Source organism: Prionailurus bengalensis, chromosome C2, assembly GCF_016509475.1.
Source record: "Prionailurus bengalensis isolate Pbe53 chromosome C2, Fcat_Pben_1.1_paternal_pri, whole genome shotgun sequence".
Lineage (NCBI taxonomy): Eukaryota > Metazoa > Chordata > Mammalia > Carnivora > Felidae > Prionailurus > Prionailurus bengalensis.
This window is the reverse complement of record NC_057350.1, coordinates 143785311-143916053: the sequence shown is the minus strand read 5'-3', so window position 1 is coordinate 143916053 and position 130743 is coordinate 143785311. Positions and strand designations below refer to the sequence as shown.

Here is a 130743-nt window from a genome sequence, read left to right as displayed (position 1 = left end):
TTTCTAACTAACTAACATGGGGACCTAGGTGCATAAGGCAGAATCATCAGTGCGTCTCAGGCATCCTGTTTCCCCCCACGATCTCCATTACCATCCTGTCTCCCTGTTACTTTTCAGATGTGAGATTTGCTTTGACAAGGTTTGGTCAGAGGTTAACATTTATAATAGTACAACTTAATAGGTATAACGAGCCGACTCAGTCTGTAATGCCAGAGATTTGGTGGTGGGGTTTGGCGCGGGGGGGGGGGGTGTGAAGCTGGGTGACATTAACAATTGATGCCAAAGTGGCCCTCCTTAGCAATTAGTTGTTCTTGTTTCTTTTTGCCTCCCATCATAGCTATTTTTGTTATTGTTTGTGCTTTGTGAAATGGGATCGTTCCATCAGACCCACATGTAAGCCTCAAGTTGCTGATGCAGACTTTCCTTTCCTCCTTCTGTAGCACTTATGGAAGCCGGCACAATATTTCTGCTAGCTGGTCTGGAGTCAGTTCTGTATCTAATTATGGGGTTGATTTTCTTCTTTTGTATTAAGGTTTTCTCCACCCACTGGGGGTGTTAGGGATTTGACAAGGAAGCTTTCCCTATGGTCCCTGTTTCATTGTAAGAAGCCAAGGGCGTGGGGGAAATGCCCTTGTTGGAGTAGAGGCTGGGGTTTCAATCCTTTCTTTAAATTCAAGGGACAAAGGAAGCTTCAGGCAAGCCATTTATTTCCCCAGGCTTGAGAATTGGCCTAAATCATCTCTTCTGCAACTCTTAGTTCCTCTTACAACTGACATTCTCCAAAACACAAGCATCTTCTTGAAGCTTACTGACAAGTAGTTGCCAAACACCAGAGGAGTGCTGATATGTTGTTAGCTAATATTATCTCTCATCTGTTTGTAGCATCTTGATGGGAAATCATCCCTGGGGAGCAGCCCTCTTCTGGAGTCTGCTCTGAGAACAGATTTAGAGATCGCAGGAAGAGGGGATTATGGAGAAAATGGATCCCTCCAGCATGGACAGGGATGGTGTCATTCTGTTACCGTTCTGAAACAGATACAGACAAACCAACGGAAGGCTGGTCTCAGTGCCTGGAAAAGGAGTATTACATAAGTGCAATTTTACTTTCTGCGTTAATCTTTGCTGAGGTGATTGCTTTCATTCTATTTTCAGTGTGTTGTTGGCAATGCTGCGTGGCCTACTGACAGTTGTTCAATAAAAATAGAGATCAGACCCGAGAGGAAAGGTGCAATATTCACACATGGCCAAAGTTCTTTGAGCCACAGTACTCAATTCCTCAAGAGTTACACGGCGAGAGGCACTGCTAGCGAGTTGTACCAGGAATTAAGACTGAGTTACATTTATAGGTTGTTGGGTGTATCTGGCACGCACCTTTGGACATAAGGAGTCGTGCAACAATTTCAGCGAGGGGCGCGAAGGGGCGTAAAAGAAGCTCAAAGTCCTATTCTTCTCTCTACTCACCACATAGTCACCCTTAGCCTCCCTATGCGTCACCAAATAGAACTAAGTTTACCCCCTCAATATCTTGCTAATGGCCCACACCACTCTGTCAACGCCCCTCCACTGCTGGCTTGATTCAGAACATTATCATATCTCACCTGGGTACTCTATTACCCTCCGAAAAGGTCTAACTGTCCTCAACTCTGCTCTCAGCCCAGGAGCAGGAGCAATTCCCTAGTCTGCAATGTGTTGGTCACATGCCTTGTTTAGAATTCTTCAGTGGTTCGTAATAAAACCAGAACTTTATCACACAGCCCTATAAGTCTCATTATAATCTGTCTGCCTACTTCACTAGCCTCCCCCTCTGTGATTTCCTCTTCTTCTAGGGTCTAGCCAAGTTTAGCTGTTCATGGTTCCCCCAAATTCACTGCACTCTTGTGCTGCTTACTGGGATACTTCCCAGAAAGGATACTCCCAGGTTCTCCTTACCTTTTAGGTGCCTCTCACCAACATCTTCCCCAAATCACCTTTCCTAACTCAATAAGGACGATTTCCTTCCCATTTCCAATGCTCCCTACATACGGCCATATGGCTATAATCAAACTAGCATTTGCATGGTGAACTCAAGTGTGACCATCTAAAGGCTGAGACCATGTGTTGGATCTTCAACTCCCTAGCACCATACCAGACAAAAGGTGCTCAATAAATGTCTTAGGATGAGAAAGGAAACAGAATTTTCTAAGCACCTAAGATACGACAGGCTCCGTGTTTGATTTGGGGGAGGTGCAGGACAGGAAGGGAAAGTAAGCAGCCTATGACTTACATCTGGGAGAGTGATAAAAATAATGAGAGGATGGGCAGAGATATTAATAATAATAAATCATGCATACCGAGAAGTCAAATAAGCCAGAAAGTCCCCAAGTCTTGGGTAAAATTTAATAACTCACGGAAAGGAAAGCAAAACTAAGGGTAATATTAAGGAAATCAGAACTTTGACTCCAAATGACTCCCCCTCCCTCAGTGAATGAAAGGCCCCTGGAGTTCTCACCATTAAAGCCTCCTGGCATATTTGAGGATGGCCATGATAATCAAGCATCTAGCATAGGGGGTGGGTTAGAAAATGTACATGTTCCATAACAGGGGAATCCTAGTAATCATTTCTCATGATCTGTGGAGATATTGAAAGGAATTCTTAAGCAGATGGTTTTATACCTATAGAATTTAATCACAGGTCCCAGCAAAATCATTCTCTTATTCTCTGTAGCACTGAAGTCTGACTTTTAGTGGGTAGCGTTGGGAGGTGAAGCAGGACAAACAAGTAGCAGGCAGGAAATTATAACGAAACTTGAAGACTATATTACGGAATTAATATTTTATCAGGAACCACTAAAGAGTTTTGAACAAAGTATATCACAGTCACATTTGCAGGCTAGGAGTCTGACGCTGCATGCAGGATGGATGGGCGGTGTAGAAGGGTGGGGATAGGGAGAGCATTTAGGACTCCAGGACAATATTCAAGGTGAGAAATGTCAGTGTTTAGAATCAAGACAATAGAAGGGTGGATGGGGAGACATGTGCCTCTAGAAGGAGACAATTCTAAGGTCTAAGTTAAGTCATCTAATGCTATCTAAGTGACACATTATATGATGGACTCCAATTTCCCCTTCCACGTGCTAACTCAGTGGGGCGTCCCTAGCCCATCAAGATTTCTATGGCCAACAGAACCCCAGCCCCACTGTGACAAGTGCGGTTGGCTGCCCAACCAACTTTTCCTCCCCACCATTCTTACAACAGAGCCCATAACTCACTGTAGGAGCTGAAAACCTGCTTTCCCAGCAGACTTTGCAGTGAAGGATTAACATCACACATGACTGCAGTCACTGGAAACTAAGGGGAAGCTTGGTGCCAGGAATTTTTTAGTGAAGGCCTTTTTCCCTATAAAAAAAGAATAACAAGAGGAGAAATATCCCTCTTCTTCTACTGATCATGCCCTTTGTCATGTGTGATGCCTAGAACTGTGGCAACCATCCTGAGACCATGAGAGAAAAGTGTGAAGACAGAAGCCATTATGTCAAGGATCGGAGAAGAAGAATGGAAAGAACCTGGTTCTTTACTGATGTCATTTGAGCTTTTAAAACCCACCCTGAAACCACATGTCTCCAAACTTCTGTTATATGAAATAATACAAAGCCTAGTTTTCAAAGTTCTTGGAGCGCCTGGGTGGCGCAGTCGGTTAAGTGTCCGACTTCAGCCAGGTCACGATCTCGCGGTCTGTGAGTTCGAGCCCCGCGTCTGGCTCTGGGCTGATGGCTCGGAGCCTGGAGCCTGTTTCGGATTCTGTGTCTCCCTCTTTCTCTGCCCCTCCCCCGTTCATGCTCTGTCTCTCTCTGTCCCAAAAATAAAAAAATAAAAAACGTTGAAAAAATAAATAAATAAAAAAAATAAAAAAAAATAAAAGTTCTTGCTACTCAAAGGGTGGTCAGTGGACCAAGTCTCTCAATATAAACTGGAACCTGTTATAACCAGAGAATTCTGTTGTAACCACAGAATCTTGGGCACTAGCCCAGAAAACCTGAATCAGAATCTGTATTTTAACCAGATCCCCAGTGTCAGTTTAAGCTCCTTTTCATTGAGTATTGTGTTACTTTCCTTGAAGCATCCTAATTAATATATCATTACATACAGCTCCCCCTATAACTAGAAGTAATTGTGTTTTCTCCTGTTATTCCACACGACTTGACCACCTCTCTGCCACAGCATGCCTTTTATTTTGTCATATATACGTAGTAGAGTTAGAACTGTCTGTGGCAGTCTGATCGATACAACGTCATAAATTCCTTAAGAGAAGGCCCTAAATCCTACTGGCCTTTCTACTCCCCCTTCTGCCCAGCATTAAACTCCGTGAAAGCAAATATTCAAATATTTATTGAATGAAAGAATAAAAGGATTAATCATTTCTTTGTAATTCTTCTTGCCAATGAGAATTTTAGAACCTCTAGTAGATAGACAAAATGGACTCAGAGGTATGCTCATGATCTGCCTCGGGCTATAAGTGTATTTTGTTTTCTTATTCAACCATTTTTCCAGGTAGAGCCGTGCTCAACAGAGCTCTTCAGAGGCAAAATGCTCCATAAATCTGGTTTTTTCCTCATGGTGGGCCACATCCTTGCCATCTTTCTAAAGCTTAATTGCCTTATTGTCATTGGAATAATGGAAGTCATCCCAGGGTTGGCCCTGTCCAAGTCACCAGATGCAGCCCTCTGGGGACCACTTTTTCCATATGCTGATTAATTTATAGTAATCAATGCCATAAATTAATCCACCATTTAGCATCGAACGTTGACCACCGAATATGGCCAGGAAAGAAATTCCTGGCCATCTAGAAATCGGGAAAAGCCAGAAAGAGGCAGGCACATTTAGCTGACTCTGCTTTCCTTAAAAGGCTCTGGCGGTGGCCAAGCTTAGAGAAGCTAGAAGGCAGGGATAAATATAGAAAATTGATTTATCTTTTTCATTTAATAAAAAGCATCCATAGATTCTATAAAGTAGAAACTCTGCATATAGGTCACCCAAACAGAGGATGCACACGGGGAATAGATTTTAGCCTTCTCACAACACATACAACAAATAGAGAGCCATGTGGTTTGACTTTCTGGTTTTTCCGTGATTTTGTAAACACACCTTCACAGCCCACTGCATATCGGCATGCTGGCCTTCCCCCCTCAATATCTGGCAAAATGGCAGTCACTGTAGGTGTAGTGAGCAAAACCCAAGACCTAAGGCAAAGAGGCTTAGGATTTGGTCCCAACTCCATACCAGTTAAAGGTAAGAGGTGAGCCTATCCCAGCCTGTTGGTGCAAATGAGTGCCATCCGTTTGATTATGGACACTCCTCAATCCCAAATTTTAGGGTGGATAAGAAAAACCATATACTTATTTAAGGGAAATAGTTTCACAAAATTCACAGAGGTTGTATGAGATCATTTAGAAGAGGTCGTACTAAAATTTTCCATCTGTTCCAACAATTTCATTTATTTACTGACAGCCCTAATTGGGCAAAGGAGGGGAAGACGTGATGCAGCAAAATAATCCCTAGCAGTGCCTGCCATAATTCAACATTGTCCACTGAAAGCTAAACTTTATTGGACCAAATTGCCCAATAAGGCCCACAGAAAACCACACATGGACAGCTGTGGTTTTAAGTCCCCAATTGACTTTGCAAATAGGAAAATTGCAGAAGCTATTTCAGAATCTGGGAATGCTTATTAGCAAATTTTGCCTGTTCAAATTATGGCCTAGATTGAGAAAATCAGTCTTATAATTGTTGGGGGCATTTTTTCACTCCCAGAAGAAAAACTAATTTTATGTTTATATTAATAAGATTTTTTGAGACACTGTTCATTTGAAATTGAGTGGAAGTTAATTCCCCAGAAAGGAGTTGGTTAACCAATTTATAGACTTACCAATTTGGGTTAACAGACCTCTTACTCATACTTCTGATAAATGCACAGCGACAAACAGAGCCCTGAGCAGTTAGTGGCTTGCCCAAGGTCACTCAATTAGCGGCAGAGCTAGGACCACAGCCTCATTACCTCTTTTAGACCAGTGGTACTCAACTGGTGGTAATTTTGCCCCCCTAAGAGACACTGAATAAGGTTTGGATACATTTTTGGTTTCACACTAGAAAGAAAGTACTACTCACATCTAGTGAATCGGGCACAGGAATCCGAGTACACATCCTATAACACACAAAATGGCTCCCCAGCATCATAGTGATGAGGCTAAGAAACCCAGGGGTGCAAGTATCATTTAAATAATAAGGCTTGCATACACACACATACACACACACACACACACACACACACACACACACACATGCAAACACAGAAATGACCAGAAGATAAGATAGCTAGCTACATTACTTCTAATACTTCTTTATAAGCAAAACGGGAACAGAAATGACAACAGAAAACCTTCGACTTTTCCATAACTTCTCCTCTTTCACCCATCTTACTTCCAACACCAGCCCATCCTGTCAGCTCCTCTTTCAAACAATATTCCCAAAAGCAACTGCTTTGGGCCACCTCCACTGATACCTCCCAGACCTGCCACCATTCTCTTTCCCCGGGTCCACTTCAACAGCGTTCTCAATGATTTATCTTCAACCTTCCACCTGTTCAATCTGCTTTCTGCTCGGCAGTCACAGTAACCTTAACAAAGCAAACCTGATGGTGTCACTTCTTGTCCTAAAGCTTAGTCTCCACTGGGACTAATTCCATACATAGCCCAGTGTGCTACTGGAAATAAGTAGGGACGTATGTTGGCTTGTCCTAGTAAGTGGGGAGCTACTAGCCTTTAGCACCTGGGGGTGGAGGAAACATATTGCCCCGTAACAGGAGGGCTGTGAAGAACTGACTCACCCAAACTGTTGAGCGCCTCTGGTAAGATCCTGTGGCCTCACTGCCTCACCCACTCGACGGGTCACTCTTGGTGCTCTAGCCAGCGCACTTGCCATTGCTCGAAACTTCCAGGTGTGTTCCATTCTCAGGGATCTGTCACTAGCTGCTCCCTGCCTGAAAAACACCGCCCAACATATCCATAGGTCTCGTTCCCTTGCTTCATTGAGGTCTCCACTAAATTGTCATCTGATCAGAGAAACATCACATCATAATCTTATCTAACTTAGCATCCTCCTCACTAAGGTGAGGAGTTACTCTAATCGATATTTCTTCCTTTCACTTACCAACGTCCGACACCACTGTACGATGTATATTTTTCAGTCTCTTCTGTTTCCTCTCTGTCTCCCCTTTAGCAAGTGAGGTCCAAGAGGGCAGGAGTTTTTGTCTTTTTTGCTCCTCTTTGTATCTTCAAGTGCCTAGAACAGCCCCTGGCACACAGAAGGCATTAGACAACATCTGAGAAATGAATAAATGAATGTATGTCTTTACTTAGCCAAAAACTATCCCTCTAGAAATGTGTGATCAGAATAGAGAGAAAAATCATACATTTCCCCTTAATTTGATGGCTGTATATATTTTTTAAAACCTAACATTACTGGGGAAAAAAAACAAGCCTGCATTCACCAAGGACTGCTTGGAAAATTATACTTAGGAAGCCGTCTTAACTTATTTTAACTATTTGGTCACCATAATCTGTCTTTGTGGACTGACTGGTATAAATAGGTCGAGTTATTTCTCAAGAACTGCAGGAATCACGGAAGAAAAAAGACCTATTCACATAACATATCGTTGATAGCCTTATTAAGGGATGCAAAGATTCATGGGCTATTTTGTGCTGATGATCTTAAATGTATGAATTCAACAGGAATGGTGAAGTAGGAATCCCTCCCCACTAATTTTGATGGGAGCTGGGTGTCAGACAAAACCGCGATTGCCCTGAAGCCTAGTTTCCGGCCAAGAAACAAATGCTCCCCTCAGGGAGAAGGAGGAGTTTGGAGAGACAGTCCTTTGATCGGTAGGCAGAACTCGGCTTCCTCTCTCTGATCAGTTTCTGAGCTCTGACTAGCCCCCCCGCGTCTCTGTCAGCACCGGGGCTAAAGAACAACAGGAATGTAGCAAAGCAAGGAGGATGTTATAGGAGAAGTACCTACCATACTCATCACCATTTGAATTTGCTGACCCCGTGTGTTTTGGGTCATGTTCCACAGGCCCAGAGCCCCCAGTGGGTATTTCTGTGTAAGTGATTTATTGGGTGCTCCTCTCAGGAGAAGGGCAATATAGGAAGCCAGACAAATTAGGGGAAGAAATCTAAGCAAGGATGTCATTTTTGGCTGGAATTTAGCTTCAGTCTGATCCCCTGGGCAGATGTGGAATACGAAGTGTACCAAGGAGTTGATCCTCCTGAGGCAAGGGGACCCGATTTTCATAACCCTTTGTCGGTCAGTCTTGGGTCTTGGAGTGCTCAACAGGGTGGGGCATGAGCCCCCTGGGGGCAGCTGTGCACCCTGGCCAGCCAACAATCACAGAGGCTGAGAGTGGGGTGCCCCTATCCCACGAGGGAGATTTAGATGAGACACCAAGAGCATTTGCTTTATGTCTGCCAGAGTCCAAAAGAGACATGAATCACAGTTTAAAAAAAACAACAACCCAAAAGCACTTCTCCAAGTATCACTGCCTGGCACAGCATAATTCATAGTGGCCTTGAGAATCATGTCTGGCATCTTGAGTTCCCTTCGGAGGGAACTCTGCTAACGTAGGGCAATGTGGACACGGTATTTGCAATGCCGAATAACAAACATCTCCTTTTCTCCTTGAAATGTTCCAAGCATTTTACAAACAGCCATATTAATGAGTCTCAGACAACAGTGGAAGAGGTTAAGAAGAGATGTTAAAACGTTGAACTTCAGGATTTAAAACAGGAATTCATTTTATCAGCAACGTTGAGTAATAATCAACTGAAACCACTGCAGCGAGTCCTTTAGAAACGTTATTTGCATATATTTTCTTTTCACTTATTTTCCCTAAACCGACAAAAATACCTCCGAAGCAGCATGGTCTAGTCCAGGGTTCTCAATCTTAGCACTATTTACATGTGGGGACAGATCATTTGGGGTTGTTCGGTGCCTTTTAGGATGTCTACCAGCATCCCGGCCTCTACCTACTAGAGAAGTCAGTTGCACCACTGATCCCCCTCCAGACCCCACAAGGCCAAATGTGTCCTAGGGGCAAAATTGCCCTCCCCACCCCTCCCCCTGGGAGAACCATTGGTAAAGCCAAAGAGACACGGAATAATAATCTTTGGAATCACAGGAGGGCCATAGACTATGTGTCTTGAGCTAGCTTTTTAAAAAAGTTATCGTAAATCTTGGTTTAATCATACGTGAAGGGAGAAAAATACCTGGCTTATGGGACCTGCTATAATGATTTCAATGAAGCACAGCAGTGTGGCCTGCTAGTCAGTATGTGTGTTTAGTTATCGTCCCCCCACTTCCGGAGTAAAATACTTCCAAAAGTGCTCTGTATTCTCACGTAAAAAGTGAAGGAAGGAACACTTTGTACAAATTAGGACACAGAGTATGGTTGTGCTCCAAAGATCTGAGGTTGGTAGAGGAAAAACTAATTGGAAAAGATGTCATTCCCACTTGTCCCGTTCAGTTTTTACTGAATATTCTTTGGCGAAAGCATATTGGAGATTTAAATAGGCACTTACCATAACTAACCTTTTCTGGGGGGCGCCTGGATGGCTCATTGGGTTAAGCATCTGACTTCCGCTCAAGTCGTGATCTTGTGGTTTGCGACTCTGAGCTGTGTTGACAGCTCAGAGCCTGGAGCCTGCTGTGGATTCTGTGGGTGTCTCTCTCTCTGCGCCTCCCCAATCACACTCTGTCTCTCTCTCCTTCAAAATAAATAAACATTAAAGAAAATAATAACCTTTTCTCGATGCTTGAATGTATACCAGATAGTATTCTAAGAACATTTTGTGGATTATCTACTAAATAGATACTAGCATATCTGCTCAATTCGTAGCTGAGAAGCAGAAGAGAAAGATGAAGTGATTTCCCCAAAATAACAGCAAATGGTGGCTCTGGAATTTACACTGAAGAGGTCTGTTGGAAAGTGGAAGAGCCAGGTCAGCATCAACAAGGCCAGGTGGTGGTTTGAGAAGGGGAATACGGCAAGAAGGGTGTCCACAATAAGTTGCCAACCCTTTGTTGACCTGTCTCTCAAGTCAGTCCCGCAGGCACCCTTCTTCCTTAAGTTAAGAACTTCGAGGCCCTAAGCATGGAAGGGTTGCTGCCACAAACCATATGCAATTCAAATTAAAATAATAAACACTATGAAATTAGGAAGCCCCAAGAAAGTACTAATTTTTCCCATGATGAATATCTTGATTTTTTTTGAAGCAATTAATATCACATTTTTTGAAAAATATTTTCCCCATGTTTAGCTTGTCTATTGTGGGTATAGCACTGATCACTCTGAGTTTCTTCATCCTCCTGCAAATGTTTCAATATTGAATCAGTGATCTTGACCTTGACCTTAGACTGGAACACTTCGCTTTACTCTCCTAACCTTGGTTAGACCCCTTCATTGCTACCCTCCACGTTCCTTTTGAGCTAGGGCAGACACCAGTAGAATTTGTTTTTAAAGGGTCAGATAGTAAATGTATTAGGCTGTGTGAGCCATGGGGTGGGTCTCAGTCACAGATAGTCAGTTCTGCCACTGTAGTTCAAAAGCAGCCATGGGGCGCCTGGGTGGCTCAGTCGATTAAGCATCCAACTTCAGCTCAGGTCATGATCTTGAGGTTTGTGGGTTTGAACCCTGCATCGGGCTCTGTGCTGACAGCTCAGAGCCTGGAGCCTGCTTCGGATTGTGTCTCCCTCTCTCTCTGCCCCTCCTCTGCTCATGCTCTGTCTCTCAAAAATAAATAAACGTTAAAAAAATTTTAGAAAAAGCAGCCACAGATAGTAAATAAACAAACTGACAGGGCTCTGCTCCAGTAATGTTATACATACACACACACACACACACACACACACAAAAGCAATGGTCCAGATTTGGCCCAGGGGCCATAGTTTGCCAATCTCTGATTAAGGATCCTGTTTTGCAACATTGTGCAAAATTGTATAATAAAAATAACAAGGCTTATGGGCAAAAATGGAATTAGGAGAACAATAGTCAAAAACTTCATCACATATGTGTCAAAAACACATAGAAAATGATGCCGACCTAATTCATGCAGTGTCACAATTTATACATGTTAAATGGTTAAGCAATACACACACAATAGCACAAATGCTACAACAAATATTGAAAAATACCTGACGTTTGCCTGGAGAAAGATGCTTTGGAACCATCACACTTTGTGAGTGATTGTGAAGTGGTAGAGATGATTCAGAAAGTTGTAACACTAGACGTGGATAGGTGTAACTCCGGACACATGCGATTCAGCCCAAGGTAGCTGGTAGATGTGTGAGGCACGTGTGTGTGTGTGGAGGGGGGCGGGGATCCCTTTGTGGCTTGGTTCAGCTGGGTACGGTTTTCTGCATTCGCCGAGTGCTTCTCGTGGATGAAATCACACATGAGCAAACACAAAATTCTTGTTATGCTCAAATTGCTCCTTAATCTATTACTATCACTGGAACAAAGTCAGATGTCTCGCAGGCACCTCAGCGCCGACACGTCCTACCCTAAGGCGTCCAACTGTTTTTCTTCACCAAGTCCTGCTTTCTCCATAAACCTGCTGACGCCATCAACATCTATCCAACTGCCTTGAACAAAAACTTTGACGTGATCTTCAGCGACTTCTGTCTCACTCACTACATTCAACTAGGCATCAACTGCTGTCGGTGTTACCCGATAAATATGTCTCAAATTCATCTTCTGTTTCCATTGTGTACTTGTTCACACTTACATCTTTTCATCTCTTGCCAGAACTCTCACAAGAGTCTTTTTTTTTTCTTCCATTCCCATCTCCCTACGCCTGATCTTCTGTGTATTCTGTGTAACCATCATAGTGATCTTCCTTGGAGCAAGGCTTTCTAAGAGTAAGGGCCTCGAATTTCAGTCCTTACTTTGCCCTGCTATCTGTATGATCTTGAGTAACTTACTTAACCTTTCTACCCCCTCAGCTTCCTCATCTAGAGAATGGGAATGATAATAAGTCTTGTGTCACAGGATTGATGTGAGGATGAAGCGTTTAGCAGACTGTCCGGTATACCATCATTATGATATGTGCTCAGCAAATGGCAGTTCTGATCGATACCATTATTCTAGTCATTAACGTCACTGGTATCGTCATTACTGTCACCATCAGGATAGCGTCGTGCTGGGAGCGTCTCCCCAAGCTGTAAAACTGGGATTTTACCCTTTTTGTCATTCATTTGAACTCAATGCAAAGGAAGTGACATTTATTTAGTGACTACTGCATCCAAAGCAGCATCCGGATGGATACTCAGTTGAATGTTACCACCTAGGCTGAAAGAACATCGTATTAATATCTTTAATTTAGAGCAGATTGTCATGATGGCTATGTATAAAATGCAAAGGGAATATAGGCAAAGAGAGATTCTGGTGGAGGATTTGGGAAGCCTTTGGGGGAGATGATAGGATTTGATTGGTCCTGAAGGATGGGAAGGGTCTTGAGAGGCAGTTATGAGGGATACATTCTCCTTCAGAACCATCCAGTGTTGGGTGTGGCCATAAGAGGGAGGGTTTTGAAAGGGCAGGTCATCCACTGCGTCTGCCCTATGGATGAGGAGGGAGGAAATGGGATACAACATGGATTGCTGATGGACTGGGTGGCGGGGAGGGGTCGGCAGGTACTGCTCAGTGGACTTCCAAGTGAAGTCCACGTCCACTCATTCATTTTCATTTCCACCATTAGGAAGTAGACTAAGGTGTAACATTCTCGGGGGATAAGGCATTCCTGGTGGAGGAAGGCACAGGCCAAACCACAGTGGTGGGGATGTGCTGTGACTCTTTGTAAGTTGCCTCCAAACTGGAGTGACTTGAGAGCAAGGTCCAGGGGTGGAAAAAGAGTATCTAGGAATAGGAAATATTATTATCTTTGTGATTTATTCGGCCTTTTAGAAGGAAGAGTAAATGCTGAGAAGACGACGTCACGCCTAGCTCTCTCCAAGCCAGGTGAGCCAGGACCATCCTATGACAATGAGTTTCCAGAGGATAACGGTGTTGAGCTGACCTTGTGAGCTGCCCACGCCCACCCCAGTGAGTGTGCCCCAGCCTGAGAGCAGCCCCTATATCTTGCTTCCACCAGTTTTATGCTGAGCTCACCAGAAATGTCAGCCCCAGTTTTCACTCACTGGAGTCCTTCTCAGTTGAGGCTCAACTCCAAGCATTCCTGAAAATGTGTTTGACATCAGCAACTGGACTTCTAGTCTCTGACATGTGCTTGCCCCATGGATGGTGTTTACAACAGCACATGTGGGAGAGACCTACAGAGGACAGGTTGTTCACCCCGAGAGCCTGGGGAACACTCTGTGTGGGTCACACAGGTGTCAGTGTAGGGGCAGACAGGCTCTGGAAAACAAGTCTCTGGTAGTACGGCCCAAGAGCACTGCCCTTTTCCAGAACTTGCTCAAATTACTTTCTGAAACAACTGGAGATGTGTGGCTAAATACTGACCAAATGCATCATCCTCAGGGTGCCTGGGGGGCTCAGCAGGTTATGATTTCGGCTCAGGTCATGATCTCACAGTCCTGGGATCCAGCTCCTAGTTGGGCTTCAAGCTGAGGATAAAGCCTTCTTGGGATTCTCTCTCTCCCCCTCTCTCTGTCCCTGCCCCGCTTGTGCACCTGCTCACGCTCTCTCTTTAAAAATAAATAAATAAAACTTAAAAGAAAATCATTATCCTCTAATTCCTAACTTCGGTAAGCCAGAGCTATAATAATTAGTAACCGGGCACTGAAATATGACAGCGAAGAGACATATTGGCAACGTTGCTTCCTCACACTGGAGAGAGAAGCAGACAGGGGCTGACAGGGGCTTGGTAGATAAACACCACCTAGCATCTGAACCCCTGTGCAGAGATAATTCTGAGGTGCCCTGCACTGTCTCCAGAGTTCCCAGAAGGGCAAGTTTTTCACAGCCGGGCCCTGATTGAGAAAGCGCCCTCTACTGGCTGCCTCACTTCCCCACTTGGCCCGTCCTTGCTTTCTGGTACCTTCTGCCAGATAAACTGCTTGCCCTCAAGCTCTTCTCACGTCTTCCAAGGGAATCCACCTCGGCCAGGAAACTCGTTAAGGGTAGAGGGAAGCTTTTATTGAAAACTTAACGGGAGCCCGGTTCTCTGCCTGACACTTGCTTTTGTATCCACATTCTTTACCCCCTTGGCACTCATGGAGAGTGCTCACCACAAATTCCTTCCGCGCTCTGCCCAACGCTGGACTTTTCCAGCCATAGGAGTGCTCTGCTACAGACTGGACTCAACTCAGGGCTGACACAGAATTAATGCTCCTGAAGCAGCCCTCAAGCACTAAAAGATGGTGGCCAGTCCCACATGCTGAGGGCGACACAGCTTTCAGGTATGTCTCACCCTATCTCCCAAAGGTCCCCACAGGCTTCAGTCACCAATGCCCACGGCAGTGACCCGACCACTAACACGCACTTTGAGAGCTGCCTTTCCTTCCCTCTCCCACTTCCTGGGTCCCTACAGTACCTCCTAAGACCACCTCCCTGATACACACTTACCAGAGGATCTGCTTCTGGGGGAGGCCGGCACAAGACGACACACACCGGATGCTGATAAACAACCGAGTGTGATAATGTACTACTAGCAATGATTAATCATTTTTCTAAGTGCTTTCCACATATTACCTCATATCATTCTCACCTCACCATACTGGTCTGGGTGTTGATATCACCCTCATTTATAGACGAGGAAAGCAAGGCATAAAACATTGATTATGATGAGGGAAACAAAGGCAAGAAAAATGTAGTTTAAATTAAATTCCCTTAGAGCCTGCAGCCCACTGATAGATGCCAGAGACCTGTAGTGTGGAACACTCATCAAGAAGTTTATGGCTGCCTTAATGCCTTAATGTTTACATTTCCTTAAAAACTAAAAGCAACCTTATCTTGACAATAGCTAAATCCTCAGGGTCCTGTGAGACTCCGTTTTTTGGCATCCAGAAATTCCTTGGATACCTACGTTGTCTATACCTTTCCTCCCTCCGCAAACTTAAAAGTATATAATCAGTCGCTCCTCACAACCCAATACAGCTCTTCCTGCCCACGGGTGCTGCCCCTGTGCTTTAATAAAATCACCCTTTTGCACCAAAGATGTCTCGATAATTCTTAGCCGTTTGCTCATGAATCCCACTTCAAATTTCAACAATTATCTTGCCCAAGGACACACGACTGGTTAGTAGAGCACCAGGTCAGGCGGCCTGGTCACATTTTCACACAAGGAACCTAGGCTCAGAGAGCTTAGTCAACCTGCCGAAGGTCACACAGATGGCAAGTGACAAGGCTGAGATCAGAACCCATGTCTGTCTGGGGCCAGTGCACTTCCTTGGCCAATTAACAAAAATCCTCCTGGAGGTCCCTGCACGCATTCAGTCTTCCACTTGATTCTCTGGAGGCACAGGCCTGGACATTTCACCTGGAGCCCCATCCGGTAGTACTCTGCCTCATTCCATTCCACAGTCTTGTGCTGAGAAAGATGTGAACCTAATGAGGTATGGGAGGAGGGAACCCCCAAGCCACCATGTAGCCTGAAGCTACCCCAGCTTTCACCTGGATGCTTTCCAAAATGTGAAACTGCTTCACAAGAATTTGCTTCTTACACGTTTCTGATCCTTGATCCTACTCGAACAGCTGGCGTTTGATGAATGTATTGTTCTTCCAAAACAAGGGGAAAAAGAATAAAGTTTGGGCTTTGAGAGAACATCAAAGCCTTCGGTTTTCAGAATTCATCTCTAAGTCGCCCCTAAATCAGTAGCCACATCAGTAAGAAGACAGCACTAAAGAATCAAACACATTGTAGTGGGATGCCTGGTTCAAGGTGGGGCTATGGCACTTCTCGGCTGTGTGAATTTATGGAAATGGCTTTACCACTCTGAGCCTGAACTTTCACAAGATGAGGATAATAGTGCTGGCTCTGTCAGCCTAAGGTGAGGATCATACTCAGGCAAGGCATAGGAAAGATTTTGCAAATATTAAAATGCTATAACATACTAGGGATATTGCATTATTGCAAAGCAGGGTGTGTGTCTCTTCTTTTAATGTTGCCAATATTAACGAATGCAATAAATATTTATGGAGTACATATGAGGTGCCAGACTGTATTGTAGGCTCTGAGGACATAGGGTAAATGAAACAAACAGAATTTATTGCCACACATCCTAGTGTAAACAAAATAAGTAAATACTTAGTTTGTTAGAGGCTGGTACGTCCTAAGGGGAAAAAGAAAGCAAGGAAAGGTAGAGGAAGTATTGGGCGGATTGTTCATTTTTAGATATCGTGGTTAGGAAAGATCTCTCTGAGAAGGTTACATCTGGGTCAAGCCTTGGAGAAATGAGAGTACAGACCATGAAGGAATAACTCAGGACAGTAGGACAGGCTGGGGTTCCAGGGAGCACACTTTGGTAAGCACTGCCCTGGTGGCCAGACCAACCTCACTACATACTCTTGCACTCCATGACTGTGGCCCTTTGGAAGAAGCAGAATGTGTCTCAGTCCAGCAAAAAGAGAAGTGATCTTACTTGGCCTCCATTCCAAACATGCTATTGTATATTATGAGGTTCAGGACATGCTACCCCCAAATATGACACCTCAGCATATTAAGTATTAAGCTGAAGGATTGTCTTTTTTAAAAAATGACAGGAGCAAAAAGGTCACTGTGACCCCCCCAACACTTCACCCTTCATCTCTGAAAGCATGAGATAAATCCCCCATGTGAAGGGTACCCGACCTGAACCTGGAGGGAGGGAGACACTCTTACCATCAGAGACGGAGAATTAAGGGCTGGGAAATCTGCACAAACCTTGTGAAACTCACTCTTCTCTTTCTGGTTACTTCTTCACCATTTACTACCCCTGGCCCAAACACCTCTGTCTTGCCAATTCCTCACAAGTTCATTGTCCAGTTGTCTAGAAAAGTATAAAAGCTTTCTGCTCTGGTTGCTTTGGGTCTTCATTCTCTTGTGAAGTTTCTCGTGTGCATGTAAAATTCAAGGACATGGATATGTTTTTTGCTAATCGATCTTTGTCAGTTTAATTTTCAGAACGAACCAGGGACCCTCAGGGAGCTGAGGAAATCATTTTCGTCATCTACATAAGCTACTTGCCATCCCATAGTTTCTCTTATCTGGAATCCCAGTTCAGGAAACCTGAGAAAGTAGCCCAGAAAGTTTCCATGAACTGGCAGCTCGATAGAATCATCTGCAAAGCCTGCTAATTTTGCAGACGCTCAAGCTCCCATTAGGGCTGTAATCATGCGGGAACATTCGCCATGCGGAGGGGGAGTGTCCGGCTGGCAAGTCCTGCCCAGTCCAGGCTTCTCCTGCCATCCAAAAGTAGAAGGGACCTGTGAACCCTTTCAGAAGCCCAAATGGCACAAAGCGAAACAACTGCCATTAATTTATATGGAACAGTTTGTGAGCATTCCAGATTCCCCCCAAATAACCTCTTAGGCTTTTCTGATACCTGAGGACACATCTTGCTAATGGATGCACGAGATAAATCGAGAGAAAGCACAGATGCTCAGAGACGCAGTTCAAAGCTATGGTGGCCTGGCGCTAAGGTGCTGTCGTGCCCCGGGGAAGGAACTGGCGGGGCCACTGCCGCTGCTTGGGGTACGTGCCGCATCCATCGCGGCTCACTGCCAAACAAATGCTGAATGTTGCTAGCGCTTCCTGCCTTTTTCTCATAAAGCCAAAAACCCTTTCCAGATTTCTTTTGTTGGCAAAAAACAGGTACTAATGTTGGTCTTTTCTTTTCTTTTTTTTTCTTTCTTTTTTTTTCTCAACGTTTATTTATTTTTGGGACAGAGAGAGACAGAGCATGAACGGGGGAGGGGCAGAGAGAGAGGGAGACACAGAAACGGAAACAGGCTCCAGGCTCTGAGCCGTCAGCCCAGAGCCTGACGCGGGGCTCGAACTCATGGACTGCGAGATCATGACCTGGCTGAAGTCGGACGCTCGACCGACTGCGCCACCCAGGCGCCCCTATGTTGGTCTTTTCTAAAAGCGAAGTGGTATAACGCGAACTTTCGAGAAAAGTGGGGGCTACTGCACTGTCTGCATAGGGAAGCCATGCTTTCTAGGCAGCTGCTTCTGACAGGAGATAGTCAGCAGCGTCCCCAGTGCTGTAGAACCAGGATGGGCTCAGCAGCCTCCTCTGCCATCACAGAGGAGGCCCGCAGGGTCCCCAACGGCACAGAGGGAGGCATCAGGAGGTCAGTAGCGAGCCCGGAATGATGGAGCTGGCCCCATGTTGGCCAAAGACTGCATCTGGACCGCCTGAGGGTCAGTTAGACTTAGGGTGTTCGTCACGGCTAGAGCTCTGCATACACTGCCTTGCACATGGAGAGCAAGAAGCCGAGCACTGGGCAGAATTCCCAGGCAACACGTCTGGCCTGAATTTTACTTAACATGTATCGGACTTCAAGTGCCACGCTCAGCTCCATAGTCCCATTCCTTCCAGTAGAGGAACACGAAGGGATTGGATGTGTCTCAGCTGCCCTGGGATGTGTTCTTGCCGCTCGGAGATGAGGTGAGAGACTCGGAGGTAGAGAGCAAGACATGTTTCCAATCCCAAGCATGTCTAGCCAGGGGCCCGTGGCAAAGGGGGTCAATGCTCTGAGTTTCAGTATTTCTACCTGTAAAACGGGAAACCGTTTCTTCATCTCTAATAGGCATTTCCTTGAAGATACACCATCTTATTGTAAAGAATGATTATGTTGCTTAACATAGGGTTTGATGATCAGTCGGGTGCAGACACAAAATAACACCAGAGAGGCATACGAGAGCGAAAGAGATCTGTTACGCTCACGAGTCCTAGAAGAGAGAGGCGAGGCGGGCCACGCAGGGGCCACACGGGAGGAGGGCGCAGGGAACAGGCTCCGCCGAGCAGGTGGGGAGCCGAGAGACAGCGAGGACCTCTGGGCAAGTGCCTTTACTGGAGGTCAGGGTGTGGTGCACAACAAGCAAGAGAGGTGAGGAATTTCACTGGTGTGGTCACTGGTCACAACCAGGAGAGGGCCAAAGGGGGAGCTTTGGCAGGGACTAGCCTTACCACGCTGGTGCACCTGGTCACGTGGGTCAAATGCTTCCTGCCTGTTTGTTTGTGGATCTGTTGAGGTAGCAGGGAAATAGGAAGTCTTAAAAATCTATAATGCAACGTCTTCCAAGGGGAAAAGATGCTGTTTGAGTCTACCTACGAGGGACATCCCACCAAGGTACAAACCATCACGCCAGATATTTCCAGGTCCTCCGGCAAGCCAAAAATCTCTCTGTGGGGATTTATATTAATATGCCAATTGGCAACCACATGGGTGGGGCTAGAGAGTAAGATGTTTAGTGGAATAAGTCAGGCAGAGAAGGAACAGATTCATACGATATCACTCATATGTGGACTTTAAGAAACAAAACAAACGAGTAAAGAAAAGTGTGGGGCGGGGGGAGAGAAGCCAAGAAATAGGCTCTTAACTATAGAGAAAAAAAACTCATGGTCAGCAGAGGGAGATGGGTGAAATAGGTGATAGGGATTAGAAGCACACTTCCCACGGTGAGCACTGAATAATGTATAGAATTGTTGAATTACCTATTGTGCACCTGAAACTAATAGAACACTGTATGCTAATTGTACTGGAATTAAAATAAAACTTAATGAAATGTGCAAATGAGACAGGCCATGGGCCCCTTCTGGACCACCAGACAGCCAACATTTTTACCCCCCCCCCCCATCCATCTTATCTGTACTGCTCATTGGATCCTCATTGGTAAATATGTTTTCTCCAACCGCTTTTATTTTTTGCCATTTAATCCCATCTCTATGAGGCAGGAATCATGAAATGAAGTTGACATTTTTACATGAGAAACCGGGGGCTCAGAAGGGTAGGAACCCACAGAGGTCACCCAGCTAGAAAGTGGCAAAGCCAATCCCGGGTGGTTTGATTTCAATTCCCTGATCTAACTGTAAAGCTATACCAATTAATTATTTCTGCCCAACAAATTACCCCAAACCTTAGCAATTTAAAATAACAAACACTGATGATCTCACTCGGTGTCTGAGTGTCAAGACTCAGGGAGCATCTCAAGATGAGTGGTTCTGGTTGAGGTCTGTCTTAATGCTGCAGTCAAGACGTTGCTTGGGGCCGCAGTCATCCCAGGGCTTTGTTGGATTAGAAGATCCCAACTTGTTCCCATGGATGTCCTCAAGAAGCATCAGTTCCTCACCACGTAGGCCTGCACACAGGGCTGCTTACAATATGACAGCTGGCATCCCCAGAGTGAATGACCGAGAGGGAACGATAGCCAGATACATGTCCTAGGAGGTATCTAACCTAATCTCAGAAGTGACATGTCATTATTTTTCTCATAAAATGCAACTGGTCACAGAGCCCAACCCTAGGAGAATGTCGAGGGCACGATACAAGCGTGTATCTTCCAGGAGACAGGGACTAATATGGGCCACCTTGGAGGCTGGACATAACTGTCTAGCAGAGTTTCGAGTTATCGCTCGCAAAGGACTCCACAGCCCCCTTGGCTCATGGTCTCCCTACCACCTACACTTCAGCATGGAGGATGTAGGGGGAGGTCTTTCTAGGCATCTTCTCCTTAATATAGAGACCAGGAAAAAGGTTGGGAGAAGGACTGCATAAATAAATCATTATTTTTTCATCTTTCATCAGTGCCTTCAAAACATTGGACATGATACGCTGAGGGTAGTTAACCCTTCTCAGGACACGCACACACTCCTTGTTGTTTAATAAGAAACAGAAAGAAAGGGGGTGGGGGAAGGGGGAGGGGCTTACTTTTCCAGTCTTCCCGGACACAGAGTCCCCATCAGATTTACTGCTGTTTTTCTCACAACATGGCAGGACATAATCTAGCTCAGAAACTAAGAAAAGCTGATGGGGAGAGAAAGGGAGAAATGAGCCATAAATGTTGGCTATAGTCCACAGCACCAACAGATGATCAACTCCCGCCGCTCCTTGCATAGAGCTGCAACCACAACTGAACTTGCCCCTTTCAAAAATAGCAGTTGGAGTGGAGAGTGTTTCTAAGATAGTAGAGTGTCACCTTCAGTTTTAAACATGAATAAGCTACACAAATTAAGCCTGTGGGGGCTAAACCATCGGGCAAGAGAGAGTGAGAGCAGAGGAAGGGGCAGACTTTGTCGGGGGGGGTTCTAGAAAAGAGTTGGTTATTCATTCACTCTTTCAACTAGCATGTAGATAGCCTTTGTTATGAGATGTAAGCATTTGGGGGAATATTAAAATATATGGAGTACAGGCCCTGCTTTCCAGAAGTAGAATGTTATCGATTGATTCTCACAGATTTAGGAGACAGACGTATCCTCAATCACTTATTCATTCACTGACCAAATACTGCTGGGTCAGACAGACACCGGGGTGGCAAAGATAAGTAAAATAAGGCGTCTGTTCTCCAGAGCCTACAGTCTCCTGGAGGGTCAGGATTCAGGTGGATCCAGAATAATCAGGAAAGAAAGGAGAAAGGAGGCACCTCATTCCATTTGGGAGAGAGGATGGAGAAGTTTCTAAGGGGAAGTGTCACTGCTGCTGAGTCTCAAAGAGCTAACATCATCCTTTGGATGCATATAATGTAATCTGCATACAATGCACAACTGACTTGTATAACTGATTTTCCATCTGTCTGTCCGTTAAGGGGGTGTGGCTTAGAGGTGACAATATTGGGCTTTGGTCTGGATCCCACTCCTGCCACTTGCTAGTTGTGGAACCTTAGGTAAGTGACTCTCTTGGTGCCTCAGTTTCCTTACCCGTAAAAACAGGGATGATATTAGAGATTACTCCCTACGATCATCATGAGAATTAAATAGATGAGTTAATGTCCGCAAGGTGTTCAAAAGAGTACCAAGCCCAAATAAGTACCAAGTTCTATGTAGGCACTACTTCTTTCTATGTACAGAGAGAGGCAGTAGTAAACTTTTCCACTAGAATGCTTCCCAGTGATACTGCTGGGTCATGGGAATCAAAGGGAAAGGGAAAGGCCAAGATGCTGGTTTTGAGAGCATTCCTAAAGACGAGGTGAGGAGTCTTTATGGCTATCCACTGGAAAAAGCCAGAGTTGCAAACTTTTTGGCAGGAAGCAGAGGCAAGAGCCAGGCATCTCAGATCTTCACAGGATCAGAGGCCTTGAGGTGGAATCTGTTGTCCTGATCTCTCCCCGCCCCCCGTGCCCCCCCGCCCCCCCCCCCCCCCCCCCCGGTTCTGGCTTAACTGACTGCAAGAAGGAGGGGCCCAAGTGCTTGGTTGTGTCTCCGGCAGCCTCCTGCCGGGTGGACAATGGCAAATAAAAAACCTGTGCTGCTTTCAATTTCTGTGTCCTCATTGCTTCTCCCCTTCCCCACTCTCTCACTTTCGTTGGCCCAGAGACGGGACCCACTGGGGAAACGAAGGCTGCAATCAATGTATGGCTTGTATCCTAGTACCTGCTCTATGAAGTATGGAGTGGGAACCCTTATTGGTAGCATGAGAAGTAAAACTAATTGTTATGGTATTGTGTCTACATTGCGGTACCATGTTATATATGTAACATTCCGTGTTTAGCTTCAAACCAGCCTCCTGAGGAAGCAGATACTACCATTCCCGTTTTAGAGTGAGTAAAGACAGATGCAGAGCAGTCAATAACTTCCCCAATATTATTATCAGTAATTGGAAGAACTGGGTTGTGAGCCTAGATCTGTCTGACGCTAAAGCAAGTGCTTGTAACCTCTGGGATATGTGGTGTCAGAACTAAGGAATTCTAGAATTTCAGAGAAGAGTAGAGGCGGACATAGTGAGGATTTCCCCAGAGACCGTTTGGTTTGAGTATCAGACGTGGGTGGGGTTGCACATGTGAGAAAGATGGAGTAGGTCATTCTAAGCCAAGAAATGTGAAGGTTATGATGGCATGAGGGTTACGAACTTCCCAGGGATACGGGGAGGAACCCAGTGTGGCTGACACTTGGGCATGTGGTGCACACAAAGCGGGCTAGGGTCAAGTTCAAAGAGGGTCATTTGTTCCCTCAACCTAATAAAATCTCAAGCTCTTCTTTAGAGTGAGGTTGTGGGCAGGGGAAATGGAGGGAGACGCTGTCTCCTGTGTCCTACCAGGCACCACAGGGAGGCAGCATTCTGTCCCAGCAGCCTCCTGCCCGTGGTTGATGCCCAGTTTCTGCATCACTGTCTGAAGACAGTGGCACGACCTCTAGACACTGCAAGGGACCCAGCTGTCTGGATTGGACTTGATGATGTGAATGGAGAAGCAGAAGAGAAACCTGTAAGGAGCTGAACCTTAGACCCTAGCCTGATGGATCATGAAGCAGAGGGCTATGCCAGGAAGTAACCTCTTCTGGCTCCTGTGGGCAATACTAACGATTGCAGAGACGCCAGTTTGGATACAACCATTCCACAAAGAGCCCATGTTTTTCCAAATTGTGGTTCACGAAGATAACGAGCCTCGGATTTGTTTTTAATGATCCTATTCTCTCCCAAATGATCCTTGACTAGAAATCATCCCCAGGAAGCTAGCATGTCATTTTCAGAGGTACTGTGAATCCAAAACAACAAAATTCTGACTATTCACTACGAGAGTAGATATGGTATCACCAAAAAAAAAAAACCAATAAAGTTGTAACCAACAGTTCAGATTCATACCCCAGCTCTTAGCACTAAGCTGTTCTGTGACCTTGGACAAAGTGCTCAACTTGCTCAAACCTCCATTTTCTTAACTGTAAAATAGGGCTAAGAAAGTGTACCTCACAGGGTAGATGTGAGCAGAAGTGAAATAATGTGCATGAAAACACACTGCTATTTTAAATTTAAAAAAAATTTTAATGTTTATTTATTTTTGAGAGACAGAGTGCAAGTGGAGGAGGGACAGAGAGAGAGGGAGACACAAAATCTGAAGCAGGCTCCAGGCTCTGAGCTGTCAGCACGGAGCTCGAGGTGGGGCTCAAACCCACAAGCTGTGAGATCATGACCTGAGCTGAAATCGATGCTCAACCGACTGAGCCACCCGGGGGTCCCAACACACTGCTATTTTAAAGCCTTGAGCTTTGGGACTGCAGGAGAGTTAACAGAGTCGTTAAAGAATCTGAGGGAAATGTAATGTGCTTCTAACATCAGGACCCCTAAGGTATCCCCTTGGACACTACTTTGTGCCCTGCCCTGTTAGGTCCCCCGCAAGTACAATAGAGGCTTCCTCCCAGGGACCAGGCAGAAGAAAGAAGAGTTTTGGCCCTGCTTTAGACAAGGCCTCTCATCACCTTCACGTCCCTCTGTGTCCAAATGTTAGACATGGTGACAAACCAGGTGCATTTAGGTTTAGATGTGTCTGGAACAAGAGCACAGAGCCAAACTGTATCCCTCGCCACTGCCCCCCGGCATGGCTAGTTACTCTCTGTTTGTGGTTCTGTAGTCTTGAGAAAGTTATTCAATCTCTTAACGCCTCAGCTTTCTCATCTGTAGAAGGGTGATATTAATAATATTTCCTTTGTCATACTATTATGGCGAACGATACTGAGGATACTATATGTAAGTGGAACGTCCGGCCCATAAAAAGCACTCAGTGAATATTAGCTACTGCAAACATTGTAATTACTGCACTACGTCGCAATCGCCTCCTCCCTTTACGGCGGGGGGAGGGGGGTCTCAGCCCCACTGGACTGCATGTCTCCTGGCAGCCGGGCAAGGGTAGAGGGTCTGCCCTACAACAGATGATGAATAAATGAACCCAGAAAGGCCAGCCATCCCCGTGGACAGGAGTGGGCAGAGAGCAGGAGAGGAGAACGACTTAGAGGGGCAGAACACTGAGCTGAGACTCAGAAACAGTGGGAGTCATTGCCAGGTAAGGAAAGGTGGCCGGGGCATTCATTCCAGCCAGGGCCCAGCGACTGGCAGGAGGGCAGGACTCCACGAAGCCCACAGGATGACAGCGAGGCCAGGACATGCTGGTACTCAGGGCAACTGGAAAGTGAGATGGGAACAGACAGCGGTGGCCTTGAGCAGCACGTTAAGCAGCAGGGATTAGGTCCCGTGGGGTCAGTGTTTTCCAAACTTCAGCCAGTGTCACCTGCACAATTTTTGCCAGATCTAAATAAGGCAATACCTCTCACTTAACCTCTTAATGTTTTCCTTAATTTACCCGTTCTTTGTATTTATTTTATTTTATTTTTAATTTTAAAAAAAAAATTTTTTTTTCAACGTTTATTTTTTATTTTTGGGACAGAGAGAGACAGAGCATGAACGGGGGAGGGGCAGAGAGAGAGGGAGACAGAATCGGAAACAGGCTCCAGGCTCTGAGCCATCAGCCCAAAGCCTGACGCGGGGCTCGAACTCACGGACCGCGAGATCGTGACCTGGCTGAAGTCGGACGCTTAACCGACTGCGCCATCCAGGCGCCCCAGTTTATTTTTAATTTTTAAAAAATGTTTATTTATTTTTGACAGAGAGAGAGAGAGAGAGAGAGAGAGAGCATGAGCGGGGGAGGGGCAGAGAGAGAGACACACACACACACACACAGAATCCGAAGCAGGTTCCAGGCTCCGAGCCTTCAGCACAGAGCCCGACTCGGGGCTCGAACTCACGGACCGCAACATCGTGACCTGAGTGGAGCTGGACGCTCAACCGACTGAGCCACCCAGGTGCCCCAACCCGTTCTTTTTAACTTAACTGAACCCGCCATCTAAGAAAACTCTGTTACTATTGTAAATAATAATCCATATCTTTCGCTGTAAACATAATGGTGAAACAAGTGAAGTAAAAACAAATTACTTTCATAAACGCTTGCTAGATACTTTTGCCTGCAGAGGCTCTGAGCCTACTGTCTCTTGGCTAAAAAGGGAAATCAGTAGGTTTTCGAGGAGTGTGAAAACCATCAAGCACATATGGCAGACTTTTCACTTAGAAAGATGGAGAGGAAGCTGGGAAGGGAATGCGCTTGGTGCTGTGGAATTTGATATCAGGTAATGCTGTCACCATGAGTTTCTAAAAGCATCCTGAGAGCTGTCAGTGGCAAAGGTCCCACAAGTAGGGGAGCCATCTTGGGGTGATCGGAACATCTCTTAATGGTTTTAGGGAAGCAAAGTTACCCTTTTGGAACACCTTTCTGGTGATATTGAGGGCTGTGGATTTATGGGGGCTGAGACTGGTGGCTGGGAGAAGGAAACAACCACAGCCCAGGTGAGAGGTAGTGAAGGTCCGAGGGAGAAATGCTGTGGGGCCGGGGAGGAGAGAAGCCACTGACAAGATATACACGGAGCCTGGACCGTGCTTGTTGACTGACTAGGCAAAGAAAGAGTCTAAGATGCCCCCCCCCCCGACCCCCCGCAAGGGATCACCTTGGACAACAGGGAATTTGATGGCACCACGGCGAAAGAGAATTCTTCAGACGGTGTTCCCACTTCTCTTTTCTGAACTTGTCCATCATCTCCTTCCAGGTTCCCAGATTCTTCCAGCTGACTTCTAGGTACTCAGAACTTCAGGAAGCCCCCGGTCAGAAGAGTTTATTGTCTAAACCTGTTTTACTACCTAGGACTATCCAAGGTAGGGGTCAGGCTGACGACAAACCACTCTACATGTTGCTCTCCCCATTCCACTACTATTATGCAGCTGAGAACTAGTTAAAAGGAAAATCAAGCATGGGGGCAAAAAGACGTTCAAAAGTCACCCAGAGAACCCCCCAAATCCAGGCGTGGTTTCTGGGATTTCACAAATTTTCTTTTTCCACTTGGTGACTAGGTGGGGTAGAGAAAATCAGGGGCAGGTGCCTGGGTGGCTCAGTCAGTTGAGTGTCCCACTCTTGGTTCTGCTCAGGTCATGATCTCACAGTTAGTGGGATTGAGCCCCACATCGAGCTCTGTGCTGACAGCATGAAGCTTGCTTGGGATTCTCTCTCTCCTCTCTCTGCCCTTCCCACCCCCCACCACTCTCTCTTTCAAAATAAATAAAATTTAAAAAAAGAAGAAAGTTAGAAGCTAAGTGTATGCATTTGTGTCTCAGGTCATGTCTTAGAGCTGTTGGAGGAAGAATTTCCTTGACCCCAGGCTTCCCCACACGTCACTGCTCAGACAGACACCTTTAATTCCAACAGTGGAATTCTTGCCCTGTCCTTGAGGGGCCAGTGGTCTTCACATCAATTTGCTCTATCCCAGAAATGAGACTATCCGTCTTATTCTCCCTGATCCAAATGAAAACATCAGCCGGCAGTCACAGCAGAAAGTGGCTAATGAACCAGCTCACGCTATGGTGTAAATGACCGTGAATAAGTTAACTGTCTAACATTTAGCAAGAAATTAATCCAAAGGAATAAATATCTTCTGCCGAGTTTCAGATCCACGGGGCTTTATTTTGAAGTAGCAAATACATCTTTTCCCTCCTACGACGCTACCTTAAATCAACAGACACCAAGGCTCTAAAGTTCCATTGATTGGGTAAGAGTGGTCTATAAAAGACACTCCCAAGAGTGTCACTGGCTGTCTACTTTCAAGTCCGGCCATGGAGTCCATTAAGTTCCAAAACAAACACCTTCTCCTATTTCTAAGAATGATCACACCTATTTCAAAACGAAAACTTCTCCTTTGGTGATGCTTTAAATTGGAAACACACTAAAGGTAGTGGCAGAATGCATAAAGGCTGTCAGTGGAGGATCCAAATATTTCCGCGTAATTTTGTGTGAGTGAGTGGACTAGTGATGTGATCTGACATTGTACAGGCCACTCAAACGTAGTATCTGAATAGGAAAATGGAAGGGAACACAGGTGGAAGGAACAAAGCTTCCAGGAATTATGTAGGCAAACTATGGAGTTCGCTATTTTCCGAAAGTGATGATTTCTCCCTCCCTCATTATAAATATGTCAATTTCCTTTAAGTGGACTCCTTTCAATTTGCCCTTGTTGACAAATTTCCTATTTGAAGCTACTTGAAGAGATTGAAGAAGTTGTTCCTAATTGGATTTAAAAATACTTCTTGACTCTGAGATGGGAGGCAATAGGTTTTGCAAACTGTGACCATTCAGAATCCATAAGGTCAATGTCAGCCAGCAGGTCTATTTCCTTTAACTTTTAGAAGGAGAGTAGCTTAAATATATAGCTGTATTATGGTCTGCTATGTCAGAGGATCAAAATTAATGACATGGGCCACAGAACATATTCTTTCTCCATCCACCAAGTCATGTTTTTCTAACTCAGAAGTACCTTCTTTGACATAGTACTTGATTATTCAGCCAAATCATAGATTCCTAAGACAGAAAGGAAGTGAAACGTACATATACCCCATATTATTACATCTAAAATAATGGTTTCCAACCCTGGATATTCATAAGAATTCCCTGGGGAGATTTTTTTTTTTTTAATGCACATGGCTGAGCCCCACTCCTCAGCTACAAATCATTATCTGTGGTAGTTTGGGCCCAGGCATCAGTATTTTTGAAAGCAACTCCGTGACTATGATGAATAGCCAGGGTCGGGAATGACTGACTTGGAAATCAAACTCACCCCTAGTGTTGAGATTTTGCTTCTAAGTGGTCAAATTCAAGGAATACTCCATTCCCTAGAGAAAACAGTGAGTTTCCCTCTCTTCTTCAAGGTCCTACTAGCAACATCTGATGAAGACAACTCAGGTGTGAGCAAAGACTGGATCTTGTGTCAACCCAGACCAGGCTGGACTTTGTGCCCTATGGTTGCCATACCTTTGGCTTGGGCAATGTATTTCTGCCTGGGGAGTGAGCTACAAGGATCCCTCTTAGCCTATGTGCCTTGAGGCATGTGTTATTCTCAAAAATGATGATCTAGCTTTTATTTAATTGATTGATTGATTGATTTTAAGAGAGAGAGAACATGAGTGGGGAGGGGAACAGAGGGAGGGAGGGAGAGAGAAACAGAGAGAGAGAGAGAGAGAGAGAGAGAGAATCTTAGGCAGGCTCCAAACCCAGTGCAGAGCATGACGCAGGGCTGGATCTCACGACAGTGAGGTCATAACCTAAGCCAAATGGAAGAGTTGGATGTTTAACTCACTGAGCCACGCAGGCACACCAATCTATTGAATATAATAAGTCAGTGAACAACTGTTGAACTTCTACTGTGCTTAACACTGTACCAGGCACGTTCATGAACAGAGACTAGAGCTAAACCCTGTCTTCAGAGAACATCTATTTTGTGCACCTATAAACCAGTGACAAACAAATTGTGACTTGAAAGAGCAGTGATCTCTCAGATTTTAGACACTGACCAAAATAGAAAGTACACACAGCAGAATAACAAAGAATAGATTTGGACCCAAGTGGGAAGATATTAGAAAGCATCGTGGGAATCCGACAGAGGAAATTACACTTGGTAAAGAGAGCCATGGGGGGATTTGGTCCTGAGGAATACCCCACTGGCACTGAGAGCCGTGGTGCCAGCAGAGAGAGAGGGGATGGGCTGGTGGAACACTCAGGAAGGTGTCTTCACGTGACTTTGTGGCCATGGGATCCCATTTTAAATGGAAAAATGATAAGAATTAGTCTTCGGGAATGGAGAACAGTGAAGAAGAATGAGCCCAGATGCAAGGTTTCTAAGGTAAACGCGGGTATGGATATAAACAGTGATGCTGGAAAGGAACCAAAAAGTTGGCTTGTAAAGACATTGGGTTCGAAGCCATTCTAGGACATCTGAATAAAAACTCCCAGTTGGTAGTTGAGGATAAGAGGTTAGGGTCTGAATAAGGGAGAGCAGAATGATGGCCTCTTTAAGATTGAAGACAGAAGGAAAAAGGATCACAGGGCTGCAGAGTCTGTGGAAGAGCCTTGAGAGAAGAGATACATTAGTGAGGTCTGTGCATGAGAAATATGCTTGTGTAGTTATTTATATGTGTAAATGCCTCCTACGTGGTTTGATTGAGATTGAAATCTCAGACTTTTGCCCAAAACAACTCCGTCTTGTGCCATCAGTTCAAAATCTTCCACACAGCATGAAGTTCCTTTTGTAGATTTGCTTATGCTGACCAATTAGCTGTAACAGAACATTTTGTCAGACAGAAAAAATATGTACAGAAAAAGGGTGAGACAGTTGCCTTTTAGAACTGACCTTTCATTTTTCATATTTTATTCATCCCTTGTTGCAGATAAGGTTAAACTCACTGTTATTTAAACTGTGTTACTAATTCAGTGAATTCATGGGAAAACATTAAAACTTAATAGTACGGAGGATTTTAAGCATCTTATTTTTAATGAACCAATTATTACCTTTTCTCCAATTATCCATCAATCGTAGCTCTTTTTGGTTCCAGACTGTGAAATATGGAGCAGTCTAGGAGTATTTAGCAGAGAATCTGTATGTAATGGGATTCAACAGGAAACGTACAAAATAATCATTATTTCTCTTTGGAACTCTGAGTAATATAACTAACCCATCTGGGACCATTTCACTTTATCTATAAAATGGACCAAACTAGATCTGACTTGTTCATCTAGTAGGTTTTCTATGAAGGCTAACGCTAAAAAAAATGGAAGAGCATATGAAAGAACTTTCTAACAGTTTAAGCCTTAAAGGCACGAAATTTTCCACTGTTGTAAATTGTACGATGACCATGAAGAGAGTTCTCGGTTAGCATAATGCTAAGGCAGACGAAGGAGCATTTGGCTGGGCTCTGAGTGACACAGAATGTGGGTGCATCTGAGATTGTCCTCGTTTGGGTAGTTCACAGAAGGTGGCACTAAAGCAAGGGTTTTTATCCACGTGATTTATCTGGAAAGTGCTGCGAGGGAGCGGGGAAGGAACCCAGGGAGGAAAGGACAGCAATAGAGGATGCACACATGGGCAGGACCCTGTGGGCAACATGGGCCCGGTCCCATAGGGGATCCTCTGAAGGACTATGTCCAGCACTCCTCAGAATGACCCACTGGGGTGATGAAGCACAGGTACTCGGTCACTAACTCCCATCCTACCCTGGAGGGTTGTTCCTGGGGCCTTAACTCCTGACGTTTCCAGGCTGTGACATGTAGGAGCTGCAGGAAACCAGAATATGTCACCCCGAAATATACTTCTTTGACAAAAACTTATTTTGAGCCGAAAGCAATTAATAAGCAGCAAAATCAGAAGAAAAGCTCCCTCTGCCTTCCTCCTTTTCTGCCTAAAGGCAGGATGTAAATTCTGTTTTACAGGAGATGGCACCAGAGGAATCTACAAATAAACCTGACTCCATTAGTTTCTTTCTATATAGTTACTTTCCCACAACTTTGCCATCCTTGGAAGCCAGAAAACCACTTTCTTTTGTCCTGTCATTTTCCTGCAAAATTTATTGTTCTTTGTTGAAGATGCTGTGTAACCCAGAGTTCTAAGCCACCTCTGTGTCACTCATGCCCGGGTACTTCCGCGTGTTACATGTGCGGTACACATGTTGACAAACTTGTTTTTCTCTTGTGAATCTGTCTTTTGTTACAGGAGCCCCACTTAAGACACTGTAACATGTTTGCTCCCGTACATAGCTAAGCCCACTCCTTCTGGCCAGAGAGCACCTCCAAGACAGAGCTACCGGAAGCCATGGGCATGTGCAGAACGTCTGTTGGTGACCTCGAGGGGAGAACAAGGCCATACAGAGCGGGGCACCAAGCCTCTGCTTTGCAGCCAGACAGACTTGGTTTTGAATCCTGGGTCTGGTCCCCATAAACTATCCTGCTTCAGCACATCACTCAACTTTCCTAGCTTCAATTCCTCCAGCTGTGAACTGGGGGCAACAACACTACCTTGCAGAGTATCAAGTAAGTTATTATGCATTCTTTTGATGGCACATACAATAACCACTGTTATTCAAAAATATTAAATGTCCTGGGACAAAGCTCCTGCTATCAAATTAAATGAATACAGGGGCACCTGGGTGGCTCAGTCGGTTAAGCAACTGACTTAGCTCAGGTCATGATCTCGCAGTTCGTGGGTTCGAGCCCCGTGTCGGGCTCTGTGCTGACGGCTCAGAGCCTGGAGCCTGCTTTGGATTCTGTGTCTCCCTCTCTCTCTGCTCCTCCCCTGCTGGTGCTCTGTCTCTCTCTGCCTCTCAAAGATAAATAAACATTAAAAAATTAAAAAAAAATAAATGAATACAGGAAGTCACATTTATTTGCACGATGAGTCCACTTGTATAAAGTACATCCATTTTATGCATAAGGATAAATAATTGGGGCAAAACATACTAAAAGATTAAGAGTGCTTATTCTGGGTGGTAGGAAAATAGATAATTTCTTATGAACACTTTTCTTCATTTTTAAAGTTTTCTACAAAGAGTATATATTACTCTATAATCAGATAAAGGCAAATTTCACAGAAACTATTCTTCGGGGCTCTTCGGGGAAATAACAGATAATTGTACCAAAAAAGTATTTATTATAGTACATGACACAGACTATGTGCTCGATATATGATCATTATAAAGGCAAGAAAATGCTACTAATAAACATGACTGAGCATTTACTGTGCATTTATTTCCTCTTTTAATTCTCAAATTAGTCTTATGCAGTATATACTGGCCTCACCACAATTGAACAGATGTAGGATACTGAGAATTATGAAGAATACTGAACCTTATTAAAGAAATACCTTTCTATGTATCAAAACCCCTCAGAATGGCGTTGACATCTTAAAATAAATCACTCAGGGGCACCTGGGTGACTCAGTTGGTTGAGCCTCCAACTCTTGGTTTCGGCTCAGGTCATGACCTCGCGGTCTCGTGGGTTCGAGCCCCACAGTGGGCTCTGCACTGGCAGTGTGGAGTCTGCTCAGGATTCTCTGTCTCCTTCTCTCTCTACCCCTTCCCCACTCTCTCTGTCTCTCTCAGAATAAATAAAGACACTTAAAAATTTTTTAAACAAATAAATCGTTCAGAAAAAAATCACTTTCCTACTTTTTTTTTTAACTTCAGAGATTAAATACAGTTTTAGTAACTGCTACTTGACCAGAACAGTGGTTAAGGGTAAATGTCAAAGAGTAGCTCCTATAGGTGACCGCATCCCATGAGCAGATTGTGTGGCAGAAATCAGATGGACCCAGGAAGCTTTCGGCTTGTCCTGCAGGGTAAGAGTCCTATGCCTCTCTGACACCACAGTTTTCTTTTCTAACAACAAAGGAAAGCCGGAGACAGCATTTCAGCCTGCAAAGACCTCATACCCCGGAGATGAGAAGAGGCTGCTTCCTGGACAGTTCTGTGGTGGGCCACAGAACCAAAAAATACCCTGGATGTGCCCAATATAAGCACAGCCTGAGAAATAAAGAAAGGAAGATTTGTATTGGGCAGAATGGTGTTACTTCATTGTATCTATTTTGCTGAGAGTAAAGCCAAGGCCCTTTTCTTGTTTCTTTGTTATTGTGGCTGGTGTGTATGTTCTACAGAAGCATTGAGGACTTAATTAAAATAGTTTCAATGGCCCTAGTCTGTCAAGCTTCCAGTTCCCCCTTGAAAACCTCTCTGTTCTCCTTCTTAGTGAATTTCATTATAAGGAAATCAAAGAGAAAAACTCTGGAAATTGTCAAAAATAAATGGGGCAGGGGTGGTGGGGAGGGAAGGAGGTGCTGGCACCTGCTTGAGTTTGAACAACAGCAAAGCCATTTGTAATTTTCAGCTGAATTCTTTTCAAATGGCATAGAGCTTCAGCTACTATTTGTCAGAGGTGGAGGCCTTTGAAAATACACAGGAGAGCGCGAAGTCTATTTTCCCGGCACCTCTCTGCCTCTGTTTCTTGTTGGCGGGAGGGGAGTGGGGAAGGCGAGAAAAACAGCTTTGCCTACTGCCGTTTTGATTTGAGGTGGCACAAAAGTTTGCAAGCCCTTTGGATGCATGCTCCTATGAATTTGATGGAGGCTCTTGTGTGGACGAGCAAAAGACCTTGCGTCCCAGACAGAGGACAAGCACGGGTGTCTGGGGGCTGAGAATACCGGGGCTCCCACTAGTGAGCTTAGGTTTGTAGACTGACTCCCTTGTGGTATTAGAATTAAATGGTATTAGAATTAAATGGTATTCGAATTAAACTTAGAATTAAAATGGCCTGGTATATTGATTTTGGTATCATTCCTAACTTCGTTTTGTGCCGCTTTCCTAGATTTTCCCTAGACTTTCATCACCTTTCTAAAAAATTTGTATTCTCATGTGTTATTTTATGCATTATTGTGAGCTACCTTAAGCCGTTTTTAGAAGAGAGTAAAGTATAAAGAATGTTAAAAGAATGGCTTGTGCAGGGCGCCTGGGTGGCTCAGTCTGTTGAGCATCTCACTCTTGATTTTGGCTCAGGTCATGATCCCAGGGTCATGGAATCAAGCCCCAAGTTGGGCTCTGTGTTGAGTGTGGAGCCTGCTTAAGATTCTCTTTCTCTCTCCCTCTGCCCCTCTCCCCAGCTCATGTTCTTTCTCCCTCTCTCTAAAATAAAATTAAAAAAAATCAAAAATAACAGAAATTTCAGAAAAGAATAGTTAGTGGACGATAATGAGGGGTCCACTCAGTACGTGGAAAAAAGGTTGTTCTCTAGGAATGAAAACAAAGGGGACACTGTGTCCCAGGGCATGGCTATAGATTGCTTGTTCCATCCGGAGAAGGAATGTTTTAGCTGAAAGGGGTAATGTGGATAGAAAACTGGTTCCAATGTGCCAACTTGACAGTCTACCATTGTTTCAGAGAGAGTTCCTAAACCTGGGGGTGACAGGAATTCTGGCCATCAGCCAGGGGTGCCTCTAGTGTGGGGCAGAGGGGGTTTATCAGGCCTCACCACGGCCTGGATAGATAGCTCTGCGAACACCCATTTCCTTTTGCCCTATATCAGTGCCGACCTGACACATTTCTGATTATTTTATTGAGCTTCAGGCACCCCGATGAAAGTACAATTGACAGAAGAGAAAAGCATACTGATTCCTGGAACAAACTCAGTCTTACTATGAGGTTCTCCAGTGAACTTCTGGCATTGAATTATTAGTCACGTGTACTTGGTTAAGAGAAGCTGAACTCTAAAACACTCATCACACCAGTGAACTGACAGAAAGTCTAGTTTCTGTATCTGTATGGTTGCATCCCCAACTGAGTTTACCAATTCGTCTAGGAAATCGAACCCTATTATGCTTTGGAGTGGTCAGGCCTCAGCACTCCCTTGGTTATGGCCTCGTGCTAGGATCTGCCTTTGATGGGGTTCCCACAAAATCCCGAGATAATGATTTGTATTTGGAAGATGATCCTTAGGAGCGCTGGAAAGACAAAGGAGGAAGGAGGCAGAGATGGGAAGAAACCACCATGGTCCCCTGAGACTGTCCTTTTGGGAGGCTTTGGAAGATGATGTTGAATATTTCAACTTCACAGGAGAGGTATTTACCCTTGATCACATCCCTCATTGCTGAGGATTGTTCTAGGGGAATTAACTCCTGGGGACACTGCTTAGATGGAGTAAACTTCTATAGCCAGAGGAAGCCTCCACCATAGACACAGAGTTGGGCTATATGGAACAGCGGGCTCTACCAAGATTATAGAGTGGGCTTTGCCAGTGTCTGCTATAGTCCCCTTTAATAATGACAGAAAATGAGACTACACTCTTGCATTTCCTGCACCTGCCTACTGCTACCTGATTTATTTGCTGTGTTCATTGATTTTGATTCTGAATTCTGTAGTAAAGTTCATAAGAGTGGTCCATGTTGGATCACTAAAGAACACTAATTGAGGGCTTAAGGCACTAACAATGCTTAAAAAAAAAAAACAACTTTCAGAAAAAAAGTATTGCAACTATGATCAAGGGAAATAACACAATTTTACTGACTTCTTTTCATTGATATTATGGTTAGAATTGTTTTCATTTTGAATCATACGTGGTGATTGGAGAACCATGGTAACCAGAGCTCAGGGCTTCTAATGTTGTTAATATAGCCCTGAGGCTAAAGGTGAATCCAATCAGGGCATAATTAATTTCCTGGCCCTAAGTGTGCTGGAGTTGTCTCTCCAACAACCAAGGAGCTGCCTTTTCTAAGAATGGCTTCAGCATGTAGGAATGAAGTTGATCCTGCCCTTTTGCCATTGTGACTGGACATCTGATGCAAGTTGTATCAACCAGAGTTGCTCTCTAAAGAATCTGAAGTTTGGGATGAAGAAATACATAGTAAGAGGGATTGGACCTGAGTAACCTTAAGACGGTGGAACTTTGGAAGGAAAGTCCATGTGCCCTTCTGGAATGAGATCTTGATTTTTTCTTTCCATTCCAAAACCAAGGTCATTAACTAAGACTCCAAGATAGAGAGTGGTGGACATTCATTTGTTGCCTGGTTAATGTCTATCCCCTAATTCCCACTTTCTAACAGGGCACTGGTTGACATTCAGGTGTCTGTCTTGTGGATAAGGTGATCCCACACTCAACCAGATATGGACATTAGTAAGACTAACCCAATCAGTTAACCCCATTTCCTTTATCACAGTGACTAGTTCAGGCAACCCAGATCAGGTCGCTTCCCAGGCCACAGGGATTACTTAATTGTTGGTCACATCACCCGATTTAGACTCTTATCCTTCAAATAAAATGTATTGGTTCCTTGTATTGGCCATGTACTGAAGGGCACGAAATCATGGTGATAATGAGCCATGGTGTTTTTTTGTTTTTTGTTTTTTTTTTTACAAAGTTCAAGGAGTACTTTTATGTTAATGCTATAATAGCTGGGGAAATACTCTGAAGAATCCAAAGAATGATGCGGTCATCTGATTCTAGGGTAGCCTCCAAGGACTCTTCCCTTATGCTATTTTGTGCCTTTTAATAGTCTGTAAAACACTAAATAGAGCTGCCCTAGGCAGCAAATAAGACATCGCAGAAATGATGGAGTGCTACTTATAACACTAGGTCATAAAAATCACTGTAGCCTCTATCTTGTTGTCTTGTTTTCACTCACTCTTGGAGAAACCAGATGCCATGTCATAGGGAACTCATGAAGCTGAATGGAGGGGCTAACCTGGTGAGGAACTGAGGCCTCCTACTAATAACTAGAATTATTCACATCTATGTGAGTGAGCTATTTTGGAAATGGATCCTTTAGTCCCAGCTTTAAAGATGACAGCTCTGGCTGACATCTTGCATATATATTTGATAAGCATTCCCAAGCCATACAATTCACTTATGCCATTATTGAATTCCTGACCCACAGAAACTGTGTGAGGTAACGTTGTTTTAAGCTGCTAAGTTTGAGGGTACATTTTTATGCAGCAATAGAAAACTAATACATATGGTAAACCGCCCATATATAAACACACATTAATACAATAATAATATAATTTTTATATATTATACATATTATTTATAAATATAATTTATATAATAACCACTAATATATCATATCATATCATATAAAAATGTATATACACATACATATCTCACGAGTAGAAATATATTTTCCTGAAGAATCAATATATTTTCTTATTGGTTTTGCTCATCCATCCATCCATTCATTTATTCACTCATTCATGACGTGTTCACCATAAGCCAGGAAACGAGCTAGGCACCAGAGATACATGGTCCCAGCATTCCAGGTGTTCCATCTATAGCTACAAATTTCCTAAAAATCCTTGGGTTTGCCTCCGGTTTATCAGCTACCGGTCTCAATATTCACAGAAAACACAAAGCTGACTGGAAAAACAATTTGAACATTGAGCTAAAAGGCTGAGCAAAAAAGAAAAATGTTAAAGTGAAGACAGGCTCTCTAATCAAATGCACATAAACACATCATTTTGTCAAAAGCCAGCAAAACTGTCTCAAAACTGATGTCCTACCTTAACCTAAAGGCGCCAGGAAAAAGGTCACTGCCACAGTGGTTGAGCGATGCTGTTTGTTTGTTTGTTATTTACAAGACTTCTCAATTTTGACTGGACATGTTCTCAGAAACAGTAAATCACAGAAGATGGAGATAATCATGTACAGGGCTAAACATGCTCTCTGTTCAGTATCTATTCCACACACACAAGCACTTAATGCCCTTTATTCGGATGAGAATGATGATCATAATCATCAGACCCAAGTGCAATACTCCAAAAACTCAAGAGCACAGTCAGATCAGAGGATTTGGAGGCTCTGATGTTAATTTTCCCAGACAAATTTCTCCTCTCTGAATACAGAGTTAATGGGGAAGCCATAAAGAAAACTTGTCTCTCTAGAAATCGAATCTCCCCCCATTCCCACAATGTATGTATTTCTTTCATTCCCTACGTTAGGAAATGTAATACTAGAATTGAGCTCAAGAATCCTGCCTTTTTTCAATCTAACTACTGATTGGTTTTGGATGATACAAATGGCATGTAGCCACTTATTAATGTGCGTGGTTTTAGGTGGAATGCATAATTTGATAAACATCAATAAGTACCAGCTAATCAAACATTTTAACAGTTTGCTAATATGCTAATATTTTTATGCATCATTTTTACAGCTTTCTAAAGGCATATTTGACACGTACTAACAAAAAATATTTAAAGTATACAATTTGATAGTTTGACATACGTATACACTGGGGAAAACATGACCCCCAGGAATATAATGAAGGTGTCTTTCTCGCTCAAAGCCTTCTTTTGTAATTCTTCCTCCTGCCCCTCCCCACTAACCCTTAATGCTAAGTAACCACTGAGTTACTTTAGCATTATGGATTAATTTACATTTTCCAGAATATTACGTAAAGAGGATCATATACTATATATGTTCATGGTCTGGTTTCTTTCACCTAACACAGTTATTTTGAGATTCATCTTTTTTTGTTTTCCTTTCTTTTTCCCAAAGAAATAGCTTTTTGGTTTTTATTTTGTTTTGTTTTCATTTTTGTTTCTTGCACAGTAATATTCCATTCTACGGATATAACACAATCTTTTTTTCTTTTCAGCTGTTCTGGGGGTGTCTTCAATTTTTTACTATTACAAATGAGACTGCTATGCACATTTGTGAACAAGACTTTGTGTAAATGTGCCATCGGTTCGCCTGGGCAAAATCCTAGAAGAATGGCTAGCTCATGTGATGGGTGTACATTTAACATGTTAAGAAATTACCAAACTGTTGTCCAAGGCCGTTGTGCCATTTTGCTTTCTCATCAGGAATATATGGAAGTTCCAGTTGCTCCATATTTTTATCAAGACTTAATATGGTCCAGTTTTTTTTAAATTTTAGACACGCTAATAGGTATTAGTGGTATTACACTGCTGTTTTAATTTGTATTTCTCTAACAACTAATGATGGTAAACCCCTTTTGGGAACTTATTTGCCATCTGATGCCTTTAAATTTTTGCTCATGTTTTGATTGGGTGTTTTGTTTTCTTATTGCTTTGTTTTGAGGGTTCTTTATGTATTCTGGTTAAAAGTCCTTTAACAGGTGATTTGCAGATACGTGCCTTTAATTCCCTAAGAATGTCTTTCAGAGAGAGAGATTTATTAAATTTGATAAAATCTACTTTATAAATGATTTATCTTATGGATTGTGATTTGGATGCATATAAGAAATCTTTCCTAACATAAAGTCACAGAGAGTTTTCCGGTGGTTGGTTGGTTTGTTTTAATAAGTTCTATAGTTTGAGGTTTTACATTTAGCTTATCGTGTATTTGAATTATTTGGGGGGCATGGTTTAAAGTATGAACCAAGGCTTTTTGCATTTTTGGATATTAGTTTTTGTTTTTGTATTTTTGCATATTAAATTGTTCAGGTACCATTTGTTGAACAACATAGTTTTCTCCTCCTCTGAATTGCCTTTGCACATTGGTCAAAAATCAATAGATCATATATATGCGTAAGTCTACTTTGGGGCTTTATATTTTGTTCTATTGATTTTTTGGTCAATATTCATGCCAATATTACACTGTCTTGATTGCTGTAGCGATGTCATACATTTTGAAATCATACAGGCCAGCCTCTCTTTGTTTTTCTTTTCTTTTTTTTTTGTTTTTTTTGTTTTTTCAAAGCTGTTTTAGCTAATCTAGGTCCTTTGTATTTTCTTTTTTTTTTAATTTTTTTTTTAACATTTATTTATTTTTGAGACAGAGAGAGAGAGAGAGAGCATGAACAGGGGAGGGTCAGAGAAAGAGGGAGACACAGAATCTGAAACAGGCTCCAGGCTCTGAGCTGTCAGCACAGAGCCCGACGCGGGGCTCGAACCCACAGACCGTGAGATCATGACCTGAGCCGAAGTTGGACGCTTAACCGACTGAGCCACCTAGGCGCCCCGGTCCTTTGTATTGTCAACTGCATATTGAGTGAGGCAGCTTGTCAATTCCCACGAGAAACTCTACCGGAGTTGTGTGTGGTACTGCAGTGAATCTCTACATAAATTTGAGAAGAAAGGACATCTTAGTCTACCAAGTCTTCCAACCCATGAACAAGATCTGTCTCTCCATTTATTTCGACCCGTCTCTACCTTCTTCCAGCAACGTTGGGTAGTGTTCAACACTGCATGCCTTTTATCAAATTTATCCCTAAGTATTTTACGTGGTGCTGCTATTGTGAATGGTATTTTAAAATTTCAATGCCAGCTTGTTCGTTGCTAGTATATCTTAAGTTTAGTATATTTTTCTTGATCCTACAAACTTGCTAAACTCACATATTGCTTTTCATAACTTATTTTTTTGTGAACCTTTTAAGATTTCCTTCAAAATCAGTCACATCAATCTGTGACTAAAGATAGTCTTTTTATCTCCCTTTTCAAGCTGGATACATCTACATTTTTTTCTAAAACAGTTTTAGATTTACAGAAGAGTTGCAAAGATTATATTAAGTATTACTCATTATTCTTCACCTATTTTCCTTCAATGCTAACAACTTACATCTGTGATACATTTATCAAAAGACATTAATCTTGGCACAATATTATCGACTAACCTAGATATTAGTATAAAATGTACCACTTAGTCTCCGATAATATTCCTTACCTAGGAGTCTACTTTCTGTGATACTAATATAGCCTTTCCAGCTTTTTTAGACTGTGTTTGTAAGATACATACTTTCTACTTTCAATTTTTACTTGTGTGAATATAGTTAAAATGCTTTATATAGAAACTATATTTGGGTTTTGTTTTCTAACACTATATGATAATCTCTGCTTTTATTTGGACTGTTTAGATAATTTGTATTGATATCTGTATAAATATGAGCACAAAGAGTAGACAATTAGGGTTTATATCTACCATTTTACTATTTTTTTTCTGTTTGTCCATTTCCTGCCCCCCATCTTTTTCTGAGATTCCTACCCGCCCCCCTCCCCCCAACTCCCACCCCTGCCACTTAGAAAATAAAGTTACTTAGAGAGCAGTCTGATTATTTGATGTTTGTTTTTAATGATATCTTTTTTTTAAATGTTTATTTACTTTTGAGAGAGAGAGAGAGAGAGAGAGAGAACGTGAGTGGGGGAGTGGCAGAGAGAGAGGGAGACACAGAATCGGAAGCAGGCTCCAGGCTCTGAGCTGTCAGCCCGGAGCCCAATGTGGGGCTCAAACTCACGAACCGTGAGGTCATGACCTGAGCCGAAGTCAGACTCTTAACCGAGTGAGCCACCCCAGGCGCCTCTGTTTTTAGTGATTCCTTAAGGAAACCTCTCTCTAGGGCTATTTTACCTCTATTATTAACATTGGATCCTCTTGGTGTCTCAACTAAATGCCCTGAACCTTCACTGAGATCTCATCTCTCTGGCTGGCCAGCGCTGGAAATTGCTCAGTTTGCAGTTGCCTAGTAACTGTTCTTTGCTTGAAATTTGTTCTTTTTCTAGTAGTTGTTCTGGCGCATGAAATTTTCCCCTACATGTTCACCATTTTGTCTTCAGCCAGAGACTTGAGGGGCCCCTGCTGCAAATTTGAGGAGTTCTTTTCTCTACACAGATCCCTTCCCTCTGGTACTCTGCTCAGACAACTTCTATCCATGTCAACTCCCCTGAACTTTGATCACCGTCTCCTGAACTTCGACCCCCGGGCTCTGCTTCTGTTTCCCCTTCCTCAGCGGCATCATCTATTTCTTCCTCTGGGCAGAAAGCCAGGGTGACAAACGGGCTCAGCTGTTCTATCCCCTTTTCCCAAGGATCGCTTTCTTTTGCTTCCTGCTGTCCAATGCGATCATTTCATTTATTTGTCTCGGTTTATACTTGCTTGTCGTCATTGAGCAGTGTTTTCGTTTGCTCCGCCCACTACAGCCAAATAACACCGACTAGGGGGCTTAGCAACAGAAATGTACTGTCTCTCAGGTCTGGTGGCTAGAAGTCCAAGATGAAGGTTTAGAAGGGTCGGTTTCTGAGGCCTCTCTCTCTGTTGGCAGACGACTGCTTTCTCCCCGTGTCTTCACATGGTTTTCCTCTGTGTCCATGTCCTGATCACTTACAAAAACATCAGTCACATTGGGCCACAGCTCACTCTAACAGCCTTTTTTTAGTTTAATTACCGCTTCACAGAGCCCATCTCCAAATGCATTCACATTCTGAGGTTCCTGAGGTTAGGGCTTCAGTACATGAATTTGGGGGGTTGGGAGAAGGGTAGAAAGAACATAATTCACCTACAACAGGCGATCTACAAATGGCCACTCTTTTATGCCAGCAGCTGAATTTTTGAATTTCACTATTTGCCAGTTACTTTTTAAGAATGTTAAAGACTTTGGGGCACCTGGGTGGCTCAGTCGGTTAAGCATCTGGCTTCAGCTCAGGTCATGATCTCACGGTTCAGGGGTTTGAGCCCCGCATCGGGCTCTGTGCTGACAGCTCTGAGTCTGGAGCCTGCTTCCGATTCTGTGTCTCCCTCGCTCTCTGTCCCTCCCCCACTCACACTCTGTCTCTCTCTCTCTCTCTCTCTCTCTCTGTGTCTGTCTCTCTCAAAACTAAATAAACTTTAAAAAAAAATGGTGCAGACTTTAATCCACTTAATTCTCCCAATTTCCCTGTCAGGGAGGCATTAGAAATCCTATTTTAGATCTAAAAACATTGAGCTCTGACACTTATGTAATTTGCCTAAGATTCTATACTGGAAGAGCCTGGAGTTGAATCCATGCATTACTTCAAAACTCTACCTCTTAACCACTGTGCTTTGCTTTCTTTTAGGACACGCGTGAAAGGCAGGACTAATGTCTCAGGATCGCACTCTCAGAACCGGGGCAGGTATTCCTGAAATACTTAGCCTTGAAACATGATTGGATACAAAGTTTTACTTCTTAGCAAGCACGTCACAAATTTTCCCATGTCAGGAAACAGAGGAATTCTAGAGGACACCCCAGGACTCAAATGACATAATCACTTTTTACTTTGTTCAACTTTCCCAGTTGAACTCTTATTTCATGTATGTTCGTGTAACTTTCCTTAGGATATTTTTTAAATAAGCAAAATCTTGGAATATTTATAAATTAAATGTCACAAACCATAATGATCTAATCATGCTGGGTGACGTTTACTTTCCATCTGAACTATCCGTTAGGCAGCGATAGCTGACAAAGATAACTCTCATCCTGTTTGGGGATAACAATTTTTTCATCAGTCAAGTAAAAGGGTTCATTTAGGCACCAAGGGAAGTAGCATTGTTTAATGTCCTTCTATGGGCCCATTTTTGTCAAGGATAATTAATGTTCGTCATAATGTATTATGACAGCAATGTTTTCTATCCTGAATAATAGATTAGACTAACACTTGGCATCTACATTTTAGTTTTTGAAATGTATCTTATGACAGCAAGAATAATCTGAGCAGAACAGAGTCCTTGCATGGGGCAGAAACAGACACAGTAGTATGTAGTGAGGATTCTAATGTCAGTATGCCGTTTGGGGGCACTGCAATGTGATTTCTAAGCAGATAATGCTGTCAGTGTATCTATGGCATTGATTGCCAAATGATAGTGAGCCCAAGGTCCCAACTTGGTTGGAGTTCCTCTTATAGAACCGATCCTGATCTTAAATGTAAATATTTCCGCATTCTCCTTGCTCAAGTAATGCTATTTTTAACCTGTGGCTAAAATGTCACAATTTTACTATGAAGGATTGAGAAATTAAAGGAAAAAATACCAACAATTTTTTAGGCATCAAGGTTTTGGGTGAATACTCCACTTCACTACCAAAACTCTTTGCTCAGCTTGCTTTATAGATCAACCTAGAAGCTAGATGTTGAACTTGTGCACACAAAGTGCAGATGCTGATGTGATAATGATGAGAACCAGAACTTGAGACAAGGTCTAAGATGAAGTTGACTCTATTTGGGAGGTCATTCCCGGAAGCAAGAATGAGGAACTGAGAAGAGGGAAAAGAGAACTTATCAGAGGCAGTCAGAATGCATAACTTAGCTGTTCACCACTACGCAATGAGGTTCATGCCCAGGCATTGCCTAGAATGTGCCTCTCTGAAGCACTACAGAGCATAGGTAGCAGGTATTCCAATTTCATTAATTGAGGGTTGCCCACAGGGCATTAAATCCTGCTCAGTTCTAGCCTGGGTGCTTGGTCACTGGCTGAGAGGGCTTCCTGGCATCTAGAGAAAACCCAGAGACAGAAAAACAAGTGAGTCAGAAGGGGGGATGTTTTCAGTGGCCAGTGCATGGCGCCTTCCACCATGGCTACTCTGGGGTCATGGTGGGATATGATATGGGGCCATGTAAAACATCTGCCACAAACTGGGTGTTTGCTTTATTTTTAAAATGTAGATTCCTCTTTAAGAGTGAGCTTCCTGGTGAGCACACTTCTTTCCAGTGAGGCACACAGCACCTCCAAGTAGAGGCATTTGTCCAGTTTTCTAAAGACAGATGATGAAATTTAATCTCCCTCCAGACACAGTGCCATCTGGACCTGGGATTAATGACCACAAAGATGAGACCTTTAGAGCGTTAATCCCAATGCAATGGCAAACGCACAAATATAAACACGTGTACAGATTCAGAGCTAAAGAGTCTTTAATGACATTGCTTTTAAAAGAAATCTGGAGAGAATAGATTAACCACGACCTTGCGAACAGATAAAATACGTGGTCGTGTAGAACCTACATCTGAGAGCTGCCATGCCTGGGGGAGAGAGGCTGCACTGGCAATTTCTCCATCCTTAATCAGGGGAATTTTCATCATGATGATATTTGTAATGGCTTTAATTGACACACAATAAATTGTATATGTTTCGATTGTACAGTTTGATCAATTTTCACGGATGGATGCACCTGTGAAGCCACCATCACAATCAAGATAGTGAATAGATCCTTCACCACCAAAAGTTTCCTCAAGCCCTTCTGTAATCCCTCTCCCACCCCTCCACTCCCAGGCTGCCAATGATCTGCTCTCTATTGCTGTAGGTTACTTTGCATTTACATAATTGCATAAAAATAGACTCATACAGTACGTACACTTGTTTGGTCTGGCTTTTTTTTTTTTAATATTTATGTTTATTTATTTTTGAGAGACAGGGAGACACAGAACCCGAAGCAGGCTCCAGGCTCTGAGCTGTCAGCACAGAGCCTCAAACTCATGAACCTCAAGATCATGACCTGAGCCAAAATCGGACGCTTAACCGACTGAGCCAACCAGGCGCCGCTGATCTGGCTTTTTAAACTCAGTACAATTATTTTAAGGTTAATTCATGTTGTTGCATGTGTCAATAATTTATCCTTTTTTTTAGGGCTGAGTATTTTCCAATGCATTAATACAACACGAATTGTTTATCTGTTCATCTCCTGATGGACACTTCAATTTCTGGCAATTGCAAATAAAGCTGTTCTGAATATTGATATACAAGTCTTTGTATGGATGTATAATTTCACTTATCTGGCATAAAAGAGGAATGACTGGGACATATGGTATGCGTATATTTAACTTCTTAAGAAACTGCCAAATTGTTTTCCAAAGCAGTTGTACCATTTTTCATTCTCACCAGCAGTGTATGAGAGTTCCAGAGGTTCCACATCATTACCAACGCTTGGTGTGGTCAGTGGTCTTACTGTAAGTGGGCTATGTAGCAGTATCTCTTTGTGGGTTCAATTTGCATGTTCTTAAGGGCTAAGACATTCAGTATATTTTCATGGGCTCATTTGCCATCTATGCACCTTCTTTGGTAATGTGTCTACTCAGATCTTCTGCCTATTGTTTTATTGCTGGTTTTCTTATTACTGCGTTTTGAGTTACTTACATATTCTGAATACAAGTCCTTTATAAGTATCTGAGTTGCACATATTTCCACCCCGATGTGGTTTGTCTTCTCGTTCTTTTCATAGTGACTTACAAAAAGCAGAAGTTCTTTCATTTGCTAACGCTCAATTTCTTCTATGTTTTTATCTGACTATTATAGTTTGGGGTTTTATATTTAGATTTACCATGAATTTTGAATTTTTATGTGGTATGAGTTATAGATCGAAGCTCATCTTTTTTTTTGTGTTCAATCACAATGTAATCAATAGTGGGGGCACCTGGGTGGCTCAGTCAGTTGAGTGTCTGACTCTTGGTTTCAGCTCAGGTCACAATCTCACAGTTCATGGGTGTGAGCCCCGTGTTGGGCTCTGAGCTAACATCACGGAGGCTGCTTCCGATTCTCTCTCCCTCTCTCTCTCTGCTTCCACCATGTATTTATCTCTCTCAAAATAAATACATAAACATTAAAAAAAAACATACAAGAGGCAATTGCAGCGATAGGCTAATTAACATGGGTTTCCTTGAGAATGGAAGGCGGTAGACTTTGTCCATTATAGTTAGACACTCTGCCAGATGCTTGGAGGTATCATCTCGAATCTTAATCAAATCTGGAAAAAAACGGGTGTAGCTGGTTGGTCCCCAGTGGCATATCTTCTTGACTTACCTTCTATTTCAGTTGCTGCTGCCATGGGCATCGTGGGCCCAGTTTAGATTCATTTCCATTGCCATCTCCTACCTCGGCACACGCTGCATTCCAGCTCAGGGGTTTCTCTGAGGCCAAGGAGGCTGCTCTCACCCAGCATCGCAAGCGAGGCCTCAAAGGGCAGGGAAGCTAATGCTGCAGCGCAACCCTCAGCCAAAACAGACCAAGAACCGACAGATAAATGCTCCAGTCCCATGTCCTTCAGGTGAGCAATTCCAAGAGGCATGCTCTCAGGAGTTGTCCCAGGAGGCCATGGAAGAATCAGGCTCTCACCGACCCCAGTACAAACTTAACAACATACCCTGCTGCCTTTCCCTCGTTCTTTGTTTTACTCACCCCACTCCCTCCTTGCTGCTTCCTGGATTATCTTCCAGATAAAGCACCTACACTCAAGTCCTTATCTGGGCTCTGCTTTCAAGGGAACTCAAACTAAGTGAGTAGTTATTTTGTTCTCAATATCAGAGACAATTAAATACCACAGAGAAAAAATAATTGCTGTATGCCACCATGCTCACAAAGCAGTGAAGCTGGCATTTGAACACAGATCTGTTCCCAGAATCCACATTCATTCCACATCGGGATTAACCTGTCCATTCATCAGCACCTTGGCAAAGGCAATAGTGTGTAGTAGTTAGGAGTAGGGATCCTGTCTCAGTCACCACTGGCTGTGAGGCCTTGAGCAAGTCACGTAACATCTTTGTGCCCCAGTTTTGTCAGATGTAAAATGGGCATACTTTTTTACTTTTATCTCAAAGGATCAAATGAATTATTATAATAAACTGCTTAGAACAGGGCTTGGCATATAGCGCACATTACGTGTGTTACGATTGCCATTATTATCGTGTTGCTGTTGTTATAACCAAGCCATACATATCCAAGGTATCTTCCCCAACAGAGAACCTGCATGTAGTAATCTTCCCAGTGGGTATATTCCCAGTACGGTAGCTATATTCCAGAGAAGTGGAGGGGAGGGCAAGCTTCGGAGTCTCTACTGGCACCCTAAATAATCAGAGGATGAAGACTTTAAATATCCCTGGACCTTAGCAATACAATTGCTACGAAATGAATCCTGCCCCCCACTTTCGAGTTCATGTTGAAGCCCTAACCCCCAATGTGATGGTAACTGGAGACGGTACTTTTGAGAGGCAATCAGGTTTAGATGAAGTCATGAGGATGGGACTCTCATCATCATGAGAGGAGATTAATGTCCTTATAGGGAGAGATGCCAGAAAGCTTGTACTTACACTCCTCCCTCCCTCTTTCCACCTCTCACCCTCCCTCTTTCTCAGTCTCTTCACCAGGTGAGAGCACAAGAAGAAGACGATCATCTGTAAACCAGGAAGAGGCCCACACCAGACCCAACCATGCAAGCACACTGATCTTGGACTCCCAGGTTCCAGAATTGTGAGAAACAGATTTCTGTTGTTTAAGGCACCCAGTATATTGTATTTCGTTATGGCAGCCCAAGCTAGGACAGAAATCGTGCAACTTGAGTTAGATAAAGTCAAACGGTTTTGCAAAGTGCTTACATCAATTTACACTCCCATGAAGAGTAGGTGATAATTAAGATGGTCTGGGAAAACACATCTATGATAGTAGAAGCCGTATCCTTTGAGAAGCCAATACGGGCCACTTAGCGCAAAGACCACTCCCCGCTACAAAGTCATTCTGTTACATTGTGAACACAGATAACAGCCCACAGTTGTACTGGCAGTACCTGCAACCTTGATACAACTGAAAACACACATTTTCACATTCTCAAATCAGAGTTTTCACAAACCTCATGAGATAGTGTTTATGCTCATTATCACTTTGAAATTATAGTAATTATCAGACCCACTGCTAGATCTTATTATTTAATTCATGAATAAAGAAGAAAACATAATCCCATCATAATTTTTAAATGCTGGGATGGCTATCTTTCAATAGAATTCATTTCCTTGTTGATTCTATGTGCTTTATTTTATGAATTTAAAAACATTCCGAGAAGAGATCCACTGATGTGACCCAATGGTGAGAGGTCTATACCTCAAAAAAGGTTAAAAACCCATGTCTTAGCTCCTAAACTAGCTGCTTTTGTTAGACTTCCTGGTACAAATTGATGTGGAAATATATTTTTACTTCACCAAGAGGTTCTACTTAGATAATGTAAAATATAATAACCCTCTCAGACCCCTAATCAGGAGCAGATTCTTGCAATCTGTCATTCTTTTGGTGGGTTCAGTCATGGTGAGTGTTTCTTATGTGTAGTTGAGTATTTCTGCATCAAAATAGGGATTAAATGGATATTCTGTGCATTCTGAAGTTGGTCCGGAAATCATCGCTCTTTAGGAAGTGCATCTATTAGGTTTAATCTAATTAAATCGCGTTAATATTGGCAAATTAGCCTGTCATCAGTATTGCGGTGCTGGATGGATCCACACCTTACAAGGATTTCTGGGCCTCTTTGTGAATTATTTCTCCAAAATAAGTTTAAAGTTGATTTCTTTATCTACTTCTTTGTTTTTAATGGCTAGTAAAGCAGAAAGCAAAATTTTGGAACAACCTCAGCTCTTTAAAATTGAAGGTAGATGAATACAAAGTTTGAATACAGCCCCTGGACAGCAGTTGTATTTGTCTATCGAACATGAGCTTGTCACATGATTGGGTAGACAGATCAACAAAACTTCGTGGCTAACCTAGTTGTTTTTTGGTTATACATTGTGTAAGTATATGCCAGAGAAATATGTCAAACCGCGTTATTGTAGAAGAACTTTCCAATAAAAATCAAAAAATATTTTATATGTAGTTAAGAAAACATTTGAGTTTTACTCCATGTGAAGAGAAAATTGTCTGTTCTTTAACCGTAAAGCAGTTGATGACTCAGGATTGTCACTATCGCCAACTGTGTAGGATAATGTTGTTGTACGGTATTTGTAACCTACTCACAACTTTCTATGCCCCAGCTGCCTGTAAACATGTCTTCCTTGTCACAACTGTGTGTGTTCATGCTGTAAGGAAGGGCTGAGTAGATAACAGTATACTTTCGGTGATCCGAACCAGCAGTCGAGGCAAAGGAAGATCACAGGGTGTGTTAGTTTGGATGTTTGGGGTTGCCACTAACCAAAAAAAACTCCTCAAAAACCCCAGTATCTAAACTGATAGAGGATGGTTACCTTGTCTATTTTGCTTTAATGCTTCTCATAACTGGAGATGGTAAAAAGGGCTTTAAGCCTGGCCTCGTCCAGCACTCAAGCAATGGAAGAAGCACCCAAATTCTCTTTTCCTTAAAGGCTTCTTCATCAATGATCACTTTCCTCATGTTGTCATGCAGTGGCTGTGGGCATTCAGAGGGCTACAGTTTTCTTTGATTTGAGGCTACCGAAAAGAAAAAGAGTTGCCCCTGACTGGCCTGGATCATGTGCTCATCCCTGAACCAACACCTGCAGGAGGTGATGGAATAGGAGGATTAGGTAAAATCAATCACGGTCCATACTTGGAAAAGAGGATGAAGTCATTCCCTCCCAAACCAGTGAGCCTGAGAAGTTCAAAGCCTACTGGAAAGGGAAAAGAAAGATACTGGTAAGCTTCTGAGAAGCATCACTTCTGCAAGGGAAGAGTGTTCTTAGGCAAAGCACAACGCATAGGACTCAGGTTTTCCAGTTTGATGGAGCCTACTTTGGCTTCCTACACTGAAACTGTAATGGAGGTGAAGAGGTGAGGGATAGAAGTTTGGCCATGGGGGAACAGAGGCTGGGCTTAGGTTGGGGGATCGAGAATGGGGCTTGTGGGAGTTGAGAGTGGGGAGCTGTTATTGACAGAATTGCTCTTCAGGTCCTTTAGTTCCCTAGCAGGTTGAGAAAGTTTTCTTGATGATGAGACAGATGGTATGCCTCTGATTACACTCCCCTGGATTTTTTTTTAATGTTTATTTACTCTTGAGGGAGAGAGACAGAGTGTGTGTGGGGGAGGGGCAGAGAGAGAGGGAGACATTAGAAGCCCAAGCAGGCTCCAGGCTCTGAGCTGTCAGCACAGAGCCCAATGCAGGGCTCGAACCCATGATCCTCGAGATGATGACCTGAGCTGAAGTCAGACGCTTAACCGACAGAGTCACCCAGGCGCCCCCACTCCCCTGGATTCTAAAAGGATTAGTTCAAAGTCAGCTCTGGTGGAATCCATCCTCAAGCCTACGTCAAGTGCGTGAAGAATGAACGAAACACTAATCAAGTGGTAAGTGCACAGCTTCACGCATGCAGGCAGGCCCGTGTTAGGGCTGGGGGAACCTAGTCCATGGTGCTGGCCACGCTCTCTGGCCTCATCCTTTGTTTCCTGTGCTCAACTGGCAATTCTCAAATTGTGGTGGGTGTTTTCCTTCCTATGGGGATGTAGCAGCTGCCTCCATTGTTGCCTACTACCAACACGAGTTCGCCTATAGCTATTGATATAGGCATTCTAGCCAATCTCCCACTCAGTCTGCCCATTCACCTCACATCATTCATAAAGTCACAAGTACTTACATTTTCTTGCTCAAGATCATAACAGTAATGTTAGTCAACCTTTATTGTGAACTTGTTATGTGTCAGGTACTATTCCAAAAATTTATTATTCATTCACTCATTAAAAAAAATATCATCTTTCAGGGTCTCTTCACTGTCTAAAAAATAAAAAATATCCCATTTAGCAGAGCATCCAAAACTCCCTGTGATCTGAAACATGTTCACTTTCCTGGTCTGTTTCCACACACTCCTATAGTTCAGACACACAGAAGATCTCTTCTTCTCATGTTTGGCGTTTTCTTTTTTTTCTTTTTTTCTTTTTACATGTATTTATTTTTGAGAGACAGATAGAAACTGAGCACAAGTGGGGTAGGGGAAGAGAGAGAATGAGACACAGAATCGGAAGCAGACTCCAGGCTCCGAGCTGTCAGCACAGAACCCGATGCGGGGCTTGAAGAACTCACAAATCGTGAGATCATGACCTGAGCCGGAGTTGGATACCCGACCGACTGAGCCACCCAGGCGCCCCTCTAATGTTTTACATTTTCTAGCAATTTACTCACTCTGCCAATTCCACTTGAAAAATCTTCCCACTCCCCTCCTCTCGCCACCAAAACCACCGTCAAATGTCAAACTTTCCACAGAGCCTTTGTCAATAACCCCAAGTGAAAACATGTCCGTCTCCAGTGGGAATGTAACATTTGCTTGACCCTCTGATTGCCACACAACTGGAAGGGTGCTGATACATCTTACTATACATGGGCTCATTTAATTTAGCACTTTGCTACCTAGGTGCATGTTCTTTGCCAGGAGTACAAAGATGAACGAGGCATGGACCCTGGCCTCAAGAAGTGTATGATCTAACGTGAGGAAAAATATAGGTCACAATGTGGAAGAGTTGTGCACATTGCGATGATATACAGTTGCAGAAGCATAAAACTGGTGCAGACTGATTGAAATACTATCAGGGCACACTTGACATTGGAGGGAGGGCTGTGGCAAAGAAGAGAAGGTTACCAGCACATAGACATAAGAGGGAGGATTTTAAGAGAAGGCCCACCAAGCAAAGGCCAGGGCGTGTCAAATTTCCTACGATGCTTGGAAAATCTTGAGCAATGTGAGAATGGTTTGAGAAGAAGGCATACTGATGCTTACGAGCATGGATGGTAGAATAAATAAAACCTGGATTCAAATTCCAGCTTTGTGACCTAGGATCGTTTGGCATTGAGCAAGTTAATTTCTTTGATCCTAGCTTTCCTCATCTATAACATGAGGAAACAGTAAAGTTCATGCTTAGATAGAGATCCAATAGGATAAAATGGGTCAGTACTTAGAACAGTGCCTCACACACAGTGGAGGGCTTCACCATTGGAGTTCTGGAGGTTTTGTGTCTTTTGCCTAATGCTTTAAGGAGGACTGTGTCAGTGCTCGGAGAATCTCCAGACCCTCTCAGATAAGTATTTGACAGGTTGTGTGCCCTCTCTGGCTTCCTTGGACTTTCCATGGCCAGAATTTGTGGCTATTCCTCACAGAACTTGCTTCCGGCTGCTGGACCCACATGTCTAGTAGGTGCAGAGAACAGGAAGAGCACCACTGGGGTGGCAGCTAATCAATGACTGGCCTGTGCAAAAGTGCTGGCTGTGGAGTAGCAGCAAACCTAGATCTAAGAGGGGGGAATGGACGATACGTGGGGCCAGACGTTGTGAGGAGCACTGAGGAAGTGAGACTGGGGGGCAATGCAGAGGTTAGGAGATTCCACTGCTGGGATGTTCTTTCTGTCTAATGGAAAGTAATTGGTGCTTTAGGCCAAATCCGTTCCCCCATCTTAACACCATTAAAACATCATTTGCTGAGAGCACTGAGCTGTGTAAACTTGATGTTCTCTCTGAAGGGCCAGTTTCCTTGGTTCAGAGCAGGCAGTGGGCTGGCTGTTCTGAGGTGAGCATTTGGACAAATGCCCACCACAGCCAGAACTACATAGCTCTAACGCATGGGTGCTTGGGACAATACGCCAGCCTGGCTGCTCTCAGCACCTTTTCTGTCTTTTCTCCACGGGGCTCCAGTGCCCATCAGTTTAACTTAATTCTGCTGTTAGTTCATCATGCCATAATCAGCCTCATCCCCAGAAACTCCACCAATCAATTGGAGACCCAAAGCACTGTTGCTTTTGAGAAAATCCCTGCGCATCCAGGATAAATACCAGTACGAGTTAAATTTGTAACTTCGGCCATTCTCACCACCATAACTACAACAAAGAGGGCTGTTGTCATATTGCAGATATCTGTGCCTACATGTGTTGCTGGCTGATGTGAAAATCCCAAATCCAACCAACTCTTCCAGTCCCTGGATGGGGACTTTTCCTTAAAAAAAAAAAAAAAAAAATGGGGATATTATGCTAAGCAAAATAAGTCGATCAGAGAAAGACAAATATCATATGATTTCATTCACCTGTGGAATTTAAGAAACACAACAGATGAACATAGGGGAAGGGAAGGAAAAAGAAGATAAAAACGGAGAGACAAACCATAAGAGCCTCTTCAATATAGAGAACAAACTGAGGGTTGCTGGAGGGGAGGTGAGTGGGGGAATGGGTTAAAGGGTGATGGGCACTAAGGAGGGCACTTGTTGGGATGAGCACTGGGTGTCATATGTAAGTGACGAATCACTGGGTTCTACTCCTGAAACCAATCCTACACTGTATGTTAACTAACTTGAACTGAAATAAGTAAGTTTTTTAAATGGGAATTTCTTTAAAGGTTAGCAAGCAGGAAGGACTTGTTAAATTTAACTAATTAGATTAATTTTCAAGTTTCCACACACCATCGCAGACACAAATATCATAGATGAATCAGCATGAGGGCCTATGCTCTATATTTGACAGTACAGTATCTCGAAATAAAACAGATGTTCTCTGTTTTTTAAACAAACTATCACTTGATTTTTAGAGAATCGGAAGAGGACATTTTGGTTGGGGGAAAAAATATGTTTTCTTTGGCTAAGCCTGGATCATTTTTAATTAAATAAGCATATTTGTACATTCTGTAAATGAAACCATAAAACATATCGACCAGCAAGCCAGAATCCCCCCTATGCTTGGAAAGTGGACATTTGACTGGCACCAGTTAGCCTTGAACCATCGATTTCACTGCTCCCATCATATCCCTGGGATATGGGAGCTCCCAGGGATGTGGGGCTCCCATCATATCCCTGCTGTGTTATAGCAAAAGGAACAAGTAAGGCCACCAAAAGTACCACATTCAGAGGAAGCATGGATTTTTTTAACAGTGACTATATTTAAGGCCGTTACAGCTTATTCATTTTGTCAAGGCCAATACCCTATTCTTGAACCACTGGGTATAAGAGACATGGGAAACCAGAACCATTTCTAGGAAATAATCATAGGAGTCCAGGGAACCTGATTTATCATCTTTGTTTAGCCGGGGTTTCCTGAGGGACTTCCTGTGTCCTTTTTGGTTTTATAGACATTAATTAACTATGTGATCGACTCTAATTTCTGAGCCTGGGTGAGAGAAGGACAGGGTCTACAAATACAGCCACATATACAGCCGAGTTCACCTGTTGCGTTCGTCAAATGGAGAAATTAGTTCTACGGAAATACAGTATGTTACTAAGCCCCACGCCCAGTGGGGCAGGAATGTCTACATTAATCTTGCACTCATCTTGAGGAAACCAGAGAGCTCCTGTTCTCCTGCCACAGTGCTAAAGACGTGGGGCTATTTGAAGACTGGAGAGAGCTCTGACATCATATGAAGTGGTATGTTGCCTTTACGTTTCGAAGCCTAGTTAGGATCTGCATTATCGATCTCCTCCCTGCTCCTGGATCAGTACTGTAAGCGTACAATCATACTCTAAAGAGGAATTGGCAAACTCTAGCCCGTGAACTGACGCCGGCCCATTCACCTCTTTTGGTAAATAAAGATTTTTTGAAACTCATCCATGCTCATTCATTTATGTATTGGCTGTGTTCACTTTCATGCACAACAGGAGAGTTTAACAGTCCCAACTGAGACCAAGTGACCCACACAGCCTAAAATATATGGTGCTTTAACAGAAAAAGTTTGCCTACATCTGCTCTAACATATGTCATTAAAGGAAAAGAAAAAAACTTAAATCTTTTATAGCATTAGGTCAAGAGAAAACGTATCAACACATTGAGAAATAGTAATACACATGTATTATTTAGAAATTTAAGGCAACGAGAAAATACAACCAAAAGAATTCAAAGTGGCTGCCTCTTGGGGGGGATCAGGGCACTCCTGGGTTGTTTTTTGTTTTTTTTTAAGCTAAGTTTATTAATACTATTAAATTTTTCAAAATAAGAATGTAACTACTTTGATAAACAAACAAACATGTAATACCAGGAACAACCACAATACCCTTCCTTTACCCCACCTTTCTCCGTAGTCATCAGTCCCTTTCTCTCCTTGCATACCACAATTTCTTGAGTTAAATAAAATCTGTCTTCTGCCTCCTCAGTCTAAGGAAACTGTTCTTGTCAATAGTATGGACATCCTCCATGTTGCCAAATCAAATGAACGTCTTCTCCATCATCTTATATGATTCTCAGCAGCACCCAACACAGTCCATTCTTCCTTCTGTCTTGAAATACTCTACATTTAGCCTCCTAATTTTCCTCTCCCTCAGAAGCTGTCCCTTCCCACTGTTCTATGCAGGCTCTTCTGTGCCACCTCAACCTTTTTGAATCAACTTGTCTCAGGGTTTAGCCAGCACCCTATTACCCTGTCAATACTCTCCCCCAAGAGGTCTTATCCAATCCCAAGAATCCAGTCCAAATCTTTCCTTTCACCACTTCCTTGACATTCTGCCAGGTTTTGCAATACTTGTTTGAAATTTATTATGACTAAAACCAGAGACCTTGATAATTTCCTACAGTCCTCACCCCAAGCCTCCTTCCACCCTGCTTTGCTTCATTTATTAAATTGCACTCCCTGGTAGCTCAAACCCCAAATTCAAGAGTTATTCTTGATTCTTTTTTTCACGACCTCCTCAAATCAATCACTAAATTCTAACCATTTTACCTTCAAAATGTATCTCCAATCTGTTCACTTCTCTCCAAGACCACAGCCAGCATCTTAGTTCAACCAACCATCATGTCTTACCTGGGCCACCGCAATGGTTCCTAAGTGCTCTGTCAGCCTCAGTGCCTGCCCCACCACTGCTCATTCACCGCACGGTGGCCAGTAAGATCTGTTTAAAATAAACCAGTTCATCTTTAACACACAGTCCAATCAATGACTTCCAACTGCTCACACAAGAAACTCCAAACCCTTTATCACAGTCTACAAGGCCCTGTGGGATCCACTCCTGCTTCCTGCTCCCCCTTCACCTCAACCTTCTTCTCACCCCTTGTGCTCTGGTCTCCAGTTCTGTGAACACTTCAAACCTCGCTCTGCCTCCAAGATTTGTACTCGCCCTTCCTAGAATGCTTTTTCCCCAACACTGTACAAGGTGGCTCCTCCTTCTGGCCCCAAGCAAGAATGTACTCTGACTGAGACTAATGGGGTAGAGCGGGGACTCTGTAGCAAATCAATCCAAAGCTTAGGGGCTTAAAACAGCAATGCACTGTTTTTCATAACTTTGTGGGTCAGGATTTCAGGCAGGTCCCAGTTGGGTGGTTTCTCTGCTCCATATGATGTTAACTGGAGCCACCTCCTCAGCCTCGTTCAGCTGGCTGCACTGAGAGATGCAAGAGAACTTCACTCCCACGTCAATCCCAGGTCATCCCTACAGTGTGGTCTGGGGCAAGGCATGTTTGCTCAGAAGAGCAAACATTGATTAAATGAGGCCAGGGAAGTTGCTAACCCCACATGACTTGCACCTAACACAGATAGGGAATTAGAAAAAAGTCAATTAAGTGGATTAAAATAATATCTTTTTCCAAATAAATATGTATGTTCATGCACATACTAATAAATACATTTCTGAATGAATAAATATGTCAGATTTAGAGACAGGCAAATTGCCTGTTCTTGCACCATTATTAACCAGCTCCAGTTGCCCTTTCTGTATAGCATCTCTGTCTCCCTCTTGGAAAGAGAGGTGATTAAAAATGGTTATGCAAGGGTAGAGATGCCAGGCACCTTAGAGACTCTATCAGTGGGCACATCTCCAACTTCTGCCAAATGTTCCCATCAAATGTTCAGACTATCTCTGTATATTAGCTCATGGCCTTTCTACCTGGAAATTGGCCTCGGTCCCAGTTGTCCACCTGGTGATGTTCAACACTTACCTCCAGATATGTGTTCTGATTTCATGTTCCCCTAGCACTAAGCACTGCCATCATAACTATTCCATACTTTAGAACTCATTCCGTACTTTGTTCACTGAGGATCAGATTCTTTCTTTTATTTTAATCAACTGCACAGACCCTGACGTTGAGTGAATGCCTAGAATTCTGACTTTTCTTTCGGGACACTCCGATACTGCATGTCGGACTCCCTATCACGGCTGGACCCATCACCTGCCACGTGCTCCTAACCCTTTATGGCTCCATTCTGTCATTCAGTGGGACTGCCTCTCATATTCTGACGCTGGTTCTTCTCCCCAGTACCTGCCCCGTGCCCGTGGATGAATCTAGACCCAAACCTTTTCTTAGCGTGTCCCATCGTGATGTAATGAACCTAATCAAAACTGGCCGAATTCTGCCAATTAGTAGGTTTGCAGCATATTCTCCAGTATTTTTTCCAATATGGTGGTACTGACTACTTGGTCACTTTGAATTTGTTGGATTGCCTGTGACCTCTGGTCTGATTTTTCAAACTTGGCCACCTATTGTCTAAATGTCACAATGATCTGGGGGGAGGTGAAGTAAGCAGGGGGATGGGAATTGAAGATGCCAAAATAAGGTTTTAGAGAAAAGCAGAGTATACTGCTCATAACCATGGGAGCAACCCAGGAATCATCAAGACCAAAAATGGTGCAGAAGGTCAACCAAGCTACCCAAACAAGAAGACAAATAAGACAGTCAAATCCAGAAGAGGCAAAGATGAACTTAAAATCTGGCAGAAATACATGGCAGGTCCATCATCAAAGGCCTTGGCCTATTTATAGTACGCTTTTGATCTATTCAGTCTGGAGATACATTTAGCAGTATCATTACTAATACCAATGAATTTCCTCTGACTTTATGCAAAGAGATAATATGGTATTAAAAAAGGAACGTGAGCTTTATAAGCAGACAAACTTGTGTAAGTTACTTACTGTTGCTTACAGGTTAAGATTCTCTATAATGTTAGATGGTGATTACCACTTTGTAAGGACTCCATAAATGGCAGTGACCATTATGGAATACATTCTAATCTGCCTGAGGGAGAGATGAGTCTCACTTGGCTTATGTCCCCAGTGTGTGTCAAAATACTTAGCACATGGTAGGTGTTCAACACATGTTGAATGAAAGAGATACTTGAAAGAACTTGGCCAAGAAAAGGTGAACTGTACTTTCATTTCAACTCACATCTCTTTCACACAATTTTTCAGGATGGACATTCAGTCCTCTTTACAATTTCTCTCTCTCTTGATATTTAACTTGGGCTTGCTCTGTTCGGGTCTTTGGAAGTGGACACATCTAGTTTGTTCTTGGTTCTTAGAACCTCATTGCGATGTTCATAACCCAAGATTATGTTTATTTTGGGATAACGTGTTTTTCTTGTAAAACCTAGCATTTATTCCATTCACTATATTTTCAGTTGCCTCAGTTATGCTTAATTAAGGACAATGACTCATCAAGATCTGGTCCCTCCTACAATCTATCTTGCTTCCCTCTATTATAGTTGGTCTCCAAAATCAGTTGGTGTTATAGTTCAGTACTTCTGAAACTTGTGTCAGAATCACTCAGAGATGTGGGGGAAAACCCAGAACGCAGGGTCCTACTTCCAGAAATTTTCATCCAGGCAGTCTGGATTAGGATCTGATAAGCATTTCTATTAAGTTCCCAGATGTCGATGCTGATGTTGTTGGTCCACGGACTATACTTTGACTAGAACTGCTCTTGCTCTATGGTATTATCCAACTTTCCCCCAACACATAAGCATATTTACAGTGCCAAATCTGTGATTTTTCTCTTCTATCTGCCTAGAATATCCTTCCCTGGTCTTTTCTTTCAGAAAATTTCTACTCATCTTTCGGAACCAAATTTAGTATTATCTCCTTGGCAATACTTTCTCTGTTCCATCTTTCATCCCCAAAGAATCAGTCCCTCTTCTTTAGCTTTATCCCTAGTCCCTTTCATCTAAACACAATTGAGCGTCTTTCCTCATTGTGTCATAGTTTGCTTTTATGCATCTGTTTTTCCCACTAGATTGTGAGTTCACCGAGGTCAGAGACTCTATTTTGCTAGAGCCACATGTCCCTTTCACCGGCAGAGTTTTGTATACAAAGACATTTATTATGTATTTGTTATTGATTAAATTATCGCTCCTATTTCTTCCTTCCTTAGGTTAAACTGTAATTACATTGCAGCTTCATACCAGAGGTTTTGTTCATTTTTTTCCTTTTAAAAATATTATATACCAGATGGCACCGGAAAGCTTTAGTTTAATTCTCTAGGGGCCTTGGGGGTATTAGGTAACTGCTGTGCACAACAAAGATCACAAGATCACAAGGAGCACTGGCACAGTCTAACAATTACAACCCCCTTTAAAAGCCATTGTTGTCCTCAGAGACTCCAGACAGGCCAGTCATTAGTGACAAAACATCATCAACACACTTTCGAAATAGAAGGATGTAGCCTGCATGTAATGGAAGGAAATTGGACCAGTGAGACTATTCACCTGACCTACCTGAGCTTCATTTAAGGTCGGAACCAATCAAAGCTTGTAAATTAGCTTGAGATTCATGGGGAGTTAAAAAAATATGTCTCGGCGGTGGTAAAAACATCTGATTTACTACTTCTGATTCCTTAAGCTATTACATTAAGGAGATCTCAGCGCACCACCATAAAGAAAAAGGATGTTTCCCTCAAAGAGTTTCATTTGCTTGGTTTAAATTTCTCATTTAAGCATTGGCATTTCTAGACAGAAGCAAGGAAGGGTTATAGGGAGCTGGGGGGAAATCATGCATATTAGTTTTACATAATCATGTACCCTTACTTTCAAAGGATGAGCCGTAATATCCTGTATCCTGTGCTTCGGTGAGAACACCTGCCCAAGACTGATGGCAACATATAACAGCAAGGATCCACTGAATTAGATCCTGTCACATAATTATCCCCCACATCCAGGAAGTTTAGTACCGTTGGCTTAGCCAGCTTCTAGAGTGACTGGCCAACAGATTAGCCAAGTCTATGTTCAACAGGCATCAGTCTCTGGAGGACCAATACCTACTGAATAGAGACTGTAAAGACAGGAGTTCAATATGAGGGCAAATTGTCTATCAAAGTCAGCCCTGCAATGACCATACTTGATTTTGCAAGTTTAATGAAAGCATGGATATTTATATTATACTGTACATTATGATCAAATACAGCTTTATGTATTTGCTCAAATTGTTCTGGGTTTGGCAACTGAAACTTCCTTCAGTTGGCTCCTGTGACCCTTTGACATACCTCCCTATAGTTGGAGGTTTTTATTGTTGTTGTCTTAGCACTTCCTTGCTTGCTGGCACTACAAGATTCTCTAGGCCATGTTGTGTATTAGCTGTCTCGGTCCTAGAATCAGCCATTTTCCATGGAGACCTGGTTCCCTTTATTGGTGAATGGCATTGGTCTTGTTGCTTCGGGTCTTTTCAGCTGACAAGGCAAGAAAGTATATTTGTAAATACCAATCTGCATATACGTGTATTTGTAAATGTTTCTATATGAAAATGTCTCTATCTGCATTAACCTAAACATGAATTCATACTGATGCCTGAAACTCTAATTAATTACTACTTGGATCATTTTGACCTTATTCCCTTGCTTATCTGTAAACTGCCACTCCAACAGTGAGAAACCTGGCTCCTACAAGCTGATATTAATTTATTTCGTCAGTTCCAGTATACATGTATAGCAGTTTCGTAATTTTTAGCCTGTACAGACATGGGAAACAACTTCATCAACGAGAGGACAGCATTTACATACAGTCCACTTTGCCTTTAATCTTAACCGTCTCTACTCGTTTCCAGAGCGACTTAGTTCAGCACATTTTCCCCTCATCGTCTTTATTCAGATTCTTCTGTAAACTTTCTGCATTCCATAATTGGTTCCCTCAACCTCCTAAATGATCACCGTTTATTTCATATATCAATGTTCACTCTTTGTGCCATAAAGTTCTATGGATGTTGGCAAAAGCATAGTGGCACGTATCTACAATTGTAATATGATAAACAGTTTTATTTGCCTAAAAAAATTTCCTTGTGCTTCACATATGCAATTCTTTTCCCACCCAGAACCCTGGCAATTACTGATACGTTTACTTCGTCTTAGTTTTGCTTTTGCTAAAATGTCACATTATTATAACAATATAGTATTTCACTTTTTTTCAGACTGGTTTCTTTAACTTAGTAACACGTTTAACATTACCTATGCATTGTGAGGTTTAGATAGATCATTGCTTGTTATTGTTGAATCGTTTTCCATTGTAAAGATACACCAGAGTTTCTTTATAGATTCACATATTGAAGAACACATTGGTTGCTTCCAGTTTCTAGTCATTATAAAGTTACTATAAACACTGCATGCACATTGCATATGTGTATGAGTTTTCAAATTATCAAATACTTAGGAGGGCGATTTCTGAGTCATACAGTAAGATCACGTTTAGCATTATAACAAACTGCTAAACTATCTCCCAAAATGGCTGTACCATCAACACTGAACGAGAGCTCCTATTCCTCCACATCTTTTCCAGCAATTGGAATTGTCAGTTTTTAATTTTAAAAAAGTTAGCCAAAAATAATAAGTGCACAGTGGTAAACTTGATACATAAAAGTAGATAAATGCTTTATGGTTAGATTTTTTATTTTATTTATTTATTTATTTTTTCAACGTTTATTTATTTTTAGGACAGAGAGAGACAGAGCATGAACAGGCAAGGGGCAGAGAGAGAGGGAGACACAGAATCGGAAACAGGCTCCAGGCTCTGAGCCATCAGCCCAGAGCCTGACGCGGGGCTCGAACTCACGGACTGCGAGATCGTGACCTGGCTGAAGTCAGACGCTTAACTGACTGCGCCACCCAGGCGTCCCTGGTTAGATTTTTTAAAAATAATGTTCAAAGGTACGTTGAAGTTTCTTTAAATACGAACCCTCCTAAGTGTATATATCTTTGCTTACATAAAGAAACCATCAGCTCCTCGATGCGAGAAGGAGCATTAAAGTTATTTAGTAGAGCTTTGGCTCATGCACCAACATCACTGTCATCACCTGGAAGCTTCTTAGAAATGCAGTATCTTGGGTCTTAACCCAGACCTACTAATCAGGATCTGCATAACAGGACCTCCAAGTAAATTAGGTACAAGAAAGTTTAGGAATCGTTACTCAAGAATCATAATATCACAGATGCATAAAGGTGGAAGGAATCTGCCATTTGGCAGGTGAGGAAACTCTCCAAGAGCTCTGTGCTCGGTGCGTGCTTGCATGTATGCAATGCTGTGTCGCTGATCCTCTTGAGTACATATTTTTTAAAGGAAGGTGGTGACAGCTTGCTCAATTACTCAAAAAGAGTAAAAATAAGCTCAGGCTCATTACTGAGTAATACAAAACAATATAAATTTAATCCGAAGTCATGGTGAAAGTCATTGGGAAAATGATACTTACGTGAAACAAATTCAGTGCAAGGATAACTTACAAAGCCCATCAGTTGTGTACGCGAGGCAAGCCGGCAGTCATTCCTCGCTGAGCATTCACTGAGCAGAACTGTGCTGTCACTCACATTAAGGTAAAGCACCTGGTCTCCATCTGGCCTCCAGGAAAGCTAAAAATAATAATAAGGCATTTTTTATTTACCAATACCAGCCTTGCAGCTGTGAACTCTTAATCTTACGATAGCACTTAATCACCAGCTCACTAGAACATAAATAACCCCCGGGGCCGGGGATTGATGTAAACATTCTAAAATGTGAGCTCAAACCTGTAGCTGCCCCAGGAGAGTGGGGACAGAGGAGGGTCTGAGGCCCTTCTTACACAAGCTGTCTCTTAAGTAATTTTTATTTAAAATAGCCAATATGCCAAAGTGGCACACTTTAGGATAGCCTGACCTTGGCCCCTAAACAGGCCATGCTTTGAGGGTGAGTAACTTACATTTCTACATTACATTTAGATAAGCCTTATATCTGAGAGCCATTAATAGAGACATATACAGCAACATACAAACAACAACTTCCAAGGCTAAGGGAGATACACGTCATTACTAGGAATACAGCTTAAGTGCTAATACAAAGATGGCTATTAGAATCGCTCGTTAGGGATAAGGTCAGCAAGGACTACAGCGAGAAATTCAAACAAACTGCTCCCGGCTTGTTCATTTTTCAACTTTAGGAGTCCTCGAGAACTGCCCTGTTCCTGGGAAGCCCACCGAAGCTACTCAAGGGAGCAGATGTCTGGGAACAAAGAAAATTGTAAAGTTTCAGGGCAATCGCAGGGGAAAACAAATGCCTTTCAGGTCATGCTTAAATGATTATACAGGTTTTGCGAAGTTCCGGCGGCTGCTTCCGACTATAAGAAAAACTGACCACAAGGTTGCTGGCTGACCGTGTAAAGCAACCCTGAAGTTTGTGTTGGTTCTCAAAGCCCTGAGAATGATCTTCCTGTCTCCTTACTTGCCATGAGTAATCAAAAGCCATTTGCTTAAAGCAAAACACTTGGTCTGGTCTCTTGGCTGATGCACCCGAAGCGGAAAGCCTTTTGCGTTCTGTGACAGCATCAGATTTAGCTCCAACACTAAACTTCAGCTTCTCAGGCTGAGCCATAATGCCATGGGGTTTACAAAGGAATACATGACATAATCTAAGGCACTTAGCACAGTCCCTCACACGGAAGTGCTGAATACATATTATTTATCAAAATTATCGTGTGAAGCATCTCTTCTCCAAGAATGCGACGACGATCTCTACTTTCAGAAGTTTTGTGTATCTTATGAAGTTTTACTCACATAAATACAAAAATGTATGATGGTGCAAGAAACTCCCACTTTGTTTTTCTTTTGATGGTTGCTGAAGTGGGATGCTGGGATCTGAGAATATATTGAATTCTTTTCATGGTTACTGAAGATTGGGGGGTTCAAGCAAAGATTAATTGTGGCAGGGCTCTAAGGGAGATGGAGAACATCTAGACTTCAGTAGAAGAAGCTGTCCGCACATCTCCTGTGCCCTCTCCTGGCAGGGAGGGTTGCTTTGACCTAGTGGGTTCCGCTGAGACTTATTAACTCCCAAACTGTGTCCCTAAGCCTTCTTAGGGAAGGGGGTGGGGGGGGAGAGTTGGCGGGGGAGGGGACGGGGTTGGGGGGGACTATGATGGGTTCTCCCTCCTACCCTCAGCTCTTTCAACACTGGTTTGGGGGGTCTACTGAATATCCGTTTTGTTGTTGTTGTTGTTGTTGTTGTTGTTGTTTTGTTGTATTATCGTTATGATACAGGTCAATGCTGTGGGATTCGACATAACCGGATTTAGATCACAGTTCTTCTACTTGTTAGCTTTTTGACAGAAAATAAGTGTCTCAGACTCAGTAAGCTTCAGTGTCTTTGTCTGTTCAATGGGGATGGCACCATTCTCTGAAGTTGTAAAGATGAACTAAAATTACGTATGCAAAGTGCATGGCAGAATGGCTCCTAGAAAATGTTCAATAAAGGGGAGCTTTGTTAGGAGGATATGTTTCCTCCCTGAGGAAGCTGCCTTCTGGGCCAGCCTCTGAAAACTCCACACATGACGACGCCGAGCCACCGATGCCCTGTCCTAGTCTGAGATTGACCACCAGGACACAGCACCTGGCCCTGATCTCAGGGCCTCGGGGACACACTTCTGGGTACGGTTGGCTTGAAGTGTGTGTACAGGGTTCCTTACATAATCATTGACCTTGGGGGCAAAAATAGGAAGTGAGTACTATATAGCTGAAAATATCCAAGATTTTAGAATAGTAATTTAGCATTAAGCATTAAGAGACACTGTCCCTGTTTATGGACAAATGTTAAGTTGCGGAAAGCTGTAGTTATCAGCCTATTTCCAAAGGAAAAGTAAGGCAGTTGAGCAAGTGGGCATACCCTTCATTTAATGGAGCAATCTGAGGAGTAATTAATCCACACGGAAGTTAAGCCCCAGCTTTTGATGGGGCAGCTTTAGAGTTGATGCACTATTGAGAGGATTGCTAATTAGAAATAAATAGTTGTTCTCTGCACCCCACCTTTCCTGGCACAGAGCTCCTAAAACCCTTGGGATTTTCAGGGTGATAAGTCTCTTTTTGTATACAAATGAGATGATTGATGGCTGAGGGCTCCTGGTTCAACCTCAGGTAACCCTGGGGGCTAGGTTACCAGGGGAACCAACCAAGTAATTAGAGGGTTGGAACTTTCAACCCTTACCCTCCATACACCATCCCTTTACCCTCAAACCTGCGCTCCAGACCTCCAGGCTCAGGGAGAAGGGCTGGAGACTGGGCTCAATCACCAACACCCAGTGGTATAATCAACGAGGCCTATGTGATGAATCCTCCAAAAACTCCTACTCAAAGGGGTTTGGTGCTTCCTAGTTGGTGAAGATGAGAAAGGGTTGGGAGGGTGGCGAAGTTGGAGAAAGCACGTAGCCCACACCCTTTCCCACAGATCTTTCTTTCGGCATCTCTAACATCTGAATGTTCCCGAGTTGTATCTTTACAACTACTAGATTAGCCAGTAATCTAGTCAGTAAACTGTTTTCCCCAGTTCTGGGAGTCACTCTGGCAAAATAATGAAAGTGAGGAAGAGACTGTGAAAACTCCTGATTTGTAGTCAAGTCAGATGGAAATTGTGGGTAACCTGTGGACCCACTACTTAAGATTGGTGTCTATGTGTGGGGGCAGGACAGTCTCGTAGGACTGAGCCCTCAACCTTAACCTGTAGGATCTGACACTAACTCCAGGTGGATAGCGTCAGACTTGAATAGTAGGACCCAGCTGGTGTCTGTAGAGAATTAGAGAATTGCTGGGTATGGGAAAAAAAAAATCCCACACGTTAGAAGTACAGAAGCATTCTGTGGGTAGAGTTGAGAGACTAAAGGAAGACACGGGGAGCTTTCTTTTAGTTGATATCGGTGTGCAGAGGAAACAGAGAATGGAACTTTTCTACACAAACGGTCAGTCTCTACTTTTGATGATGGGAGCCAAGGAAAAAGTACTGTAGGACTGGTCCCTATCACACACTGAGCTATAGTGGTCAGCTGAGCTTTCTTGTTCATTCGATGACGTCCTGAAATCCAATCTTACATCATGACCTTCCCTTCCATGAGCTGGTTCGGTAGAAATGCAGCAGCAGCCCCGGCTGGCTGGGAGAGGATCCCTGACCCTCCACCCATCTTTAGTGACACCCACTCATATAGGACACACCTGAGTATCCTAGCTTGGTGGCTGGGGGTTGTGAGCCAAAGAAAGCAACAGCAGCTCTTTTGCCCATACATAGCTGATTTAACCATACTTCTGTTTTAGAAGCATAACTGTTTAGCCAGGAGTGATTTGGAAGGAGAGGAAGTATAATTTTCTAAAGTTGAAGGAACTGGGCTTTTCTGTTGTGTCCACACCTAATTTCAAACGAAGTGACCATAGTGGCATCCTGGGATGGCCCACTGGCTAATACTGACATATGTGACAGGGTAGTCATAATACCAGCACTCAGAATGACTTCTCGATTATTCTGTGGTGCCCACTCAAAATCTCTTTGGCTACTGTATCTCTTTGGCCTGGATCATCTGGCTGCTGTTGAAATCTCCTGACCATAAAGCTAAGGACCCCCCTCTCTTATTCCTCTGGTCACTTGCTTTTTCAGCGGGAATAATTGGTCTGTTTGAAATAAAGTAATATAAAGAATTCGAGTAATGCTGCTTGATGACAAAACTAATATTCTGTGAACTCATATTATTCTGTATCCCAGCACATTTTAAGCTTATTTTCTTTTCAGCACATAGAATAATTATAACACAGTGTAAAACCTTGAGAAACAATTCCCATTCTAAATATAGATGAATAAAACACTACTGTCCATTCCTGGGAGCCAGAACATACATTATTTAAATGGAATCCTTCCCTGGAATGACATTGGCAATGATGGAGCTTTTCCACGCCACTGTGCTGTTCAGAATCCAGGAGTCAGGGGTCATGACCTACTATTCCAAATCCTGTATGTTGTCATCTTTTAAACACTGCAACACTGCCCAGTGTTGAGGGGTAATGCTGTCACTTTCCCTTCCAACACTGTCAACCAATAAAATATGGCAGATCTCTCTAAGTGTCTAAATCCCTCCCCAGCTGGGCTATTCAGGATGGACTGTTCTTTTTGACTGCAAAATATCTGTACAATTATCTACCACTTGAACTTGGACTTTCACAGCTGGATCTTCATTCTAGCTCTGTTTTATACTGACTATGTGACATTAAACAAGTGGCCCAACTTCTTTTGGCCTCAGTCTCCTCCTGTGTAAAATAGGGTATAAGATTGTCTTGTAGAGATAACCGCCAATGGTTCCACCCATCCCTGTACACACACACACACACACACACACACACACACACACACACACCCACCCACCAGTCTTTCCTCCAAGAAATGGAGTCTCTTTACTCGTGCCTTGAATCTGGCCTTTGAGTAGCGTTTTCCAAAAGGATTCGACAGAATTGAGGCTGTGTCACTAAGCACTTGTGAAGGAGTTGCAGAAAAACATGGTCAACGTTCAACATTGAAAAGAGCTTTGGCTTCAGATAAGTGGATAATTCTGACTCCTCCGTTTATTTGTTGCATGAAGCTCAGTGTTGCGCTCACTCTAGAGTCAGTTTTCTCATTGTAAAAGGGGGTCACTGTAGTGGACCTCCCTAGGCCCTTGTGAATTGACCAGCACAGTGCCTGTCACTTAGCATATAGTCAAAAAATAACAGCTACTATTATAATTATTAAAGCATGCACCTCATCTCCTTGTTTCCTTCTCCTTCCCTGCCCTCAGTACTGCTCAGGGTGCCAGTATTTTATATACAAATTCTTGACATCTTAAACTAGTGTAATATAAAGTATTAGTTATACTACTACTAATTCTCTTCAGCTTAAACCACTTATAAGTTTAAAGGGGCTTCTAATATTTACTATTCGGTTTGATTTTTAAAAGGCCTTAGTAATTTGGGAAAATGCCATTATCTTCACGTGTCAGCTTCTGCTGATAACAAATCATTCCAAACTCAGTTGCCCAAGACCACATCATTTTGTTGCTTATGATTCTGTGGTTTGAGAAGGTGGGCTCAGAGCTTAGAGGAGAAGGTTCCTCTCAGTTAACCTCAGGATGCTTAAAACACAGATGCTGACCGGGCATCACTGAGGTTAGTAGAGCCAAGATGGCCTCACTCACATGCCTTGGCTTTGGTCTTAGCTGTTAACAAGGTGCCTTGATTCTTCTCCACATGGTCATTCTCCCTCCAACAGGATAGCCTAGGATCCAGAAGAACAAAATGTAGAGCTGCCAGGCTTCTTCAGGCTCAGGCTGGGGCTCACTGCTTTCCTGTGTTGTTGGTTTCTGAAGTGAGGAGGAAGGAAGCAGGAGACAATGCCCCATGCATGGCTCCCTCCAGCACCTGTTTACCGCCTCGTTTGTGCTCTTGCTGGGCAGGCCCTCACTTGTCCCTTCTGGGTATCATGAAGGAACAAGGGGCTGAGGAGGTCCAGACCCAGGCTCTGGGGAGCACAGACAGTGCAGCTTTTGACTGTGTACACAAGGTGCTTTATTCTCCACAAGGTGATCCATGCTAAACCTCCCCCACAGGTTCAGAAAGACAGCTATTCAAGAATAAAAGCAGTATAGTGAATTAGTGGACAGAAAGAGAACAAGCTTCAAATTTTCTGACTTTCCCATCCCCACGAAGAAAATTCATGCTGCTTCTCATTTACTTATGTCTTAAGCAGCCTGAGCTTCACCGGGGACTCCGATGGGAACCACTCAGAATACTGAAGGTATAATAAGGGACCGGCTGTGGTGCATTGCAGATGTGTGGACGCTGATCTCCAAAAGCAGAGGCAGCGGGTCCCATTCTGCTGGCCAAGCAACTTGTGAAAACCAGCAGATGATCCGGATATTGTGTTTGAACATAGCCTGTTTGGACAGCCTCTGAACATAATCTGAAACAGAAAGACAAAGTGAAAAAAAAAAAAAAACCAAACAGCTAATATCTGGTACATGGGAATCCATAACTACTCAGAAGTTTCTGGAGATCCCAAATCTCTCTTTCCCTGAAGAGTATGGTTTCTGTGTGAATTAGCTGGATACATTATCTTCGTTTTTTGTTTTATTTTGCCTTCGTGACAAGCCTAATGCTTGTCGTATTTTATAAATGTTAGTATCAATATCCTTAGAAACATAATTTGAAAATAATTCGTGAAAAATATTTACTGATACTTATAATCAAGGTATTCATGCATTAGTAAAGGTGAAAGAGGATATCATTTTCTTGACTTCATCTCCTTGGATTTGAATTTCATTACCTTGTAAAATTTGCACCTTTAGCCTTGCACTGTGTGTTTAATTCCTCCTTACTAAAAGCCAAGGATCCATTTTTAAAATCTCCCACAGAGAAGTGTTCAGATTTCTTTTTAAAATCCTTTGTGTTCAATTTCAGTTGTGGGGAAACATTCAGACACAAAACCAAAACAAGACATTTTCATTCACCGTGCATTTTAGAAAATCCATTTTGAACTCCTATTCTCTATTGCCAGCATTTCCTGAGGTAAATTTATTCTGTACGCTCCTTGGTCTGAAATAGCTTATCCCCTCCAAACATCTGCCAATATTCAAATTCATGCTGGGAGAGAAGAATATTTTGGAAGCAGGTGTACAAGAGGAGAACTTTTCCTTTCTTCCCTTTCAGGTTCTTTGGATGGTCTAATAATTAAATTGGCGTGAGATAGATTGACAGGAGGAAAATAAATTTCATCTTGTATTACAGGAACTCATAGAGACACGAGACTCAAAGAAATGACCCAAGAAGGCAGCTTTTATACCTTTTAGATAAAGAAACAACAAATTTGTGAAAGAGGTTTGGGCTTAAGGTAATAAATTAGTGAAGAAGTAAAGTTTTGTTTACGCAGCCTTCTCATCCCTAAAATTCCTGATCTCTGGTGGTGGGGATCTTTCTCCTGGTACAGGGAAGGTAACTTTCACATGGAAAATGTATTTCCTGTTTTCAGGGGGACAAAGGAAAGTCAGTGTATCCTTGCACCTGTGGTTTCTTAATTAACTTTAATTCAAAATAATCGATATGCCAAAGTGGCATATTTGGTGATGACCTGCCCTAGACCCCGTAACAGGTAACTTAACTGTTACTCAACTACTCTGAGAGGGTCCCACTTAAAATTCCTTTAATTTTTTCCTTTGGCATCACTACAACCCACAGATAGATTCAGGATCCAGTTGCAGAAAGAATCTGGGAAGGTGCTAACTGCATAGAGGATAAAGTTGGTAATGTGGAGGTTAGCCAGCACGTTGCATAGACAAAAGAGAGAACGGACAGCTACCCTCAGTAAACCGGCTGCTAATTAGCGTTCAGTGAAGCCACATCAAAATAAGCACTTTCAGGTAATTGCTTTCAGGAGTTGTCTTAACAGTTGATTTCAATCCGCATGATGCTGGGTGTTGTTCTCAGACCATACAGCTGAGAACAAAACACAAGCCACAAAAAATAGACAAGAAATACTTTGTAAACCTTCAAGTTCCATTTGAATTTATCACTAGCTCCTTTTAAACCAGTGTGCCAGGTCTCACTGTTAGCTGGTGTGGTTTCTTGTCTGAGTTTTCACAGCTGTTAAATTGAGAAGGACTATTTCTCCTTTCAATTACTTGGTAATATGGTTTGAGGTGGCCAGTCAGTGCTCTTAGATGGAGAAACAAAGTACCGACGGATTACATAGCACACAGGCTCGGAGGGCACAAGCCTCAGGGAAGAGGAGAAGGAAAGGAAAGGAAATGAGATTAAGCTAATCCTACTTTATCTCCAATTTCACTAACGATTAGAGCTGAGTTGCAAACAGGAGGACACAGATGTATTTTCTTTGACCTACATAGTGCTTGAAAAAAATTGCTGTACATTGAAAACTTGGAAGATGTCTCATCAAAATCTGGACTTTTTTTTTTTTGGCTTCTCTAAAAGAACCCAGAAGATCGGGAACAGTGGGCCAAGCTCCCCGTTGGCATCAGGAAACGAGAGCTGTGTGGAGTTGGCTCCTTCCGAGGGACCACCTGTCTCCTGGAGTGTCAGAGGCCACACCTGATCTACTCTCTGCACCTGCGTTACCTGTCTGTGCTTTGTAGGTACTGCAGTGGAGACTCTTTGTGGTTTTGTTTTGGTTTTGTGTTTTGTTTTTTATAAAATACCAAGGTTAACCAGATAAGACTATGATCATTCTGGGAGTCCTGGAATATACTAGAGTCATGGTGCCATCCCAGAATATTCCCCTACTTCTTTCTTTTTCACCCGGGTTTCCTGTGCTACTTTGGGATGGTTCTTCTTGCAGGGTTGCTGCCAGTAAGGCTGGGACTCAGATGAGCTACTTTTATGAAGAGCTTTGGCCGTGAAAGCTGACCTAGAGGCTGTCACCACACGTCCCATCCCTGCCAGCAGCAGCAGCATGACAGACAGAAGTAAGAGGTCATGGGGCACCGCTTGCCCTGGGGGACTCTGCAAAGCCAAGGAGCCCATCCCTCCAGCACAGGGCTATCTCCCTACGGCTCTCTCTGAACAAGGACAGAGAAAAAAGTCTCTCTGCTCCCCTGGGTGATGCTAATTTCCATCCTGGAAATGCTGGCCTGCTGTTGGTCAGCTGCCCACCCCATGGCCTTTTGGCCATGGAGCACGCTCTCTCCCAGGCCAGCCTCCCTCAGTCACTTCTGCAGCTCCTCGAAGGCTGGGCTGAGGGACTTCTGTTTCAGCCTCCCAGATGGGCCTTTCTCCTCCAGACTAGAGAGGGGGAGAAGCCCTGCACACACACACACCTCCACGCCCGTTCTCATTTCTGGTCATAGAGCAACTATCTGCCCCTCTTGAGTAAAGCACCATGGGCTGGTTATTACCATATTGTCTCTTTGCTTCAGACCTACTCTTCTGAATGCTGCTCTGTGATGCCAGAATTGGGACTCTGCAAAGCACATGTGTCGGTCAGGATTTAACCAGAGAAGAAGAACTGGTGGCATACACACACACACACACACACACACACACACACACACGCGTATATACATGATTATCATGTATATAATCTAACTGGCTTTATTAAATGATTCATGAATCAGATGGCATGCCATCTTCTAAGTAGAGGGGAGGCCCCACGTATATGTATATTTTTAATATTTACTTATTACAAGGAATTGGTTTATGCCATCGTGGGGACTGGCTAAGGAAGTCTGAAAGTCCAAACTACTCTGATGCAGGCATTCAGGAAAAGAAGTTCACAGCCAGACTGGAACCCAAAGGCATGAGCCAAATATCCACTGGTGTCTCTCTATTTGTGTCTCTGCTCTCATTCTCTTTCTCCCAGGAAGCCTCGTTGTAACTTTGAAGGGCTACCAAGATCATCCAGGATCATCTCCCTTACTTACAGCCGACTGATTAGGGTCTCTAGTTTCATTTGCATAATCTCTTCAGAGTGACATCTAAATAATAATTCAGTTGAATCGTTGGAAACTATCACCTTTGCAAGTTTACATGTGGAAAAAGCTATCACGGTGCTAAGCTATCCCCCTTAGCAATTTGGCACCTACACACATGTTCTTTTTTTTTTTTTAATGTTTATTTACTATTGGGAGACAGAGCGACACAAAGTGTGAGCAGGGGAGGGGTAGAGAGAGTGGGGGACACCGAATCTGAAGCAGGCTCCAGGCTCTGGGCTGTCAGCACAGAGCCCGACGCGGGGCTCGAACTCACAAACCGCGAGATCATGAGCTGAGCCAAAGTCGGTCACCTAACCGACTGAGCCACCCAGGCGCCCCCATGTGTTCTTAGACCCTGCTTAAATCCCCAAGTAAAGACAATAAACACATGTCTGCCAGACGTGATACAAATGTTCTGCAAACAGCTAAAATCCTGCAAACCATTCTCCGGGAAGAAAATGCAAAGTTATTAGGTGACATTCAGTCTCATTCTCTTTGGGTATTCTGCAATTTAAATACTGAGGGACGTATAAAGTTGACTATGATTAGCCTATGTGGCTGAGCCTATACACAGCATACATTTCTTCCACCAGGGCGACTTTGCTCATGAGCCCGTTGGACAATGGCAGAGGTTGCTGGGAGGGAAGGGCTGACTGGTGTCCATAGAATGGGTCATCTTCTCCACTTGATTATTAATATTCTCCTCTGCTGAGGTGACCCTTTCAGAAGCATTCAAATTGTACACAAATATCTTCATGTCCTATGCCCACCTCCACAGCCTATCCGTATATCTCTTCCTCAGACTTCCTTGGGACCAACTTTCTAATTGTGTTCCTTCTAAGTCCCTGGCCAGTGAGTCAAACCATTAGCCACAGCCTATGAATTGATACAGACTCAGACATCTGGCCATTTCTCCTCCCAAGCAAGATGAATAAAAGCTGGACACACTGCTCAAAATTCTGCATATAATAGAATGTTCTTACGACCCTACCCTTTTGAGCTGTCCCATCTCTTTTCTTTAAAAAAATTTTTTTTAATGTTTATTCATTTTTGAGAGACAGAACAGAGCATGAGCAGAGGAGGGGCAGAGAGAGAGGGAGACAGAATCCAAAGCAGGCTCCAGGCTCTGAGCTGTCAGCACAGAGCTGGACGCGGGGCTTGAACTCACCGTGAGATCGTGACCTGAGCCAAAGTTGGACACTCCACCGACTGAGCCACCCAGGTGCCCCCCCCCCATCAATTTCTTTTCTAGGAACATCAATCACGATCAGCTGGCCAACCACATAGGGATCTGTGAGTCAGAATATTCTGTTTACTACTTTGGCTACCATTACCATTGTAGTACTTTGGCTACTACATTACTACCATTATGATAACCACACCCACCTTGTCCTTAGTGATTAGTGCCTTTACTTTACCCTTGACATCCCAGGATCCCATCATTCCCATTGCATTTAGGGATTCTGGTTAAATAGAGTGGTTCCTACCGTAATTTATGACCTACAGAGAAGAGTCACCAAAGAACTTTTCAAGGAATGCTCACAAATTTATTCCTCACAGTCACGTGAGAAAATCATATCATCCAGGCCCTCCAAAAATGAGTGATCAGATCTTACAAGACGTATCCACGCTCACATTCCAATTACCTTGTCTTTGGATATTTTCCCCTACAGCATACCAAAGCAGTTCTGGCATTCTAACTTTATTTAGCACAGACCACCACTGGATCCACATTTTAGAGAATCACTCCCCCAAAATGTTAGAGCCATCCCTAGCCTTTTGAGCCCAAATAATGAACCCAGAATCTTTGCTTAGTGGGCCCATAATAATAAATTGAGCCTGATTCAATTTTATATCCCTTCCACTATAATCCCATTCCTACAAACATTCTCCAGGTTTATGTCTATCTTGATTTTAAAAACCCTGTAGTTCTTAGGTGCATATTGACTTCCTCACAGGTAACTTTCTGTACCTCGTCCTTTGTACCTCGTTCTTGCTGGGACATAAATCTAATTGTATATCTGAAAGCAAAGAGGGTCATGAGAGCTGCTCTTGAGAAGGAGAAGGAGTGCCTTACAAGGAGAGGCCATTGTAGATTCTTCAGACAAAGGAGGGTTGAGTTCCTCAGATAAGACGGAAGGGATACTTCTGCTGCCTAAAAAGACTCAGAATAATTTGGGGGTTGAAGATCCCAAGGTTTGTAAAGATCTTCCTACATGCTCCTATTCTAATTTTCAGGATCCCATTTCTTCCCAATCAGTACCCTCACCTTTCTTTCCTCCTCCAACTTTCACTGAGACACAATTGATATATCACACCGTATACCTTAAACTCACACTGTGTGATTATTTGCTACAGGTGTATGTCGTGGAATAATTACCACTTAACACATCCTTCACCTCACGTAATTACAGTTGTGTTGTTGTTATGGGGAGAGCTGTTAAGATCTCCTCTCTTGCCAATTTTCAAGTATACAAGACAGTATTGGGAACTCTGTTTGCCATACTGTATCTTAGATCCCCAGAGCTTATTCCTCTTATAACTGGAAGTTTGTACCCTTAGACCAACATCTTCTCATCCTCCCCCCAACCACACCGCGGCCCTTGGCAACTTCCAATCAATTCTCCATTTCCAGGAGTTTGGCCTTTTTCGATTTTACCTATGAGTCAAATCATTCAGCCTTTTGTCTTTCCCTGTCTGACTTATCTCACTTACAGAATGTTCTCACGGTTTACCCTTGTTGTTGCAAATGGTAAGGTCTCTTTCTTTTTTTTACGGCCAAATAATACTCCATTGTACATCGCACTACATCTATCCAATCATCCATCGATGTATATTTCCACTGTTTCCATGTCTTGTGGGAATCATCTCTATTCATTGCTGAATTTGTATCTAGTAATAAAGGCTTGGACTTCGTTTATGCAACTGAATTTGTGTCAGCTGGGTTCCATTTTTGACAGGCATTTGATTTAATGCTATGCTGCCTTTTTAAGTTAATGCATTCCCTTATTTAGGAATAGGAAATAGATTTTACAAGTCAATGCTACGTACTTCAGGTCAGCTCTAATCAATTGGCAGTGGCTGGTTGGGGAGCTGAATTAAGAACTCTGAGGCTATGTCTGTCTCAGTAAGAGAAAACGATAAACTGGCTAGCAATGTCCATGATGAATTCAGAGATGTGCAAACAGACGTACCACCGATCTGCCATTTCTGGCCTAATATTTAGTGCTTGGCGATGTTGCAAATTCATTATTATTGTCTGATTGTTAGTGTGCATTTATCAAAGAGAAAAGAGCAGATTTCTGGTGGTCATCATCAACAAATACTGACATAAGTGCCTATATATGCATACAGTCGCATATATAATTGCATTTATACAGTTACAATAGCAAAGGAACTTTGCCTTCTCCCCTCCTCCAATACAGACAAAGGTCACAGATTTAAAGCATCATCTGAAATTAGGGGGTACTTTCAAGCACGTAGAAGTGAAATAACCATTCAGTACTTAATGGAAGAGTTAGGTCAAGTTTAGGGGAAACACCTGGCCTTTGATTTAGGGAAACTGGCACTCTCTCCACATAGAAATCATTTGCAATGTTATCCAGGGGACAAGAAATTTGTCTTTCGTACTGGGGACGGGAAACAACACCTGCTAATCATAACATCAGGCTCGTCCATCCACATTCTGGGTACATGCGATGGACCACATCATATGTGTTCATCAATATGAATGGTAGCTTCCCCCTCTAGGACTCCAAACAATTTGCCTGGACAAATGACGAATGTGAACTGTTAGGTAAACACCTCTGTGTGTTTAGTCAGAGCACGTTATTTGGAGGAGCAGGACACCAAGGAGGAAACAAAAACCCAGAACATTTAGGATATCTGCAGGGTTCTGAGGTGGCCTTCTTGCTCTCTGACAAACTGCGTCATTAAAAATTGTGTGTTCATGCCGATTTACGTTCAGGAACGATGAGAAAACTTAGAAAAAGAGACGCCCCTTTTCCTTGGCTAAGCGGAGAGAGGGTGAGAAGGTAAGAAGAAAAGAGAAAAGAAAGCTACCAAGACAAAGAGCTGGAGGGAGAAATAGCTCTTCTGAGCCCCTTCCCAGTTTACAGATTTCGAAGGCAATATTTTGCATCAAGGAGAAAAGCATCTTGCCTTTGCACCGGCGGTAACTTTTCTTTGTGATACAGTTGCCATGGGGATGATGTGCCGGGTCATGCCACTTTATCATCTCTCTCTCACGCATCCTATTATAAAGTAAGTACTTGGGATTCTAGACCATAAATATGCATCCACAAAATGTTAATCTGTAAACTAACCTGCCAACCAACTTCAGAGCCGTAATCGCTTCCCTGGCTGGCAGAACTGCTTCCCCCCCCCCCCCCCCCCCCCCTTTGAGAGCAACACAGGCAGCCAAGTGATGGGCACAGGCATCTGCAATTAGAGAGACTATTTCCTTTCTGGGCGTTGTGGCCTTTTGGGCCAAAGGCAGAAAATGAAAAAGAATGTAAATCGCTCTTGCAAGGAATGGAATTTACTAATGATATCCCCCGTTTCCGGGTTACCCGAAGCATTGCTATCTAATCCTTTGAAAATATTTTTTGAAGCCAGTCCGATTCTTTTTCAAACGTGTAGGTGAGAAATACTGCATGTAGATAAATCCCCAAATAGTGGCTTACTTCACGGATTTAAAAATGGAGCACGGTATGCCTCAGCAAAGTTCAGGTAATTGCGTGCGACGTGCCTCAACAGTCCCCACTCCTTCCGAAGCCACTGACTGGCATGGGGGATATTTCTTCAGGGCTTCCGTGGGCTTCATTCATAGCTAAGCTGGAAATCCTAGAAGCCAGAACTGCACAAAGCCGACTGGAAAATAAAACCAACCTGTTTATAGTCCGGTTGCAGACCTGTCCGTCCCCTCAAACCAGTTGAGTTTCGGGAAGCAGCTGTCAATGACAGCCACATTACTGAATTGGACGTAATACATATTTTCTATTTTCTATGCACTTCAACAAAAAGATTGAAGAGTTCCTTCAGGAAGAATTTAGCAACTTGGTGCTCTGTTCCAGACACCTCACTCAACAGACTCGTTCTGCGGGGGTTATATGTTCCTTTCTCAAGGAAGGAACCACGCTTAGTTAGTTCTTTTGAAAGAGCATCTGGAATAATACCATATGAAAACTATATGCGAATAACCCTCATAAAAGACACCACTTCTGCAATCTTGTGATTGTTCAGGAAATAAAAAGAGGGGTGCCCAGGTGGCTCAGTCGGCTGAGTGTCCGACTTCGGCTTAGTTCATGATCTTGCAACTCATGAGTCTGAGCCCCGAGTCGGGCTCTGTGCTGACGGCTCGGAGCCTGGAGCCTGTTTCGGATTCTATGTCTCCCTCTCTCTCTGCCCCTCCCCAACTCGTGCCATGTCTGTGTCTATCAAAAATAAATGAACATTGAAAAGTTTTATAAAAAAATGAAAAGACAAAATCAGTAATAATGGACTATTACCACAGACATATTTTTCATGGGGGCTTATGTTATTACTCGAAATATTCATGGTTTCTCCCTGTGGAAGATGCTTTATTGATGCCAAGCATAGTCACTGAATTGCCTTGGCCAAAGAAACGTGAGCAGTAGAGACGCATGCCATTTCCAGTTGAAGTGTGAGGAGCCATAGAGTTTCTACCATATTCTCTTTTCCCTCTTCCACACAACCCACCATGACCAAAGAGTATATGTTTCTTCAGTCTGGGTTCCAGAATGGTGACAACGTAGAGCAGAGCTTTAACGCACCCAAGACAGGCGGGATGTAAGATTTAGGGTTGTTACAACAATATAACCTAGCCTACACTGTTACACCTTATTTACAAAATGTATTCATTCTCTCAACATCCATTTATTAAATTCTGACATTAGGCCAGACACAGGACTAGGTCATGGGACTTTGAAGATGAGAAAGACCCAATTATATTATCCTTGAAGTTTCACTGTATAGATTGCCTGAAATATGGCAATAAAACAATTTCTGTAAAATAAGTTCTTTCAAACTTATAAAAATAAGTTTTTTCAAAACACTAAGATCTTTCAGAAGACAGAATTTAACCGTTGGCGTACTGAATTAAAGATGGCAGTACGTTCTTTTTCACTTCCCTCATCCGAATATGAAGTTCATTTCTTTCACTCCTTGAACTGGAATAGAATATAGGGAGATTGCTACTGGACCCACTTTGGGTCCTGTTCTGTAAGTAGCAGTTTTGTCTTCTCCCGCTTGGTGGCCCTCACCCCTGCTAGAGATCATGATACTTGGAGAGGTCCCAGCTTGCCAAGCTGTCTTGGCTGGGGGTCCAGTTATATGTATCAGGGAACAATACTCGATATTCCAACCCCAGCATATATCACGCGGAACAAGGATAAACCGTTCCTGCTGTGCTCTGTCCCAATTTCTGCCCACAGAATCATGAGCATGCAAAACAGTTGCTGCTTAAGGTACTTAAGTTTGGGGGACTGCATTATGCGGTAATAGATAATCAAGTGATGTAACCCAGAAAACCCAGAACTGCTTTCTGGGTTTGCTTTGAAACCCTTTCCTACTGATTCACTTCTAATCTCAGGATCTTCCTTTGTTTTTATAATCCCCTGACTCCTGGTAGTTTCTGTAGTTTCCAATAACATTTCTTTTTTGCAAACTATCCTTTGTTTGGAATTTATTATAAAGTACATCTATCAGCCTAAAATAGCACACTTCTCCAGGGCACCGTTGTCAAATTCTAGCATAATATATTCTATTCTAAAATTGCCTTAGATCAAAATTTAAGTGGGGTGCATGGGTGGCTCAGTCCATTAAGCATCTGACTCTTGGCTTTCGCTCAGGTCATGGTCTCACGGTTTTGTGAGTTCAAGCCCAGAGTCAGGCTCTGTGCACAGAGCCTCCTTGGGATTCTCTCTCTGCCCCCCACCCCACTCACACTGTCTCTGTCTCTCTCAAAATAAATAAATAAAAAAATACTTTAAAAAACTAGAATTTAAGTAATAAGATGGCATGGGGAAAGTGAAAGGCAATAAAATGAATTGTTTTTTAATTTTAGAGAAAGAGTGAGAGAGAGAGCATGCATGTGAGCTGGGAAGGAACAGAGAGAGAGAGGGAGAGGGAGAGAGGGAGAGAGAGAGAGAGAGAGAGAGAGAGAGAGAGAGAGAGAGAGAGAGAGAGAATCCCAAGTAGGCTCCACACTCTACAGAGACCAATGCAGGGCTCGATCCCATGACCCTGGGATCATGACCTGAGCCATAATCAAGAATTGAAGGCACAACCGACTGAATCACCCAGGTGCCCCTGAAATGAAATTTTTTTTAATGGCAAATAAAATGAGGAACGTCTGCTAAGAAACACACAAGCAATTGTTGTTTAGGATTGTTCTATAAATTTAGGTAGTTTGATGACTGGCATTATTCCAACCCAGAGGTTTTCAACCCTAGCTTATAAATTTAAGTTGCCTGGAGGGCTTATAAAAAGATTGCTGGGCCCCACCCCCCACAGTTGCTGGTTCAGTATGAGTGGGCAGGACTTGATAATTTATATTTCTAGCAAATCTCCAGGTGCTGTTGCTGCACCAGAGACCACGCTTTGAGAATCTCTGGGCGAATCTGTCTCCACACACGTGTTTCCACTTTGTCATCTGTACCAGTGACAGACATTACTAATTAATCACTGGACTTTTTCTTGCTGAGCCGTGGAGCCAGTAGAGCGTTCAGGCAATATCAACTGATTTTAACTGAAAAATCAAGAGAAAACCTTTTTGCTATGTAAGATAACTCTAGAATGCAAGTAGCTTCTATAATAGACTATTAACGTTTATCTTGTTTTTGCCTCATATTTTATATCTCCCCCTTTATTTTTTTTAACTAATGTGACAAAATGTCCAGTTTCCATGAATATTTTCAGCAAATTTCTGCTCAACAGATAAGGGCATAAAATCTATGTCTGTCCTTCCCTATGGCATTGTTTAAGAAACAGTTAGGTGGCATATAAAAAGAAATTAGCACTTTATGCTTGATGTAGTGATTGGCCAAGTCAAAGTAATATCAACAGACAGCTATAAGTTGTTTGTTTTTGCCCCAAACCGTATTGAATAAGAACCAGTAAATACTAGAGATGATCACCAAAAAAAAAAAAAAAAAAAAAAGGCAGAGGGGTGGGCCTGGGTGGCTGAGTCATTAAGCATCTGACTCTTGATTTTGGCTCAGGTCATGATCTCAGCGTTCATGAGTTCAAGCTCCATGTCAGGCTCTGTGCTGATGGTGTGGAGCCTGCTTGGGATTCTCTATCTTCCTCTCTCTCTCTCAAAAATAGATAAATAAACATTTTTAAAAAGTTTTAAAGGATGAAAAATAAAAGTGGCTTTTTAAAAAAAATAAGAGTTTTACATCATCCATGTAAAATTGCAGTTTGGGGTTTATATTTGGGTTGTCTGTCTGTAAAATATTTCCTTTGTGTAATAGCTTTTTCCATTGTAGCAGTAATTCCAAAACTGAATTTTGCCATGACCATTCTTTTGAAAGCATAAATTTAAATGCAGTGATATTCAGTACTGTTCAGTAATAAAGAACTGTGTGCATTCGTATGGGCAAGTAGAAAAATGGTCTGCCTAAATCGTCATGATATATTTTCTTCAGAATTTGTTTCCTCATCTGCAGAGCGAGTTTCCACCTTTGAAATATTTGAAGATTTCAGGGCATAATTTCATTCTTCTAGCCCTGAAAGTTCTGAAATATTCCTAATTTCTCTCGGACCATAAACAATAAATTATGACCTCTAGTTTTCAGGAAAATCTCTTGCGTAGAAATGAGACGTTTGAAAATGCTTCTTGTTTCATTTTGAAATTCTTGAGAAAGAAATTTTATGACACGGGGTATGTGTTCAAGAAAAGTTATAAAGAGGTAAAGTTTCTTTTAGTAAACACCAACATTAGTATGTGCAATAACATTTCTCAAATTTCATAATGTTTTGGTAAAGCTTCAGATCTTTTTAATTTCAGGGAATAGAGATCAATGAGGTGGATCGATGATTTTTTTTGACAAACTTTTTGCATATTGTGGCTTTATTTTTCTACTTTTGTCAAGTTTTTGCACATGTAACACAATTTACAAAGAATTGACATATAGAAGATATTTTCAGATTTAATTCATGTACGAAGAGCTAATAACAGGCTCAATTTGTTGGGGACTAGCTCTAAACCAGGCATTGTACTGGGAACTTACACCCTTATTCAATTCTTTTTTTTTTTTTATTAAATTTTTTTTTCAATGTTTATTTATTTTTGGGACAGAGAAAGACAGAGCATGAACTGGGGAGGGGCAGAGAGAGAGGGAGACACAGAATGGGAAACAGGCTCCAGGCTCCGAGCCATCAGCCCAGAGCCTGACGCGGGGCTCGAACTCACGGACCGCGAGATCGTGACCTGGCTGAAGTCGGACGCTTAACCGACTGCGCCACCCAGGCGCCCCCCTTATTCAATTCTTAAGACAAATCTATAGATGTGTGTTACTAACTCCATCTTACAGATGAGGAAACTGTAGCTCAGAAAAGTTAAGTGACATCCATAGTCACAAAGCTAGTAAGAGAGGGAGCCAAGATTTGAGTCCAGAACTCTCTAATTACAGAACACTGTAATTTAACTGATAAATTGACATTCCAGAAAGTTCACTGATGTCATCACCCTTCTTAATTTCAGCTCCGGTCATGATCTCACGGCTCATAGGATTGAGCCCAGCATTGGGCTCTGTGCTAACAGCTCAGAGCCTGCTTGGAATTCTCTCTCTCCCTCTCTCTCTCTCTGCCTCTCCCCCACTCATTCTCATTCTCTCTCTCTCTCTCTCTCTCTCTCTCTCTCAAAATAAAAAAAAAATCACTGCTTTGAACTCTACCTACTCCCACGGAATAACTTGATCACAAACATTTAAGTCACAACACAAGCGTGCCCCTAGAAATATAACTCTCTTAGCACCTGCTCCGTAAAACTCTGTGACAATTCTATGACATTCCTGCCCTTGTTAGAGGCACGATCATATTTAACTGATTTGCTCAGGCAAGTTTTGTTGTTATTGTTGTTAATTCTGTTTTGTTTACTCTGATCACAAAGTTTAATACATGATAGCTGCTACGAGTAAAACCAATACAGAAATACATACTGTTGACCGTGAAAACTTCCTGAAATCCATTGAAAGGCTTTGGTGTTGGCATCCTTCCACATTTTGATACAGGGTTTGGCATACATTTATATTTACATAAAATAGTGTGGTATCATATACACTTTTCTAAAACTTGTTTTTTCACTTAATATATCTGTCTTTCCAGAGTGCTTTATCTCATGTGCTATAGTTAATGTTCCACAAAAACATCCTCGGTTTCTTCAATCACTTCTCAAATAGCCCCTCCAATGTCTTACTTTCAAGGAAGTAGGATAACCCCTGAAGACACGGCTTCCTTTTGATGCTTCTCCTTTGAATCCCCTTTCCAAATTCATGTGTCAGTCATACTGGAGTCGGGGCCACTCCCCTCCTCTTCCACAGTGATGCTTCCAGACCCTTACTCCTCCATGCCCTTGGACAAGCCTGAGCCCCTCCCACTCTGACTTCCTCCTGCCGTGACTCCAGCCACCTCTGCTCAGAGCTACCTTTTCCCCACCGCTCACCACTCCTCACTTCATCAGGGCTGCAGGGTATCATCCCGACTCATGTCATCATTTCCAGCAACTCCATATCCCTTCAGCTCACTACCCCTGTGTGCTTTCTCCCAATCCAATTTATAGTCTAGACTCGATTATTTTAATCCTGCTCTTGTCAGTCCTCCAATCTCTGCCTTCTCTTCACCTCCACCAACGCTCGGAGGGGACGGCTATTTTCCCTCTGTGAAAAACCACACGGTCCATCGGCTGGTTTGGCATGAGATTGCACATGGTCTTGGGGGTCACTATGGAAGGTCACTTGGGGGTCACTGTGGATTCACACCTTTGGAATCTACTCTGTGTGAGGTTTTGAGCAAATGAATGGTGTGACTTGATTCATGGTTTAATAGAATCACTGGCTGCTCTGTGGAGAACAGAATTTAGAAGAACATGAATTGAAGTGGGGACACTGATTAGGAGGTAATTGCAAATTCAGACCAGGGAGGAAGTTGACTTTGACCAGGGTGGTAGTGGTGGAGAAAGTAAGAAGAAGCCAGTCTTCCTTCAGGGTGGGAAGGTTCTATTTTGTCATAGAGCTACAAGTTACCTGGGGGCAAAGCTCGGGCTTTGCTTTTTCAAATTTCCCTGGCTCTCTCCACAGGTAGATCTCTCTTTTTACATGGAGAATCTATATTATGGCTTTGAGCTGAAGGAAAAATACTCTGAGAGTTTGAATCTGTTGAGACTCTCTTTCTTATTTTTTAGTGCTACTAATGACTGATTTATAGTTTTATATTTCTTTTATTATTTCAGTGGGACTTTCGGGAGGATGAGTGATAGAAAACATGTATTTTGTCATTTTGTTCTATAAGGTTCTTCATGTTTCCCAGCTCTCGGTTTGATAGCAACACTGATGTGGGCCTACAGGCCCTGCAATGCAGCAGGCATCTAGCTAAAGAAAATATAGTGCCAGTGTCTCTTCCTTGGACACTCCCAATGCCAACGATTTATTTTCTTGGAATTCCAGACTTTATGGTGACCTAAACTGCTGGTCAATTCTTTCTGCACATGAGAGCTGGAGGGCCTTCAAGCATGAAGCCAAACTCAATGGCAAACTAAAAGGGTCAGAGACATGACCACACACAAGAGAAACTGCCAGAGAGGTGGTTGAGACCTAGAGTCTCAGTAACTAGGGAGCAGAGGTTTTAAGAAGGAAATGAATAACGTTGACGTCACCCTCTATGACATTAGGGTGCTGTGGTAGGGTACCCAATTTGATACAACAATACAAATATTGGCTCCCTCTTCCAAAAATAAGAGCATAATCCCACATTGCTGCAAATAGTAGAACACTGATTGCCTACCTGGCCTTTCATACATGCCAAGAGTAGTCAGGGTAGTTAATTAACCTACTAAAGTCCATGGGAGGATACTTCTCATGTTTCATCTGTTATTTTTTTTCCCTGTTCAAATTATTCAAGGACTGTTAACATCTGCTTTACTTACTATGATATCAACAAAAGTCTGTCAAATCCAATAGATCATGGAAAATGAGGAACAAGAAGAAACAAGACATTATTGGATTTGACTAGAAGGTGATTCTGGTGTCCTTCTAACGAGCAGTTTCTGCAATGATGGTCGTGGGTGGGTGAGCCAAGTGGGAAAGCAACAAGCAAACAGGGTAGATATGTTCAGAGTTTGCATTCCAAGACAAGGAATGTGTGTTTCTTATGTGGGGGAGAACTGTAGGTGATTGAAGGCAAATGGGCAGGGGCCACACAGAGAGAAGGTGCTAGAAAAGAATGAGTTGAGTCAAAGCCTGATCCTTGAGGAGGTGGGATGGGGTGCAATTCAGATCACCAGAAGGATTCGTTTTACAAAAGTGAAAGAGCTAATCTTCCTCTTCCCAGTGTCTGGGTGAGCTAAGAGGAGGGATGCAGAGATAGGTGAATCTAGGATGGGATAACGAAAAGGAAAGATGGAGCAAATTATGCTGGCTGGGTTTTGTCTTCTACGTGAAATAGGGCCACCAACTGTAAGTTTTCTCAGAAACTCAGAACTTCAAAAGTAACATTAAAAGCCTTCTATTGGAACATCCGCCTAATATTTAAAGGCTGAGGAAAAAGTATCTAGTGGCTTGGGCATCAGGACAGTCCAGAGCAGCTTTGGTGGGAGGGGGCCAATGAGACAGCCGGAAGCAAAGATGGTGGAGAGCAGTAGCCAGGGCCATTTGGACAATATTGTTATGCAGTAGGACCTGTCTGCTCGGTAATGGAATTGCAAGTAGCTTCCATTTGGTTTTGTTCCACGGGCCTTCTGTGGGTTGGGAACAGGAACAAGAAAACCTGATAGAGGAGGTGAGCCATGAACTGACTCATCGGAAGAACGTCCAAGTGACTGAAAAGAAGACTCCCTCTGAGATCAGGAAATAGAAGAAAACCTTGGAAGTAGGTGATAACATAAAATAACTGTTAATTGCTTGATTAATGAGTGAATAAGCCCTTGAATATTATAACTGAAGAAAAAGTGAAGGGACAAATTGAAAAGAATTCCCCCACCTAACTCCAGTTCCCAGGACACTGACCATTTACTCTTCATGTCAAATCAAAAGCAGGCTAAGATCTTTCCCCATGTTGAATCATCTCCCTGTTGCATAGATTCAATGTTCCACGTGTGGCTCTTTTTCCCAGAAGGGGGGTGTTTAGGTGGACATTTATTATGATTGCCTGAAGCCTAGACAAATGAGTATTTATCAATTCTCAAACATCCTTGGAACAGAGAGCCAAACCTTATCTTTGCTCACATTTTAATCATGACAAGGACTGATACTGGGATGACTAAAGGCTCAAAGGGTGGAGATGCACCCCGGTAGCACTCTGGGAGCTGTGGCTTACTCCGTGAAGGCAAGGATAGTCATTTGAGCTGGTAGCCACAGTTGGTGGCCACAGCGACTGCCCCAGTTCCTTGGGTCCACTCTTCAACATATATTCTTAAGGGACATACTCACTCATAACAGCATGTATGAACATAGTTTTCCCATCAAATTTTACGACAAAAATGAATAATATGCAATTTTTATCAATATTTCCTATTGATAATCTCCTTAAACTCTTGAGTTTACATTGAAGACAAAATCTGTTTGCATAAGTGATAGGAAAATTAAAACATTTTCAACCATCCAAAGTTGACAACAGTTGATGGTATATTGAAACAATCAAACACCCATTTTCTTTCATTACAAAATGTAATGTCATTTTGTTGTGATGATGCAAATGGTTTTAGCCTCTGATCAAAACTTTTTTATCAAGTATATGAAGATGATGACGTTCTAAATGCACACATTATTAAGGCAGTCACTTGGCAGCTAGCTCGGACTGCACTAAGTGCATTCCTCAAAACAAACTGACAGAAGAATCAACGACAGAGATCCAGGGAGCCCATCAGAATCCCTCATCCAGGCTTTTCTGCTCATCCCCCCCACTTGCTCCAGACCCCCTCGTATTGGAATGCCTCCTGCTCTCCCTGAACGCCTGAAAGAAGAACTCATTCAACCACACCACAGACCTCTTGTCCCTGGAGAGCAGCGTGTCTTGCTATTGGCGGGTCATCTCCTCGAGGGCGTCTGTACGTGACGGCAAAGCAGCAGGTGCCAGAAAGTCACTAACGCTCAGTGCTGCAGAACCGTGGGGTCTGCCATTAGACACTGCTCCACCCCGCATCTCGGGATGTGAGATAATCGGCCTGAAAACCCATACCTGGCTGTCCCAAAGCTGCTGGAAACCCAATCTGAACACCTGGAACCCAATCTCAGCCGGCCTGTGAAGTTCTGCTGTAGAACACAGCACTGAATAATAAACCCCTCAGCTTTTTCCAAGTTCCATCTTTACCTTGATGTGCTAATCAGTGTGAAGGTTGTCTGTTTGAAATTTAGATAATACGATATGACAACTCAGCTGTGGGATTCAAAGATTAAATGAACGGCAGACGCATCAATTATTAATATTATTATTACTCTCAGCCTACCATTTCTAAGTGTTCTTTTCACCTCACAGAACACCCCTGGGAAACGAATTGCTATAATAATCCCTGGTTCAAGCATGGATGTAAAAGCCTCTGCAGACCTTGAGACATGCAGCAGGGTACTTTGGGAGAGTAGTTCTCCAGGGTTCAGTTGACATAGAAGAAGAAGGATATGCTTCAGTTTGTAATTACATCACTCCAAGAGACTTCGAACTGTGCTTTCTGAACACACAAAGAATTTGTGAGTCGGAGCTGTGCTGTAGCTGATGTTTGTCCTTGGTCTGAAGTCTTTGCTCATTGTATCCCTATCTAGTACACAAAGTGGCTTCTACTTCCAAATAATAATAATTTTTGTCTTTGTTTTTTTTTTTTTTACCATCCTTGAAAACAAATGATAAGTTTAATAGTTCTTGATTTAACCATTTCAATGCTCTCTTGAGTTTATTTAGGTTACTATGAAAGGGTCATAATTTTATCAATTACTGGTGCGGTGCAAGAACCCTCTAGTCTGGAAGATATCATTTCTTGAAAAATCACTGTAAAATCTCGCAAATCAAACTTTTCTTTCATTTCAATGAATGGCATTATCATTAGCTTGAAGTTTCAGCCAGAAACATGAAAGTCATTTTTTATCGCCATCCTTTTCACACTCCTCCCTCTGTGTCACTCTACATTTGATACTTATATATCAACTTTGAAAACATATGTCAAATTAACCTATTCCTTGGCATCCCTGTTGCTACCTTCCTCACTCAAGCCGCCACCATTTTTTACCTGCACTATTGTGTTTAAAGTTTACTTATTTATTCTGAGAAAGAGAGAGAGAGAGAGAGTTGGGGGGAGGGGCAGAAGAGAGGGAGAGAGAGAATCCCAAGTAGACTCCGCACTGTTAGCACAGAACCCCGCACGGGGCTTGAACTCACGAACTGTGAGATCATGACTTGAGCTAATATCAAGAGTCAGACACTCAACAGACTAAGCCACCCAGGCGCCCCTTTACCTATACTATTATAGAAACCACCTCGCTGGTCTCCCAATTTCCATTCTTGTTCCCTCTCCCACTCTATCTTCTACCCTGTGGCCAGAGTGCTCATCTACACCTCAGGTCTGCCATATATATGGTCAGTTGGTAAATGAAAAAGGTGATAGTGAAGTGCAGTGAGTAGCACTGGGTCAATCAGATATCACAGGCAACAAATAAATTGGACCCCTACTTCACATCACTTTAAAAGTCCACATGTATTGAAGATCTTAATATAAAAAGTGAGACAACAAACGGTTAAAAGGAAACACAGAAGAATGTTTTTATGCACTTGGGGTGAGCAAAGGTCTCTTAAGACACAAAAAGTATTGGGGCGCCTGGGTGGCGCAGTCGGTTAAGCGTCCGACTTCAGCCAGGTCACGATCTCGGGTCCGGGAGTTCGAGCCCCGCGTCGGGCTCTGTGCTGATGGCTCAGAGCCTGGAGCCTGTTTCCGATTCTGTGTCTCCCTCTCTCTCTGCCCCTCCCCCGTTCAAGCTCTGTCTCTCTCTGTCCCAAAAATAAATAAACGTTGAAAAAAAAATTAAAAAAAAAAAAGACACAAAAAGTATTAACTATGAAGGAAAATTGATAATTGTTGCAATATTAAAATGATGAACTTCTATTTATCAAAGGACACCATGATGAATATAGAAGAATAATACACAGCATGAGGTAAGATACCTGCAATACATATATCCAAAAGAAGACTTGTTTCTGGAGTATATAAAAAGCCTCAGCAAATCAGTAAGAAAATGTTGAATACCTAAAAAAAAAAAAAATCAAAAGATGTCAATAGCCGTATTACAAAAGATTTCCAAGCATCCAGTAAATATACGTGATGGTGAAACATTTCATTGATCACTAAGAAAGTACAAGTTAAAATCGCGGTACAATATTGGGGTGCCTGGGTGGCTCAGTTGGTTCAGCATCCAACTTCTGCTGAGGTCGTGATCTATGTTTCGTGAGTTCAAGCCCCGCGTAGGGCTCTGTGCTCACAGCTCAGAGCCTGGAGCCTGCTTCGGATTCTGTGTCTCCCTGTCTCTCTGCCCTTCCCCTGCTCATATCTGTCTCTCTCTCTGTTCTCAAAAATAAACAAACATTTAAAAATTAAAAAATAAAATAAAATCACAGTACAATATCATAACATGCCCAACAGGACGGGTAAAATTACAAGACAGGTAAACAGCAGAGGCTGGTGAATATGCAGAACAACTGAAACTTTCACACATTGTTGGCAGAAGTGTATAGAACTGGTACAACTTCTTTGCCAAGTGTTTGGAAGTAGCTACTCAAGCCAAATTTATGCATCTCTTAAGACCCAATAGTTAGACTTCAATGTATATGCTTCCCCCCATATACATACATATATATATGTGTGTATGTATATGTATATATATGTGTATGTATATGTACATATATGTATATATGTACATACATATATACATACACATATGTATGTATATGTATGTATACATATATGTACATATATATACACACACACACATATATATATATGTTCACCAAAAGATATATATAAAAATGTTCATAGCAGCACAATTCCTAATAACTCCAAAGTCCACCAATAATAGAATGGATAAATAAGCTGTGGTATATTCATAGAATAGAACACTATACATCAACGAAAATGAACAAACTCGGGCCACAAGTAAAAACATGAAAGCAAAAACACATCTGATTCTGGGGGAGGGAATGAAAAAGAGCTCTAAAAGGACCTTTGAAGCGTGGTGTTTTTTGTGGGGGGGGGGGGTGGGGTGCCTGGGTGGCTCAGTTGGTTAAGTGTTGACTTCGGCTCAGGTCGAAACCATCATCTCATGGTTTGTGAGTTCTGGCCCCACATCAGGCTCTGCATTGACAGTGAGGAACCTGCTTGAGATTCTTTCTCCCTCTCTCTCTGCCCTCCCCTGCTTTCTTTCAAAATAAACACATAAACTTTAAAAAAAAAGCTAAATGTGTTTTTTCCTACTACCAAAATTCCCTTGGAGTATTAGGAAATTCTATTTTATGATTCAAATGAGGTGCTGTTTTTAAGTGAGAAATCAACAACTTCATTCACCTTTTTTTTTAATGTTTAATTTTTATCTCTCTATTCTGGGTATATCATGTCCAAATGTGCCTCCTGCTCTTTCCGAACTTCACTAGCCCTTTATTGAAAAACCAAGAAAACTGATGGTGAAGTCACCATTCAGGACGCTTTACTGGAGGAAGGGGTAGAGGAACACCACCGGTCTCAAAAACAGCCAGGCAGTAAAAAAAAAAAAAAAAAGGTGGATGCAAAATGCTCACAGGAGAGTGACCAAGTACAATCCAATGTATCTTAAAATACCTATGCTCATTAGCTGAGTAATTGTGAGAAATATATTAAAATGGGAGAAATTTGAAACTCAGGAAAAAGGTTTATGCACATATGCTTATTGCCATACTACTTACAATGTTAAAAAAAATAGGACGATAAGGAATGGAATAAATAGTCTAATATTTTTTTAAAAAGCATGTTTAAATACATGTATATACTATGATATGCATCAATGAAAATAATGTTTTCAAGGCATTTTCAATAGATGGAGAAATATCGGTGTTCAAGGACAAAGTGACAATACCTTATTATATGGCTGTATATTAATATAAACTCAACTACGTAAAAACATATGGGAACAAAAGCTAAAAGCAGAAAATGTAGGAAAGGAAACATTTTAACATAATGATAGCTGTTACATCTGGTGCTGAGATTACCTCCTTAAAATCTGCATAATCTGTATTTTCCACCTAATCTACAATGAGCACACACTGCTTTTCCATCAGAGAAAGTAAACGAGCTCTAAAAATTGCACGTATACGTAAAAACCAAATGTTATTAATAAAAATGTGAAGAGACGAGAAAGAAATGCTATGGTCCATATGAGAATGGACGGTTTTTCAAAATCACACAGGTGCAGCTGTTCTGTAAAAGGAACAAAAACCCACTGAAGATATAACTCATATTGCTCCCTCTTTCGTTTTGGTTCCATAGGGAGGACCAGGAAGGAATTTATCTGCAATCCATAGATTTCCCCAAAATCACTATGCAAAGAGTTATTGTTTAATTATGGTATTGTTTATGCTGGTTAGGCTAAGTCAACAATTAAGATTCAAACTGAAAATTACTCAATCCTGGATGACATTAACAATTTTAGAACTTGTTTCCAAAATTTAACTTGAGGTTTGATGGAACACTATAACCACCTTGTAAACTCTCTATAAACTGTACTTAAAGGCCACTTTAAAAAAAATTTAATGTTTATTTATTTTTGAGAGAGAGAGAGAGAGACAGAGCCCAAGCTGGGGAGGGACAGAGAGAGAGAGACTAAGACACAGAATCCGAAGCAGGCTCCAGGCTCTGAGCTGTCAGCACAGAGCCTGATGAGGGGCTTGAACTCATGAGCCGTGAGATCATGACCTCAGTCGAAGATGGATGCTTAACCAATGGAGCCACCCAGGTGCCCCTTAAAGGCCACTCTGTAAAGAGTTACAGGTCCTTTTATGGTAGCAATGCTGGCTTTCTGCAACACTGCAGTCTGATTATTGATAATACTCGGTGACTGGCAGGACCAAAACTTAGGTTAATGATAAATATGTCTAACTGTTCAATAGTTTCATATCTTTTGTAAGCATGAAAACCAAAGTATAAACAAAGCTCAGGAGAGCAATGGTTTAACATTCTATTATTCACACAACATTTATATTCGAGCCCAAGTCTTGTATGCCAAGGGGGAATAATCTTATTTTTATTTGGAGCTCACTTCCAAAAATGATAAATAATTCCCAGGAAAAAAATGTAAATGAAGAGATACCAAACCAATGGCATGATAAAGAAAGTGCCGAAGTGGGTCTTTGGACCATGAAACTGAAATGAAAAACAAAATTCTTTCTACTTTGATATCTTTTCCTAAAATTAACACGTATCTTTTTTTAGTGTTTATTTATTTTGGAGAGAGAGGGACAGAGGGTGAGTGGGGGAGGGGTAGAGAGAGGGGGAGACACAGAATCCAAAGCAGGCTCCAGGCTCTGAGCTGTCAGCACAGAGCCCGATGCGGAGCTCAAACTCAGGAACAGCAAGATCATGGCCTAGGCCGGAGTCAGACGCTTAACCAACAGAGCCACCCAGGTACCCCAACATGTATCTTTTTAATAATGAAAAATTATTAACAAATGGCCCATAGATGCTGCTAGGGTTATCTTGGTTTCATTCCTGCCATGAAACCACCCATTTAAGTATCAGCTATCACGCTGCCAAAAAGGAAGAATAAGTTTCTTCACGGTTAAATCCTTGTCCCTTTCAGGAGCTTTTGATAGTGGAAGACTTCAGGTACCTTTCAGGGCTTCAAAACTTCTGTCGGCAGAATTTCTATAAGTAGTAGTTGGAAAATACAGAAAAGGAATCATATTTACTGAGGACTCGCTAAATCTAGCACAACATTTACATCTTATCAGTTTTAATCTTAACAACTCCATCTACTGGGTAGACGCTTGGCAATTTTACACAGGAGGAAATGGAAGTTCAGGAAACTCAAAGCAGTTTAGTCGGGAGGACACAGCCCTCGAGTGGCAGAGGTAGTTTTGGGCACAGATGCATTTTGCCTCAGGGTCCACACACTTTCCTTTTCACAACATGAGATCCCTTCCACATTGGATGAGAAAAATGTCAGAGGTGTAGAGGCCTTCCTAATGTTCTCCATCATGGTCAGTAGCTTTCCTGTTTCCCACCAATTCAATAGTGTTCTCAGAATTCACACAGCAGAAGAAATTACCTTATTTTGTGTCTGGAACACAAAGAATGATTCTTTACTTTAACATGGAGTTCCCACAAATTCCTGAATTGGGGTGTGTGTGTGTGTGTGTGTGTGTGTGTGTGTGCATTTCCTGTTAACCTCACCACATTTCTTTTTTCTTTTTTGGTGTTCTCTTTATTGTTTGAATCGGAAAGAGTCACAGAAAAGAAAACATGATACAGTCGCTTTCAATATGCGAGCAAAATCCCATGAACATAACGTTACGGACTTGGCGACTGAGACTGACAATTAGCCGTTACTTATGGGTTTCCATCATCTTTTACCTAACATAATTTTTTTCAAGAGTTAACTAGGTATTTTTCTCTTACTAAGGTACCAGGGAAGGTTAAATTTGACAAGTGATACACCAAAAATGTAAGAAAACGATGTGATTGCACAACGTGGAAACTCACATAATTTGACAGCGTTTTTCAAAGCTGATGATCTTCAACAGCTACGTTTTTTGAAAGATAACAGTCAAGCAAGATCAAAGTATACACTGTCTATCATACACACCATCGTTATTTTACAAGAGGTGTCAGGGTGATGCTTAAAACCCGTCCTATTTTTGAAAAGCATGCAAGATTAATTTCTGATAAAATTTCCAAATTCGAAGTGCATGGTGAAGTTTGGTATCACGTGGCAGATGAATCCACAATTGGGGTCCTCTTTGTCTCGTCTTGTCTGCAACTAGAATACGAACTTAGGCGTCTTTCCCATCTGACTCAAGCCTGTGTTGGCGTGCATATGCTGTGACACCCCAGCAGCCACTTCCCAAGGTAACTTGGATTGTAAGTGTATGAAATGCAAAAGCAAAAGCTTTGAAATTGCTCTCTGTCAAACATCACAGCGTTGGTATACACCATTGTGTGGCACGCATGCCATTTATCAAATAGCTTCAATTTAGCAAGCAGCGAAATGGAAAACTCACTTTCATGCCAAAGTGCTGTCATAACGGGGATTAGTTGGAAAAGGGGGAAGCCTCGGGGCTTCAGACGGAGGTTTCTGCGATAATATTCCACATGAACAATTCTGCTTGCCCCAGTATTCAGGAAAATCACTGAAGTCTATCAGAGAGCATTGTCATTTAAAGAAAGCGAGTGGGAGACCTCAGACTTAAAGTGCCTTTCATGCTTCTCCACATAATGACAATCAGGAGTCCACTGCCTTTTTCTGATTTATGCTTCTTCAGTTTACTGCCATCCATAAATATTTCTTCCCATCAATTCTGAACCAAGGCAAGAGCCCAAAACCTCGCTGAAGGATGATACATATCTACTGCACCATCAACCTCGTGCTCTTTGCCTCAAATATCCTTGTCATTCAGGCTACACTTTACCTTTCTTTCCCCAATAACTCCAACTAAGAACACCAGTTATGAGCATTCAAAAAACAACAACAACAACAAATTAATGCATCACCGACTGTCTGTCTGAACTGTAAGAAACCTTAGGTATTACATTCCTCTCCCTTTCTTTTCAGGATGGGATACTGAGAACTGAAGTGGGTTTTCACTGTAAAAAAAAACAATCCATTTGGGAATCCATCCTATTAGAAGTGAGGTAATGGGTTGGCTATCACAAATGAGTTCCTTACCTCAAGTCATGATCTCCTTTCTCCTGTAACATTATGATCACTCTTGCCTGGAGCTCAGTCAGTGTATGCTCTTCTTTATCCCCGTTTGCCAGAAGGGACTTTAGAAAAGGTTCTGCGGAATGACTTTATTGTGTTTAATCAAATTAAGACATGTAGATAATCATAGGCATTTATTTTATTTCAAAGGGAAAACTGACTTAGTTTCAGAGAGAGAAATATCTAGATGAAAACAATAGTAGGTTGCTCACCAATCACCCTGCCATCTTAAAAGGTAAAGTGGGCTTGGGTCTAAAGCAGAAGTCCTTTCACTGTGACAGTCTCTATTAACAGAATTCATCAAAAGAACAATAATTTTAAAAATTAAAGATGAGAGTTCAGTAAGTTTAAATTGGATGATATTGTTTTTCAAACTTGCCTATATAGCAAATCAGTAAGATCCTTCAAAAATCTGTAGGCTTAGGGAATATTACCTAACTGGTGGGTTCAAGCCCTGCGTCAGGCTCTGTGCTGACAGCTCAGAGCCTGGAGCCTGCTTCAGAATATTTGTCTCCCTCTCTCTCTCTGCCCTTCCCCTGCTCTCTCTCTCTCTCTGTCTCTCTCTCTCTCTCTGTCAAAAATAAACATTAACAGACGCCTGGGTGGCTCAGTCGGTTGAGCGTCTGACTTCAGCTCAGGTCATGATCTTGTGGTTTGTGGGTTGGAGCCCCGCATTGGGCTCTGTGCTGACAGCTCGGAGCCTGGAGCCTGCTTCGGATTCTGTGTCTCCCTCTCTCTCTGCACCTCCCCCACTCACACTCTGTCTCTCTCTCTCTCCTTCAAAAGTAAATAAACACTAAAAAAAGAAATAAACATTAAAAAAAGAAATATTACCTAATATGACCAGTACTCCTTACAAGAATATAATAGTACTTACTTTTTCAATATAATTATATCTCCACAGAATTTTCAGTGAGAGACTGTTTACCTGAGAATTAGATGTGGCCCAGCTTGCCCCAAATCTAGTGTTGATGATACACAGTTATCACTGTGGGTGATTGTGGAAGAAAATATTTACCATTTGTGGCTAAAGTAAATGAAAATTCTAAAATAAAGCCACTAAGCATTCCTCTTGGAAATAAAACCTTCTTGTGGAAGCAAATGTTCCACAAGGGAAAACAAAAACACTAAGACAGCCACGGATCAGTGTGTTGGTAAGAGAAAATAATACAGAGATATGTTTTACTTTCATAACTTGTCAAGTTCACTCTCAAGTTAATACTTAATAGGGAACTGTGAATGTATTGAAGTGTAAGATCTTTTTTCCTTTATCTCTTTTTCAAAATCATGTGAATTACCTCCTGTATACCCACTGTAGGCCGGGTTTTAGAAAAACCAGCTAACAAAAAAGTACACCACAAAATTCATTAATTTAAAAGTGAGCATGAAACAACTTATTTATTTGTGGTCACATGGTTAAACTCTTTAATTTTTCCCTTATAAAGTGATGGCTAAAAGAATTGGCTTTATAACGTTCAGAATAAAAGAATTCAATATTTTTCCAACGATGTAGTTAGTAAGTGATCAATTTAAGAGTGAGTGATAATGTTGCTGGATGATTCATAAGAAGGAAAACCCAGCTGGTCTATATATTTCCATGATGTCTTTAACTCTTTAACAGTACTTTCTTTCTCATCACTGTAATTGTTCTAATATTATAGCTTCTAAACCTGTAATGTACCTCAAGAAATCATCTCAACAAGCTCTTTGTCCTTCGGCAGAGAACTCAATTCAACAAATTGTTATTGAAAGCCTGCCACATAAGAGTCACTGTCCCAGGTCCTGGGGCAGATTCCAGAAATGTGGCTCTTGGTCTTAAGAAATTCACATTCTTCTCAAGAACTGAGTTCTTTGCCCAAGGTCCCTCAGCACAGGCATCTTTAAAAAACACATTATCTTCAATGTATTCCCTTGCAGAGTTGGCAAATTCTTGATAATGTGACAAAACAGACTATGTGGTGATAGGAGGATAATTTGTTCCTTGCTTTATATTATATTATACACCCACACATACACTAACATCACTTGAATTCAAAGGTAAGAAAAAGAGACAAAGCTGAAAACATACAAATTAGGAGCTGAGATATAACCATAGATGGAGAAGACTAATCTAGTAAAGGAAAACACCAAACTCTCCTTGAGAGGAATAATTTTCCAAGAAAATATGGATGCCAAAGGAAAACTGGAATATATCCAACAAAATGGAAGAAATAAGAAAATTGGACAAAAGCTGCATGTGCTCTCCTCCACTCCCCCAAAATGCAGTCAGACTAATTCTTTCAAACTTTCAAGGAACATATTCCACTATAATGTGTTCTCAAAAAGCCATCATATTTTTATTACTTATGCATCTATCTCCAATATCCAGCACAGTACCTGGCATATAAAAATCTATAATACAGGTATTTTGGGAGAAAATTGAAATGGCATTTGCCATTGAAAATACTTCACAGAATAAAGAAAAGAATGGATGCTACCATATTTAATTTACCAAGCTAGCATAACTCCAATTGAAAAACCTAAGAGGATTACCAAGCAAAAAAACAAAACAAAACAAAACCCCCAAACTATATAGACCTACAATCTTACTTATAAATACAAAGTCTAAAATATTCAACCAAACAGTAGCAAATCAATCCCAGTGTATATAAAAAGAAAAATGTTCCACGACAAAGTAGAGTTTACACTTGGAATGCAAGGGCAATTCAGTCTTATTAATACAAATCACCTTACCACTTACTTGAAGACTCATATGACCATCTCAAGACATGTTTATATGTTTTTGATAAAAGTTATTGCCTATTTCTGACAAAAAGGTTTTTTTATAAAATCAGAAGAAATAAGATACTCCTAATATGATTTTTTTAGAAAAACATCATAAATCTAATGCCAGCATTAAGATTAGTGAAATAAATTAAGTTAAAAAGGCAGAGATTTCCTTTTTCACTATGATCTTCTAACACTGTAGAGGTGTCCCATTGTTCCATTAGAAGAAACAAAAGCTATAAATATCAAAACTAAGAACATTATCGTAATTTGCATACAACTTGATTATCTGGCTGAAAAAACCAAGAGAATCAACTGGAATATGTATGTGAATTAAAAATAACTATTAGGGAGAGTGCTAACAACAGAAATATTAATATCAATCGCTTTCATATATATTAATAATCAATATTTTAATAAATAATTAATGTATACCATAATGAATAAAGTAATAACGATCAACAAAATAATTCAATTCAAATTAGCAGCAATCATGCAAAATATATTAGGATTGAGAGTAATAAGAATTGTGAAGAATATGTGAAAAAAATCCAACATTTGACAAAAGAATATAAAGACCTGAATAATGAAAATACCAACTTGCTAAAAATAAAAAGGAAAGTATTTAAAACAAATGTGGCAGACATGTTAATCGATTTTCTACATACAAAAATTTTTACGTAGCAAAATTAATATGGACTAATGAAACAAACAAGTAATTTACAAAGGGACAGCTTCAAGTGGTGAACAGAATTATGGAACTATTGTGGGGCACCTGGGTGGCTCAGTCCATTAAGCATCCGACTCTTGGTTTTGGCTCAGGTCATGGTCTCACAGTTGGTGGGTTTGCGACCCGCATCAGGCTCCATGCTGACAGCACAGAACCTGCTTGGGATTCTCTCTCTCTCCCTCTCTCTATCCCCATGTCCTGCTCACGCTCTCTGTCTCTCTCTCAAAATAAATAAATAAACTTAAAAAAATTCTTTAAAAAAAGAATTATGGAACTATGTTAAATTTTGTTTGTAGTTAAGTAAATATTAATAAAAGTGGGCATTATTTAAGGCCAATAAAATTGTGATTAAAAAGAATGCTGCAGGGGCACCTATGTGGCTCAGTTGGTTAAGCATATGATTCTTGATTTGGATCAGGTCATGATCTTATCATTTGTGGGTTCGAGGCCATATGGGGCTCTGTGCTGACAGCACAGAGCCTACTTGGGATTCTCTCTCTTCCTCTGCCTCTCTGCCCCTCCCTCCTCTCTCTCTCAAAAATAAATAAACTTAAAAAAAAAAAAGAATGCTGCAGCCTGCTATTTGGGAGTTTGGGATTGCACTCATATGCTGCTAGAGAAGTATCTTGACACAGCATTTGGGAAGGCATTTTGTTAATCTATATCAAAATTGAAGATATGAATCACTTTTAACTTATAAATTAAACTCTGGGAATTTACCCTAAGGAAAATAATTTAACATGTGCACAAGATATGTACATAACGATGCTTACTGCATCATTGTTTTTAAAAGAGCGTGAATATAAACACCCACCAATAGGGGAATGGTTAAATCAACTAGGGCATTTATGTACAATAAAATCCCCTGCTGCCATTAAACATGATGCATATTTATAATTATTGATGCGTGAAGATGTCTATGAATACAGTTAAATAATCCAAAATAAGCAAACAAAAAACAGAAACACAAGTTGCAAAACCTTTGTAAAGAAATAATTTTCCTACAGCTAGAACTCGCCCATGCGTAAATAGGTTCTGGAAGCATATAATGAGAAAAGTCCGTCAGAGTATGGGTCTTTATCCTCTCGTGTGCATTTTCCCGTGTTTTCTGAATTTTCTGCAGTGAGTCCATATGGGTTTTTTTTTTTTTAGTTTACTTTTTTTTTTAGGTTCACCACAGGTAAATTGAGGGGAAGGTATAGGGATTTCCCATATACCTCTCACCCCAACACATGCATAGCCTCCCCCATTTTCCATATATACTTTTCAATATGAAAAAAATAAAGGTTCAAAGAGAAAAGTATTATATAGGGTTAAGGGAGCTCTGAGAAGTAAGCTTGCCTTATATACTAAATTGCTTCCTGTATGAGCCACCTTTCCTTGATGTGTGTGTGTGTGTGTGTGTGTGTGTGTGTATGTATATATATATATATATATATATATATATATATATATAATTGAACTTGAAAATGAATCAGACCAATGAGAAGTGCTCTTTCCTCTCTAGAGCACTTATGCCCTGCCTAAGTAACTACAGACAGACCATCCCATGGAAGCCAGTGTTGAGAAAGGCCTCTTGAAATACAATGTATGTTCTCTCATTTAAAAAGCCAGCCTTTTAGGGTTGGCTGGGTGGCTCAGTCAGCTGAGTGGCTGACTTCAGCTCAGGTCATGAGCTCACAGTCTGTGAGTTCGAGCCCTGTGTCAGGTTCTGTGCTGACAGCTCAGAGCCTGGAGCCTGCTTTGGAGACTCAGAGCCTGGAGCCTGTGTCTCCCTCTCTCTGCTCCTCCCCTGCTGTGTTCTATCTCTCTGTGCCTCTCAAAAACAAATAAATGTTAAAAAAAACTTTTTTTAAAGCCAGCCTTTTGTATAAGAACATAAATCGGTACGATCATTTTTAATATCTGGCAGTGCCCACTAAAGCTAAATAAACCTATATCCTTTGACCCAGTAGCTTCACTCCTGGGTCTATTCCCAAGACAAACAGATGCTTAGGTTCAATGAAAGAACTATACAAGGGGCGCCTGGGTGGTGCAGTCGGTTAAGCGTCCGACTACAGCCAGGTCACGATCTCGCGGTCCGTGAGTTCGAGCCCCGCGTCGGGCTCTGGGCTGATGGCTCAGAGCCTGGAGCCTGTTTCCGATTCTGTGTCTCCCTCTCTCTCTGCCCCTCCCCCGTTCATGCTCTGTCTCTCTCTGTCCCAAAAATAAATAAACGTTGAAAAAAAAAAAACTATACAAGAATGCTCATGGAAATTTCATTAATAAGAGTTAACTAGGAATGACCCAATGTCCATCAAAAGAAAATTATGGTATACTTCTACAGTGGGATACCACACGGCAAGGAAAAAAGATAGGCTGGTGTCAAATGAAACGATGTAGATGAATCATAAAGACCTAATTTTGAGTGAAGGAACCCAGTCATGAAAACATCACTACTATTTGATTCCATTTACCTCAGTTCAGAAAAAGAAAAAAGTCATCAACTGTAATAGAAATCAGAACAATAGGTGGCATAGGGTGGAGTTATTCCCTTAGAAGAGGACAAAGGACCTCCTGGAGGCCTAGAAATATCTCAGCCTGGGTGGAGTTCAGATGGGCGTGCACATATGTTTACTGAGCTATGCATTTAAATTTGTGAATTTAATTTATGTATGAGTTATACTTCAACTAAAAAAAATTTTTTTTAATTTAACTAAAAACAAAACCCAATCTTTCCAGAAAGAAGAAGAAGAAGAAAAAAAAAAAACCACAAAAAAACAGGTCAGCACACTGAGCAGAGGCCATTTCAGGGTAAGTATTACAAAGTCAGCACATTTTCAAGAGTAGGGAAGATTATTGTATCATCTGAATACACCTAATTATTATAACTGGCCAGCAGTCATTTATAGAAATTGTTCATAAATATTTAAACATACTGCCTGGAAACATTTCTAAAGAGCTTTTAATACTTTTCAGTTAAGGTACATTGGTGTGATTTTCCAAGATCATGCTCTTGACATTGAAGTAATTGAAAAACCCAGTGCATTCTAACTAATCCCAGTAACAAAGAAATCTATTGTTTTCTTGCCCATTGTTTTATTGTATATTCATTTATTTTAGGCCCATCGTATTCATTCTGCTTAATCGAGTCTCCAAATAGGGAATTCCTACCTGACCCTTCCCAATCTGCCCACCATTCTAATGTTGCCAAACTCCCTCCACCTGAGGGCTCTGAGTCAGGCTTCTGTTGGCAAAGCTGCTGGATGGTTTATCTATAAGAGAGGGAGGATGGAGGAGAATTTGCCAAGGGCAAACTATAAAAATGTCATGAGCAGTCCTCACAATTTTAAGATCCCTTTTTAAAATTATTTCATTCTGTCCTTTCTATACTGAAATATTTTGATTTCCAGAAAGCATTCTGAGTACCAAAAAGCAAGCATTGTACTACAAAGCTGCAAAAGTGCATAGCATAGTTACAATTTATGCATCTTGCTTTCAGGCATACAGTTTACTTATTCTCTAACACTGGCCCAAGCTTCCTTATAAGCCCTATTATTCCCCAGAGAAATGGGAACAACTCAGACCTGCCAATTAATGAAGTCACAGATTTTTACGATTCAACAGTTTCCTTGCAGTATAAACATTCGGTCCTTCTAAGTTGGACACTTAATCAGGTCTCTGAACATTCTAAACGGTCTTTTTGGAAAGACTGTCTTTTCAGACAAGATGGCCATATACTTTTGTCTTTCCTCACCATTCCATTGCCTTTTTCCAAGATGGTCTTTGTGTATCTGGGGAGTGACATGGGAGAGGTGTCCCCAGTGGAACTTTACAGTTGGAGAGTGGAGCAGCTCTCGCATTGTAGTGTGTCTTCTTCCTCAGGTATCTTCCTGAGGAGATGCCCTTTGTCTGGTAGCTTGTGTGATGTCCGACCTATTGCTATTTGCACCTAAAGTAGGTGCGTTGATCTCTCTCAGCTGGGTCTAGGTTCTGTTCTAACTGGTGTCACAAAGGTCTCTGAACACCTGCACATTCTCCATCCAGCCCTTGGTCTACGTGCTCTACACTACAGGTCCCTTGACTCTCAGCTGGGTAGGCCCTAAGGCAGAGACACTTGACTTCAGCTTCACTGTCTGCCTTGGGGGACCTGTGGAAATCCTGACCCTCCAATCAGGCCATAGGATGGTGGTCCTCAAGAAATTTCTGGAGGACTTGTCAGAACACAGGCTTCTGGCCCCCACCCTCAGAGTTCCTGACGCAGCAGGTCTAGGGGGAGGTCCAAGAATTTGCATCTCTAACACGTTCCCAGGTGATGCTGCTGCTGCTGTCATCCTTTGAGAAGCATTGGCCACAGGAGAGCTAAGCCAAGCTCAGGAAAGCTTCAGTTTCACTGTGTTTAACTTCATCTTGATGTGGCTTGATGACCACTTATGAGACTGTTATCTTCTGGAATCCCTAATGTGAATTTTAAAAAACAGCCCCCTGTTTCGGATGTTTCCTTCATCTAACACCCTGGTGTCTCTTTGGGCTGCTTATATTTCCCACTCCCTATCTTACTTCCCTACAGCCTTTCATTCTTTAACAAACCTTTCAAACCAGAATAACTGGATTTGGCTTTCTGATTTCCTATTTGCCGTATTCTCTTACCGTAGGCAACAAGCCAATGGCACAGCCGCCATAGATGGCTGGGTACTTTCTTTACACTTGATGGAAAATCTGGTTTTATAAATGGTCAAGATATTTAGAAAATTCTGGTTTTCTGTCCAATTCCTCTATAGCAGCAGGCAGTGGGATGTCTCAGGTTAGCTGGAGGGAAGGCTATGACCATGGAATTCCAAAGTACAGATGTCATTAATATTTTGATAAATTATCCTTGTTACAGATAATGTTCATTGAGGACCTTGTTCTAATGCTTTCTTTGAGGGACTAGTGCCCAAGGGCTCAAATTACAGAGCATGTCATCTATTATAAAGTAGAAAGCAAATATACCCCTAGTGCTAAAACAGTATTTATATTACTCAATTAGACATTATAGAACCAAAAATCTCTATATGCTGTAATCATTTTCAAATATTCATTTTCCTGCCAATAGCCACATTTTGCCAGGTTGTGGAGACAAAGCAAGTTGGCAAGATGACGAGAAACCTGTAATTTGCAGCACAGAAAACCTTTCTGCTGCCAATTTCATGGGCAGGTGCCTGGGACTTGATAAGATGTGAGAGAAAAATTTGTTGCTATGATTCTGAACTTTATAGAAAGCTACTTCCTGCTATTTTAATGTTCATGACCTCAAATCCATGCTGCTGAATTTTTTTAGGTAGTTAAGCTATCTTGGTGGGCCTAGCACCATAATACACTCTCTAAATCTGGGGAACAAACATGATATTTAAACAGGTGTAAGGTCTAGAAAACAAACCAGACTCCAGAGTAGCAAACTGCCTAAACTCTTTTGAGTATTCCTTATTTATGGGGCTCACTAGCAACTGATTTACTTGATGTCTTGGCATTGAATTTTGTTGAATTTCTTGAATTATCTTTTTTTTAAGGCTTATTTATTTTGAGAGAAAGTGCGGGCAGGGGAGGGGCAGGCAGAGAGGGAGACACAGAATCCGAAGCAGACACAGAAATCGAAGCAGAATCGAAGCTGTGCTGACAGCTCAGAGCCTGACGCGGGGCTTAAGCTCATAGACCGTGAGATCGTGACCTGAGCTGAAGTCGGATACTTAACCAATTCAGCCACCCAGGTGCCCCTCTTGAACTATCTTTAAAAACAATCAATGTTTAAACCATACCAAAGGTATGATGGTTGGAGTATTTGCTGAGTATATCAGCCAGAAATGGAGTACAATCATTGACCCCTTACTGATAGAAGAAAATTCTTTCTTAAGCCCTTGTTTACTTTTGGATTTGGTCATATAACATTTAATTTCTATTAGTATGGGCACAAAGGAAATTTTTACAGTAAGAAAGAGGCAAAGGCAGCATTGTTGTGCATTGTTTATTGGTCCCCCATTAAGGGTCTGACCATGAACACCATCTCCGTTCAGTGAAATGTACCTTCTTCATAGACCTCATAAAGAATGGGCATCTGATTTTCCTAAAGTAGATCCTGGTACTCCCATTTTATCTAGTCTGTTTTTAAAAAAATTTTTTTAACGTTTATTTATTTCTGAGACAGAGAGAGAGACAGAGCATGAGCAGGGGAGGGGCAGAGAGAGGGAGACACAGAATCTGAAACAGGCTCCAGGCTCTGAGCTGTCTGCACAGAGCCTGACACGGGGCTTGAACTCACGGACCGCAAGATCATGCCCTGAGCCGAAGTCGGATGCTTAACTGACTGAGCCACCCAGGTGCCCTGTCTAGTCCGTTTTTGTTGCAAGTTTCTATAGTTCCTTTCTCATTAGGGAGGGTCTTTACTGTGAGGACAGTTATTGAGAAGTGAAGAAAGCTATTTTCAGGGGAATCTACTTTGAGTAATATTTGTTTTTTAATCAGCCTAATATGATGGAAATATACAGGACCAAAAAATGAGGAAAACTGAGTTCAACTTCCATTTCAGGCACTAATATTGTGCATCTTAGAACAGGTGACCTTTCCTGTCTGAATTGCTTTTTAAAATAGAAAGCTCTACCAGAAGATGTCTATTCTTCCTTCTCCTCTGTTTTAACAATATGAAGATTTGTGTTAGGATGCTGTAGGAATTCTTGGCATGCTCACACTCCCTCTAAGCTGCCCACTACCATCCCAATTTGCTTCAGCCCAGCAAAGAACCTAGCAAGATGCTCACAGCTTGTGCTCATGTTCTGTGTGTGTGTGTGTGTGTGTGTGTGTGTGTGTGTAAGGGGTGGATTTACTGAAGCTACTTTTTTTTTTAATGTTTATTTATTCTTGAGAGAGAGACAGAGGACAAGCAGAGGAGGTGCACAGAGAGAGAGGAGACACAGAATCTGAAGCAGGTTCCAGGCTCTGAGCTGTCAGCACAGAGCCCAATGTGGGGCTTGAACCCACGAACCACGAGATCATGACCTGAGTCGAAGTCGGATGCCCAACCAAGTGAGCCACCCAAGCGTCCCTACCTGAAGCTACTTCTAAGACTTATGCAGGGTCTGCCTCCTAGGGTGCTCTCTAGAAGCACACCTTTTGGGGTACGCCATGAGAGACTAGCTAAGGAAATGGAAGAATTTGGCCCAGGGGGTCTTATGGTAGAATGACTAGACTCCTTCTCTTGTAGCCAGGATTTTTATTGTCAAACAAATGTGTTATCTAGAGATCAGGGCAACTTACATTACTATTTAAAAGCTCTTGTCAGGGGCGCCTGGGTGGCGCAGTCGGTTAAGCGTCCGACTTCAGCCAGGTCACGATCTCGCGGTCCGTGAGTTCGAGCCCCGCGTCGGGCTCTGGGCTGATGGCTCAGAGCCTGGAGCCTGTTTCCGATTCTGTGTCTCCCTCTCTCTCTGCCCCTTCCCCGTTCGTGCTCTGTCTCTCTCTGTCCCAAAAATAAATAGACGTTGAAAAAAAAATTAAAAAAAAAAATAAATAAAAGCTCTTGTCAGTCTGTTTCCTGCATTTTTGTCTTGGTAGGGGATGGTTTCAGCCCCTTCAGGAAGCTCCTTTCCCCTACCACTAACTTCATGATCTACTGCAGTTTTTAGAATTTATGTTGGATCATGAACAGTGCATCTCCAAGATGCACATCAAAGCCTGCAGGAAGTCTGAAAGCCAATCAAGACAATGGCCTGGAGACGTTTTCCAAGGTTGTGATTGTGCTTGGGGTCCTTAGCACTCCAAATCCTGAGAAACACAGAGATTTCATTCTACAAATTTGCAGGAGTCCATTAGTGGTCACCCAGCCATGATATATTCACTTGCCATCTATCACTGAGTCAAGTCCCTAAAACAGGACCCTTATGAAGCTTTAGTTATGTTTATAATTACCCTATCCTCATTGAATCTAATTTGAATACCTCCACATAAAATGCCAGGAAAGGAGTTATATGTACAAAGCAGCTTTTAATTAAGAGGGGAAGCACCTATGTGTACTTTCCTGTTTGGTGCTCTTTTAGTTTCCTTAATGTAGAACATGGCATATCAGCATTTAAATGGCTTCTGATTAACAAGCACTTGTTTCAAGGCTACAGAGACTGAATAAGATAAACACATATTAACAGAGTGGGAACAATAATAAAAGGAAATAAGTGTCACTGGTTTAAAATGCATATTGTAAGTGATTCTAAAAGCATGAAAATGCAGTTATTAAACCAGCATGGAGGACCATGGGCCTATTTTATTGAAGTAATTAAATACTCTCTTCAAGTTTATGGCTCCTTGGATCATTTTAGGCAAATGAAAATTGGAGGCGAAATGTTAACCGGTGCCTAATGGATGACAGCCAACTTGACTTCTTGATGTCAATGGACACAGTAGCTGAGTTTCTTGAGGCCCATTTGCTACAGAAAAGCATGGCCTGTTGAATTTGGGGTTGAAGTTGGAAGAGTTCAAAGAAATGGCATTGTAGCCAGTGGTTTCTTTCAGTTGTCACATAATTACAGGATTGACAATAACAACAGAACTAATAATATTGGAGCCTTAGGAGCACTTAGTACATGATAGCACTATTTCAGGCAGTTAATAGGTGTTAACTCATTTGAACTTGACCATAACAACATGTGTAAGAAGCATTCTGTCATCATACTGACCATTAGATCACCCCCTTAGCACCCTCCAAATCAGAGGCGCTTTCTCATCCCTTGACACTCCGTGAACATGGATTTTCTCTCTTCTTACAGTGCCTCATGGTAGGCATCTTCATTTCCGTTTACTCCTCTCTGGCCCTTTCACTACTAGAATACAAGCTGACTGAGATCAGAGACTCTATCTTACTAACCACTGTATCTCATACTGTCTACGTCACTGATTTCTCCTTCACATATTTGTAGAATTGAGAATTTGCATAAATTAAGAAACACCGCCCTGCAGCCAGGTCCTCAGACACACATGGCTTTGTGCACACTGGCCGTGGCCCACTACCTGATTAGCAGGGCGCATCTTACGTGCCAGACAGTAGGCTCACGGAAGAGCAGCTGTTCAACTGTGGGGATGGCCTCACCCACAAGGACTTTCTCTTCTTGCTGGGTACACTGACTTCACTGCAGACCAGGTAGGCAGGACTTCTGCTCTCATCAAAAACCTCATTCTGGGAGCACCTGGATGGCTGGCTCTGTCAGTAGAGTGTACAACTCTTGATCTTGGGGTTGTGAGTTTGAGCCCCACATTGGATGTAAAGTTCACTTAAAAATAAAATTAAATTTAAAAAAATCTTTAAAAAAGAAATCACTCTGAAGACCCTACTGGTTTCCTTACCCATGAACACACTCACAGAGGCTAGCACGGCCATAACAATAGGCCTTACAGGTGGTATTGGCTTCATCCACCACAATTGTACACCTGATTTCCAAGTCAACAAACTTCAGAAAGTGAAGAAAGACGAGCAGGGTTTCATCATGGACCCTGTGACCTCAGCCCTGAGGACAGAATGTGGGATGTGTTTGAAGCCAAAGCCCAGCATGGCTTCTCTGGTATCCCAACCACCAACACATGGGCTGGATGGGGAGCTGCTTGGTGGGCAGTGATCTTCTCAAGGAGGAAGAACATGACTGGCTTTGGGAAGAGATCATGATGAAGAAGGAATACTTGGTGGTAGCTCCTGCAGGCATCACACTGAAGGAAGCAAATAAAATTCTGCAGCACAGCAAGAAGAGAAAGTTACCTATTGTAAATGAAGATGGTGAACTAGTAGCTATCATTGCCCAGACAGACCTGAAGAAGAACTGGGATCACCTACTGGCCTCCAAAGATGCCAAAAAGTAGCTGCTATGTGGAGCAGCCACTGGCATTCACGAAGATGACAAGTTTAAGCCGAGCTTGCTAAACCAGGATGCTGTGGACTTAGTGGATTTGGACTCTTCTCAGGAAAACTCCATCTTCCAGATCAACATGATCAAGTACATGAAAGGAAATACGCCAGTCTCCAAGTTATTGGAGGCAATGTGGTCATGGCTATGCAGGCCAAGAACCTCATTGATGCTGGCATAGATGCCCTGTGGATGGGCATGGGCAGTGGCTCCATATGCATCACACAGGAAGTTCTGGGCTGTGGGTGGTCCCAAGCAAAGACAATGTACAAGGTGTCAGAATATGCATGGTGTGTTGGTGTTCCTGTCATTGCAGATAGAAGAATCTAAAGTGTGGGCCATATTGCCAAAGCCTTGGCCCCTGGGGCTTCCACAGTCATGATGGGCTCTCTCCTGGCTGCCACCACCAAGGACCCTGCTGAGTACTTCTTCTCCGATGGATTCCGGCTAAAGAAATATTGTGGTATGGGTTCTCTTGATGCCATGGATGAACATCTCATCAGCCATAAGTGATATTTCAATGAAGCTGACAAAATCAAGGTGCCCAAGGGGTGTCTAAGGCTGTTCAGGACAAAGGGTCCACCACAAAATTTCTCCCCTACCTTATCATTGGCATCCAGCACTCCTGAGAGGACACTGGTGCCAACAGTTTGACCCGAGTCTGAGCCATGATGTATCCTGGGCAACTCAAGTTTGAGAACAGAATGTCCTCAGCTTAGGGAGAAGGTGGTGTCCATAGCCTCCACTTGTATAAGAGACTCTTCTGAAAAAGGACATAGCATATCCTCCTGGTTTTTCAATACAAGTTTGGAAAAAAAAAAAAGAAATACTATGTAGCTTTCTTTTTCTCTCAAAAAATATTTCAGGATATGTTTAAATATTCATAGCTTTGATTTAAAAGTTAGAAAATATAGTTACAAGGAAGTATACAAATTTTCAAAACTGTTGTTATGTATATAAGGGCATATAGATTAGAATATATACAAAATTGAAAGTTATCACCTCTGGACAGGAAGACGATGGATAATCTTTATTGCCTTTCTATTTTCTAAAACAAAGTTGTTATAAGACTATAGTAAATGTTGGCTTAAAATATTAACTTATTTTAATATAATTATGGTTTTGTCAAACAACTTTTGCTGAATTTTAATGGCATGGAGAATAAACAGAAAAAAAACAAACAAACACCTGACATCCAGTAAGTGTTTCATAGAAATTTCTAAGGGAGGATTTTATCTGTCTATTGAAAAAATCCTAGTTTTATTGATTAAAAGCTGAGTAAGGTATTATCAGGCCTTTTCTTATTTCTGTCTTCCACACAGGCTTAATTTATTATTTGTTTCCAAGAGTAAGATGTGGAAACCCTAGAACTCTCCGGCAGTCTGCATATAGAATCTTGCTTCAATATATCAGGTGAGGGGCAAACAAGAAAAGAAGCTTTTTTGGACAGCTATTCTTTCCTGAGACCCTCTGAAATTTTGGCAGGATTGGGATTACTCTAAATAACCTTTCTTTGAACAACTTGGAGTAGTCAGGATCCTTTAAAACCATACTTGTCAAGCTTCTTATTGATCAAAGCCTTTCTTCCCCTTCAAAGCTACGTGGCTGCTATGAAGAAAATACTTCCAACAGACTCCAGGTAAGTCTACATGGAACTATTTAAAGGTCAGCTAATACCAACCCAGCAAATTCTGCAGCAGGTTTTAAATCTATGACAATTAGAAGAGGTTTTTATCTTGTTGCTATGGTTAAGTAAAACTTTTGTCCTGTCTGCTTTTTGGTTACAGTAGTAATTCTGTGCCTAGTTACTTCATATAAGGGTTCAACTGGTCACATAACAATGGATAAGATGACGAGTAAGGGAGAAATCTAATCTGAAAGGGGGAACAATATGCCATAAAACACTTTTGTATTTGATGAAACTAGCCTGATATACATTAAATCACCTTCCAGAAGCACTTGGAAAATCTGACTTTCTCAGATTGGCTCCTTTGTTATTCCCAATTTGCTGAGTAAGTTTTATTTAATGTTCATATTACTCAACAAAATTCCTGCAATTTGACTTACATATTCTGCTTGATTATAAATGATCAAACTCTCTTTCCATGGTGTTGAGGATCAGAAAACACCTCAGTATTTCTTCTCTTCAACATAAATATACTTAAATGGTAGTACCCAGTACTTCTCTAAATAGTCTGTCAATGTTAAAAGAATGAAAGAAAATACACACAGTATTCCTAAAATTCATTTTTACTTCTGTTTTACAAACAATGGATGCTCATTATAGAAAAAATTGAACACACAGAAGAAAAACTGAATATAGATATAACTCATATTTCTGCTATTTTGAAATAGCCACTGTTAACATTTGGTATATACCCTTTTAGATTTTTCCCCATTTTGTAGATAGATACAAAGAGAGACATATTTGTGGAAAAACATGATCATATTTTATATTTATATCTGTTTTCTATTTCTTGAAATAGCAAAAACATCTGTGTATGCTATAAATGTGATCCCACATTTAAATCTTTAAAGTCTTTTTAAATAATAATATTCTTTATTTTAAAAATCTCTAAAATAATAATATTCTATTATTTGATAGTATCACAACTAAACAATCCTCATGTTTGGAGATTGAAGAGATTTGTAACTATTTGTTATTATAAATATTATTGTAAAGAATATCTTTTTCACTAAATTCCTAATCAGTTCCTTAGGTTACATTTTTGTGAATGTAATTTCTTCCTCAAAAGGTACATACATTTTAAAGCTTTTATGATTTATTGACAGATTACCCATTGATGCCACTTATGAGAGCACCATTTCTCCAAATCTTTTGCAATACTTAGTATTACTACCTTTAACTTTTAAATATCATGGCATTGAAGTAACTATTTTGAATTTCTTTAATTTTTAGTAAAATTAATTTTTTCATATATTTATTATTCAACTGTATTTATTCCTTTGTGAACTGTCTTATTGCACACTTAAGTGTGGTAAAATTTTTCATATTTACTCTTGAGGTAATTATATATTTAGGATATTAATCCCTTTCTTTGCCATTTCTGAAAATAAGACTTTCTCCAGTTTTCATTTGTGTTGAATTTTATTCATGTTTTTATTTATTTTTATTTTTTTTATTTTAAAAAAATTTTTTTAACGTTTTATTTATTTTTGAGACAGGGAGAGACAGAGCATGAACAGGGGAGGGTCAGAGAGAGGGAGACACAGAATCCGAAACAGGCTCCAGGCTCTGAGCTGTCAGCACAGAGCCCGACGCGGGGCTCGAACTCACGGACCGCGAGATCATGACCTGAGCCGAAGTCGGCCGCTTAACCGAATGAGCCACCCAGGCGCCCCTATTCATGTTTTTTTTTTTATGAAATTTATTGACAAATTGGTTTCCATACAACACCCAGTGCTCATCCCAAAAGGTGCCCTCCTCAATACCCATCACCCACCCTACCCTCCCTATTCATGTTTTTAAATACGTCTTTTTTTTAATTCTTAAAACACCCAAACTAACTCAAAAGAGGTATCAACATAAAATTATTCATAGAAGTGTTAGGCTGGATCATACCAAAGTCTAACTTGACCCTTTTCCCCCAAGCTGGACAAAATCTAACTCCACCCTGAAGGAGTTATATTTGGTCCTTTCCTTAGCAACTTTAAACAAACAAACAAACAAAACAAACAAACAAAAACTTTAGTAAACCATTTTGACCCTGTATCTCAGGGTCTGTTATCAATAAGATAATATAGTTACCCCAAAATGTTTTTGTCTCATATTTCTTCAAAGAATACTCACAGTTTTAAGGGAAACAATCAGCAAAACTAAAAGGCAACTGACAGAATGGGAGAAGACATATGCAAGTGACATATCAGATAAAGGTTTAGTATCCAAAATCTATAAAGAACTTATCAAACTCAACACCCCAAAAACAAATAATCCAGTGAAGAAATGGGCAAAAGACATGAATAGACACTTCTCCAAGAAAGACATCCAGACGGCCAACTGACACATGAAAAAATGCTCAACATCACTCTCATCATCAGGGAAATACAAATGGCTAACATTAACAACTCAGGCAACAACAGATGTTGGCGAGGATGTGGAGAAAGAGGATCTCTTTTGCACTGCTGATTGCAATGCAAACTGGTGCAGCCACTCTGGAAAACAGTATGGAGGTTCCTCAAAAAATTAAAAATAGAACTATCCTACGACCCAGCAACTGCACTATTAGGTATTTATCCAGGGATACAGGTGTGCTGTTTTGAAGGGACACATGCACCCCAATGTTTCTAGCAGCACTATCAACAATAGCTAAAGTATGGAAAGAGCCCAAGTGTCCATCGATGGATGAATGGGTAAAGAAGATGTGGTATATATATATATATATATATACACAATGGAATATTACTCATCAATCAAAAAGAATGAAATCTTGCCTTTTGCAACCACGTGGATGGAACTAGAGCGTATTATGCTAAGTAAAATCGGTCAGTCAGAGAAAGGCAAATATCATGTAACTTCACTCATATGAGGACTTTAAGATGCAAAACAGATGAACATATGGGAAGTGAAGCAAAAATCATTTAAAACAGGGAGGGGAACAAAACATAAGAGACTCTTCAATATGGAGAACAAACAGAGGGTTACGGGAGGGGGTGTGGGAGGGGGGATGGGCTAAATGGGTAAAGGGCATTAAGGAATCTACTCCTGAAATCATTGTTGCACTATATGCTAACTGACTTGGACGTAAATTAAAAAAATAAATTAAATTTAAAAAAAGGACAAAGCACAGACTGCAAAACATATTTTGAAATTCATACCTGATAAGAGGCTTATATTAAGAATATGTAAAGAACCTCAGCAATCAATAATAAAACAAGTCAATGCAGAATGGGCAAAAAAGAAAGAAAAAGAAAAAGAATACTCACAGTTTTGATGACTCTAGTCAACTGTGGGTAGTTATATTAACAATTGCAAATCCAGCTCCCAGTGTAAAACCTAGATGGATTCCAACAAGACACTGATTTGTAGGTACCTAATGACAATGGCTGAGAATAACGTCTACTTTCTGTTAGATACGGAAGTTCTGGAATATAGGCATGAACGAAGTTGAATTGACACATGACAACTTGTAACAGATTTGGATTCTTGATGAACTTAGTGATTAACGTCGTTTGGCCAGAATAGTAGCACACTCACTGCATGGTCCTGCTACTTATGGATGCTATCCTATTTCTGTAACAAGGAACAGTTTTCTCTCCTAGGATAGCACATTGTACACACAACGCCTGGGATCTCTAGTGCTTTTCAAAATGGTGTTCATGGGGTGCCTGGCTGTCGCAGTCAGTTAAACGTCCAACCTTGATTTCGGCTCAGGTCATGATCTCACAGCTCATGAGATCCAGCCCCATTGTCAGTATGGAGCCTACTTGAGATTCTCTTTCTCCTCTCTCTCTGCCCCTCACCCCACTCATGCTACTCTCTCTCTCTCTCTCTCTCTCTCAAAATAAATAAATAAACATTTTTTTAAATGGTGTTCACAAAAATGTATCTTTTGCACCTCGTCTGTGATGCCCATTAGCAAAAAGAAAAATAAGGCCAATGGTTCACATGTTTGGAGAATTCAATTTTACTTGCCTATGTGTTATTTTTTGTGGGGGCAAAAAGGGCATAGAACCTTTGGAGATTCCATTGAAAGCTATGGAGTCTCACTATTAAAATGTACACATACACATAAAGAAAATATTTTGGACATAATATGAGGAAGCACAGACTTCCATCTGATGCCCACCTGTGGGTCTGTAAAGGGGTCAGAACTTTCTACTCCACAATGATATGATTGCTAATTCCTACTTGAGGATCTGAGAAACTGAGGTAAGAAAGGACCACATTCTCTAGGAGACCCCCTGTCCGATTCTGAATGTTAGGCTGCTATATGAACTACATCACTCATGACTTTGCCAACAGAATGCCCTCCTGTGTCAAAAAACTTTTGAAGACCAGAATGGACAGCTGGTCCAATTATGTTGTTCCAGAAGAGTTGACCAAGTGCTTTGTGAATGTACCAGTGTGTAATAAACAGCCTACCCTGTCTAAGATTATTTATCATTTCCAGCACCCAGAGGGAAGCCAGTCTTTCTCCTGTGGAAGCAATAAGTGTCTTCTCACACAGAGCACATTATTCTTCATGAAGCATTGACCTGGTCAGTGACAAAACTGATGTGTCCTCTTTCTGGATCACATAGAGCACCCCCCCCCACCCTGCCCACTTGCTCACTTTCACTCTTGCTCAAGTTCTTAGCACTCAACTATAATATACAGTATACACCCTGATGATAGCCCAAACTATAAAAGGTGCCTTAATTCATATTGTATTTGCTGACTATTTCACTGGGATCCAGGAAAGATGATAAAATGTTAAGAAACACTTATCATGAGAATTGTAAAAAGCATTATAGTAATCAGGCTGTGGGATGAGGTGGTGTCCCAGACGATCTGAAACTTTCCAGTTGAAACTAAAACTGATCAGAAAAAAGATGTAAATCACACACACACACACACACACACACACATACACACACAAACACACACACAGGTTTTCTGGCAATCTTTAGCATTCCTTGGTGTAGCGAAGCATCCTTACCTTTGTCTTCATATGACATTCTTTCTGTGTGTTTGTCTCTATGGCCAAGTTTCCCCTTTTTATAAGGACCCCAGTTATACTGGATTAGGGTTGACCCTAATGACCTCATCTTAATTTAATTCATTACATCTGCAATGACCCTTTTTCAAATATAGGCACATTCTGAGGTATTGGGGGTTAGGACTGAAACACGGGAATTGTGAGGGGCGTACAATTCAACTACATACTCTTATGAATATATTATTTATATACATTCACAATCTGTCTTCAATAAGGTGTAGCTTATGATAGGGGAGAACCCAAACACCACATACTTGGTAGCCCATTATCTATTTCACACCATCTGTCCTCAAGTTCTTTGGAATTCCTTGAAGCTATGGGATGATTCTGAAAAGCAACTTCCTTAGACAGCAGAGGGTTTGAGATAGAAAAGTATGTGCCCTGAGACACTCTTTCTCCTCTGGTCCCATGACCCCAAACAGACCCCAAACCTTACTGGACAGAGGAACCCCTGGTTTGCTCTCCTGTACACGTGCCTGAATGTGTGAAAGCAGCCTAAGGAGATCAAAGGAGGCAGAAAGATCTTGCAGTAAGACAGAGGATGTAAGAGAGTCTGAGTCAGACAGATGTATGTTCAAACCCTGACCTCAGTACTTACTAGTTGTGTGACCTTGGACAAGCTACTTAACCTCTCTGAAAAACAATTTGTGTGCTTCTAAAAGGGCTTGGAAATACCCCTTCACAGGGCCATTTCAGCATTAAAAGAGGTAATAGATGTGAAAGTCTATAGTGATTGGTCACGAAGCACATGCTTAGTACACATAGGTTTCTCTTCTTGTTCCACTGGGTTTGTGATAACAGATCCTGAGTCAGAGGAGTTTTCAATAACCTAGTGATCTTTGGGACCTTGGGCCCTGAGGATGTTGAACCAAAAACGTTGTGCCTTAAAGAGATACAGCTTGAACTTATTTGCCCACATTGTTTGCATCTAGAAAGCTCCAAAAAAAAAAAAAGTTCATTTTCTCATCTTTGCTCCCCTGTCTTCAAATCTGTCTTTTCAGTTTGTTTTTCTGAATTAGTACAATAATCTATTACCTTTTCTCACATGTCACTGAGTAAGAAAATACTCTACCTGAAACATTGATTGGGAAATATTGATTATACTTTTATTTTAATTTTTTAATAAGTAGTCACTTAGGGGTGAGATCTGAAGGACACAGAACTCTTCCCTATCCCCTCCCCGAAAACTTCCTTTAATCAACAGATAGGGTGATAAAGATTAAGATTCCCAATATTTAGGGGCATCTGGGTGGCTCAGTTGGATAAGCGTCTGACTCTTGATTTTGGCTCAGGTTAATTTCTCACAGTTTGTGAGTTTGAGCACCAAGCTGGGCTCCATGCTGATTGTGAGGAGTCTGCTTGGGATTTTCTTTCCCTCTCTCTCTGCCCCTCCCACCCCCCCTCCCCCATTGCTCGAGCTTTTGGTCTCTCTTTCAAAATAAATAAATAAACATTTAAAAAAATGTTTTCATGCCCATTAACTAATTCAGTAAAGTCTTGTTTTCCTTCATCCTTTTAACCAATTATCTCCAATACCATTCCCACATCTATGGATTGTCACGAAAGACAATATAACATAGTGAGTAACACAGAAGTCTGGTTGATAGGAGAATGAGAAAGTATCATATCTGGGTCTCAGTTTCCACATCTCTAAAATAAGGCTATTAAATCAATGTTTGTTAAGACTAGAGTCAACATTTAATTCTGTATGCTTACACATTAAATGTTTCATTTAACTAACATTCTGGAAGGTAGGAATCCTGATTTAACCTTATCAATATAGCAAAATATTAGTATAATTTAGAGGCAATACAAGGTTTTAAAGTATGTTCAGAATTAAAAATAAAAGAACGTATATGTATTTCACTGCTTGTGTTGATCATACTTTATTGTATTGATGAGAACCTGTCATCCATATATGATGTCACTTATGTGATACTCAGTGATTTTTAGTTGATAAAAAATGTTTTTCATTTCAGAATAGCACACAATGAAGTTTATAAAAAACAGTATGAAATTCCTCTAAGTAGCCACCCTTTGGCTTTGTTTAGAGCCCTCTGAAAGGCCACTTTCTAGATGTGTCTATCACCTATTCAGTTACTATTTTCATTCTTCCGACCTTCAAATGCTTTGCAGTTTAAGGGGTGTTTAGAAACAGATGTAGTCTCATTTCATGGAATACGTTGAAGTCCAAATAATGCATCTAATTCGTTTTCCTCAGAATCAATCAATTTCATCCTTTTTTCATATCTTGACAGATTCCTTCCTGAGTTGACTTACTAGTTTCCTTAAAAAAGAAAAGAGAAGAAAAAGAGCCCAAGAAGGATAGAGCATACACTGCCTCTCCAAACCTTTACAATCTCACAACGGCAAATATTCAGGCAGCAGCAAAAGAAAAGTAGACGTGCTCACCTTCTGAGGCTCATACTTTCTGTTCTCCCAGCAGAGATAGGAAAATACTTTCTTCCGATGACCCCCAAACATGTGTCTTTCATGCTCTTTCTGCCAATATTAAGTCTACTAGCAACGATGTTCTCTCCTGAGAAAACTCTCATCTTAATGGACTCGAGTATGGAGAAATGGCATTACTCGACAGGTCACTGTTTTTCAGAGCATGTGTGTGAATAAACAAACTACTTTTTGGAGAGAAAATCACCGAAAAATGTATAACTAATTTGGCTTCCAAATTTACTCCTAAATGTTGAGATCAAAAGAAGCTCTTTGTGTTATTCTCTGCCTAGATTGGGATTGTAAGAAATAATAATAAAATAAAAATAGCTACTATGTTAAGAACTGCATGAAGGAAGGATACATCCATTCAAGTTTTGCAAGACGTAATTTGCATTGGAATAGAAATTATTTAATGCCACTACAACCAAGTGAAAGAGAAGTGTTTTTATGGCAGTTCTTTATTCTATTTCTAACCACCTTTTCAGTGGAAAATAATTTCCCAAACAATGATCTACTAGGTGAAAATATTTTAGTTATTCTTGTCATAACTTTCCATTGCGATTTTATTCTATTTTTAATGAAGAAAAATCTTAATTAATTACCCTTCCTACCCTCTTACGCAGACATTTATAGAATGCCTTTCCAGTCTTTATTCAAAAATAATTCTCTGTAACATTTCTAATGAGCTTTGGAAAGTTTTCACAAAGTTCAGTAAACCTTGAGAATTTAATTCTATTTATTTCCCAGATTTCAAGCTGTAATCATACATTAAGTTTTATCTAAATTTCAATAAACTGGAACAATGATTTATCCCATAAATAAGCCTCAAGTCATAAGTAGTGATTAGAATATGACTTTTTTAATTTTAAAATCATTTTTATCATTTTAAGTTATAAAAATAAGATAGCCATATTAGGTTACTTAAGAAACTACTTGAAAATTTCTAGTTAAAGCTGATGGAGTTTTGATCAATGATAGTTTTATTCTATGTCTCTAAAAATTGAAAGGACAGAAAAAAGTAGAAAAGAAATTTCTGGATTAATTAAATGATAAAAAGTAACTGTCATAAACTCAAATCATATTTATAGAGTACATCCCAATTAGAGTGAAGTTTGAATCACAAAGGAGTACAATGCCAAAAACTGACACAAGCTTTCATGTGCCTCAAGAAAAACAAACATCTTTGTGAAAGTAAATGTTATAGTCCTGAAATCTATCTAACAAAACTTTGATTTCAAGAACAGAAAGGAGGGGCACCTGGGTGGCTCAGTCATTTGAGGGTCCAACTTCAGCTCAGGTCATGATCTCGTGGTTCACGAGTTTGCATCCCATGTCAGGCTCTGTGCTGACAGCTCAGAGCCTGGAGCCTGCTTCGGATTCTGTGTCTCCCTCTCTCTCTGTGCCTCCCCCACTCGTGCTCATTCTCATTCTCATGCGCTCTCTCTCTCTCTCTCTCTCTCTTTCAAAAATAAGTAAACATTAAAAAAAAAAAAGAATAGAAATAGGTATGGGGCAGCCCAAAGAAGTAGAGATATAACTATACAGATCCAGATTTAAACCACAAAAAGAAATGAGTGGAGGAGGTGAAGAAGAGATATGATCACATCCTCCTTTTTCAATGACCTGGCCTCCAAGGTAAATAAAATGGCCATTGGTTAAGTGAGGAAGATGGTGGCTAAGGTGAGATCACTATGTGACGTCTGTGACTTAAGAGGATTTGCTGAGAACCACTGTAGACCTTTGAAATGTCTAACACTAAGAGAAGACATGACCTCCAGAAAGATAATATATTTTTTAGGGGGGGAATAAAGCCCAAATAAAGCAGAAAGTTGCCCTCATCCTTGTCTGCAGTATGTCAGCAAAAACTTGCATGACTAGACTTTGCCCCATCAAAAATTAGTGATAACCAGAAAATAATGTGTAGCTTAGTCTTATAGACTGATAATGTTACTACCTCTTCCCACACCAAAGAAACTGAAGCATGATGGGAAGGGAGAGAGAGAGAAATAAGAAAAGGCAAGGCAGTTGGCAATGTGGTAGAAGTGGAAATACTCGCCTCCCAAGAAACACACAATTAAGATAGTCTCCAGAGTCTGAAAAAATTTATGGTAACTTATCATCTAGGAAATAATAGATCATAAAGAAAGGCTAAATAAATTGAAGACGATAAATGAAAAAAAGAAAATTCCACTCATTTTATAGATGAAACACCCATTAGAAATTGCAACATGAAGGAAAGGAAAAAAAGAAAAGACAACGAAGCTCTAAGATTTCGAAATTGAGAAAAATCACACAAAAGGAAGGTAGCAAGGAGATTTCAAATGATTAAAAGGAAGACAAAAGAGAAGTTTAACAAAAAAAGCTGTTCCTAAAAAAAAAAAAAAAAAAAAAGAAAGAAAGAAAGCAAGGAGCAGGGCAAATAGAAGTGAAAATATATGTAACAGAAAGAAATAATTCGGAAAACTAAGTAAAATTTAATCATCTGATGAAAGCATTTACTGTGCAACTGTGTCATATGATAAAATTGACAGAATAATCAACAGCAACACATATTTGGTGAAATTGTTAAAAGCGATGCTTAAAATAATCATGTAGAAGGGGCACCTGGGTGGCTCAGTCAGTTAAATGTCCGACTCTTGATTCTGGCTCACATCATGATTTTGTGGGGGAGATGGAGCCCTGCATTCGTCAAGGCACTGAGTGTGGAGCCTGCTTGGGATTCTCTCTCTCTCCCTCTGCTCCTCTCCACACCCCCCCCCCTTCTCTCTCTCAAAAAAAAGAGAGATAAGTAAGTTCTGAGCATCTGCTGTATAGCAAGGTGGCTATACCTAAGAGAACTATATTTGATATTTGATTTGCTAAGAGAGTAAATCTTAAGTATTCTCACCATACACATACACAAAAGGTACCTATGTGAGGTGATGGATGTGCTGATTAATTTAAGGTGGTAATCATTTCACAGGGTACACCTATACCAAATCAACACATTGCACGCTTTAAATATGTATACTTTATTTGTCAATATTACATCAGTAAAGATGAAGAGAGAGAGAGAGAGAGATTTCTACCGGAAGATTTAAAAAGGGTGCCACTGAGAAAGAAGGAGGAGGAGGAGGAAGAGGAGGAGGAAGAGGAGGAGGAGGAGGAGGAGGAGGAGGACGATGTTTGTTTAAAAAAGAAAGCAAAATCCTGTCTCTGCTCCCTGTCTCCACCTCTCACTCCTTTGCAAGCAATATCCCATTCTATTCCTTCTTTTTTTTAATGGATTCATACAATATGTGGCATTTTGAGATGGGTTTCCTTCACTTAGGATATTTTGAAACTTCAACCGTATTATGGCATGTATGAGTAATTCATTCATTTTTAAATTGCTGAATAATATTCTCTTATATATATAAATCACATTGTGTTTATGACCCCACCCCTAAAAAAAGAAGCGAAAAAGAAAATTGTGCGCAAGACTTATCCAAGTCATTAGTCAAGGCCATAAAACTATGTAGTCATATGTAGGAAGGTCACAGGAAAAGAAAATGCAACACAAAAATCTTGTACTCACCTGACTTTGTCTTTAACTAGAAAAGAAAGTCACACTATCTCAAACATGCAGAAGTTCAGAAAATATAGGCTTCATGGCTTTTTTTGAAAAGCTCCTTGAAGACAAAAACTTTTTTCAGTAAGAATAAATGATCAAAGATGAAGAAACTATGATAAAATAAAAAGAATTTTGATAAAAATGAATTCACTTAAATACAAAATTAAGACTAGATGACTGAAAACTATGGTTACAAAATAAAATGTGCTATGAACCTGCATGATATAAAATAAGTAACAGAAATCATAATTGACAGAGGAAAAGAAGCACCAAAAATGAGGTAGGTACTAATTTTCCCATCTTTAAAAAACAGGGATTCAATACATACAATCTAAAAATACATGGGCGCCTGGGTGGCTCAGTCGGATGAGGGTCCAACTTCGGTTCAGGTCATGCTTTCATGGTGCATGGGTTCGAGCCCCGCATCGGACTCTGTGCTAACAACTCGGAGCCTGGAGCATGCTTCGGTTTCTGTGTCTCCCTCTCTCTCTGTCCCTCCCCGCTTGTGCTCTGTTTCTCTGTCTCTCAAAAATAAACAAACTGTAAAAAATAAATAAACAAATAAAAATATGTGAGGAGGGGAGCCTGGCTGGCTCCATTAATATAGCATGCAACTCTTGATCTTGGGGTTCAAGCCCCATGTTGGGCATGCAGCCTACTTAAAAAAAAATAAAGATATATCCGGGCGCCTGGGTGGCTCAATTGATTAAGCCTCCAACTTTGGCTGAGGTCATGATCTCACAGTTCATGAGTTTGAGCCCCATGTCAGGTTCTGTGCTGACAGCTCAAAGCCTGGGGTCTGCTTCAGATTCTGTGTCTCCCTCTCTCTCTGCCCCTCCCCTGCTCACGCTCTGTCTCTGTCTCTGTCTCTCTCTCTGTCTCTCTGTCTTTGTCTCTCTCTCAAAAGTAAAAGTAAAAAAAAAAAAGATATAAAAATAAAGTTTAACTTAAAAAAATTAAAATATGTGAGGATTAAAAATCTCTTCGTGTGTGCCATAATTTTAAACTTTAGAGAAAACTTTTCACGACTTGCTTCACTTGATTTACAGAAACAAATGAAGTTCAACACGTCTTGTACCTTCAACTCAACTTCATGTTTGTGTTACAACACAGTACACCACAATCTAATTCTTTGTTGTTTGCGATAAAACTTGGGTACAATCCGTATTTAGAAAAACATTTCCATCTATACCACAGGCATATTAGGAAAGACTTTACTATTTAAAGTCATACAAATGAATACAAAAAACATCTTGTCAAGGTGCATAGGTGGCTCAGTCAGTTAAGCATCTAACTCTGGATTTCGGTGAGGTCATGAATTGCGGTGAGTTCATGAGTTCCAGGTGTGGGGCTCTGTGCTAAGAGCACAGAGTGTGCTTGGGATTCTCTCTCCCTCTCTCTCTGCCCTTCCCTCACTTGTGTTCTCTGTCTCTCAAAATAATCTTTAAAAAAGAAAAAGGAAAACATTTTGTCCCAAGTGAGAAACAAGCAATGGTAGGAATAATTGCAAAACTAAAGAATATTAAGATCCCATAAACAATGCAAACATTTTCAACTCGTTAATAGTCTAAGGAATGCAATTTTAAATGACATACCATTTTTGTCCCTCAGATTAACTAGATTTACAGATACACACAGACACACACACACACTCACACACATACACACACACCATACCTACTTTATGGCCAGAAAGACAATACGAGACTCTTATATTTTCCTAGTAGCTATATATGGTATTAACAGAGTCTTTTGGAAAGCAGGTTAGTAAGTTAGTATTTATTAAGTATTTATTAAATGCCTTCACATGCCCTATTGTTTGATCCACTAGTTATATTTGTTACAATATATCCCAAGAAAATATCATAATTAGAGAAAAACTCTAGGTGTGTCTAGAACGTTTATTCAGATACAACAGAAAAAAAAAGCACAAAGTTTCAAGTTAATTGAAATGGCCAATTTTATCTACTATTTAGTGACTGATCATTTATATATTTCAGTCATTGTTTAGGAAGCAAAGACAAATTTAAATCTTGTGTTTTATTTACAAACGTGGCCATGTACTCACATGTAAGTTAACATTTTCAGTTTCCCAAGTTTACAATACAAAATGTGGTCCTGTGTCATATGATATTCGAATTAAAAGACTGGAGTCTCATAAGTATGGAAATGCTTATCTTTCATCTTTTGTTGCAAGAAAAGTACTAGAATGGAGTGTAATGGCCTCTGATTGGCTTTGCTGGGTCACGTCTCCATCTGCCTAGCAGAATGACCAAAACACTGTAATACTCACTCAATAAATGTTTAACCAAAGTGAGTTTCTTGAGATGGGTGACTTTCACATTTGAGATTAATTGATTTTCAATCAACATCACATTTTTCTGCCTCTACACAATTACCATTTCTCTCTCATTTGACACATGTCTACATACAAGAGCTTTTTTATAGTATGCTAATTATCCTAAATTAGATCCTAAACTGCCACATGTTCTTAGTTATCAGTTCACCGGTTGGTATAATAACCTTTTATTCTATATGCACCTTTACTTCTAAATCTACCATATCCCAAGAAATAGTTTCAATGCTTATATCTGCAAAGGCATTCCATATTTCTTTTTATGCTATGGTCTCAGGATAACCTCTGATCTACTTTGGTTTTATGTTTTTTATAGATCCTAATTTTTCATCAAGCAATAATACATCTTATTATTTTCCCCATCCCTTCTCTCTCCCTTGGGAAAAAAGAGACATTTCATTCCTAAATCTGTTGTCTAACTTATGTGTTGAATTAATTATTCTTAAAGGAAAGGCTCCTCTTTTTTTAAGTTTCACTTTTTATCATTTTCACCAGATATTTTAATGTCATTGAATGTTTTAATTTGACTCTGAAATAATTTTACTGAAGGAATAACATTTCCTAGAGTCAATTGTTAAAAATAAACTGTAGGAAATACAATAAAATTCCAATTTATGATGAGCTAAAGTTTCAGAAATAAGTAACCCTCTACTTAGTAACTGTCAGTACTGCCCTAGTTGAAATAATGTCATTTATTATTTATCCTGATAAGAGGGTTCTAAGTGTACTTGAGGGGGAAAAAAGTGAAAATCTGGAGACCTTAACATAGAAGAAATGTTCTGTCATTTCTGCATTACTTTCTGAGCAAATAAAATACTTTTTTCCAAATACAATTCAATTATTTTAATTTTCAAAACAGGATATTTTTTGAAATACCTAATTATTTATCTCAAGTCAAAAGAAAAAAGTTTGTGTCTTATAACAAATCAAATGCAAACTGCAGAATCAATTATAAATTATTAAACCACAGCACATCTCCAGAAGATAAGGAAACCGAAAATCTGTCCCTTACTCGCAGCCCATATATGGAACTCCTTGTCAACCCAAAGAAAAAGGGCTGTTTGCTGAGTGGACACTTGTATGTCACATGGCCCTCCAGGCAGGACTGAGGCACTAATTCCCCAGCTGCTGTGAGTCTGGGTTGCTGATGGTACAATGGAGTTTCTCTCCACAAATTGCCCTTGGCCAAAGAGAATTGCCTCACCCATGTCTTCCCCAGCCTCACTCAAAGTTGCCTTCCTTTCAGAGAGGCAGCTCAAATCAAATGACTAGTTTATTCAGTGGGTACCAAGGGCCAGCCCCGGTCCTTTGAATCAAGACAGCTCTCAAAGGCCATCCCTGCTGCAGTGGTCCATGGGATTAGGAGAGCCATTATTGCTACCACATAACAGCCAGTGTTGAACCTTCACTCTCCCATAGGTACTAGTCGAAGGGAACATATCAATTAACTTTATTATGCATGCTGATCTCTCCATCTGATGGTCTATTTTCCAGGGAACCTGACCTAAGACTCATTGTTACTTATCTTTGCATTCAATCACTCAAGACATATTTGTGCTAAGCACTCCACTGGGTGTGGAGACAAATCAGTGAGCAAAACCAACACTGTTCCTGCTTTAATAGAACCTACTGATTAGTGGAGTGAATAGACTTTGATCATAGAGTGTTCACAGTTCTAACAGATAAACTTGACTCTCAGAAAGAAGGGTTTAGAGTGAGACATCTGTGCTACTATCTGAAGGTTCAATGGGAGTTAAATTGAGGAAGAGGGAAGGGGAGAGGAAGAGGATTGCTGTGGGCGACAGAACAATTGCCCCAAAATATGTCTATATCTGAATCCTTGGAAACTGTCAATATGTCGCCATACAGGGCAATGGGACTTGGCAGATGTAATTATGTCAAGGATCTTGAGATCAGTGTATATCCTGTATCATTCAGGTGGACCCAATATCATCATCAAGCCTCTTTATAAGAGGGAGGTAGAATGGGCAGAGTTTATGAAAGAGATGTGATGAGGCAAGCAAGAACTGGCAAGGAATAGGCTAAGGAAGGCAAATGGTCTCTAGAAGTCAGAAAGGCCAGGAAATAAATTCTCCCCCATAGCCTCCAGAAGGAATGCAGCCTTGCCAACACTGATTTTAGGACTAATGAAGCCCAGACAGTAAGATAATAAATTTGTGTTCTTTTAGGCTATTAAGTTTGTCATATTTTTTATGGCAACAATAGGAAATTAATTCAACTCAAGTTGAGGAAAATAGCATGTTCTAAAAATTGGAAGGCTTTGTGATGGTTGGTGAAAGATTCACAAGGGTCAGGGTTGGGGACCTGGAGAGAGGTGGAAGATGCAAACAATACAAAGGAGGTAACATCAACAGGGTAGAATGGATATGGTAAGGGTCTGGGAAGAAAGAGGAGGCAAGTCCAACTTTTAGCTTACTGGCTTGCAATCCCAAATGGATGATGACACCATCACTCATAGAAGAAACAAAGAGGCAGAACAGGTATGGAGGAGAGGAGTTTCATTTAAAGCATGTTGTATTAGAGGCGTCTTTAAGATATACAAGTAGTTTCAGTAGATCACTCTACAGTGTTCTGAGAAATCTTGGCTGGAGATCTACATTTTGTTGTTTGAAATTGTGAACTTGGACAAGTTAATCTAGGAACAATGCTATAAAGTGAAATGAAAAGAGAGTCTAGGCAGTCTTATGAAACTCCAACATTTGGCTGACTAGAAGATGAGACTGAGGGGGTGGCCAGGAGCCAATTGAAGCCAAGGTTTCCACAGTCAACAAGTAGGATGTTGTAGAGATCAGGTAAGATGTTGACTGCAAAGATGTCCATTGGATTGAGCAGTGCTAAGTCACTAGTAAGAGGTAGTTTAAGACCAATGGGAATCCCAGCCAGAATGGAGCACACTGAGAAGTCAGATTTGACTTAGAGAAGTTTGATAATGAGCATAAGGGAAAGACGTGTGGAAGCTGGGTGGAAATTTGAAGGAAAAATTTTTAGAATATGGCTAAGACATGAGTATTGTTACATACCGATGGGGAAGATTCAGTTCAGAAGGGGAACCTGGATATACAAGAGACGTAACAATTAAAAATGGATAATTCCCTATTGGGTGAGATGGGATAGAAGCAGGGAAACTGCCTCTAGGTTAATATCATCAGCTACAGCTGTTCTAAATGAAGAGGCGTCCCTAACAAGTTCCTTGTATACATCAGCTCAACTTTTAACTAATTAGTTCTGATGATTAAATGTTCTTAATTTCATTATAATAGCATATGGGTTATCTCATTTCTGTCTCAAAAGGAAAGAATTCACATGTTATTCTGTGGGTTTTTTTATATTGTCTCCTTTAAGGTACTCTGAAACAGTATGAACAATTCTACTCAAAGAGAGATGGATGTTGCCTACATACGTCAAAAGACCACAGGGAGCCTTTTGGCAATGAACACAGTAGGCCATTTGGTTAATCTATAAGTGTTAAGAGCAATATAGATTAGCCACCTGTAGGACCCTAAGGACACCAAAAAACATAAATTAAGCATGCTTCCCTTAAAAGACTGGCAACTGACTGTGGAAATAAGTATCCCATTAAAATATAGCTGACATTAGGCAATACCAAGTACTGGCTAGAATGTGGGGAAATGAACACTCTCACATTGTACTGCTGGAGGAAGTAAAAATGGGTACAACTACTTTAAAGGGCAACTTGGCAGGATCTAGTAATATGGAAAACGCCATACCCCACATCCCAGTAATTCCATTTTTAGGTATATACTCTAAAGAAATGTTCACACATTAGAATAAGAGAACATGTGCAAGAATGCTCTATGCAACCAAATATTCAAAACCATCTCAATGAGTATCACCAGGGAATTAGATAAATGAAGTATTTTACATTCATAAGATAGGATACTATCAGTTAAGAGAAATCAACTATGTAGTTATATCTCAAGAAGATAATGTTAAGTTAAAAGAAAGCAAATTACAGAAAATACATAATGAGAGGACATTTATGTAAACTTAAAAAACACACACTCTGCCATGTATTATTTATGAAGAAATATATATGAAGTAAAAGTATAAAAGCATGAGCTAGAAAAACATATATCAAGTTCATGGTAATGAATGTTTCTGAGAATGGGCAGAGTGGAGTAGGACCAGAGTTTGGGCACAGAGGGTCTTCGACTTTATTATCGCTGGTCCTTTATTTATTTTTTTAAGAGTACTATAGAAAGTAATTCATAGTCAACTCTGAGTGTTTGGCACACTGGTATGTTTTACATTATTCTCTAAACTTACCTGAATATTTTAGGGGTTTTTTTCCCAAAAAACACAAATTTAAAAAAAGAAAGCAGGCAACACATGTAGGGTTAAAATGCAATGAATAAGATGGATAGACCCAAATCTATATGAATGTAGGAGGCAAAATCAACATAGGCTAGATGAGAACAAAAAGGCCTCTGAGAGGAGATGACATTTAAGCTGGTGTGTAGGATTCCAACAGACTAATGGAAATCAAGAAGGTGATTCTGGGCAGACACACTGCTTTGACGAGCATGGGACTTGGAATTAGAATTCCTTGACCCCAAAATCAGCTTTGCTACACTGGCTGTGTGACCTTAAGGATTTGTGCATGTATCTGAGCCTCGGTTTTCTCCATACCTGTGTATGGGATAGATTAAATGATAAATGCATGTTAGATCACCTAACGCATTCTTTGGCACATGGCAGTTGCTTACCATGGGAGGAGGTGAAGAAAACCTAAAGAAACAATCTCTTCTTCCCAATCTGTTTTTTTAAAAGCTTATTTATTTATTTTGAGAGAGAGAGCATGAGCAGGGGAGGGGCAGAGACAGAGAATCCCAAGCAGACTCTGTGCTGTCAGTACAGAGCTCTATGTGGGGCTCCATCCCAGGAACCATGAGATCATGACCTGAGCTGAAATTAAGAGTTGGGCACTTAACCAAGTGAGCTACCCAGGTGCCCCTCTTCTTCCCAGTCTTCATTCCCAAACAACCATCATGAAATTGATGGCCTTTGGAAATCAAGATGGCAGGTATTTCCTGGGCCTCATACTTGTGTTCCCAGCATGCTCTTGCAACAAGGCCAGAGAGCCCTCCAAACAAGGCTGTGGTAACCTGATCCAGGGAGATAAAAGTTGGCTATTGACAAACTAGACCAGGCCAAATGATTATGATTGTGTGTGTGTGTGTGTGTGTGTGTGTGTGTGTGTGTGTGATACAGACAAGTATACTTCATATCTATTTTCTTTGATGCTGCGTACTCAACTACTTAAAGAGTAACCTTGCTGGTGGTCTTATAATTCTGAACATTTCCCCTGATACAACAGGAGCATCCACCTGAATGGTGATTAATCAGCCATGTCCTTCCTTCTCCTCCACCCTTGATGTAGAGTGTGCTATTTGTTCACCTGTAATTAATTTTTATTTGCTCTTTTAATTGTCCCCAGTAAAAATGACTCTCAAGTGTCTTAAGAATGTTTATATCCAAAATGAACCTCTGCTTCTGCTAAGTCAGAAGCCCAAATAATTCCCGATGTGAAATGGCCTCAGCCCTGTACCTTCCATAAGTGCTCAGTAAGCATTCATTGACTTCAATCTCAAGCAAAGGTACAATCGGAGCCAACTGGTTTTCTTTCCAAACACTGATGTTGGCCAGTTATGGACGGTTCTTTGCCAACGTGGAACCCACATGTTGGAACTCAACAAGGAGGCTTCCTCTGGGGAAGTTTGGTCATCAATTTCCGGTGGCATACCAAGTATTTTTACAGTCCTCAATTACCTGATAGCAGAGTAAAAACTGCCATGGAACCCTTATGTAAAAAAAAAAAAAATCACTAACAAGAGTACTACAAGATATTTTAAAAATTAAGTGGGTTTCTATTCTAGCTGTCAGAATTATTTCCTTTACCTTTCTTTGTCTCCTTTTCTCCATTTTAGAAAGATGATGGAAAAAACAAAAACCCAATTGGAAAGGAAATATTCCAAAGTGCCATTTTGATTGCCTGGGGCATTTTAAGAGCTCTATATATTTGGCACCTGGAAAAAAACAGAAGTTTATAATGCCAAACAGTACATCATCACGAGTTGTTTTGGAGGATTAATTACAGATTTATGCTTCAGAGCGGTATGCTATTCTGGCAAACAAACACACAAAAAATGTTACCTTGGCTACCAGAAACTGCAAGAGTCAAGGCCCAGCAGTCTGAATTTCTCATTAACATAATAACTGACAAGAAGGCAAGTTGCAGTTTTCTTTGGGGCCATTTCAGGTAGGGATGAGTTAGTTGCCCCAGTGATATGAGCAAATGTGTGTATTGCTCCCAGTGGATTACTCTACGTCATACTCTTTTTGGGGGGAGGCAGGGGCAGAGGGAGAGAGACTCTTAAGCAGACTCTGCACTGGGCACGGACACAGGGCTCCATCTCACGACCATGAGATCATGACCTGAGCCAAAATCAAGAGCCGGACGCTTAACTGACTGGGCTGCTCCAGGTACCCCTCGACTTCATATTCTCGCAGTCCCCTTGCCAACCTCTTTCTACAGCCCTGATTCTCCTTCTGGCACACCTCAGCCTCTTTGTAAGCAGCGTTTTTCTGGGCAGAAAGTGAGTTAGCAAGAAAGGTTTCTGTTCTTACCCATTCTAGGTCATAATCTAATCTCTAGAGTCTTAGGTTCCTCTTGGCCACGGCATTAGGGAAAATATTCTGTCTCTTTTACTCCATATTATAATATCTGAATTATTTAAGACAATTTTAGCCTAGTAACAAAAAAAATCACACAAAATGGACCAAAACATCCTGGGGAGTTTCCTTAAGTTGTAGTTCATCTAGGAGATTCGATTTGCTTTTCCATTGTCCCAAGTAAGATTGGAGGAGCTGGAGACTGTGGG

At 41.5% G+C, this 130743-nt stretch overlaps 1 pseudogene; it reads left to right on the top strand.

The window, feature by feature from the left end:
* Positions 1–18242: 18242 nt before the first annotated feature.
* Positions 18243–109469, top strand: LOC122491044 (annotated as a pseudogene).
* The last annotated feature ends 21274 nt before the right edge of the window (positions 109470–130743 follow it).